At 55.0% G+C, this 137,342-nt stretch overlaps 5 protein-coding genes and 1 pseudogene across 14 annotated transcripts in view; 3 read left to right on the forward strand and 3 right to left on the reverse strand.

Moving 5' to 3' along the window:
- Positions 1-13,875: 13,875 nt before the first annotated feature.
- Positions 13,876-29,499, reverse strand: SLC17A9 (solute carrier family 17 member 9). Of its 3 annotated transcripts, none has more exons than XM_082360695.1 (13): positions 29,289-29,499; positions 23,479-23,676; positions 22,932-23,071; positions 21,083-21,182; positions 19,068-19,198; positions 18,493-18,589; positions 18,221-18,317; positions 17,553-17,640; positions 16,730-16,764; positions 16,253-16,368; positions 15,605-15,660; positions 15,416-15,445; positions 13,876-14,988 (listed from the first exon to the last, which is right to left on the reverse strand). In XM_082360695.1, the coding sequence occupies exons 1-13, from the start codon at positions 29,345-29,347 to the stop codon at positions 14,666-14,668; spliced, it is 1,470 nt and encodes a 489-aa protein (XP_082216821.1). In that variant the 5' UTR covers positions 29,348-29,499; the 3' UTR covers positions 13,876-14,665. The 3 variants fall into 3 exon arrangements, with proteins under 3 accessions (XP_082216821.1, XP_082216822.1, XP_082216823.1); XM_082360696.1 differs by having other exon boundaries at positions 13,876-14,981; positions 29,289-29,498; XM_082360697.1 differs by lacking the exon at positions 29,289-29,499 and having other exon boundaries at positions 23,502-23,642.
- Positions 29,500-35,260: 5,761 nt separating this feature from the next.
- GID8 (GID complex subunit 8 homolog) lies at positions 35,261-41,300 on the reverse strand. 4 transcript variants are annotated; one of them, XM_082360699.1, is made up of 6 exons: positions 41,157-41,299; positions 40,784-40,877; positions 38,357-38,486; positions 37,210-37,406; positions 36,706-36,903; positions 35,261-35,925 (listed from the first exon to the last, which is right to left on the reverse strand). In XM_082360699.1, exons 3-6 carry the CDS (start codon positions 38,472-38,474, stop codon positions 35,752-35,754), a joined length of 687 nt encoding a protein of 228 aa, XP_082216825.1. In that variant the 5' UTR covers positions 38,475-38,486; positions 40,784-40,877; positions 41,157-41,299; the 3' UTR covers positions 35,261-35,751. The 4 variants fall into 4 exon arrangements, with proteins under 4 accessions (XP_082216825.1, XP_082216824.1, XP_082216826.1 ...); XM_082360698.1 differs by lacking the exon at positions 40,784-40,877 and having other exon boundaries at positions 41,157-41,300; XM_082360700.1 differs by lacking the exon at positions 40,784-40,877 and having other exon boundaries at positions 41,071-41,203.
- Positions 41,301-41,460: 160 nt separating this feature from the next.
- DIDO1 (death inducer-obliterator 1) lies at positions 41,461-95,330 on the forward strand. Of its 4 annotated transcripts, none has more exons than XM_082360693.1 (17): positions 41,461-41,619; positions 60,212-60,387; positions 60,901-61,008; positions 61,815-62,652; positions 63,304-63,625; positions 65,555-65,767; positions 66,562-66,775; positions 75,488-75,965; positions 76,213-76,372; positions 76,912-77,028; positions 77,186-77,290; positions 77,554-77,689; positions 77,913-78,441; positions 78,880-79,033; positions 79,747-79,836; positions 80,645-80,840; positions 90,830-95,330. In XM_082360693.1, the coding sequence occupies exons 4-17, from the start codon at positions 61,817-61,819 to the stop codon at positions 93,850-93,852; spliced, it is 6,573 nt and encodes a 2,190-aa protein (XP_082216819.1). In that variant the 5' UTR covers positions 41,461-41,619; positions 60,212-60,387; positions 60,901-61,008; positions 61,815-61,816; the 3' UTR covers positions 93,853-95,330. The 4 variants fall into 4 exon arrangements, with proteins under 4 accessions (XP_082216819.1, XP_082216820.1, XP_082216818.1 ...); XM_082360692.1 differs by lacking the exon at positions 41,461-41,619 and adding an exon at positions 48,940-49,099 and having other exon boundaries at positions 60,215-60,387; XM_082360691.1 differs by lacking the exon at positions 41,461-41,619 and adding an exon at positions 48,973-49,095.
- Positions 86,195-90,823, forward strand: LOC309613640 (zinc finger protein 665 pseudogene; annotated as a pseudogene). The gene has a single exon. The product of its transcript is annotated as a zinc finger protein 665 pseudogene (transcript).
- A 9,467-nt stretch (positions 95,331-104,797) lies between the features above and the next one.
- TCFL5 (transcription factor like 5) lies at positions 104,798-123,560 on the forward strand. Its single transcript, XM_082359357.1, is given in 7 exon segments — positions 104,798-105,520; positions 106,817-107,003; positions 107,624-107,786; positions 109,294-109,540; positions 111,418-111,559; positions 122,777-122,865; positions 122,867-123,560. Coding segments are annotated over 7 exon segments (1,509 nt in total). The 5' UTR covers positions 104,798-104,870; the 3' UTR covers positions 122,898-123,560.
- Positions 123,558-137,342, reverse strand: part of COL9A3 (collagen type IX alpha 3 chain) — a 20,948-nt gene continuing 7,163 nt past the window's right edge. The window contains exons 11-32 of the mRNA XM_082359353.1: positions 137,254-137,310; positions 136,792-136,845; positions 136,179-136,232; positions 135,853-135,906; positions 135,386-135,439; positions 134,984-135,037; positions 134,136-134,189; positions 133,162-133,215; positions 133,013-133,066; positions 132,783-132,827; positions 132,584-132,637; positions 132,450-132,503; positions 131,894-131,947; positions 131,717-131,788; positions 130,644-130,679; positions 130,108-130,152; positions 128,720-128,752; positions 128,395-128,541; positions 128,168-128,222; positions 127,500-127,682; positions 125,215-125,292; positions 123,558-124,395 (exon numbers count right to left, since the gene is read on the reverse strand). Coding sequence (XP_082215479.1) covers positions 124,205-124,395; positions 125,215-125,292; positions 127,500-127,682; positions 128,168-128,222; positions 128,395-128,541; positions 128,720-128,752; positions 130,108-130,152; positions 130,644-130,679; positions 131,717-131,788; positions 131,894-131,947; positions 132,450-132,503; positions 132,584-132,637; positions 132,783-132,827; positions 133,013-133,066; positions 133,162-133,215; positions 134,136-134,189; positions 134,984-135,037; positions 135,386-135,439; positions 135,853-135,906; positions 136,179-136,232; positions 136,792-136,845; positions 137,254-137,310 — 1,536 coding nt within the window. The 3' untranslated portion in view covers positions 123,558-124,204. The remainder of the gene's footprint in view (positions 124,396-125,214; positions 125,293-127,499; positions 127,683-128,167; positions 128,223-128,394; positions 128,542-128,719; positions 128,753-130,107; positions 130,153-130,643; positions 130,680-131,716; positions 131,789-131,893; positions 131,948-132,449; positions 132,504-132,583; positions 132,638-132,782; positions 132,828-133,012; positions 133,067-133,161; positions 133,216-134,135; positions 134,190-134,983; positions 135,038-135,385; positions 135,440-135,852; positions 135,907-136,178; positions 136,233-136,791; positions 136,846-137,253; positions 137,311-137,342) is intronic.

Consider the following 137,342-nt stretch of genomic DNA (forward strand, 5'->3'; position numbering starts at 1 on the left):
CAATCCCCTGGTATCATCCTTTATGGGCAGCAATAAATGCCACACTTATTACCGGAATGGGTTTAACTGCGGTAACGACTTTGTATCACAGGAGCGGCCATTCTGGGTCTGATATAAAAACCACAATACTAAAACTTCCTCTGTGGTATTTTCGTTAAGTCTCCATTGTTCTGAAATGCAGGCTGTGCTAGAACATTCTGGAGGGGGTGCTCTGCTGGGACATGGAAGGGATCCCGGGACTGGAACAGCCCACAGGCCTGTCCCACTGCAGACGCTCTGCTCTGGCTGGAAAGGCGGAGGCTGTGCACAGCGGATGAGCGTCCCCGACCAGGTGGGGCCCAAGGCCTGGACCAGCCGCTGGCCGCCCAGAGCCTCAGCGTCCTGGGTTGTGAAATGGGGGTTAAGACTCTGCCGGGCCGGGAGGTGCACCCCACCCCTGCCGCCCGCGGGACCAGCAAACACCCAGTGGGCTCCGCCCTCTTACTAATGGCCCGCCTGGGTCCCCTGGCATCACGTGAAGGGTCGATCGGGGTCCCAGAAACCAACTTGTGCGTGACTTTCCCAACGATAACGCTGTTCTCCAGGACATGACCCTTTTTCTTCCCCACGTGGATCAGCTCCCGGGATTCATTCAGACCCTCACTGGGTCACCAGACCCCAGGGCTAACTGGGGTCCGTGCAGCCACGGGGAGGCCACGTGGGTGCAGTGCTTCTCAGGCTGGGACCCAGGATGCAGTGGCCTGAACCAGTGCCCCTCCCCCTGGGCTCTGCAGGGGTCCCTCTTGAGCTCAAGGTGATGGGGACACCGAGGACCAACCCCACTGTCACCAGCATGGTCAGAACCAGCAACTCCGGGGTGCAAACGAGACCAGGACCAGCGCACGTGGAAGACCCGGCTCGTGTACCCCCTCCCACCATGGGCGAGGCCAACCGTCCCAATCATCCCAGACCCTGTGGCCAGTTCTTCCTGAGCTATGCGCACAACACTTGGAGAGCAGTGCTGGAACTCAACCCTAGGATTTAAAAAAAACAATCGAGTTCAGGCTTTCTGCTGATTCGGGTAGCTCTCAGCATATACCCCTCCCCCCCAGGGCCTCCCATCCCCCAGGGTCCCCTTTCTCCTTCTCTTCCTCTCAGTCTGGGGAGAGGTCTGCCTTCACGGGAGCCCTGGGCTGACGTCTCCCTCTGCCCAGGCGAGGACAGTGGCCTCCGTGGGTCCCTCTGTCTCTCGGATGCTTCTGCAGACTCTGGAGGACTCTTTGCAGCCAAAGCAAAAGGAGCCGCCACCGCGAGAGGCACCTGCCCCACAGCGGCCCGACCACGAATAGTGACAGCCCTTCCTTTGTGACATGAGTCCCGCCCGCGCCTGCTGCAGAGCAGAGTGGCGGCCGCTCTGAGATCCATGCAGCTTTGTTGAGTGTCAGGACGCACGGCGTGACAGATGGGCGCTCGCCTTCAAACCCCTGTGCCCGAGCCCGGCGCCGAGGGCCGGGATGTTTCTAGTATCACACACTTGCCTCAGGGCTTGTTTTAAATCCCACTTACCAGGGGCTCCGGCTTTTTATCAGTCAGACGCCTTAAGCACTTTGTCAACTTGGACATCTGGCCGCACAGTTTAAAAATTTTTTATTTGCTAAAATATTTAAGAGTGTGGCATGGGTTTCGCTGGGACTTGGGCTGCCAGGCATATGTGGATGCCAGCCACTCCAGCAGAGAACCCCTGAGCCCCTAGGCCGTGGCCCTGGCAGCGGCGATAGCAGGCCCCGTCCTGGTGGGCGCGGCTCCTCTGGCTGAAAAGTTAGTATTCACTCCATTCGGGCTGGGAACGCTTTGTTGCCCTCGAAACCAGGAGCAACTGAAGGCCGAGGGAGGGTCTGTGGACTCCCAGGATAGTCGTAGTTGAAAACAGGATGCAAGTCCTTGGACACACGCGTCCACACAGACCCTCGACACACTCCCCGCGCTGTTCAATACTAAAAAGGAGCCAAAATCGGGAATCGACCAAATGCGCACCAGCTATGATCAACAAAAGGGGTCCATCTAGATGTGGGCTATTACTCAGCTACACACTACAGCGTGGATGAACCTTGAGGACATTATGATCAAGGAGAGAAGCCAGACACAAAAGACCACACAGTGTGTGATTCCACTTGCAAAATGCCCAGAATAGGCAAATCCAGGGAGACAGAAAGTAGATTAGTGGCTGCCAAGAGCTGGGGGTCAGAGGGGGTTGGGGTGACTGCTAAGGGGTACAAGGTACCCTTCTCAGGTGAAGAAAAACTTCTGGAAGTTGATAGAGGTGTTGATTGCATAACATTAAAAGTAGGTAAAGTGGTAAATTTGTAAAAGACAGTCACCAAGATGAGATGATGCTGGTATTGATTGTAACGGCCCTAACCCTGATTGATTACCAAAGGTTGTTAATGATCAAGGGTCCCTGGGGGCTGGGCACAGCTGTCTGCTGAGGACACAACAGTGAGCAAGAACAGCTGGGCTCGGCTCTGGCAGAGCTCACAGTCGAGAGCAGGCACAGACAGTAACCAGATAAGTTAGCCTGAGAGGAAGGAAGGCTTCCCGGAAGAGGTGACCTTGGGCGGAGCTTGGGAGAATGGGGGTGGGGGATCCAGGCAGAGGAAGAGCAGGTGCAGCGGCCCCGAGGCAGCAGCAAAGCTCTAAGGGATGAAGGAAGGATGACCTGGTGGAGAGGGAAGAGGTTGGGAGGGTGATGCCAGGGGTCCAGCTGAGCAGAGGTCAGGGGTGCAGGCCCAGAGCGGGGAGGGTCCCCAGAGCAGTGGTCACCCCTGTAGGAAGAAGGGGGGTTCCAGGGCAGCTCGCATGCCTGGAATCAAACCTTTCCCTGAGCCCTGCCATGGGCCAGGCCGGGGAAGTTCCTCCCATGATGGCCTTGTTTTAGCCGTGGTCCCTCACACTCTCCAGAGAGTGACCCCAGGGTCACTGGCAGAGGTCATGCAGCTTCCAGGCAGGGCCTCAGCCCAGGTCTGGGTCCAGAGCTCCCATCTAGGCTGCAATGAGCCTGCCAGCTCCAGTGAGGACCCCGGGATCGAAGACTCCTGAGAAGTCCCGAGAGGCTGGCCAGGGCCGTGGGGCTACAGCCTGGCCCCGGCAGCCGAGGGCCCCCAGTGTCGGGCAGGGGGCTTGGTGCCAGGTGAGGGCGCATCTCCATCCCACACCCTCTCCTGGAGGGGGCCACCACCGAATTTCACACGCACGCCCCCTTCCAGAAGCAACCAGAACCCCCCGTGTGTCCAGTGAGGCGTCTGCTGCTCGGACCAGAGCAGATCCTCCTGCCCACCTGGCTGCTTCCGGAGAGTCCTGAGGGTCAATTCCAGGACGAGGGGGCCATGAGACGGATCTATCTTCGCGTGTTAAGGAGGCATTACCTGGGAGCCCTGGGAGGACGGGAGTTACAGCCCACAGGTATGGTCCTGGGGGTGGCGACCTCGGGCTACGGGGGCTGGGTGGGGCGGGCAGGGGAGGCCCTCACTTGTTTTCTGGCCTAAACATAAGACTTTCTCCAGGCTCATCCCACTGCCCTCAGACTTGGGACCAGAGGGAAGGACGCTTGGTACCGGGACTGGACCTCAGACCAGAGATGGAGGGGATGCTCCTGACCACGCCCCCCTGGGGAAGCACCAACTCCTTGGCCCTTGCTCGGTCCAGCCTCCAGCAGAGAAGGGGACCCAGCTCTGGGGCTGCACACAGTCTGGGGACCCCACCCCCAAACGCCCACCCCAGGACCGGGCCGTCGGGAGACGTCGAGAGGGACGGAGTGTGGAAGGACAGATCCTGGACGCCAAAGGGAAACTGAGCCCCCTTGGGTCTGGAGCATCCACCTGGCCACGACAAGGACACTCCTGGGAGGAGGCAGAGGGGAGGAGAGGCTGGAGGAGGGGCCACTGTAGGGCACAACCTGGGGAGACGGTCCAAGTGGCTGCGGGTCACACGTCCCGTCCCCAGAGAGGCCGGCGGTCAGCGAGCAGGGCTCCTGCACCCAGACCCCGCCGGCCTTGGATGGGCCCAACCTGCTCTCACTGGCCCCGCTGCCTCTTCCCCCAGCCCATCACTTCTCATGACCCCCGGGGCGCCCCGCTGTCCCCCACCCTGTGTGCAGTCATGGCACTGGCCCAGCCCAGGACCCCTGCCTCCACTCAGCCTGCCTGCTCCCCCCAGCCTCTTGCCTGCGTCACCCATCTGCAGGCTCTGGGCGGGAGAGGACAGAGACAGCCCCCCACAGAGACCCCACGACACGTTGGCCAGCGCACCTCTGCACCCCTGGATCCATCCCCAAGCCTCGTGCCAGGACTTTCCGGGCAGCAGAGGAGATCCCGGAGGCTCCCACGCAGACAACTCACCCCGACAATCTCTCTCCGAACAGCGGTTCCCTGAGCCGGCGCAGCGAGGCCTTTACCTGTCCCCTCCGCGCCCACTGGGCCTTCGCATGCCTGTTCCCGGAGCCCCGGGGGCACTTTACCTGTCTCGCCCACCAGATCCCAGCCGGACGCCACCTCAGGGAAGCCGCCCGGCAACCCCTCAGCCTGTTTGCTGAGCTGGGTTGGTGCTGACTCAGCACCTTGAACAGGGCCTGGGGCGGGGAGCCCAGCAAGGACCCTGAAAGGGGTTGTCAGGGCGATCACCCCGACTCCCAGAGGAGACGACAGCAGGTGTGACGTAGCAGCAGGGGTGAACCACCTGGCCTGGCCTGGGAGAGATGTCAGAGGCCGGGAGGTGGGGTGAGGGAGGAGGGGAGAGCTGGCATCGCTTGGCAGCCCGCGTGCCCACATGGCCCCCACCCGAGACGCTGCGTCCTCGTCACTTCTCTAAGGGGACACTGTCCTTCTCTCCAGGAGACAGGCTCTTCCCTCCTCCTCAGGGTGAGCTTTCACGTCCCACAGAGGCCCGGAGTCGACGTGGAATGGTCTGCCCATCCCGCTCTCCGATGGCCTCGTGTCTCAGCCTGACCCAGGTCACCTGCATCCCCTGATGATCCCCCTGCTTCCGTCCTGTGCCCGGTCCCTGGGGAACCCCGGTGGGTCTGGGGCCTGCAGCCCCCTCCGCCAGCAACACCAGGACACAAGCCAGCCGCTTTGGACTCTTTTGTTTCTCTTACCTTTAGATGTTCAACAGCATGAATATTCTTATTTTTTATTTAAAACTAATTTGGAGCTCTCACTCTCCAAGCGGCTTCTAATCACCAAAAAGCGCCTGCAGCAAGAGCTGATTGACAGGCCAACGTGGCCACTTCTGAAGAACAAATTGGCCACTGGCAGTGCCACATACAAAGGGAAAGCACCAAGCGCTCGTTATTTATGAGCTATTAGGGAAGCGCAATCAGCATCTGCTCCCCACATGGGCAAAAACACCTGTCAGACATCAGGAGGCCGTAAAACGCACACGTTTAACAGTCACTTTGGTTAAAAAGTCATTAAAATTGAATGTCAGCTAAAACTTAGGAAAACATTTATTCTTCAAACCCCTTTGAATCTTGCTGGTGAGCAGGAGACAGGACTGTTTCTGCCCGGACAAAGACACGAGTTTGTAAACAGGCAGGCGAGTCCCCGGAGCGGCCGCAGCGACAGAACAGGACACGGGAGAGGAGAGGCGTCCGTCAGGGCCCCGGACGGAGTGTGGGACCTGGGATGCCCGCTGACCCCGCCCGCCCCACGCTGACCGGGGTCGAGGTCGGCCCTCCGCCCACAGGGAGGCAGCTGCCGGCCCCCCCTTCTTCTTCCCCCAGAGCTGCCCATTAGGGCCAGTTCTGGAGACAAGTCCGCGTGGGGACTCACGGGCGCCGGCCCAGCATGGGGTCCGAGCAGCAGGCGGGGCCGGGGGTGCTAACTCAGGAGCCAGAGCAGGGCCAGGCTGGCGCCGAGGGGTCTCCTGCTGTAGGGTTGAGACCCCCGGCCGCCCCTGCCCATGTCCCGCTGCTTCCCAACAACAGAGGGTCCCAGGGACAGAAACTGGCCCGAGGCCGCCTGCTGCCACAGTCTCGACTCAACGTGGACGGAATGTTGAAGGTGCAGAGGGGCTTGCATCCGGCGGCAGCGGCAGGAAGCCCAGCATCACCCCAGCCCTGCCGGACGCGGGGAAGGAAGGACAGGCTTGCAGGAGCCGTGCCCTTGGCCGGGGTTTCAAACTCGGGTCGGGCACAGGCGGGGATGAGGGATCGACCGGCAGTGGGGACTTCGGCTCAGCTGTTTTGGCCCAAGAATGTTGGTCTTGCCCAGATTTTGCCCGGTCTTTGCCCAGGGCCTGCGAGGTGCTCAAGGTTGCGTTTTGTGTTGAGCAATGCTTATTGGAAGGAAAAGGTCTGCTTGGCAGCAGTTTGGGCTCCAGACGTGCCCAGGACAAGAGGGTGAGGTGGCCACAGGCCCCAAAGAGACCGGACCTTATGATTGGCAGATTTTGACATAGACCAAGTAGCTGAGCCTTGTCTGTTTTTCACATAAAAGAATTAACCCTAGGAATTCCCTGGGGGTCCAGCGGTTAAGACTCCGCACTTCCAGCGCAGGGGGCAAAAGTTCAGTGCCTAGTCAGGGAACTAAGATCCCGCAAGCCGCGCAGCATGGCCAAAAAAAAAAAAAAAAAAGAAAGAATTAACCCTGGTGAAAATCATTTCAGAAAAGGAAACATGGAAACAGAAATGATGGAAGTAGTGAGCGGCCCCATGGACGGAGGACTGAGGAGCCCAGCCAAGCCCCCCGTCGGGAGACAGCAGTGGGGACAGGGCTGCAGCTCTGGGACCCCCCCAACTGGCTCTTTTGGGCCCGTCCGTGTGCAGATCATCCACTTGGGGCAAAAGTGCCGGGGGGGAGGAGGCCAGACTCATCGGCCTGGGGAGAAAACTCCGGGCACCCGTGACGCTGAGGGTCCTCGGGGACACACCAGCCCGGACTGCGAGGTGCTGCAGTGCCGGGAGCGGCTCCCACCCCCAAAGCCCCAACCTGGCCAAGCTCGTCCCGCAGCCAAGGGGGGCGGGGCTGCCCGTGCCCAGCTCAAGGGTCCCTCACATGAGCGCCCGGGCGCCTGGGGGTGGCCCCACCTCCTCTGGGAGCAGGACCCAGCTGCGCTGTCACCAACTCACCTCCGTTCCCTGGGCGTTGGGAGCGGTTCATCCCTGCCGCGTCTCCTAAGGCAGCTCTGGCATTTCTTCCTTGTTTAGCGTATGGAGAGTCCCAGACATGGCAGACGTGGGTCCCTCCCAAGCTCGGAGGGGCTCTGGGAGCCCCCAGCCGGGGATACGGGGCCTGCCTCAGGCCGGGCCCCCTGCAGACGAGGCCGAGCTGGAGACTGGCTGCAGGAGGTCATGGGGGTGGTCTTGACACCAGCCGGGGGGGAGCAGGGGCGGAGTTGGGGTGCAGTGCACCACAACAGAAGCCTCCACACCCCCGTGGGGAACTCTGGAGCCTGATGACCTTTAGGGTTGTCCCAACTGAGGCCAAGAGCGGGGCCTTAGTCCCCTGCAAGCTGACAAGTCACCCTGGGGGTCAACCCCGGGAAAGAGACTCAACTGTGAGCTGTCAGCAGCCCCTCCCCATCCTTACGGGGGTCCGGGCGGCCCACAGCACCCACTAGGTCTCCACGGCAGCCTCTCCTGGCTCCTATGACCCTCGGTTCAGAGTAGGTGGAAACGGGGGAGCCACACTGTTATGAGCTGAATGATGTCCCCCAAATTCATATGTTGAAGTCCCAACCCCCAGGACCTCAGAATGTGACTGTATTTGGAAATAGGGCCTTTACAGGGGTGATTAAGTTAAACTGAGGCCCTTAGGGTGGCCCTGGTCCAGTCTGACCTTGTCCTGCTAAGAAGAGGAGATCAGGACACAGACGCACACAGAAAGACGACCACGTGAGGATGCAGGGAGAAGACGGTCATCTACATGTCCAGGACAGAGGCCTCAGGAGGGGCCCTGCCCGCACCTCGACCTCAGACTTCCAGCCTCCAGGACTGTGAGAGCATCTGTGTCTGTTGTGCAAACCCCCTTTCTGAGCGCTTGGTCCTGGTAGCCCGAGGCCAACACCACCAGACCCATCCTGAAAGCGCTGGCTGCTCTGTGCGGAGGTGCCAGGTTCTGTTAGTAAAGACGCGTCAACGGGCACGCGTGAAAGTAGAAGGCAGGAGGAGAAGGGACCAGACGGTGCAAAATGTCCCATCGGGTGTGGCAGGGCGGGGGCAGCGCGGGCAGCAAGGGGGCCTCCACGCCCCCACCCCCTGCCAGGCCTCCCCTCCCCCAGGTCTTCCTCCAACCCCAGCCTGAGTGCTGGCTGAAGGTTCTCCCAGCCAGAGGAGGGAGGGAGAGCAGGACCCACGCACCGGCTTGCAGGATGGTGATGAAAGCCAATGCATCAGCTGGACAGGCTGCATCTCACATCGCTGTCCCTGCACACTCAGTGGCGTCTCCCAAGGTCTGTCCTTGGCACTGATGCTCTTCTGGCTCTTCCCCAAAGCAGCTCCTACGTCCGCTGCCCACCTGGCCAAAGGCAGGACACGCTTTTGGGAGGGGGTCAAATTCTCTCCCAACTACTGGACAGCCACAGAGCGGCCGGTGACCCTCTGAAGGTGGCACTGACTGGAGCCAGGTCCCCACTGCCTGGCCAAGCGGGACTGTCCCTGGGGCTGTGCTCGCCAAGCGACAGCCCCCACTCCCGCCAGCCTCCCCCAGACCCAGCTCACACAAACCTGCGCCTGCAGCCCCCTGGACGGCCCCTCTCCTGAAGCCCCCCGTCCGTCCTGTGGGATCTTCTCTCCAGCTCCTACCTGGTTGCTATTCTGCTCAGTGAGTCATCCCAAGACCTGGGTGATTTTCTGTCCGTCATCGTGTGCTCTCTGCCTGTGTCTGTGTCGGGCATTTGGCGGGGGTGGGCGCCTCCAGGCAGTTCCGATTGGGCTTCCTCACAGCATGGCGGCCCCAGGAGAGCTGGGCATAGGCTCACCAGCTCCGGTGTCCCATTCTGGTCTCACAGGCCCACCCAGATCCCAGGGGGACACAGGCCCCATCTCTCCAGGGAAAGAGTCTGGGGGCCAGGTTTTGAAACGGCCACAGCATCCTATGCCAGATTGGCTTCTGGGGCTGGGTGGGGGTCCTCCCTGATACTTGCCTCCCCCCACCCCTGATACGGGCACCAGAAGTGCCCGATCAATGCCGAGACCACAGGCCCAGGATTTCTGCCATCCAGTGTGGGACGCAGGAGTCCCGGGTCCTCCTGGCGGGCACTCCTGGCAGGCAGACAGTGTGTGCCATGCGCCCCCAGGCCAGGCCTCCTGTGCTCTGTGCAGGCTGCACCCTCACCGAGGAGCCCCTGGCTAGCAGGGGCCCCCGCATCAGTGCCATGTGTGTGTGTGCATGAGTGTGCTCACTCGTGTGCCTGTGCACACGTGTGCATGTTCATGAGTGTGGCACACGTGTACTAGATGAAGTGGGGAGGGGGTCCAGGCGGAGACAGAGGCCCGGCCAAAGTCTCCAGGTGGGAGAATACGGGCAGGCGCGTCTAGCGACCGCGAGAGCCTGGGCACCAGGGCTGGGGTGGCGCGGAGCCCTGTGGCTCAGAGGCTGAAGCAGGAGCCTCTCAGAGTAAAGCCCAGAGAGGCTGGAGGCACAGCTGGACTTCGTCGTCTCCGGGACCTTAGGAGAGTCGTGTCAACAGATGGCCAGGGTGAGGGGCCCGGGACCCCTCTGGGGAGAGAGAGGCGGAGACAGACACAATGAAGAGAGACAGAGATAGAGAGGCAGAGACAGAGACAGAGACAGAAAGACAGAAACAGAGATAGAGACAGAGACAATGAAGAGAGACAGAGATAGAGAGAGACAGAGACAGAGGGACAGAGAGACAGAGAGCGTGAGCTGGAAAGAGACGTGGAGCCGAGACAGCTGCTGTTTCATCATCCAGCAGGAGGCAGGAGTGGCAGGGAGGGCGTCTGCCTGCTGGGCGCAGCGTGTCCGGGTGGGATGAGGAGGGACCACCGTGCACTGGGGCGCTCGGCGCACCTTCCCCGCCGTGCGGGCGCTCTGGACAAGCACTATCACCGACTTCTTGCGGTCCATCAGGACAGAGCAGAGACGCGAGCCCAGCGGGGCGGGTGGGCGCAGCCGGCCCGGGGGTCTTCCGTCCGGCCTCAGGGCACTGCTCTCAGCCCCTCCTCTCAGGGCGCGGCCAGCAGGGCGGCGCGGGCATCACTCCCTGGGTGCTCCCTCCCGCCCCACCGCTCCCCTGCACCGGCCTGTGACCCCACGAGAACCCACAGGCCCACCTCCTCCAGGTGCGGGGAGAAGCGGCCAGAGCCCACGCACCCGAGGGGCGAGGGGCGGCAAGGCGGAGGGTCCCTGCCACCTGCACCACCCTCCCCGCCAGCTGCCTTGAAAGTTGGGAGCCTCTTTTGTATTCCAAAGGTCAAAGGGCCAAGCTTGCCTGTAATTAAAATGCCCCGTCCTTTAATTAAAGGCCCCATAACACATGAAGGACATCTACTGAAATACGACGTGTTACACAGTCATTTCTCTGCTGTTAATTACTAATTAATGAAGCTATTTCAATTAATAGCTTCCCTACCTCGCTCCCCCTTTGACAGGCGCCGTGCTGGGGCGCGTCCCGCGATCAGATGAGGCTTCCAGCCACCTCGCTGAATATTCATGCCACGGCTTCAACAGTGTTCAATTAAACATGATAAAGCAAATCCCCATCAAAAGTGCGTTCCTACGCGCAGCCCTGCTCCTTCTGCAGGAACCAGCGGAGGGAACCAACGGCAGGCTCCACCGTACACTGGAGAGAACACGGCCCGCGGCCCCAGGGGCGCCCCAAACGCCAGGGTGGCCCCTGCACGTCCCGCCCAGGAAAGGCCAGCAGGGGTCCCCCAGGGGCAAGTGGGGACCCCCAGGGCCTTGTCCTACAGCTGAAGGACAAAGCCCGAAATGGGGGTGGGGGGAGCCCAGAGAGGTGGGGCTAATTAACATGCTAATTACAGTTATTAAGTGGCCATTAAAGATCCTCTTTTAAAGAAATGACAGAAAAATGTCACTTATGGTGACCAGGAGGGGACACCCCGCCTGAGAGCGGGAGATGGGGGAGGGCGCCCGGCGAAGCCTGCGTGGGGCTGTCGGGGTCTGGGGACAGGACATCGGGGGGAACCTGGACTGGCACATCCTGGGCCCCAGAGGGACCCCAGCCCGTCCTGAGGCCAAACTCCTGCAGTCCCAGGTGGGGGGACAGCCCTGCCCCTGAGGACACCTGTGCCCTGGGGAGAGGACTGGGGGACGGCCCCCCCAGGGCCTCCAACCACGGAGTCCTGCTGCTGTCTGTCTTCTTGTTAGAAGAGGACACAGGGCTTCCCTGGTGACGCAGTGGTTGGGAATCCGCCTGCTAATGCAGGGGACACGGGTTCGAGCCCTGGTCCGGGAAGATCCCACATGCCGCGGAGCAACTAAGCCCATGTGCCACAACTACTGAGCCCGCGCTCCAGGGCCTGCGAGCCACAACTACTGAGACTGCATGTCACAACTACTGAAGCCCGTGTGCCTAGAGCCTGTGCTCTGCAACAAGAGAAGCCAACACGATGAGAAGCCCACGCACCGCAACAAAGAGCAGCCCCCGCTCGGCACAACTAGAGAAAAACCCGTGTGCAGCAATGAAGACCCAACGCAGCCAAAAATAAATAAATAAATATATTTAAAAAAAGAAGAAGTGGACGCCGTAACCCCATGTGTGCAGGCCCAGCGGCCAGCGGGAAGGACCCACAGTGGGGACCCAGACTGGGGGAGGGGTGGTGGGAGAGGGTCCCCGCCCCTGAAAGTCGCTCGCACATGCGCACCCCCCAGGTCCTGCCGCTCCTCGGGCCCCCTCCTGCCTCGGGGTGCAGCCTCGAGCCTCCCTGCGCCTGGAATGACCTTCCAACCCATCCCTTCCTACAGAGCTGAGGGGCAAGAGCACCGGCCCATACCGCACAGAGTGGCCGACTGGACCCCTCCGCTCCGCACCTGGCGTCCTAGGGAAGAGTCAGGTCGGCGGCTCTGGGGCCGGGGAAAAAGCCCTGTCGGCCAGCGCCCTCTGTCAGCCAGCTGCAGATGACAGCAGCCTGGCCCTCCCGAGGCGCCTCCTGGCTGTGGGCCGGCAGGCACAGGCGTACACACACGCGTGCACAAATGCACACACACATGCACTAATGCACACACGCCGTGCACAAATGCGCACTCACGGCCCCGGGCGGCCAGAGCCCCTCCTCTCAGGAGTGAAGGCACAGCAGGTTGAGTGTCTGGGGTTTGGTGACCCTACAGACTCCTGACCGGCTCTCCCCCTGCTGCACTCAGGGTTGGTGTCGGCCCTGGGATCCTGCCAGGGCCACCCGGGCTGGGGACGTGTCTGAGCCTGGCTGAACCAGATAACACACAGCGGGGCCCGGCCATCCTCCCACCCATCTTTGCTAACAGTGCCCTCCCCGCCAACAAACATTTTCACCTGGAATCCACGGAGCCTGACCCAGGGCCCAACACTGGCATTGGGAAGGGTTGAGGGGCTGCACCCAGCTCCAAGGTGACACTCAGGACCAGGAACGGCAGTGACGGGAGGGGGCTGGGCCCAGCTACTGCAAAGCAGGCCCAGTGCCGCCAGATCCTGGTTTCTCCCTCCCCTATTCTGTGAGGCGGTGACAGAAGTGTGACTAGACTCGGATTCCAGGAGGCCGGGGATCCCAGTTTACACGTATGCCCTAGGCCCCCCTGCTGAGCAGGACCCACCAGCACCTTCTGGGTCCCGCATCCCTTCAGGGCTCGAGCACTGAGACCCCAGACGGCTATGTTCCCATGGGAAGGGCCGTCTCTCTCACTCTCTCCAAGAGTTTACAGTTTGCTGTGGGTTAGAAAGAAAGGTGTTACTCTCACATCCACGCTCACGGCAGCAAATTCACAGCGGCCGAGAGGTGGAAGCAGCCCGGTGTCCACCGATGCATGAAGAGCTGAACAACACGTGGTCCAGCCATACGATGAAGTATTACATGGACTTAAAAGGAAGGAAATCCCAGCACACGCTACAGCACGGATGAACCTTGAGGACATCATGCTTAGTGAAATGAGTCAGTCACAAAAGGACAAATACTGTATGATACGTTTCCATGAGGTCCCTAGAAGGGTCAAGTTCATAGAGACAGAAAGCAGATGGTGGGCGCCAGGGTCTGGGGGAGGGGGAGAGGAGAGTTCCAGTTTGGGATGAGAAAGTCATGGCGATGATGGTGGTGACAGTTGCCCAACAAGGTGAACACAGAGCAACCCTGTGCTGCACTTAAAAACGGACACAAGGACACACCTGTGTCCTGTGTCCTGAGGAAACCACCCCGCTGTGGGGAGTTTCCCAGGCAGGGCTCCCAGCTCAGGACAGCACAGCCTAGAAATCCACCCGAGGTTTCTCAGGAAAATCCCCAGCGGAGCAAACAGCGTGGCCTTTATGGTAAATTAACATTCTGGCTGCATCTCCGTAAACAATTAGGCCAAACCTACAGAGGCCAGACTCACTTTGTAATTGAGAATCTTTCTTTCAGATTCTTTCTGATCACAAGTGGGGGGACTGCAGGAGAAAATCTTTGCTTACATGGAAAATTACGAGTTGTCTGATTCTAGAATCTACACAGCTGACAGCTACACCAAGCAGCTCCGACACAGACGCACAGGCGGGGTCTGTCCAGAGTGGGAGCGAGGAAACCCCACCTCGGCTGCATTTGCACATCTGTGTCAGCATCCTAGAGGATCAGTACGTTTGTTCTTGGCATTTTCCTTTGACTGTTTGAAACATTTTGCTGGTTTCCTCGAACGAGTGAAATAAATCTTTAACACACGTTTATTCTTTTCATAAGAAGGGCCTTAAATAACATTATGGTCTTCTTTTTAAATAGTTTAATAGTCATCATTTAAATAAGGCTTTGGTGTGCTTTTCCATATTCTCATAGTTTCTTTTCTCTGCATATACATCTTGCAAAATCTATTATTAATCCGTGAGACGACCGGCCCCTCTATTGTAAACAAGGAGGGGGAAAGACAAGGTGGAGCGGTGGGTTCGCCGGTTCCAGGGTGTGTCCTGGCCAGGAGCGGGTGCCCACGCGCCCTCGCCAGGCACCAGGGGAGCAGGACGCATCACCAGTGCCTGGGAATCCATGGGAGGGGACGCCGGGGGCAGGGTCCCCAACGATGCACAAGGGCCTCGAGCCCCCACTTCTGCCCACCCATCGAACTGGGGGGCCTCAGCTTGGCTGCTTGGAGAAGCGGAAACACCACAGCCCTCCCCGGCCTTCTTCTAGAGCTGTGGTCCTCAGCCAGGGGGCGGGTCCCCCGGGGACACTTGGTGATGTCAGGAGACGGGGTGGCTGTCATAACTGGGGGGGCTCATCTAGTGGGTGGGGGCCAGGGATACTGCCAAACACCCCGCAGTGCACGGGACGGCCCACCACAGAGCACGATCCGGCCCCAAGAGCTGAGAAACAGAGCCAAGCAGGTTCTGGGGAGAGACTCCAGTGGGCCGCCCTGCCCTGCAGTGACACGGTCCCGGGGCGGGCTGACCCCGTGGGGCTTGTACGGATCTACGAGGAACAGACCGTGTCTGTGACGAAGCTGCTGCTACTAAAGATACTGAGCCACCCACCGTGAGGTGCCACCAACCCGGAAGGAGGCCGCTACCCGCAAGGGCGGGGGCGCCGGACGGCACCCTCCTGCGGGCTGAGGCTCCCCCTCTGCTCACGCCTGGGCCAGGAGCAGGGGGCCTCTAAGCTGAGCGCTGTCCCCGAGGCTGATGGCGCTGGGTCCTCGGGGACAGTGGGCCAGTCGGCTAGAGGTCCTCGTGGGCGGGGCTCAGGTCCACCCGCTGGGCCTTCCCGAACACCAGGAAGGTGCATAGCCCGAGGCTGCTGATGGCTGCCACCAGGTTGAACACAGACGTCCAGGAGCCCGTGGTCTCGATGAGGTAGCCACCCAGGCACACGCCCACGACTCCTGCGCCCTCGAGAGGGGACAAGCAGGTGGGGTGACAGGCCATCCCGCCCCTTTGAGGACAGCTTGGAGAGGAGCTGAGGGCGGGGGGGCCTGAGGGCATGAGCCCCCGTCACTGTCACCCAGGCACTCGGCCTCTGGGGACCCTGGACCTCGGGGATTCACTCACATCTGTGGGTCAGGTGGTTGGGGACCGTTACATGCCATCGGAAGCATGAGCACCGCGGAAGGCGGCTCTGTGCTCTCCCGCGGCCAGCTCTGGGGTCTGGGCTGACCCCCGCCACTGCTCTGACATTGTGGGGCCCCCCCGAGGGGTGCCACACCCCACCCTGAGGGCCGAGGCAGCGGAGCAGGTGGGAGGACACAGGCGTGGGGCGGCGCCCCGGGGAACTCTGGGTTTGAAACCCGCAGGCAGGGGACCCCAGCCCACTTCTCACCTGCCAAAGCCCCAGCTGTGTTGGCCACACCTGGAACAGGACCGAGAAAACGAGGACCAGTCAGCGGAGGCCCACTGAGACCCTCTCACGGCCCACCCGCCTGGGGGTGGCCCCTGGGGGCCCTGGGAGCGGGGGGGAGAACAGGGTCGGGCAGCCACTTCCTGTCCAACAAGGGGCCGAGGTCCTCACCAAACAGGAAGCCGGCACAGGACGGGGCCAGGTCCTGGATATTAACGGAAATGCCGCTGCGGGAAGAGGAAAGGACGCCGGCGAGTGATCACAGGGTGGCCGCCACCCGCCAAGCCGGCGGTCGGTCCTCTGATCACCTGGATCCCGGAGGCTGGCCATGCCCGGAGCTCAGCCCCAGCTCAGCGGTTACGCGCGGGACCCACTCCCAGGATGAAACAAGACAGGGAGGCAAGTTTGCTTGGACTCACGCTCATTTGCTACCCGATAATTTGGAAAACGACATCAAGGTGCCGATTCCCAAAGCAAGTCAGTGCAGTTTTCCTGACTAAACACTGAGCTGCTGCGCAGGCCGGGAGGCCTGCAGAACAAGGTGTGGAATCCGATGGGCTCGCTCCCTACCTTTGGTTCAAAAGATGCTGCTTGGGGACCCTCATCTCCTCTGCCAGCCCCTCCCCAAGCACCCGTTCTGTTTTCCCAAAAGGCCCAGGTCCTCGCCGGCTTGATACCCTGACTGCCTTCACCTCGTGGCTCACTTGTGGGGGCCTGCCATGCGCCCGCCCTCCATGTGCGCCCCGAGCCAGGGGCCCAGGACCCGGGAGCCCAAAGGCAGCGTGGGCGGCTCTGGTGGACGAGGTACCTGGCCCTTACCTGTGGTTGAAGGTCTGGAGGCCGATGGAGGCCGATGCAAAGACCACAGACTTACAAAAGCTTGAGGTGTGGCCCAAACACAGGGCAAAAACGCTGGACAGCCCAAGGCCCATCACCTGCGGGAGAGACGAGTGGGGACGGGGTGGGGGTCTCGCCCCTTCCTGGGCTGCCTGGGCCACGTTGCACGAGGGTCGGTGGGGACCCCTCCCAGGCTGGGGCCTGCCTGGAGGCCGCTGGGACGAGGCTGCACGAATTATCTGGGCCCTGCTGGTCGTAGCCCATTCGACGTGAGCCGACCCGGGCCCCAAAATGGGCACCAGGACTCAGGCAAGGGCCTCAGGTCAGCCAAACCTGTCCCCAGCACTGACCCACGGTGCCCTCCAGCCACTGTGCCACACCAGCCCCCTTCTAGGTCCGGGGCCCCGGGAACAAAACAGGGATGTCTGGAGGGAGAGAGCCGTCCCACGACCCTGCTACCTGCATGAACTTCCGCACAGTGATGGTCCTGTAACCTAGACGGGGAGACCAGGAGACATCCTGTCAGCCCATCTGTGCTGTCCCATTCCCCGACGGCACCCAGAGTGGGTCCCACCCTCACGGCCGCGGGGAGGGAGCGGGGAGAGGAGGGCCGTGCTGGGCTCAAGGTGGGGCAGCCTGCATCACTGTGAGCCGTGCACACACGTGTGTGAGTGCGTGTGCACTTAGAGGGTTCCCAAGGCCGAGGCCTGGCAGACGCACCTGAGGAAGGACACTCTATGGTTACAGAGTGCTTTCTTTGTGTTTCTACCAATTTTCTAAGTTTTCCACAACGAGTGGGTGGTTCTTCTGTAACTAGGACAAGACTGACGTTTAAGGACACGCAGTGCAGGGTCGCGGGGAGCGCGCGTGTCTGCGGGACGGTCATCCTCGGGGCGTGTGCACTCGGGTCTCAGGCCTGAGACCTTTGACCTCACCAGGTGCCCTTTCCTCCTCTGAAGAGGCTTGGGGGCTGTGTCCAGCCCCCGGGTGGAGGAATTACACCGTCGCAGTGTGACTGTGTCCCAACGTCCCCTCATGGGGAAACAGGCTGGGAGGTGACAAGCTGGAGGCAGTCATCAGCAGAGTCAGGCCGGGAGCCGGGCTCCAAGGGCCCACCTGGCTGGCTCTAAGCGCCAGGGGTCCCACTTTCACGGCCTGGTCCTCGGGGGCGTGGCCTCGTCCCATCGCTACAGGTGCACCCCAGGAGGGGTGCCTCTCCGCCCCCCAAAGTGAGGCAAGGCCCAGGCATGGCTCCCTGACCGGCCCCTCCCCCAGGGCTCACCCTGATTGATGAGACGGTCTGAGAGAAGCCCGCTGAACAGACTGGCAGGAATGGCCACCAGCCAGGGCACCACGTTGAAGACCCAGCCCTGCAGGGAGGAGGGTGCAGGGGCCTCAGAGGCCGCCAGGGCAGGTGAGCGACCACGGGGAGAGGACGAACAGGCCAGGCGGCCGCCCACGCCCACCACTGCCCACCAGGCTCTCTGCCCACAGGCTGGGCCTCCGAGATCCTAACTCATCCCCGACCTTGACTGAGCGCCAGGCCCTCGAGCGCTGTCACCACTGCAGGCAGAACCTCCCTCATGGCTCCCCACACCCGGGGGGCAGAGCTGGGGGGCCGCACCCCACCCAGAGTGTGCAGCCAGGGGGTCCTGGTCACCAGAATTGGGAGGGCGGCCGGGCGGCCGGGGTGCAGTCAGCCAGGCTGACCAGCAGGTGACATCTGTGCCCACACCACGGCCCCTGCGTGCCCCCAGCCCCCCGGAAGGACTGTCCGCAGACGGGCGGGCACCCGGGGCAGCAGCTGGGCCTCTCCTGTGTGCACCCAGGTGCGGGCGCTGAGCCGAGAGGCGTCAGAACCGCCAGAGCTCAGCGGAAGGAACCCAGGGCCCCTCTGCATGTGCTTCGCGGCGCCCCCCAACCCTGCGAGCTGCCGGGCGGCCAACCCACCTTGGAGCCGGGGAAGGTCTCCTTAAAGAAGGTCGGCAGCCAGGAGAGGAGGATGAAGAAGGAGCAGGCCGCCGAGAGCTGGGAGATGATGGCCGCCCTGGGGGGCGGGGGCCAGGCTCAGGGTCCACACCCCCCAGCCCCCTCCCCGCACCCGGGCAGCCAGGGGCCTGAGGGCGCAGAGCCCAGAGTGGAGCCGCCCCCGCGTGGGCCGCTCGCCCTGCGGCCGAGGTCCCCAGGGCCCCAAACCCCATCCCCGCAGCAGCCCGGCTCACCAGACAGAAGGCTTTCGGAAGAGCTGTCTCCAGGGCACCTTGGTGTGTCTGGACACCGGCAGGCCCTGCACCAGGACGCCCAAGGCCAGGATGAGATCTGAAGGGCAAGGCATCTCCACGTGAAAGCCATTCAGAGAGGGTGGACGGCTCTGCCCCCACAGGCCAGAAGCTGGGGGCGGCTCGTGGGTCCCCAGCTGCGCCTGGGGGCCATCCTGTCCTCTCCGCCAGAGCCTGGGGTCGGCAGCATCTGCCTTCGAGGGTGGACAGTAGTGTTGGCCATCTGTCCCCTGAGTCCTCAAACCCTCCAGGCCCCACTCCTGTCACCGGGAGCCACCTCTACCCCTGCAATCTGCCTCTGCCGGCTGGGCAGCCCCTGCACGTCTGCGTTCACCCAGCGACTCTCACACCATACTTGACCGTAGCCGGCTGAGACTCCGGGAGTGGGCGTCTTCTGTGAGGCTCTACCTAGGGGATCCTGGGGCCCCCGAGCTGGCCTGCTCTTGGGGGTTCGGTGGCCGCTCGCTGGAGGGGACAAGGCGCCAGGGCCCCCGCCCTTCCCGGGCAGCAGCGCGTACCTTTCTCACCCAGCAGACACCTGTACACGTAACACACCCACAGCAGGGTGAGCCCACCCGAGAAATAGAAGACGCTCGGCCAGCCGTACCGGTCCAGGAGCAGGGAGCCCACGGCCCCCGTCACCAGCGTCCTGGAACGACAGGGAGGGGCGTGGCTGGGACCCTCGCTTCACTGGGGCTCGGAGACGTCTCCGAGACCCCCACCCCGGATGAGCTGAGTCCCTAGAAAAGAGGGCATTTCTATCCCCTGTGAGGCAACTGCCCGGAAGGCTGGTCCCTCCGCAGCTTGCTAGGGATGTGATAAATGGAATATTTCCTGCCATATCAACAAACAAAGGATGTCACAGTCATCAACGATTGCAGCCCTCCAACGTGAGCCGGTGAGCCCTGAGGAAACTCGGGGCTGAAGAGAATACCTGCCATCTAGCAGCCATCAGACTGCAGCCACTCCCTGCGGTGAGCCCTGCGGAAACTCAGGATGTGAAAATACAGGACACAGGCCCCAGAGAGCTGAGGTGCACATCAAAGGAATGATTTCAGTGAGCCCAGAATCTTGCATCTTCCCAGACATAGAAAAGCGCTAAATCCCTAAACTTGAGAGATCGGGTTTTCTTTAATTAACAATAATTTTTTGACCATTACCTGCCCTTTTGCTGCCAAACTCCTCTATATCCTGGCTCCTCCCCTCACCTCCTGGGAGCATTTTCTCTGAAATGCTGTCTCCCGGGCTGCAGCCTTCATTTTGCCCCAAATCAAACTTAACCCGCAACTCTCATGTTGTGCATTTTTTTAAGACAGATGCAAGCTTTCCGGGGACTCTCGGTGCCACGGGAGCCAGCGTGGACGTGGCAGCCGTGACGTGGCACAGGGGTCCTGTGTTGCCCTAGTATCTCCTTACTAGGCCTCCCAGTTGGCCTACAGTTGTGTGTGGATCCTTTTAAAATGAAAAAGGCAACGAGAAGACAGCGGTGACAAGAACATGCTGAAACATAAGACCTCCTCGCGGTTTTCAGCTGTTCATTTCGGAGAGGATGAAATTTCAAAAAGATCTCAAAATGCAAAAACAACCACCCAACCCAAACGCCTCCCCATGTCCTGCCGATGCTATTGTCCCAAATATGCCCTTGGGGCCACCCCTCCCCTAGGCTGGCCTGTGTGTTCAGAGGCTACCCCCCAGCTGCCCCCCACCTGCTGAGGCTTGGCCAGCAGACAGTTAAAGAAGAAAGAAGGAGAAAGGTTTCCCCCAAGGCCAGTGGCGGGAGGCCTCCGCTCTGAGCCTCCCTTTCCCCACCTGCGGGGAGGGGGTGGGCACAGTCTCTCCCTGTACCTCCCCTGCACCCCACCCGCTGCCCGGAAGGCCCAGGTCACCCAGCGAGACGGGATTTCAGATAAACAATGAAACTCTCCTGTCCGCATATTGCTTCTCTGAAATTCACATGTCACTGGGCCCCCCTGGGTTTCTATCTGGGCCGCTCCCAGCCCCCCAGTAGGCACCCCTCACCCCTCTGCATTCTGCCTGGACCTCGGCAGCAGTAACGTGAGGGCCCTGAGCCCGGGGGTCGTGAAGCCCCGATAGGACAGCAAGACGTCCTTCCAGCCCCAGTGTGGTCGCCCCACGGAGGGTCTGGCGCTCTGGGGGGTGCAGTGGGGAGGGGCACAGGTCTGGACCGTGACGGGTACCCTCTGGGGCGAACGCAGGCCACCCCCCCCATCTGGACGGGCACCCCATCCAGTTCTGTCAGCACAGGTGGAAGGGAACTTAACACCCCAGCCCATGTGCCAGAGCCCCAAAGCTCTGGTCACCTGCCTCTGGCCCGAGAGGGACCGAGCGTGCACAGAGACGGGGGGTGGCAAGTGCCTCCCAGAGCACAGAGTCACCAGACCTGCGTCACCCTGTCCCAGATGTGCACGTGGCCTGTCCCCACCAGACGCACCGAGGCGCTCTGCCAGGTGCACGCCCTTCGCCTCCCCCCACCGCCCCGCCCCGGCTCGGCACCCCCCAGGCTGGGACTTACCCAAACTGGGAGCCGGCCCCCACGGTGCTGTAGGTGAAGGCTCGCTCGCTCTCCCGCACCTTCTGGGACAGCAGGCTGGTCAGCGCAGGGAAGTAAACCCCTGGGGCAGCAGAGAAGGCAGAGGCCCGCGTGGAGCTGTGTCCCAAGCTGGCCCGCGGGCCCCGCCAGGGTGGCCGGCGGAGGGGTGAGACACGGGCTGGAAGCTCTGCGGGGCCCTCGGTGATTATTCAAGCCCGGGTCTCCTTCCTCCCGCTGTCACCCCCAGGGACCAGCAGGGCTGGGCTTTTCCCAACACTCAGCTAAGGAGACACTCAGCTTGGGGAGCGGGGGGTTCGCTCGAGGTCCTGCCACCAGGACGGCTGCAGGGGGACTTCTTGGCCCAAGCTGGCGTTCCTCCACTGTCATGCCAGCTCCCAGAGCCACACGGCTCCAGAGTCCTGGCACCAACATGCAGAAGCACACACACAGGTGACAAGTGACAAGTGCACACGCACACACACTGACACACACGGTGCTTGTACGTCGGTGAGACCTGAACGGCCCCGTGGAACTGCACTGCCAGGTCCTGGATGTGACATTGCCCTGTAGCTACGTGAGATGTCACCACACAGAGGTGGGGGAGGGAGCTCGGGACCGCCCTGTACATTTCACTGCAACTTCCTGTAAAGCTATAATTATTTTAAAATCTAGTTTAAAAAAAAAAAAAACTGCATTGGCGACTGCAGCTCTTGCTCGTTACACTGTGCTTTTCTCCAAAAGCACCTGGGGAAGCTCAGAGGCCAGGGCACATAGGGACAGGACTTGGTCCCTGCCTTCCCTTTGGGGCCCCGGGCCCCTGCTCACACCGTGTGGGGAGCACGTGGGGTGAATTCAAAGGAGCGCAGGCGCTGGGCTGCCTGGACCACCAGGACCACCTGTGGGCCGGCCCGGCGGGGCTGATCAGCAAACAGGCAGAGGCCAATTCCAGGATGTACATCTGGGGTCCTGGGGGTACGGGCTAGAGGCCCACGCCCTACCAGAGCTCTGGGAAGTGGGGAGGTGTGGTGAGGAAGGGGTCACGTCCAGTGGACGGATGCTGTCAGATGCCAGGCCGGTGTAGGGCAGCTCAGAAGGCCGTCCCACTCCCTGGAGGGTGGGCGTGCACCCCTGCCACCAGCTCCCCCAGGCCACTGGAGATCTTTGAGGGGGGCTCTCTTCAGAAGTGTAATATCCCCAAAGAACGAGAGCGGGGGGCTTGGGAAAGCTGGCATCCCCTCAGCCTGCTGGCCCGGCCAGCGCGGGTGTGGCCTCCGACTGGCAGCACACAGAAACTGGGCACGTGCCCACCATGCGGCTGGTGGAGCCGACGGTGCCGTGTGGCAACCTGGCTGACACCAGATCCCTGGAGCGGAAGTTTTGGCAGAGGAGGACACGTGACATTAAAACGTGCCAGCCAGACTGTGAAGTGACTCTAGACACGGAAAGTGCCTTGGGCGCGACGGCATCGAAGCACAAACAAACCCCGGTGCAGGGAAGGGAAGCCGAGAGCCGGCAGCCCGCCAGCAGGGACGGCCTGAGCTGTCCGCCTGCCAGGCGGGAGAGCCCATGACCTCAGCAGCAGCAGCGCTGCAGCACTGATGCACCCGCTCTGATCTGAGGCACACCACACGCAGGGGCACACACGAGGACACACGTGCACGCCCATGAGCACCCACCTGAACACGCGCCCGTGCATACAGGTACACATGCACGTACGTGTGTGTGCACACACCCCCGTGCACACACTCCCCTTGCTCTGCGGCGCGTGGGCCGGAGGTCCAATGCTGGCAGCATGGGGGCAGCCCCCTGCAGCCCCCTGCAGCCCCCCTACCTTGGAGCAAGCCCGTGAGGACGCGAGAGAAGGTCATGAAGGCCAGGTGGGCGCTGCCGAGGTGGGAGAGCAGCGGGGTGGCGGCGGTGATGAAGCCCCAGGCGGAAGCCGACAGCAGGATGACCTTCTCACCCCCGATCCTGCACGGGGCACAAGAGGGCAGTGGTGGGGAGCTGTGCGGCCGGGCTGCAGGCCGGACCAGCATACCCTACCGTGGAGGAACCCGGGGAGGGGGCCGGCGCCATCCGTCGCTTGGAGCTGCCCTCTGGGGTGGGCACTGCAGCCATATCCCCTCTGCAGAGGAGGCCGAGGCTGAGCGCGCAGGGTACAGCCTGGTCCCTCTGTCCCCACGGGCCCCAGAGCTGCCTCGGTGGATGCCGGTTGCTCCCCAGGGAACCAAGCACCCAAGACGAGCTGAGCGCCGGCCCCAGCCCACCCCTGCGCGGACCTCGGGTCTCCCAGCCCCCGTCTTGCTGTGGGGGGGCCTCCCCCCCATTCCCTTCCTAGGAGCCACCTCCCCCAGCCCTGCAGCGGGGGGAGGGGTTACCGGTCCCCCAGGTGGCCACCCACCACCTGAGTCAGGCAGTAGCCCCAGAAGAAGCTGCTGAGCACGACACCGGCCTCTTTCTTGTTCCAGCCGAAGTCCTGGCTCATGGTGGCGGTACAGACGGGCATGCTGGCACGGGCGCAGTACAGCAGGCATGTCCCCAGAAGCAGCGCCCCTGTCCACACCTGGCACTCGGGTCTGGGGAGAGAAGGGCCCGGTCAGGCCCAGGAGAGGCTGTTGGATGGGGCACCTCGGCCACCTCTCAAACGTCCACCTGCTCATGTCTGGTGACTCCTGGGAGAAACGGGCAGACACAAGAAACGATGCACGGGGTCCCTCAAGCAGCAGAGGTGGGAGCGCCCGGGTGGCCGTCGCAGGGCAGGCTGAATAGCCGTAGCTGGGGAGGTGCTGCTCTCCGGGACCCGGGCTCTCGGTTTCCATGGATCCAGGGCCCAGGAAGGCAGCCAGGCTGACAGCGGGTAACCGGCCAAGGGGGCGATGGGCTGGGCAAGAGGACCCCAGCCGCGGCAGAAAGGGAGGGTACCACAGCACCACGGGCCCCCGCAGGGTCTCCAGGAGAGCTGGGTCTGCCCAGCAGACCACCTTGGGGCAGGCAGGCCCTGGGAGGAGCCTGGTCAGCAGTGAGGCAGCCCTGGCCACCTGGGAAGGTAGCCAGACCAAGTCCATACGGTCCCCAAAACTCCTGGCCAGCACCCTCGACTGTCAGTCACCAAACCAGGAAGTCAGAAACTGCCAGAGCCCGGAGGAGCCCAGGAGACTCAAGTGCCTGTGGGACCCTGGGTGGGGTCCTGGGACATCGGGGGAAAGTGCAGAACCTGAGCACAGCATGGGCTTCGGTAGCAGTACTGCCCACGGCGGTCCAGCACTGAGGGGGACAGATGGACACTGACCTAGGACGTGAATGGGGGACACTGGTGTGGAGCGTGTGGCAGTATGTATTGCCTTTGCGGTAGCTCTGTAAATCTAGAACTGTCCTAAAAGACAAAGTTTGGGGAGGGGGGATTGGTGTTTTTTTTTAACGAAGAAGAGAGAGAGGAGACTCAGTGCTCTTTGTGCAGGTGGCGGGGCGGGGGGGCCCACTGGGGGATGGCCTGGGGGAGGGGCACCACTAGTGACTTGCGATGTCTTTGCACAGGGCGGGGACGTCCCCTGAGGGTGGGGGCCACAACTGGGGGGTGGTGGGTCGGGAGAGTGGACAGGCCTTGAAGAGTCTCAGTGGGGTCTTGGGGGTCCTGCCTGCACCTGGACCCACCTGCCCAACTGGGGCAAGGGTTCCCCCCGGGGTGGGGAGGGGGGGTGGTGGCGTGAGACGCACGAAGGGAAGAAGCTCAGGCTGTGGGGAAGGCACCGGGCAGGGGCTCCAAGCCCGAAGCGGCCCGAGGCATTAGTGCTGTACGGCCTTGGGGAGGCCACTGGGCAGGTGTCCAGGAGGGTGAGGCCGGCAGGAGCCGCACGGGCGGTTCTCAGAACAGAGGGAAGGATGTCTCTCACCTGGCGGGTGGAGTCTCACCCTCGCTCCCCAAACCCCTTTGGACCCCTGTCTGGACCTGGCGGGGGCTCCCCCAGCCGGCCGGGCACGTGCAAAGAACAGCCAATGGGGCCCAGGGCAGTGGAAGCTTGGACTCCACCTGCGGACACGGGCAGGTCCCCTGCCTGTGGGCCCCACCCAGGCTCGGGCTGTGAGCCGACTCCGGGGGGACAGTCCAGGGTGAGGCCAGGACCACCCCGGGGAGGGCCGGAGCCCTCGCCTGCACACCTCCCGGGGGTGAGAGACCTCGGAGGCCCTGAGGATCTTGCCCGCTGGCAGGCGGCACCCGTACCAGGAACCTGATAAGTGGGCGCGACGGCCGTGTCCATTATCTCCGGGGCAGGACCGCTGGGCCAGCAGCGAAGCGGGGCTGCCCCCAACCCCCTCTGGCCAGCGCCCTCCTCCTGGCAGGGTGGACCCCGGACCCCTGGCGCTGGGGGAAAATTTCGGGGCGGGAAGGAGCTGCTGTCCTGGACCTGGTCACAGCCGGGGCGGGGGGTGGGTGGTGGCACATGGGGCCCGTGCGCCAGCCTCCCGAGTTTCAGTTTCCTGGGTGAAGACGGGCTCATGTCCCTGATGCCCAGCTCCTTCTCGGGTCAGTGAGCAGCAAGGTGACCCACCAGTTCCTGGAGCCCCAACAAGGAGCTGTCGACTGGCCAGCGGGTTGGGGGAGGCCTGGCACCAGTGTCCCCCTCCTCCGCGGGCACCTCCCCCTGGCACATCAGTGTACTTTTCCACAGTCCGGGGAGCGAGTCAGGGAGCCTTCCCCGTGTCTCAGGCCTGCAGAGGCCCTCCCTGTCCCCGCTGCTGCCCTCACAGCCGGGGAGCTGTTGCCCCCCAGAGGCTGCAGCGTCTGGCAGTCCCACCAGCGGAGACAGCTGATTCCAGGCTCGAGCCCCTCCCTCGGGGGGTTTGGGGTGAATGAGCCCAGCCTGCTGTCCCCAGACAGAGCCGTGTTTGTGGGCGGCGCCCGGTTTGGAGTTTGGGAATTACAGTCCAAAGTGCTCTGCAGCCCTCAGTGATGTGTGTGGTCTGATGTGGTGACCATCTCTCCCGGAGGAGAGACTTGGGTGCCGTTCTGGGCCCTGGCCTGACTCGGGGAAACCCGCCCTTCCCTGTGCCTCAGTTTCCCCATGTGCGCTGGACCACGGATTTCAAACTGGGTCTCTGGGTGCCCGGAGGGGTGCCATGGGTGGGGCTCCCGGACAGCACTCTTGGACGAGTTGCTTTTTATACTAGAACTTCCTATATGAGTCCAGTGGGAAATAGTGTCCCGTGCTGGAAAGCCTGCCGTTCTGCAGTTCCAGGAGCCGGCCGCTGGACCGTGCCTCGGCCGAGGCTGGGGGGCTGCTCCCTTCGGAAACTGCCCAGTGACCCTCAGTGACGAGGGAGGGGCCATCATGCCCCCACCCGCCTTCCTGGTTCGTAAAGTGTGCCTGGAATGACTCAGAAGCCAAGGCGGTGAGGACGACGGTAGCACAGCGCATGCGGCAGGTCTCGGTGACCTCCCCCCTGGAGAGGCTAAGGCGGAGGGAGGGGGCGGAACCCCACGGGGCAGCTCGCGGACTCACCTGGGGCCTGGTGGTCCCAGATGCTAGTTTCCTTTACAGAACCAGAGACTGTGAGGGGCGGGGCGGGGGCTCTGCCAGGCCAGCGAGCCCCCAGGAGGCACCGGCTCAATCAATGTCTGAGTTTATGACATGCGACCCCTGGGGGCTCAGGGCCCGTCTCCTCCGCGGCTCCAACCGTGGGGGTGATACCCTCAGTCCACCCTCTTGCCCCCCGTTTCCCAGCCCAGCACTTCAGGCCTTCGCGGACACAGCTCCCTCTGAGCAAACATCCCACCAGGCCTAGCGGGAGGCACCGTCCAAACTGCCCACCAAGACCAGCCCAGCCGGCCACCCGGGCCCACCGGGATGGAGCCAGCAGAGGACTCATGAGCCCAGCCCTGCCTGGCCTCCGTCCAGGGCCACCTACACGGCCCTGCAGGCGAGCCCTCGGCAAGCGCACACACACGGGTTGGTGCACAAGGGGAGCGACAGGGGCTGGGGAGCAAGGCTTTCAACTCCCCACGAACAGCCACAGCCCGAAGTTGCCTTTAAAAGGAAGTTTTATTCCTTTATGTGGTCAGAGCGGCGGAGGGTCACCTGCGCGCAGTTGGGACCGCGTCCCCGGCACCTGCCCCTCCCTCGGATGCACTGTGCCGGCACCCTGGGAGCCTGGCTCTGTTTGCTTTCTGGGTGGGAAGTCCAGTTAGAAACAGGGGAAAGCCAGATGAGACTGACCTGCTCTGGAAGGTTGGCAGGGCACCGAGAATACGGCGCTGCCCCCCGCCTCCTTGTGGCCCTGGGAGGTCAAGAAGGGCCCATCATCTTTCAGGCAACCAGCCCACTCTGAGTTTAAGGCACTGGCATGGGACCCCCTCTGGAGCTGGGGGGCCAGGTGCTGTGTGCTTCCTCCCTGGGCCCCGGAGGCCCCCGCAGCCCTGACCCTGAGCTGGCGGGCAGTGCCACTGGGCGGGCAAAGGGATGTCCTCCACAGCTGCTGGGGACACAGAACAGGCCAGCTGGAGGCCTGGCTGGAGGGGGTGACCCAGACACGGCCAGCTGCCGGAGGCCCGATTAGGACGCCAGACGCAGAATCCTGGACCTACGGACGGGCTTGCTAGGAACACGGAAGGTCATGGCAGAATTGGCCACAAAAGGCCTGAAGACCTGCCTCCAGCCCACTCTGCCCACTCCCGAGCCTCGGGTCTGAGCCCCCAGCTCTTCAGGGTGCTTCCTGTGAACCTTCTAGAACCTTCTGCATCCTGCAAATGGCCCCTGTGCAAGAGAAGCACCCACGGCTGAGCAAACACAAGGTCACGTGGACCCTCGATTCAGAAAAGGGAAATGCATCAGTGCTGGGGGCAGAGGGCAAGCAGGGGCAGAGGGCAACCGCCGGAGAGAACGTGTGGGCCCAAGGCTGCCGACGCCCGGCTGGGACGTCCCTGGGGAGTGGCCCTGCCTCGGGGGTCATCCACATGGCGGCAGCCGCCCACGGGCGCCCTTGTCACGATTCTCATCACCTCTAGCCACTCGGGGCTGTGAAACACCTTTTCCCGCTGAGCCCCACTCCACCCAGGACCCCCGCTACCCCACCTGCAGGTGCTCCTTTCTAAACTGGGCAGGGAGGGAGGCGGTGAAGGCAAAGCCAGCCAGATCCAGATCCGTTAAAGCATAACCGAGAGGGAAGTTTGCAAAACATTCTTTAGAGGTCCCGGCCCTCTGCCCAGCTGGCTGCAGAGCCGCCTGCCACCTGGTTCAGCGGGGCCTCGCCTCGACAAGGAGCAGGGCGGGGAGACAGCAAGGGAGCAGAGGCAGGCCGCAGGGCGCTCCCCAGTCGGGCACGCCCGCATGCCTGTCACCCTCCTGGGCACCTGGCAAGGAGACCCCATGCTGTGATTTGGGCTTTGGGGCTCCCGCCCTCACCGGGCCCTGTCCCAAGGGAGCCTTCTGGCTTCTGAGGCCTTCCTGTGACCAGCTCTGGGAGGCGGGTCCTGCAGGCAGCAGGGCAGGCCCCCGGGGACTCGGAGCTGGAGGTGGACGGGCCTGGGGTCCACTGGAGGACCGGAGGGAGCTCTGAGCCACGGGTGGCCTGGGGGCTGCTCTGAGGGCTCGCCTCTCGTTCCTGGCCGCTGTGTGAGTCGTGCTGGTGAGCAGATCCCTATCCCAGGGCCTTCTGCACCCGGCAGTGGAAGGGGGTGACCTGCCCGGGCTCTTCCTCCCCCACAACCGACACCCCTGCGGGGACCTTGTTGGCATCACATCTCTGGCACACGACGATGGCAAGGCTCAGCCAACTGCTGCAGGTGCCGGCGTGGCCCCCCCAACCCCCCCCCAGCCCACTGCCTGCCTGCACAGGTGGCACTCAGTGGGTGGTCACAGGTTGGAGCTGGGGCCTGTCAACAGGTGCAGTCCTGGGGGGTGGAGAGGCCATGCCTGGGAGCCACCCCGCCCAGCCAGGCAGGCCCCCCAGGACAAGACACTGCTCGCACCACCCCCGGGACCGGGGCAGCCTGGAGAGAGTGCAGGGGGCTCTGGGTGGGTGGCGGGTGGCACTGGCCCTGGATGGAAGGCGGGAGGCGTGGAGGTATAAGGCCCCCCAGGCAGAGCAAAGGTGCGGGGCAGCAGGGAGCCGTCTCTGCCCAGGACGCCCACTCCCTCCCCTGACCGCCGCCCCGCCCCCAGCCCACCCCCCCACCCCCACCGCGAGGCCCCACCTGGACCACTGGGTGTCCTCGGCCGCGTCCCTGCGGGCCTCGTCCGGGGCTGGCTGCATCAGGCGCAGACGGCGCGGGCACAGGGTGTCTGGGGCCGCTCCCGCCTGGCCGACCCACCGGGCAGCACCGCCCAAGTCCACGTGTCAGTCCCAGCGGCGCTTCCGTCCGGCGTACTCCCAGGACGTGTCGCCCCCGGACGGCCACCGCGGCGGGCGGGGCGGGGCGCGCAACTTGGGTCTCCGCCCCGCTCACTCTGTCGGAAAGGCCAGGCCTGGCGCTCCCGCGGGCGGGCGGGTCAGACCCTCGCACCCCGGGGCCTCCTCGCTGCCGGTCGCGGAAGTTCGGGATGGCGCGGGCGCTTCCCCTGCAGGCGGCAGGAAGGATGGGGCTTCGGAGGGGCTGAGCTGGAGTGATCCCAGCCCGGACACATTGCTGGCAGGGCGGCCTGAGCGCACATCCACAAATGGAGGTGGGGTGGGGTGGTCCTCACCTCGCAGGGCTGCCTGTGCATCAGGTGACAGCTCGGGGTACTCTCACCCGTGCAAGGACAGCAAGACTCAAGGGGAACCAATTTTTAAAATGGATCTTTGAAGGTGGGCTCCAGCCCTGTGACCCTGGGCGGCCCAGCGCTCGCGGGGGCGGGGGGCGGGGCACTGAGTGTGCCGAGTACGGACACGTGCTGGGTCCTGCGCTGAGTCCTGTGGGTCCTCACTCTCAGGGCTCCACCTGACCTCAGAAGGCTTCACGCCCACGTGCAGCGCACAGCCAGCACGGAGAGGCTGTGACCGTTGGGACACATAGGAAGCAGGTGGATTTCTGGGCGATTCTGCTTCCGCCAGCTGCCCCCTCTTCACCCTGCAACGCCCCCTCCACCCGCTACCCCCTCAATCCATCCTCCACACAGCAGCCTGGCGAACGTGGCCACGTCCCACCAGGAGGGAACCCTCCGAACCTACACCTCGGGCCTGGGTCTCCCCCGCCCTGCTCCATGTACGCTTGCCAAACGAACTGCTGTTCTTCCATCCATACGACGCTCAACGGGGCAGAGGGATGGTGTTGGAGAGAGGTGCATTCCCCCAAAGAGCCCACGACTCGGAAAAGTGTGAGAATCGTTGTTCAGCTCAGCTACGATAGTACCCCACCCTCCTCCTGGCAGTTCACTCTCACCCACTGCCCGAGGCTCTTTGCTGATGATTTTACATACAGACCTAGAGCCACACTGTGGGGGGCATTTGTCATTTGCCTACCCAAAGCCCCTCTCCTCCTGGAACTGACGTTCCGGGACGTGTAGACGAAACACAAAAAGGAGACTAAGTGGGGCAGGGAAGGGTGGATTCTGCCGTGGGATGGGCTGAGAGGCGCCCCCAGACAGACATACGAGTCCAGTCTGAGAGCAGGGAAGGAGGAGGCGTGCGGGCAGGGCGGGCGGAGGCCCAGGGCCAGCTCCAGGACCGCAGGGAGCCCAGCCGGGTGAGGAGGGGGAGACAGGAAGTGGGGACAAAGTGCTGGTGAGGTCATTATTTGAACCTTACAAACACTGCTGTTCAACACTTCTGTTTTACGCTCAGGATACAACAGAACACCCAGAGATTAAGGACTCACCAGTCCCACGAGTCTGTGGCCAAGCAGGGGCCAGCGCCCCGTCCCCTCACCCTAGTCAGGGTGGTCAACGGCCTTCCAGGCTTCCGGCTGACCGCCCACCACCTCCCTTCCCGCCCCTCCAGCCCCGGCGTGGCATCCTCCGTGACTGCTGGGCTGGCTTCACTCGCGGAAGCCAGCTGGTAAAATTAGTGTGACTGTAAGACACCACGACCTGTGGGGGAGAAAACCTCATGGGACAGGGCCCGCGGCCGAGTCTGCGGAGAGCGGGAGCCACGACCAGAGGAGGAGACGTCCCTCCGTCCTCTCCGGTGACTAAGCTTACGTGCAGCCCAAACACGCAGAGCGCCTCGGGGTCCCGGCGGCCAGGCGCGTCCCCAGCTCCAAAGGCGCGCCGGGGTCTCAGCCTCGTGCTGCAGTGAGCCTGCTGCTGCACGGGCATCTGACGTGGGGAAAACGCAGCCGCTCAGAAAGGTTCACGCGGGCAAGATCTGCTCACCTCCAGTCGCTGCTCCACTTGGTCAGAGCTGGGGGTAAACGAGCCCGGCAGACTTCCTTCTGTGCCACGGTCGGATGTGACCGTGAACCTGGCCTTCCAGCTGGGAGACTTCCAAACCGCAGACAACCCGAGCCCCATGTTCCTATTTAACTCCCCCCCCCATCTCCACAATGGGAAACACCGCCATGCTGTCAGCACAGGGTTACGGTGATCAGTGACCCCAGACCACCCCTCCCCCCCCCCCCCACCGCTGGGGCTGGGCCAGTCTGCTCACCATGGAGCCGTGGCCGGCGTCCCGCAAAGGCAAAGCCGCTCAGGACGCTCCACCCGCCCCAGCGAGTCATGCCAAAGGCCCACTCGAACCCCGTGCCTGACGTCTACGTAAGTAAACCACCACAAGGAAGGGAGAGCCTCGACGGCATATCTCGGTGCTAAGGCACAGCCTCCAGGACGGGCAGGCCCCGTGCCAGGACCAGCCCCTACCGAGCACCCTGGGCGAGGTGAGCACAGAGCCAAGGGCTCAGGGGCATGGCCAAGGGCCACCTGGCCGCCCCTGCGAGGCGGGAGAGGTCCCTGCCGTGGATCAGGGACGGGGGAGGGCCCTCCTTTCCTGTCCCCAATGCCACCAGCGCCGACACCCCTGCGCGTGCCCGGCACGGGGCCGCGCTCTGCACCCCGCCCATCGCCCTCCGGCTGCGTCCAGGGTCCCACACTGGCCTTCCACAGAGGGTGCGCGGGAACCCGCCCCGCTGGACGCCAGCACGGGCACCACGGCGGCGGCCCCGGGCTTGCTGGAGCAGCCCTTCTTCTTTGAAGGTTTGGAAATTTCATACGTCACAAAAAAATTACTTAGAATGTTCCAATGCAGCTGAAAGTCATGCGGTGGGCAGCCCGACTAGCTCCATCTCCTTCACAAAACTGAAACGAGGTGCCCGTGCAGAAGAGCAGACGGCAGGTTTCAGAGCGGGGATGGAGCCACAGCAAAGCACGGACGCACGGGAGCCAAAGTTCCCCCACCCTTCCAGGTCTACATGCAAACGTGTTAGTGTGGCACGGAGTTCTTTGTTCTTATTAGAACGTTGTCGGCGGGGGGCGGCGGGGGGAGAGCTTTCAGACGACCACTCTGAGAAAAATGTGCAAACTTTTACTATGAAATGAAGAAAAGGCAGCAAAGGCAACCTATTCTGCGTTTTTCAGAAGACGTTGTGGGCGCTGCACGCATGCGCCCCGGGAATCTCCTGGAATGACAGAATCAGAGGGGCACCAAGTGCTAGGGCGGGTGACTGCTTTACACAGGCTCTCACGCGACTGCTGCCAACAGTACAACGGACCGTAAACCCGAAAGAGCAGTACGTATTTCTGAAATGGAAACATACCCGCCGTCAGGAACAACACGCTTGGTGTCCAGGGGCTGGGGGCGGGCAGCCCAGCCTGCAGTCACCACACCTGACGCCTTTAATCTGGTCTTTTGTTCAGACTGAGACTTGGCAATAGTCACCCGGAAAGGAGTCCTGCCCTGTTATCCGGAGGACGGCAGTGTCTTTTAACACAGAATGTGTACGATTCTCTCTGAAACTCCTGGTTCTGCCACGCTCCTCCAAACTAACAGCAGAGATAAGTGGGAAAGTACAGACATCACACTGCTTTAGAAAAGCTGCCCTCCACACGTTTTCTCTGCATGTCTGTCTTCAGAGGGCATCTTGGCTGGACGGCGGAGCCAGCCCTGCGACCCCCAGGCTTGCTCCCGGAATCTCAGTCCACGCCAGGACCAGTCCCAACCAACAGCTGCCTTTTCTAGAAACTGGAAAACTTAATTCAAATGGCAAAATACATTAGCTCTCATTTGCTTTGCGACAATCCCTGTGCTCTGGAAGAATCCAGACTAGGGGTCATTCCTCATGTGACTTCACAACATCAGGAACACAGAGTACCAGAATATGCTCACATTTTATTTATTTCAAGGCACTTTCCACCAGAAAGTGTAAAAAGAAGAAATAAACTACCCTGGTAGAACATTACATTTTAACAAACACAACAGCGAGATCCAAATGAGACGAAGCAGAAAAATCAGCATACTTAATGTCCATTACCTTGAAATGGCTTAAGGTAGTTTGCTCGCTGAAAAAACAGAGACTGCAAAAAAGAGGAAACAGAGAAGTCTGCAAAGCTGCCCCCTTGAAGATTTCCAGCCCATGGGGAAGGAACTAAACCCCTTAAACAAAGGTAAAGAGCTGAAGAGTAACATCTGAATTCTCCGAGTCTGGCCAGCACCCAGCTCCCGTGGGTTTTAGCACTGGCTCATCAAGTCACTCACTGACTTAACTGGTGAGTGAAATAGCAACACTTCTCGTAAGCATGTAACGTTTCATGCGCGCGACAAACCCCATTCAGGTCCCGACAGTTTATAGATGATTCTTGCCCATTACTGTGCATCTCAAACCCTCTCCTTTGAAAAGTATGTCAAATTGATTATATATTAATTATGCACATAAACGATCTTATATACACCAGTAACAAAGGATTAGGAATATGCTGAATTACCTGGTGCTTTTAAAGAAATGTAGTTTTATGTCTACTTCCCTAATATTTTTTTTCCAGCTTCTGCTGTATTAAGTCTTAATTACCTGAAGATTAAAACCCCCTTTCTCCCTAACTTATTTTTATCCTCAAACCTCAGGGAAAACGATCATACGGAAAGGTCACACCTGAGGCTGACGACCGAGAGAGGTGAAACTCATCACTTCTGGGGTTAAGGAAAGGACACCCCCCCCCCAACCCTCACAAGGTCCAAAGGGCAGCATGAAGGGCCAGTCTAGGGCCTGAGTGGTCTATTTGCCTTTGCACCCGTGACTGAATTACACAACCCCCTGGGGAAGGAAAATCCTGCCTGAAGCTGTACCCACTGAAAACCAGTGACCCCGCAGACTCAAGTGCAGGTCGGAAGTGAGTGGTAAGTGGAGGGAAGAGCTGGTGCCACAGATGCTTCAGGACAAACACTCGGGGCGTCGGAGGCAGACCCCCGACCTCCCCGAGGACCTGCCTCGCTGTGCATCCAGGCCCGTGGGCTCCCCAGATTCGGCTGCTGATGGCATTTCTCTCCATCGAGCCCGGGTGCCAGCACAGCCCACCCTGCACAGGGGTCAGACGAGGGAGCACTGAGTCTCAGCCACGTGGGCGCTCCCACCAGAGGACGAACAGGAGCCACCAGCCCCAAGAGCTGCGCGCGCTGGGGCCCCTTCCACCTCCACCTCCACGGCCTCGCCCGGGGGCTGGCAGCTCCGCAACAATCCACGAAAGCCCTTCCAGCACCGGCGCCCCGGGCCGCCTGCCACAAACCCCAACACCCGAGCCTGCATCTGGGTATCACCGACCGCACTGGGTGCGGGGCAGGGGACAGATGTGAGGGCACAGAAGCAGGACAGGCACAGAGCCGGCTGACGGCGTGAGAGATGCTGAAGTGCAGGTGACAGAGTCCACTGTGCCACGGCACACGCCACGGCACACGCCGCGGCGCAGTCACGCGTCTCTCCGGCTGTAGGTACTAGACGGTGTCACTGCCGTCACATGGGGAAGCCAGCCCCAGAAGCAAAAGGTGTGCTGGAGATGATTAAAACTTTTGAGAGACCATTTTGGTCATTCTTGAAATTAAAGAGAAACCTTTATTTTTAACATAACTGCCCAGGAGAGATGGTTCATTGATCCACTAGGAAAGAGTCTCTCACCACGTACAGCACCAAAATATATATTTAAAAAATTAAAAAACACACAGCCCGCCCCTCATATACACACGCACACACGCACTTATCTCCCCCAAAGCCACACGACCCAGACCAAAAGGGAAAAAAATCAAACTCAGGACCCGCACACAAAAGAAGTCTTTGAATTGGGATTTACAAATTTATATAGTCTTTCCTATGAAAAAACGAAAACAAACCAAAAACCAAGGGGGGAAGGAAATCCTTCTACACGAAGGCCAGCCGAGACGTGGGAGGGTGAGGACGCGCTGCCTGCCTCGACGCAAACAGAGAGCAAGACGGCCATCAGTGCTGCCCAGATGCTCCGAGCGGGGGCCTCGGGTGGACCAGTGTCCCTAAGATGCGGCGTCTTGGGAGCCGAGACGCCCAGAGCACTGAGGTCAGGCCATGGTGCGGTCCTCGCCAGCCTTCCTCGCCAGCAGGAAGAGACGGTGTCTTTCGCTGCGCGTTCTCCAGCACTTAAAAGGGCTACTTCTCCCTTTCGAAAAGATTCTGGGTCAAAAAACAAAGTAAAAGGGGGGAGGAAAGAGTTCTCTGCTGCCGTAAAAATCTTCAGTCCCAGACGGTGCTCTGCCGGCCCGGGCGGTGAAATGGGGCCCCTGCCCAGACTCTACTTGGGCTCCTCGATCACGCCTTTGCTGAGGTCTGTCATTTTGGGATATTTGACTTTCTTCTGGTCCAGCTCATTCTGAGCCCAAAGGAGTAGTTTCAGTAACTTTGCCAGCTTGGGTGTTGACTCACGATTTTCATAATCCAGGACAGCTTGGTTCACTTCACTCCACACCTAGAAAATAAAGGCAGCCAATAAAAACCACCACACACGCAGAGCGCCCGCAAAAAGGGTCCATCATAAGATGCATTTCATGCGTCTTGGAAACCAATTTTACGTGAGAAGCTGGTTACTTGTTTAACAAACACGAAGCCTGTGACTGTCAGGCGCTCCAGAGGATGTAAAACACACTACTTGTCCAGAGGAGCTCACGGTGTGGTCAGCAGATGTCGCATCCGGCCTGGACGGCGGCGACATGCCAGGAGCTGGGCACGAGGGGACTGGCAGAGAGGACAGACCAAGGTGGGGGTGGGACCGGTTCCATCCTAACGAGCCCCAGGACGACACCTGAGGGGGACCCCAAGGACACCCTCCCTCCAGGGTAGCGGCGGGCGGCGGCGAAGGAGCACTGCAGTCGGGGAGCCACGGCACCGGCGGGAACACAGAGGCTGCAACGGGGAGCCCCAAAGTGTCCGAAGCAAGTGTGGGCTTCTAATCAAAAGGTACTTGAAACACCTGTTTCTACGAGTCTCCAGCTATACAGGAAGAAGGCTCAGATAAACAAGAAAAATGGGCAAAGAGGCTTGACTGTCGTGTAATAGTCGCGATGCCCTGGGCCCCTAGTGTGACACGATGGAAGTCTAAGCTAGGGAACAGCCGATGCCCTCCCAGCAGTGTCCCGGCCAGAAGCGCTGTCCTGTTCGACACCACCCACCCACCGCCCCGTTTCTTTGGAAATCCCGAGAACATCTGTGGAGGATGCAGACGGAAGCCCCCTTCCCGCCTGGCGCCCACCTTCTGCCTCTGCATCATGTTGAGCAGGTCTCCGAAGGGTGAGTCCTCGGGGTTGTCGAAGGCCAGCAGGGCCAGCGTGCGCTCCATCTCGGTCAGGCACTCCCGGCTCTCCTCGCCCTGCTCGGCCAGCTGGGTCTGCGCGAACTCCAGCGCCGCCTCTGTCTCCCGCTGGCGGATCAGCTCGATCAGGTGCTGTTGCTGGTCGGGGGCCAAGCAGACGGGGTGAGCGCCGGGCGCCTGGCCACCCGGCCAGTGACACCCCCGCGGCCGCGCCTGCTTCTCATGGAAAGGGCCTCTCAGAGGACAGAGTTGTCTAGCAACTCCGAGTTGTTACATTTGCGTTTTTAAAGCAAGAAACAGCTTCTGAGACACACAGGAGAGCAGCTAACTCTAACCCCTTCCCCACGTCAATTAAAGCAACGTTCTATTAAGGCGAATTAGCCTCGTTACTTCTGAATCCCATAAAGAACCTTAATTTGTTGAGCGTCCGCAAACCAGACTCACTTGTAGGTGGAAGTAAAGATAGCGGTTTGTGTCCAGAAGCTCCGGGTGGAGGCTATTGACCAGTGCGATGGCCTCGGGAATCTGGCCTTCCAGTATCATCTCCCGGATTTTGATTCGCTCGTCAAGCGTTTCTAGATCAACACTAGGTTCGATCCCAGATTCCATCCGAAACTTCTCTGCTGCTTCCTTAAAGCCCTCTGGAAATGAAAACCATCCTCACTGCTCGGAAGGTCAGCAAGACATCAATGCAAAGCCCTTTTATCTCTAGAAAGCCCATCCGCCTTGAATAAAAAAATCTCTGATATAACTGCACTTTCTTGGGGATTTGGGTTTAATACCTTTGTGACTTACCAATTATGCCCCGGAAATGCAGAAACGCAGACATAGTACTTCATTTCCTTCCCCCAACACCCCAAACGCTCTAACCTCCCAGCCAGGTGAGGATGGGTGCTGAGGCCCCACGTGCCGGTGTGGCCCCTGGTGGAGGGCTGCGGTCCAGGCCCAGTGCAGAGAAGCTGCCGACCTGCTCCAGGGGAAGCAAGGCCCTCTCCGCCTGCAAGGCCCTGGCCACTCCCACTCTTAGTGAGTTTACAATTCTCTTCCACATCAGAGACTGACGGGAGGGGTGGTGGACACTGGGAACTCACAGGAAGGCGACTCGCTTTCTGGAAACATGTGGGTTTTCTCACCACGTACAGAGTTACCCTTTTGCTTCCCAGTGTCAAGGAGGACTGAGTGTTAGCCGCAGAGCATGTGCGTTTCCTTCCGTATGCCCGTCCCCCTTTCTTCTTTTGAGTTGGACACACCTTCTAGAAAGAGTCCAGTATCGTTTACCAGACTGGCCAGAAGAGATTAATTACTTGGGTTTTAAACGTACTTCAGCACTTTCTTAATTACGTTGATCAATTGCAAAAATGTCAAAGGCCAAGAAACAGATTTTTTCCTTAGGTCTCAGAGACCTGAAATCATGATCTCATCTCCGGAAGAGAATAGCTCTTTAAAACCGTAACTACAAGTTTATCAAAAAGAACACTGCATTTTCATGACGCCTGAACACAAGTGCACCGCGGAACTTCAGCAAGTCCCGACTGTGTGCACAGAAAGGGATACGGAGGCCCAAGCGGCAGCACCCTCGCCACACCCCTACCTGTGACCAAGTAGTTCATGATGAGACGGTTCATGTCTGCCCGCTGGACATGCAAGTTATTGAGCTTCTCCATCCACTCGTCCTTTGTGATTTCATCGGGTTTTTCTGTGTAACTCATTCTGATTTATTTCTACAGGGAAAAAAGGTAATATTTTAAGAATCGGTGAAGAATTCTATGACAATTGCGATCATTTCAGACATAAACACGGCGACAGAGCAGGAAGTAAGACGGGGAGAGTGGGAAGATACTTAAAATGTGGAAAACGGCACATGCAAAGGGCATGAGACTCAAAACACAGATTCAGGGACCAAAGAGAAGGTTGGGGTGTTAGGAAGGAGGATGAACGTGAGGAAGAGCCAAGGGTCTTAGGACCAGGAGGTCAAGAGGTCGGCCGGGGTCCGAGTAAGGCCCTACAGGACAAGGGGATCTAGATGAACTCCCCTCTAAGCACGAAGGGCAGCCACGAGAGTACGGGCTGAAGAATCACGTGCTGCGATGCGTGTGCTCAAGAGAAGCCCACATCACACACCCTCCAGACTGACAAAAATGAAGCGGTCTGACAACACCATGTGTTCACAAAGACGTGGAGTTCTCCTGAACCCCTTTACCCTGCGGTCAGAACGGACCGCACAGCAAAAACACTCGGCTTCGCTGTGCGAGGCTGCGCACGTGTGCTCCTCACAGCCGGCTCTTCTACTCCTGGAGACTGAGACCCAGACCCAGACGAGCCTGTCCACAGAGACACTGCTCAGGATGGCGACAACATGGAAGCCATCCACCCGGATGTTCAGCCAACAGCAGCACCGACAAATGGTCTGTGGTTCACGGGAGCACGGTCCCACGGCACCAAAACCCTGGGGCACATCGGTTTCACGCTTCAGCACTGTCCAGGCTGTACAAAGACTATCTGCACATTTTACCACGTATCATACGCCATCCTCTCTGTGGTGTGGGGCAGCACCCCACAATCAGATACGATTTCTTCAGTGAAACGTATGAGGCCTCATACCAAGTGGAACAGAAGCTACTAAACAGCCTTTGCCAGGTGAGGTTTTGCCATCTAACAGATTAAAAAGAAAACCAAAAACCTTTGGTTTTCAGAGTTACATGGATTTTACAACTACTGAGAAGGGGCTGTGACTGTATCCACGGAACAGGATTTACTAAAGCAGGTAAAATAAATGAATGTGACCACATGGGGGACTTAGAAACCAGATGGACGAAGAGAGCCAGTCACAGCAGAGACCCAGGTGCGGCGGTTTGTGAAGAAGAAAAACAAGACAAGCTGTACAATGTTTGCTTAGCAGTAAATACATTAAATATACATTCATAGCAAAACCGTTTTGCCATTGTTTCAAGTAAGGGCATGAAACATGAAACTCAGGAGGTGGTTACCACTGGAAGGGGGGCCCTGGGAGCACCAGCTGGGCTCTCGGGATGGGTGGTGAGCCCACCACCGTCCACGTCAGTTTTATCCTCTGTAACTGACACAGACGTCGTGGATGTTACTTTATACATAGCAAAGCACATGCTAAACCGATTCAAACAAAAAAAAAAAATTTAAAAGGCAGCTCTGGGTGCCCAGTGGACACGGGGTGACCGTGGGGTGGTGAGAGCTGCGCAGGAATACCAGTGAGGAGCCACCCAGACAAGAGGGGACAGCAGCAGAAGGGCCACAGAGCACAGCCCACCAAGACTCTGTGGACAGAGCCAGTGGGCCTTGCTGCTGGACCCAGCGTGGAAGGATAAAAGAACGGAAGACTCGGGGACCATGGGGGTGTTTCAAGCTTGAGACCTTGGAGGATGGAGCCACAAATGAGAGGAACAGGTCTGAGGAGCCGGGCAAGTTTGGGCTATCAGACCCACGGCAGGAGAAGTCACGCAGGCACCTGGATTACAGGTCCTGAGCTCAGCGCTGGAAACAATTAGGGAAACAGCCGCCACAAAATGACTGAAAGCCAAGAGTTCGCCAAAGATCGCCCAAGGAGAGAGTGTAGGTGGGGAAGCAAAAGGGTACAAGACAAAGTCCTCGGTCCGTGGGGGATGCCATGCCCAACGCTGATCCGCAGAAGAACACTTGTCCTAAGACATAATCAAGAGGTGCTGTCCCTCACCCAAGGGCCCATCTCTCTAAGCTACGGGCCACTGGCGTAACTCACTCAGATCAAATTCTCAGTCCTGGACGACAGAGTGACGTTTGAAAAAGTAACAACTTTGGAGAACTGTCCCATTCTGTTTCGTGCAGAAAGAACTCGGGAGTTAAAAATACCACAGACATAATTCAACATCCCAATGCGGACGGCGAGGAACACTTGCTCGCAAAAGCAACGTCCGGCCTCTGCAGCTCAGCCTCTGCTCGGACGCGGTTCCGGGTAGAAACGGTTCCCGTCGCAGAGACACCTGTGCGACGTGTCGAGAACTATCACCTCCTAGCAGGCGCCGCCTCGGAATGTGCAGACTCCCCTCGAAACGCGCTTCGTCAACAACAAACACCGAGTCTCTGCGCCCGGGCTCCGCCGCCTTAGGAGAAGGGAGCATTTGGACCTGCAAACCCCGAGGGCGCCGCCTCCCCGGACAACGCGACCCGATGACGCCTGCTCGGACCCCCAACCCCGGAAGGCCCCCCGGCGCGGTTGGCCGGTCGGCGCACCCCCGCGGCCCGACCCGCCCCCTTCCCGGGCCGCCTCGACCCCTCCCCGGCCCCGACCCCTACCTGGCCCTCCGCCTCCCCGCCCCGCTTCGCCGCGCTCCCGCGGGGACGCTCCGCCCGGCCGCCTGGGTCCGCCGCGGCCATCTTACCGTGAGGATCCCGCCTGCCGCGCTGCGCGGTCTCCGCGGCCGCTCGGGGTGCGGGGCCGGGCGGGGAGGGGGCGGCGGCGGCGCCGGGGAGGGGGAGGCAGAGGCGGGGGCCGCGGCGGAGGCGGAGGCGGGGGCGGGGAACGGGAGGGCAGACGCACCGGCGGCCGCCCCCTCAGCCACTTCCCGCGAGATCGCGAGATTGCAAGCCGACAGCCAATCAAGGGCTCTCGCGAGGGTGCGGGTCGCGGCGGCCGCCCGGAAGCGCGGGACTCCAGCTTCCGTCCTTGCGCAGAACTCCCCTCACGGCGCCCTCGCTCTACGGATTGGCGCGAGAGTCAAAAGGCGGCGGCCGCCTCTGGTTAAGATGGCTGCCGTGGAGGCGTCGTGGGGGAACTTCGAGCCGGGACGGCGACATCTGGACTGAGTCGGAGGCTAAAGTCCCAGCGTCCCTCCAGTCGTTTGTGTGAGCCCGAGGGCATGGGGCGGGAAGGGGGGACAGGCGCCGGTGCTCCGCGCAGCCCAGAGGCGGGGTCTTTGCTAACCCGGTGCTCGCCTTCGCGCAGGCCCGGGAGGAGCCGCCCGAACTCGGCCGGCGGGAGCTCTCGGTTCCGACGGTTGGGGCGGGTTCCCGGGCACGCGACCGCGGTGGGGAGCGCGCACCCGCTCGCTGCCGGCTGGGTCAACCCGGACGGGCCTGCCTTCGGGGAACCTCCCGGGGGCCCGGGGGCCTTTTCCGCCTGTGGTCCCTGCGGCGCGGGGCCTAGTGATTTTTCCCGCCCGTGATCCCTGCGGTCCCAGGCCCGGCGGTCTTACCAGCCCGGTGCCGGGTGGTCTTTTCTGCCCGTGATCCCTGCGGCCCGGAGCCCGGTGGTCTTTACCGCCCGTGGTCCCAAAGCCGCGCTCCGGTTGGGCGGGGACTGCAGGCCTGTGCGACAGGGGCCCCGAGGTGCTGCGGTCGCTCTCCGAACAACGGAGGGTCTCTCTGCGCCGCGGCCGGGACCTGGTGGTCGCGGAGACGCAGAAAGTCATTTGCGCGTTTATTTGGTTATTATTGTCCGTCTGCTGGAGAAGAGTGCAGACTCCTTCAGAGCAGGGTCTCGTTTTCCCGTTGCTGGAGAGTAAAGTTAAAAGATTTTAACTGGTTTCCTGTGATTGCTGGGGAGTGAACTAAATAACGTGGAAGTGGTGTGGGACTTCTTGCAGTAAGTAAGTGGAATTTGGCAAGTAGGTTTGACAGTGACGACTAATTGTGGATATCTTCCATTCGGGTTAGTCAAATGAGCTAAATCTGCAGGTCCAAAGCTTTGACCAAATCTATTTAAAACGCAGACGCAAATGCAGTATTTGTCTGTAATTACATCCTTTTCAAGCACTTAATCCTATAAACAACTTTAGATGTCAACTTTATAATGGGCGAGGGGTGCAGATTTTTAAAATTCTTTTCAAGGGTGCATGAGCAAAAATCTGGTGCCCTAAGAGGCTAGAGGGTTCTAAAGAAGGTTCATCTGCACCCTCTTTGCGGGTCATAGGTTAATGGCCCGTCACCCCCAGAAGTGGTCCTGCACAGCCTGAATTCTGTCTAGATACTGGCTGCTTTTTGAAACCCACACTTCAGGCAGGATCATCTCTCTTTGTCCCTGGCCCCCTCTTCACACCCATCGGCAACTCCCCAGTTGCCTGTGTAGAGTGAGCACAGCTGAAAGCCTCACCACTCCTACCCTGACTCTGGACTCACCAGGGTCTCTCACCTCTGGGCTCTCAGGAGCTGGGTCTGCGTGCAACACTCCTGAGGCCAACTCCTGGGAGTGGGGACACCATCCCGACAAGCAGGATGTCGTGCCACCCCTTCGTGTTCACGTGGTCCCTAAACGATTCCTTCGTTGCCTTCAGCACACCGTTCTATGTCACTGATGCCTGTTAGTGTGTCACAGTTCACCGCCACCAACACATGACCTTCATAAGAGCTGAAGCGTCTAGTATGTGGCAGGGGTTCTGTAGATACTTGTTGAGAATGTGGAGGAATAGATGAGTGAGGGTGAGGACCTTCGCTAGAAGCAGTCTCAGCAGAAAAGGACAAAGGTCGGGAAGTTAGCAGTCCCAGTGGAGTGAGAGCAGAGGAAGAAGTCGAGAATGGCGCTCGGATGTGTAGCCTGGTTGGTGGGGTCGATGGTGGCGCCAGCTGAGGAAGAGCCGGCAGGGTGAGGAGTGAGATGGGAGGAGGGAAGGGGTGGTTAGGGGCCCAGGGTGGACCATGGAACGCTGGAGGGAGCGATGAGACTGGAAGTGCAGCTTTCTTGGTGACACCTCGTGAGAGTCCGTAAACGTATCACTCGGAGGACGTCCGTGGAGAGGAGCAGCGGCTGGAGTCCAGACCCGCGGAGGAGCAGCGGGGAGGGGCCAGAGCGCTGCTGCCGGGCTCTCCGGGAGCCTCGGGGCGCGGCTTCCAGCAGAGCGACTGGCGGGGCGGGGCGGGCCACTTGACATTCCCCAAAAGCTGCCCTTGTGACAGGGCAAGAAGTTCGGTGAGCCGGTGAACGCGGAAAATGTCAGATCGCGGTGAGCTGAGAGGGGGTGAGGTGTCTAACACTGAGAGGCGCCTGGGGCCCTGCAGCACGTGTGCAGAGGAGCTCGCAGGTGGACTTGGTCACGGGAAACGCTAAAGCCACGGGGTTCGATGGCTGAGGGGGAGGCAGGTGTGTCGGAGAGAACCCTGGGCTTCGGGCTTGTGCCTTTGGGTTCACAGGGCCGGGCCGCCACTGAATGGGGACACCAGAGGAGGGCCGGGATCAGCGGGGAGCTCAGAAGTCAGGAGCTCGTTTGGCATGCGTTAGGCTTGGCGGTGCGTTCGAGGCATCTAGTGGAGAGGTTAGGGGAACAGACGAGTGGGTGGTAAAGGACAGTAGGAGGGCGTGAGGCCCCGGATGGAGAGTACGCAGTGAAGAGAGAGGCGGCCTGGGCCGAGCCCTGAAGACACCCGCATGCAGCAGGGGAGCGGGGAGCAGGAAGCAGCTGGGGGTGCAGGGCCACGTTGGTCATCATCTGGGGCAGCGAGCAGGTTGACCAAGATTTCAGCCCCGTGGGGTGGTTGACTGGCTTCGCGATAGGAAGGCAGGGGCCCAGAGCTTCTGCTCTTCTCCAAGCCCTGGTGGAGAGTTTCATTCTGACAGATTAACAGTTCTCTTTTGCTCTCTTTGTAATTGTTTTTTTTTTCTTTTTTTTAATTGAGGTATAGTTGATGTACAATATTATATGTTCCAGATGTACAACGTAGTGATTCACAGATCAGCAGTTCTTTAAAGAGAGATGTTAAGGTTTATTAGTTTTAAAAGAGCAGGCAAGAGTTTTTAAAAAAGGAAATGCGTTTTGAGAATAAAATACACAGTGCTCCTTTAATCAAATCCTGGACTGTTCAACAACCTGGGTATCAGCCATGTTTTACAGAATTGCAGTATTTTGGAGGGTGTTTCTGTCTTATTCTCATACCCTCAAAGCATAAAATCAAACCCCTACATGCTGGAGCCCTGCTTTCCAGGGGATTTGGCAAGTCAACCCTGATTGTTCAGGATGAGGTATAAGGTGATTGGTTGTTGCTGCTCGGAATCGTTACCACAAGTGGGCAGTAAACTCCAAAAAGTCAGTTCCCGTAGCCTTAGCTTCACACAGTATCCTGTCTTCAGCTTCTCCGTGAAGCTGTTGTAAGGAGTAAGGAAGACTGTTGTTACTGTTTAGTTCTGCTGCATGTATTCAAGACCCTGTGAATCACGTGTAATGGGGTCTGAGATGGTCGCCTTCCCCCTCCTTGCGGGATTGTATTTTCCTTTCTCGATTATATCACTAAATCAGAAAGCACTGGTTTCGTCATAAGTTTCTTTGGATGGGTAAAGTAATATTTTAGAGTAATAGTTTTCTTGACCTTTTAACTCCTGCAGAGGTTGTAACGTAAACTGTGTCCAGCACGGTGCCACCTGCAACGCTTGGGGTGGGGTGGGGGCCGGACGGAGGGGCGCAGGCAGCGCGCTCTCAAGGCTGCTCGCAGACCGTCTCTGCTGGATTTGACCCTTCCCTTCACACCTGGCTGGTTAGGGCTTTGATGCACACATCGGAGGTCCATACAGACACACGCACGTGTATATATAAACACCTATAACGTATACGTGCGTAGCTGTATATCTGTATATACTCTGAGGGGTTTCTTGTTTTTGTTTGGTTTTGGTGGTTTTGTTTTTGCATGAGCCCAGTTCTGATCAGATGTCTGACTTGGGAGATAGAAGCACTGAATGAAGATGAGGCATTTTTTCAATCTATATCCACGCGTTCCTTTTAAAAAACACTCGCCAAATTTTGTTTTTTCTTTTTTGACTTTAAAATCCTCTTATATTTACTCTTTTAAATGTTTTTACTTTCCATTGAACGAGAGGAACTTTGTATGTCTGACAGACTCCCAAGATCTGTCATTTTTCTGTGTAGTTGTAAAAGGCAGCATTCTTGTCCTCCTACCTTCTGTAGACAGATTTGGGAGATCCTGTTTCTCCTTGGATTTCTAAATTTCAGAAGCAGTTGGTTCAATTTGGAACTCAAAACTATTTTGGTATTCAAAGGGTAATTTATGGGTATTGATTTCATTGAAATCAGGGATACCCCAGAATAAAACCTTTTGGGTATCCTTTTGAAATTCCTAATAGCTCAAACTGTGTTACTCTTGTTGGTATTTCCTTCAAATACTCTTTTCTCACTTTCACCATTTTGTTTTTGTGACCCAGGCAAGAGCAGGAATTTATACATTTTTTTCTCTTTTAGACAAATCCAGAAAGCCACTGTTAGACTTGACTTCCAACAATCTTTCACTTTTCAAGTATTTTCTTTCAGAAAAACGAATCTCTTAAATTGTAGGCGGTACAGCTAGTTGTCGCTGTGTGCCTGCCCCTGGGGCCCCCCAGGCCAGGTGCTGGCCGAGCACTGGTGGCAGCGGCCCTGCCCTGGGCCCTCCTTGTCTCAGCGGACTGTTCGCTCCCAGCCTGGGGAGGTGCCCGCTCACCAGCTGCCCCAGGAATTCGCTTCAGATCTGTGGGCTTGTTTCTCCCTTTTCCTGTTACGTACGTTGTGGTACGGCGAGCTGTGAGGGTACGTGGTGTATCTGGGCACAGTGCGGTGGTGGGTGCAGTACACCGAATGGTGTTTCCGCTTTACTCTTCAACTGCTTTTCTGTCAGTCAAAATCTGTGAAAGGCGTTGATTTTTCTGGCTTTTTCATTTGGTGTGTTCCTTTAGAGACTGCTAAGAGATGAAACCAACCAGAAAGGAAATACACTTTTTATGCCTTATACTTTTTAAAATATTTCTTCTGAAGTTAACTTTATTTACTTTTTACTAAACTCGCGGGGAAAAGTAGATGTCTCGGAGTTACAGGAACCACCCTGAAAGGCAGGAGTAACAAGCGTTGTTCTGACGTCTGAGCCCTGCAGCCCATGACCCCTGGGTCAGGGGGCACCTGCGGTAGCTATTCTGAAGAAACCCTGAGGGTTTTCCTCCAAACTGCTGGCCGAGGCTAGGGAGGAGGAGCTAAGGGGGGGGGGTCCCACCTTGACTTTGCCCCCTGGCATCTCTCCTCTGCCCCAGGCCTGGGTCTGAGTTTGGGTCCAGGTTCACTGGGGACCTTGCCCAGGGCCAGGCAGCGGCCCCACCCTAGACCTTGGCTACTCAGCTCCTTCTCTGCCTGCCTGCTGGGAGGGCGCTGGCTTGCTCGCCTTTGAGTTCCAAATGAGAGTAGCAATAAAGCTGCTTGGCTGTCACCTCGCCTGGTTTTAGATTGTTCTTGGAAAGGGCCTAGATGCACCTTGCCTTGTCTCTCAGGGTTGCACTTGACTGCAAGGAGAGGGGTGCTCTGCTCAGGACCCTGCTTGCCAGTGGGCTTTAACTCAGGGGTGAGAAGAGGCTGAACGCCAGGAAGCAGTCTTTTAAAAGGATTGCTGACTTTTCCGGATGTGCTTTTCTGCTTTTATAAATTTCCTCCGAATTGTCCATGGGTATTGGTGGCAGGACCTGGTGTCCACACACGTTGGGGATGCACCAATCATACTTTTTCTCAAAGACTGAAACCCCCTTGAGGCCTGGAAGCCTATTTAGCTTCCTGCTCCCTCCTGCCCTCTGAGCTACTCGTGTTGTCAGTCCCCCGAACTTTGGGATTTTTCTTTGTGTATTTGGGGTATTTAGGAAAGAATCTGAGACAACTGGAGACTCCTTTTTAATCTGTTTGTTCCTCTGGGTATAAGTTTGTTAGGAGAAGGTATTCCTTAGCTAGTAGACTTCAACTCGAAAGTATCCAAACTGCAGTTCCAGAAATGCCTTTTTCACCAGGGAAGAGCAGCTCCCATGAGGAGTGACAGCGGGTGAACTGGAGTTACCTGAAGAGGTGGGAGAAGGGCGAGGGCCTGACTCCTCCCACAGGTGGCAGGTGCCCCTGAGCCTGGAGGCTCGTGGTCAGGGCCAGCTCCTGCTGGGAGATCAGAAAGGGAGGCGCAGTTGCAGGGCTGGTGGGGGCGCGGTTTCCTTTCCTTTGCTGCCCGAGAGCCCTCCTGAGCCCCCCAGTACTGCAGTGATACAGGCGGGGCTTCCCCTCTGGGCCTCCCTTCTGTCCACTGGGCTTTCCACCCGGAGCTTCCTCCTGTTCCACTGGCAGCCCGGTCCTCAGTGTCTTCCGTGCGTCCCAGCGCCCGCCCGAAACTGCAAGCCAGTTAAAATCTCACCTTGTAGAAAGACATTGCTGCTGGGTTTGCTTCATGTAAAGATTTTCAGCTAAAGAGGCTGGGTGGGGTTTCCCCATTCCGACTCCCATTTAGGGAGCCCTTTGCAGGGAGGCCTCCTGTGAGCTTCCCCTGCACCCCAGCATGAGTCCCATTTTACACACAGCTTACCCAAGATCACACTGCTTGTTCAAGCCAGTTTCAACTCTGTCTGGTTTATGAACTTCTCATACACCCATCTGGAGCAAACCTAAAGACAATCAAGATGTTAAGAGTGCAGAATTCATCCTTGCAAGAGTCCATGGAAGCAGCCCTAATGGAATCACATCAACAGAAACAAGCTGTGTTGGATTCCTTTGAAGAAAACGGACAGTCTGAGAACCTGGCAGGCCGTGTGATCTTCAGAGATGTTTATTTAGAAGCACACCTGCTCCCAGGCCCCTGGTTCTCCCCCACGGAAGCACCTGGCAGTCCTCTGTAGAGTCACGGGTGGAGCTTTACTGCACACAGGGCACTTTTCTGCTTTTTGCCCAGCGGTTCCTGCTACTAAGGAATGTGGAAGGGAGCTGTAGCGGCAGCGATGGGGACAAAGGCCCTCGGCCGGGGAGTTACTGTCCTCGGGGGCCATTGTCCAGTGTCCCAAGGTAGCAGGTGTTTCCCCTCTGAAGTCCGTTTGTTGAGTATTTGGAGATGGGCAAGTGCCCTGCAGCCCTCGTGGGCAGGTGTGCCCGGTTGAGTAGGCGGGGGCGGCCCGGGCACTGAGCTCTTTGGCCCCGTGGGGAGCGGGCTCGAGTCCCAGAGAAGCTGGGAACGTAGTCTGGTGGGAGAGGAGCGATGCGCCTTGCTCCTCCATCCTCTTCCCGGCCCCTTCTGCCCCAAAGTGGGCCCGGGGTGGCCAGCCGACTGGAGCCGCGCCGCCTCTGCTCCCAGCTTTGGCCCTCTGGCTCGGGAACCGCGCGGCGCAGGGCAGGGGCGGGGCCTGGGTCGGGCTCCTTCCTCCGCCAGCCGCGCGGGGGCGCTGCTCGGGGCACAGCCGGCTCCTCTACCCGCCGCGTCTCGGTGGCCGGCGTCTTCCCTCCGCTCAGAGCGCGGGCGGCCCATCTACCCCCCGCATCTCGGTGGCGGCGTCGACCCCGCCCGCCCACTCTGAGGCGTTCGGAGGAAATGGCTGCGAAATCCTGGAGGCCTATGGCCCGCGCAGTGAGTGGCGGCCGGGGCGCCGGGCGGAGGGTCGGCCGCTGCGAAGCCGCATAGGGACGGGTGGGGGTGGCGGCGCCCGAGCCCGGCCTGCCCGGCGCCGCAGGGCTCGCGCCCAGCCGCGCTCTGTTGAGCTGAGAAGATGGCGGCGGCCGCGGGGAGGGGGAGGGGGGAGGACCGCGAGGGCCGTGGGCAGGGTCAGGGGGGCGCCGGGGCTGCCGGGCAGGGCCCACCCCGCGGGGCCCGGCCCGGTCCGCCCGCCGCGGGCGTGTCCTCGGGTCTGGGTTAGCCTGAGAGGTGCGCGAGCAGGACGCCGCCCGGTGACCCCCCCCCCCCCCAGCGGCAGCGCAGAAGGAGGGCGATGCTTTTTCCTAGAAGTTCCCGGTCTCGCTGCTGGTGCGTGGAGGAAGTGATTCTGTTTCAAGTAACTGTGTAACGTAGGATTGAATCCCCCCTCTCCGTTTTTTGTTTTTTTTGTTTTTTTAACAAGTGTCTAGTTGCTCTGGACACCTTAAAGGAGATGAAGTTTCATTTTGGGGTTTTTTTTTAAAGTGTGGTTCTTTTCGCTTTTATTTCGCTTGATGGTTTTGGTTTCTAGTCGATTATTCTTGTAAAGAATAACGTTGCGATAGTTGTGTGATATTTGATGCTATAGGAAGCAAAAAAGGTCTCCAGAAAATCGGTTTCGCTCTTTTAAAGAGTATGTGCCTAGCCGTAAAATACGGATTTTTAGCTTTTATTGCGTGACTTGTCGATTTGATGTAGGACACAAATTTGTGTTACGTCTTATCCTCTGGTCAACCTCAGAGTAGAAAGGGGCTGCGTTCACCTTCCACCGGAGGTGTGCCCGGCCATGCCCTTTCTGGCTCACGTCTTTGGGGCTCAGATCCCACGCCCTCATTTGCTCTCTTTTCTTCCCCCCTCGGTTGCTCCCCCGCCAGGTTGGGAAACCCTGGAGGTCAGGGCAGGTTTTCTGCTCTGAATCCAGCACTTCGGTCAGTGACTTAGTGGCTTAGAGTTAGCTCAGGTGCTGTTGTTCTAAGGTCCTAAGTGGAAGATACTCTTTAATTCGTGTTTTGGCCTTAGATAATATCCATACAATTTGCACATTGGTGGAATGAGATTTGAATCTCATGTACTTGAGTATTTTGCAGGAGGGAAGGGCGGATATTAAGATCTTTTCAGTGTGCTCACATAGCCTCATTACCCATAGCTTGGTAAGCGGGAAGCTGAGCCTCTACTTGGCACCAACAACAGGTCACAGTGGGCATTCCACCAAGGTTGACCCTGTTCTGGGCAGTTGATGTGTGCTAATTCGTCTCAGCGAGTAGGATGCTTCTGTACCTGTTCTAACCTCCAAGAAGCCAAAGCACCTGTAAGGAGCTTGCCCAAGATCGCAGAGCTGGGTTCTAACCGGGCTGTTGGGCCAACCCCAGACAAATGTTCCATGATTTCCCCAGAGCTACGTAGTCCCTGGCTTCATGTTTTCAAGAAAGGTGCTTTAGCCGTGGATTTTTTTTTTTTCAACATTTTTATTGGAGTATAGATGCTTTACAATGGTTTGTTAGTTTCTGCTTTATAACAAAGTGAATCAGCTATACATATGCACACATCCCCATATCTTAGCCATGGATTTTAAGGAAATAAGATCTGTGACCTTTAGAACGATTCCTCGTTGTATTCAACAAATATTTATTGCATCCTGTGTGCCAAGCACCCTGGTTGTAGCAGGGACCAGAAAGGTGGCCTTCCGAGGCCTGGAGACGTGTGTAATGGGGACCTGTGAGGGTCGGCAGCCACGTCCCTGGAGCCTGGGGCCCCTTTTTGGCACTTGAGGGTGGCGTGTATTGAACATATACATCTCCACGTCTAGTCCTCTGCTTTCCCATCTTAACACGGCAGAGACGTCTCAGGTGTCGCCTGGGGAGGCCCAGCCCCAACCCTGTTGTGAAGCGGTCTGCCTAATGCATTTCCTGAGCGCCTTCTGTTTCCTAGCTGCCTGTGTTCTTGCAGACGTACGTTAACAGTTTAGGAATAAGGTGTATCTTTAATTTACTTCTGACTTTCCACCGAGAACTGTCTTCCATTAGTATTCGATTAAATTCAGGCTGTTTCAGGCGAAGCGAGTTATGCTCTGATAAGAAAGGGCAGAATTAAAAGTTGGGCAGTTGGCCACTCCCCTGATTGTCTGCTGTTACCGCGGTCACCATTTCTTACTGGCGAACAGTGCCCCTCCCAGCATGTATGCGTGTCACAATGGCTTGTTGAGGAAGTGTGTCACTGGGGCTTGGACACAAGGCGCGCAGTGCTTCAGGTGGGCCTTCGTGTGAGTGGGGTTTGTCTTCTTGCTGAGGAGGGGAGGGATTGGAGTGGGGACTTGGCTCCCATTTTCTTTTTGGAGGTGGAGTTGTGGGTCCTGCTGTTGACACTGGAAGTCTCTCTGGGACTGACCACAGGGTGCCTTATTGGTTCAGAGCCCCTTCCCTGGCAGCCTGCGGACTGGGTCTTTTTAATGTGTGTTTTCCAGATGTTCCAGGTCCTGATTGTTTTTTATTTCTGTTAACATGATGTGTTTTACATTTTTTATACACATGTTGCAAGGTACCAAGTGACTTCCGTTTGGCTCTTACGGAGCCAAGGTTGAATGTTTACAGGTCAGCTCACTGTTGTCCTTGGGTCCCTGCAGTTGGCACTGTGTCCAGTAGAGGCCTGATTTCCCATACACCTGGTGGCTTCGGGAAGTCCTTTAAGAAAAACGTTCCTTAAACAGTCCTTTTTGCATTTCTTCTTACTTAAATGATGGCGTCAGGTACAGTGGAAACCTAATGTTACTCTCTTTAAGGCCAGCATCAAATGATGTGTGTTAATTCCATTGCAAAGGCTCTGTGATTAACAGTTAATGGACACGTACTATTTGGGAAGGAGGAGGCCTAACGGTCTGTCTGCATTGAGCTCCCTTGATCTTAAGTGCCCACACTTCCTGGAGTCTCTCGCTTAGGCCTTTTTTTTTTTTTTTTTTTAAATTCCAAACTCTAATTTATCCCCCTGCCCGAGCTCTCGGGCAGTGGGATAAACTTTGTTTTCTATGCCTGAGTCTATTTCTGTTTTGTAAGTAAGTTCATTTATGTCAGTTTTTTTAGATTCCACATATAAGTGATATATATTTGTCTTTCTCTGATTTCATTTAGTATAATAATCTCTGGGTCCATCCATGTTGCTGCAAATGGCGTTTCATTCTTTTTTATAGCTGAGTAATATTTTGATGTATACATTAACCACATTTTCTTTATCCATTTCATCCGTCAGTGGACATTTAGATTGCTTCCATGTCTTGGCTATTGTGAATAGTGCTGCAGTGAACATTGGGGTGCATGTATCTTTTCAAATTAGAGTTTTCTCCAGATACATGCCTAGGAGTGAGATTGCTGGATCATATGGCAACTCTAGTTTTTTAAGGAACCTCCATACTGTTCTCTTCATTTTATTTTTTGAGTAGTATAGTTGACCCTTGAACAACATGGGTTTGAACTGTCCGGGTACACTTACACAGGGACTTTTTCCAGTAGTAAATACTACGGGACTACACAATCTGCGGTATACGGAGGCCAAGTATAAGTTATACACAGGAATTGGATGGGAGTCCAAAGGTCACCTCTAATTTTGAGGGTAAGTTGTTTTGTGAAGTTGAGTAGGTAATTGTACGCATTTTAATAAGAATTGTTGTAGCCATGACTGTAAAACCTACTTAGTAGGTGTGATTATCTTGTTTGTAATTTGTAAAGCAGATGTTTCTCTCTTGAGTGTCAAAACTTAGGTGCTTTGGTTTTGTTTTCCATATGCTGATAGAGACACTCAAGAGGTATTTAATACACCTTTACAGCAGGAGGGTAAATGAGGTTTCCCCCCCCCCCCAATGTAAAGATAGCTGTACTGTGTTTGGGTTGCAAAGATGAGTTTATAGAGAGAGAAAATTAGGATATAAAGAAATACGAAAGGATATAAAGAAAGCAGAAACCTCAGAAATGGCACCATTTGGAAGCCCACTTACAGCTGTGGATGTGTTTGTGAACTTGGTTGGGGCGGGGCGGGGGTGGGGTGGGCAAGATGTCCTGGGAACTGTTACCTGCTGGCTTCGCTCTAGGGTGTGGGGCTCTTTCCATGGCAGGGGCTGTAGAGTTCATCATCCTTTAATTACAGTCTTAAGGAATTCCATCATATGGCTGTTTCTGGATTTTTTTCAAACTGGTCTCCGGGTGATGGACATTGGTTTGTGTCCCTTAGTTTAAAAAAAAAGGCATGCTGGGAGCACCCTTTTAAACGCGCCTTCATTTCCCTAGTTATCCCTGGCAGGTCACAGTGAAGCAGTCCCGCCTGGCCGGGTGGGACAGAGATGCTGCCTGCTCTTTGCCGAGCACAGAAGGGGCTCTTGGTAAATATTTGCAGATTCCCCTATGAGGGCCTGTTTTCCCAACTGCTCACCAGCAGACATTGTCATTTTACTAAATGACACAGGCTGGCACTTGACACGATGGAGTTTCACAGTTGTCCCCATTTCCCTGGGCAGCACACCTAGCTGTTAGGTTTGCAGTTGGGGTTGAAGGCAGGGACACTCTGGTGTGAAGCCTGCCTTCTTCTGTGGTGCTGCCCCTTGAGCCTCCCAGCCCCCTGTCTGCTTATCAGAGGACTTACCCTACTTGTTAGTGTGCGGGTGTGGTCATGCTGTGGTCAGCGGAGGAGGACACTGGTGGCTGCCTTGGTCAGGACTGGGGATGCTGAGCCGGCACAAGGAGTGGTCCCCGGTCCCCCTGAGATGCCCCCAGTGCCCCATGGAGACAGGGCTAGGTCAGTGCTAGCCATTGACTCTTTAGGTTTGTTAGATTGTAATTTAAACAGTATGTGTTTTTAGTAGTAAGGTGGCTTTCTTCTGCACTTCCCCCACCCAGGCAGCAGTGGCAGGAGTCGGGGAAGTTGCCTCCAGTTGAGCTCTGCATGGATTTGTAAAAATCAGTACAGAAAATCCTGTTTTTATTTAATAACTGCTTTATTTAAGCTTGGACCTTCCCCACTGCCCCCCAAAGCTAGACATTGGCCTCTTCTAATCTCAGAGAAAGAAAGGAAGATTCCAGCTCAAGTATACAGTTTAATTCTTGACTCTTGCATTTCCAAGGTCTCCAAGCATTATTTTTGCCCCTTGGCCTGTGGCATGAGATGCAGCTCCACTCATGAAACAGATGCTTGTGAGACAGCAGCAGGCCTTTGGTTTTTTTCTCCAACCATTTTCTCTTTGGACTTAGGTGGCAGTCCTTCTGAATGCTGCAGTTTCATAATTGGTGCCTTCTCAGTCATCCGAGGAGAGGGGGGGAGGGTCTGGGAGAGCAGCCTCCTGGAGCGTCACTGTCACGGCCCTTCAGTGTCACTGGCCCATCAAGAGCAGCCCTTTGAAGTTGCCAGTAGTGTCAAGTCTGTGCTGTTGGCCATTCTCAGACTGCCCCCTTTGCACCTAAAATTAACAAGGACTTCAAAGGGCTTTTGTTTACGTTGTATCTATTGATATTTCCCGTGTTTGGCATTAAAAATGAGACATTTAAATTTACTTACTTAAAATAATAACATAAATTAACACTTTATGGACTATGTTCCAAAACAAAAACAACTTAATGAGAAAGGTAGCGTTGTCCTAGGGGTTTGCAGCTCTCCTGAACGTCTGGCTTAAGCCACAGTAGCCAGATTCTCTTGTCTCCTTCGTCCTATCTCTGTCATTTGGCTTCTGAGAAACCACCACGTCCGTGCCCTTAGTGTTGTGCAAATAGTTTGACCTTGGGGGGGGGGCCTCCTGAAAGGCCCCGGGGCCACACTTTGAGAATCTCTGTTCTAGGTCATGGTTAGAAATGCTCTTGTTGTTGAGAAATGGGAATTTAAAAAGACAGTTGACTCTGAACTTTAACACCTGGGGAAATGGGTTACTTTTAAGAAGATAGGCAATGCCTTTGAATTGGGGCAGGGGGCCCTCAACCACGTCCTTGCTTTTTGGGAAAAGCGTGGAATATCTGGTTAGTTTGTGGTCCCCAGTGAAGAGGGTTCAGTGCACGCGTCCCCCTGAAAGTGGACCGCCTGGAACCAGAGCCCCAGAGCACAGCCGGGGTGTGCTCTGGGTGAGGAGGCCCCAGGGGTCTTTCGGCCTGAGGGAACGGTGACATTTTGCCTTTATCGTAGGCTGTCCTCACCCACAGCCTCTCACTGGATCCTTACCAGCAGCTCTTGCCGCAGCGAGACACGGTGCGCCGGGCCTGCACTGGGTGCTACGGGTGACACGGGGATCTGGCAGCAGTGCCCCCGTGGGTGCTGGAAGGGAGTAGCCAGCCCCGGAGCACTTGGGGCCCAGACAGACCATTGCGTATATGAAAGCGATAGGGTGGGCGTTTGGGGGGGCGGAGCTGGAGGATCAGGGTCCCTAGGAAGCAGCCCCTGAGGTGCCCAGCAGGGCTGACTGTCTTGGGGAGCGACTTACTGTGCCCAGGTCCCGTATGTGCCCCTCCTGCCGCCCCCCACTCTCACAGTCACACCCTCTGTCTTGGTTGGGGAAGGAGAGGGGAGTCTCCCATTTGGGGGCCCATCCCAGTGTTGTCCTGGGCATTTAGCCAGACCTGCCCCATCTTGCAGACTAGGTGAGGACAAGAGCCTGTGCAGTTCAGAGGGTCCCTAAGACCCTGGCGGCGGTCTTGTCTTACGAGCACCAAACCCCAGGGTGTAGGATTCAGATAGTCCCTTGCCAGTGTTTGAAGCCATGTGTTCTTGTTCCCTGAGAGACAAGAGGGAGCTGCCTCAGTCCACTCGGGCTGCCGTGGCAAGGACCACAGACTGGGGGCTTTCACACAGTGGACTTGATTTCTCGCAGCTCTGAAGGCGGGAGGCCCGAGGTCAGGATGCCGGGGCAGTGGGGTCCTGGTGGCAGGGCCAGGTGAGCTCTGGGGCCTCTTTTCCAGGGCAGGCATCCCATTCAGGAGGGCTCCGGGGGCACGAACGTGCAGACCACAGCAGGAGTCCATCCAAGGTAGCAAGCGGTTCAGTAGAGAACAGGGAAAGCCTCGTTTCTTCCTCCGCCTTAACCTGGAGGCATTCAGGTGGCTCTGCTGGTTGTTCCTGAAGCGCTTTTGGAGAGCTGCCCACCGAGGTCACGAGCCCGTGTTTTCACTCGGAAGTGGATGGAGAGAAACCAGAGTGCCCACTGCCCACCCGCAATGGGGGAGCTGGGGTCCCGGCCTCACCAGAGCTTGGCCGAGGCACCAGTCCTGGCGAGCTTTTTAAGCAACAAGTTTTACTTTTTGTCTGCACAGACCTGTAAAGCAAAAACGCCTAAGAAATTTTCAACAGCAGGTGGTTCCTAGATTTCTCTCTCTGCAGTTACCGCTTGAGAAGCTTATCGTGCTGTGGGTCCTTTTGCTTCAGTGGAATATTAATAATGACAGTGTTATTCGGAAAGCAGCAGACTTTGGGTTGGCCACCTAAAGGACTGCACTGCCACTTGTGCAGTCGAGTCAGGATGAGCGTGGGGTCACTGAGAGGGAGCGCTGCCAGGTCGGCAGGATGTCGCGTGTCCTCTCAAATTCCTGGGCGTGCCCTCGTTAGTGACTGTCCCATTAATAAAAACGGAATTGTGAAAGAGGCTTTAATTGGGAAAGCTTGCTTTTTTTAGTACTTCAGAGAACTTTCAGCATCTTCTCAATCCCTCCTCATCCCCAGCAAAGGATTTGTCATGAGACGGAAGACTCTTAACGTGAAATATCAGTAACTGTGAACTTTGGCCCAGCCTGTTAGAACCATAAATTGAGTTAGCAGTGTCCGAAATAATGAGGTTACGTTGTAGCATTGGATATAATTTGTGACCGAAATAATGAGGTTATGTTGTAGCATTGGATGTAATTTGTGACAGGCAGGTTAGAATTGTTTCAAAATTAAAATTGTTACCTTTGAATATTGTTTCGGGGGTATGAGATGCGGAGGGACCACCCTGTTTTGCCGCTAGGTGGGCAGGGCAGGTGTGCACTTGTGTGTTATCTTTTTGAGAAGCCGCAGCTGTTTTCTCGTGTTTGTTGTGCTGTGAAAATAGGAGCTTCATTGTGGTTATATATTACATTTTAAAGTATCTCAGAGAAATTAGTCTCCAGTCCATAGAACTAAACATCTTCAAATGGGCAAGATGCGGTTACTTACTGTCGCGAGCTTTGCAGAAGTGGAGCCTTCAGATTTACGTGGTTGTAGAGTCGGGCATCACTCACGTTGTTTGTTTGGGGAGCGTATTTTTGGTTTTGCTTTAAAGAAAACCACTTCTGGCAGCTTAATGTTTTTCAAGCGTTGGACAGTCTGAAGGGAAAATGAAATGGTGGTTTTAGAACAGTTTTGTGGAAGCAAATGTTTCCTCTCCTCTGACACTGAAGTGCGGATACGTGTGACTGCTTGGCGTGTATCCAGCGTGTTCTTGAGCTACCGGAAACGGTGTGTTTTGAAACCCTTTTGGAGGCTAAGAGCTCAGAAGCCCTGTCCAGGGTCACAGTTGGCCTCGTGATCTGGCCCTGCCGGGTCGGCGTTTGCACTGCTGGCACAGAGGTTCCTGGTAGCGCCCCTGAGGGGCCAGAGGCGCCCGCAGCCGGGGGCCCCACTCGGGCCGCAGAGCGTCGCCGATGGACTGCGTTTTTCCAGGTGGTGTGTGGCAGGCGTTTTCTCGAAGATGCACAGTGTGAGACTGGAGGAAAGCAGCTGACAGTATTTGTTACTGATGACAAAATTCCAGCTTTAAACGGAAATTAGCATTTTGAAAAGCTTTTATCCGCCACCCTGAGCTTGATGGCTTCCCAGTAATGAAAGACATTTCAGGAGATGGACGCTAACATTAACAGATGCGTCTCATGTCGTCTAATGAGATGTGCCAGCACGTGGACTCTGCATGTGTCCGACTGGCCACCCTGCACATAGGCACAAGATGTTTTCAGAGTGCGTGCGACACAGGAGGGTGTGGAGCATTTATGGATGTGGGTGCAGATTCGTGTCACAGATACTTTTCATGGAACTGCGGCCTGTCGAGGTTTGATGTGGTGTCAGGGAACATCCACAGTTCTGAAAGCCTTCTCAGGTGTAATTTTGGAAATACACATCCCACACGAGCAACCGCTCTTTGGGGTCCTCAGTTTTTAAGGGTATAAAGGGGCCTCAACAGCAGAAAGTTGGCGAGCTGCCTGGGAGGTGGTGGGCTGCTTGCCTGTCCTTGGGTGGCCTGGGGGAGCCTAAGGTTTCGTGTTGGTATTTGTACGTCTGCTTAGGAAATGGAGCCGTTTTCAGCTGAGAGGACATTTGCACTTAGAAATGTAAAGATATAAAACTATCTCAGTGCATCATGTTCGCCTCCAGGTTTTCTCTTTCCCAGTTTCAGGGATGCCCGCCCGCCATTCTTTTCCTCTGGGGAAAAGTTGTTACTAATACGGTGTGACCACCGTCTGGTGACCTGCTGTTGTGTGTGGACCCACATTTTAAGTTGTGTTAGGAACATAGCACAATTTTTTTTTTTTAACTTTTGCCTTGATCATAGGGGTTTGTTTTTGTTTTGTGACCTGAAATTTTACATTAGAATTTCTGGGAAGAAATTATGAAAGCGATTTTGCAAATGTAAAATCAAAAAAATGAACCAGATTATCTAAAATGATATGATCTATTCTGAATAAAGTACTTCATTCCACTTAACAGAAATAACTGGATTTTCCTTTTCTGATTATTCAGAACTCAAATCCAGAGACATGGGGGTTTTTTGGGGGGGGGGTTCAGATTAACATAAATTTTAAAAACTTTTTAATTCCTGAGAATATCGTAATTTCTTTGCTTTTATAAATGTTCACTGTTGTGAACAGTTTCTCCTGAGAAGTTTCTCGTTTTGAGATGGGTTGACCGCATGTGAGAGATGTGGTGGCCATGGGGGGGCGGGGGTGACCAGAGTGAGGTGGTCGCAGTCTCTTTAAAAGGAGGTGGGACGGAATGTTTGCTCTGAGACCACAGTTACATGGGAGACTGTTGGAGTGAGGTGAGGAAGAGGTGAGGTGCGGGCAGGGAGTCTTGGGTCTAGAATGCGAAATGTGTTAAAATGTTAACACTGAGGACTTACCTAGAAACAGAGACACGTTTGTGGAGCAAACTAGGTATCGTGATTGAATGAGGGCACAGGAGGAGAAACGTTCTTTAAATATGTAAATACACATAGATGAGCTGTGCCACGGTGATGTACAATAATCATAACATTAGTCCTTTGAAATCTTTCTTAGATTTTTAACTAAAAGGGTGACATAGCTATAGTGTTGAGAATTTGTAGGGCTTCCCTGGTGGCACAGTGGTTAAGAATCCGCCTGCCAAGTCAGGGGACACGGGTTCGAGCCCTGGTCAGGGAACTTAAGATCCCACATGCCGCGGAGCAACTAAGCCCATGTGCGACAACTACTGAGCCTGCGCTCTAGAGCCCGCGTGCCACAACTATTGAAGCCATGCGCCACAACAAGAGAAGCCACCGAAATGAGAAACCCACGCACTACAACGAAGAGTAGCCCCCCGCTCGCTGCAACTAGAGAAAACCCACGTGCAGCAACAAAGACCAACGCAGCCAAAAATTAAATAGATTAAAAAAAAAAGAATTTGTAAATAATGACTTTCATGTATAATTTTTTTGTTCATGTTTTGTTCCTTTCTCTCTGTCTCTGGGTTTTTATTGACCTGGGTCCATCTCAAAAGTAGGATTGTAATTGGAAAGCAGCTGGTACCAATTACCAGTTTTGAAACCCTCCTTCCCACTGAGGCCTCTGCCCACCAGCTTCCTCCCCACCAGTGCGCCAGCCGTGGCCTGTCCAGCCCCCTGCTTTCAGAGTGTAGTCAAAGTATCTTCCCTTCTCTAAAAGCCCTTAAGGAAGCGGGGGACTTTGTTTTGTGTATTTTGTTTGTTTGTTGACTTGCCGAATGTCTTTGTAGGTCACGTAATGTACATTCAAATAAGAGATTGCTTGGAAAGCTCCATGCCTTTTTTTTTCTTAAACATGATTCTAGTTATAGTTGTTTTAAATCTTTAAACTATTTTGTTGTTTTCTTTTAGGAGTTTACTCCGTGGTCAGAGTCTCGAGATAATCTGCGTTGTAATCTGTGAATAGTGACCAGCAGCAGCAGTGTTTTCGGGGCTCGGCGCTTCCCTTGGACCCCGCAGTTGCATCAGCCAGGTTTTGGTTGTTTTTAGGAAGTCGGAAGAAGCGCCCAAGCTTCCGTGTGGGACAGGTAACATGGCAATAGTGTTAAACACCAGCAACACAATTTTAAGTTTGATGTCATGTTTTCTATTTCAAAAGCGGCATTATATGTAAAGAAACTGATGTAACAGTATTTGTTTGAAATGGTTTAAGCTTTAGCCCAAGATTTCTTGAAGAGTGTCTAATTGTGTGCTAAGAATCTGATTCAGAGCACTACTTTATTTTTACATGGGTGGTTTTTTTAGTGCATTTACGATGATGTTGTATATTCTCTCTGGTGAGAACTGTATTTTGTAGAGGAGAGTCCTTCCTGCAGAAAGCCTTGGGTGACCAGGACAGTGGCGTGGTCCTTGGTGGCACAGGTGCTGATGTCACAGCTACTCCTGCAAGCTTCCAAGTGGCCTGGGAGAGTGTGGGCCTAGGCCCAGGGTGGGGGAGTTGCAGACCTGCACATGGAAATGGGAGGTGACAATACTTATGGGAACCAAAAAGAGAATTCAGTTGTGTGTGATTTTGAATTTTGTGTGTTTTCTGTTTGAAGGTTTTCATTCTGTAGCAGTCCTTCCCCTGGGATGGAACATGGCATAAAACCTGAGTCGTCGTTAGCATTTAAATGTAATTGAAGCCTGCTTGGGAAAAAAATCTCAAGGTATATACTATCTTTTTCAGGCTTTTTCATTTTAAACAGGAGTGAAGTTTTCACAAACATGACCCTTTAAACAGTCTGTTAGAAAGAGGAGAGAAGAAATACACCCCAAAGGTGCTGTCTGGCTCCGTATTTTCTCAGCGTCCCAATCGTCTGCTGCTGCAGACCCTGCGCGCAGAGCTGGGTGGGCCTATCTTGTGTCAACACAGTCGTGGCTCGGGAATCTGGGCAGCGTTCAGCGGGGGCTGGGTGTGGGTGTTCAGCGTCCAAACCCCCCATCTCCACGAGATCCCTCAGCAGCGTGGTTGGACGTCTCACATGCAGCTCGGGGCTTCCAAGCGCTAGGCCCAGAGCCAGCACGGCCCTCTGTCCACCGAGCTCTGCGGGCAGAGCCAGGTGGGCCCCGCGTCTCTGTGCGGGAGAGCCCGAGGCACCCGCCACCTTGTCCTGTCCTGTCCTGGCAGCACTGCTGCTCGCTTCCTATTTCCCCGCTACCTCTTGTACAAACCCTCGTCCTCAGCAGTTGATAAATTCACAGATTTGGTTTGCTAGTTGTGTTTTTCTACTGAGCATTAGATACGTAACTGTTACAGTTTTCTTCAAGAATTCCCTTGAATCCTCTCACCGCACTTTAGGAAACGCCTTCGGTTTTTGTAGGTGGAGAATTGTTGTGATTCACCGTGTCTGGGTTTCCTCCGTGCAGGTGGTGCCCCTTCTCGTGCGCTCTCGTGGCTGGTGGGTGCCGGTCCTGGGCCTGGACCGCAGCCCTGGCTGACACCTGGCGTGGTTTGGTTGCATTTCCCTGTTAGGTATGGACGAGAATGGTGACCCGAGTGGTGAGGACACACCCAAGGCCATCAAGCCCACCAGCAAAGAGTTCAGGAAGACGTGGGGGTTCCGGAGGACCACTATCGCCAAGCGCGAGGGCGCCGGGGATGGGGAAGTGGATGCCCTGGAGCCGCCGCCCCGGCAGCAGCAGAGCCCGTCGCTGCGTCGCAGCGGAAGGCAGCCGAAGCGGACCGAGCGGGTGGAGGAGTTCCTGACCACGGTACGGCGCCGGGGCCGGAGGGGCACCCCCGTGTCCCTGGAGGACTCGGCGGAGCCGGTGTCCTGTCCAGCGACAGATGGGGAGAGCGCCTCCGAGGGGAGCGTGGAGAGCACCTCGGACGGGAAGAGCGGTCCCAGGTCCGGCTCCACGGGTGCTAAGGAACGAACGGCCTCCTTGGCAAAGGCCAGAGGGGGTGGCAACGAGGATGACACCTCCGATAGCGACAGTGATGGGTTGACTTTGAAAGAACTCCAGAATCGCCTGCGGAGAAAGCGCGAGCAGGAGCCCACCGACAGGCCCCCAAAGGGCATCCAGAACCGCCTGAGGAAGAAGCATCGGGAGGAGGACCCAGTGGAGACCATGGACGTTGAGGCAGGCGATGCAATGGAGGGCTCGCTGCCCGTCCCGCAGGAGCCGGAGGCCGACCTGGGGGCTGCATCCCAGGCGGCGAAAATGGACAGAGAGAGCCAGCTGGAAGGGAGGGCGGCCCCAGGGGGCAATGCAGAGGAACCCGGAGACGCAGTCCGACACAAGCCCGAGTGTGAGGTGTACGACCCCAGTGCCCTGTACTGCCTGTGCCGCCAGCCTCACAACAACAGGTGGGTCGTGGGAGGAGGGCGTGGCTGCCCAGGCTTCTGGGGGGAGTCCGAGCTGTGGAAAGTGCCAGAGAGGGTTTTCCATTCATCTTAGTTCAGAGAGTCCCGGGGTGGCCTGAATGAGGGACTTGTTCTCTTGGGAAAGACGAACAAGTCATTGTCAAAAAACAAAACCAAAAACGGGGTGGGTGGGCACTGCCAAGAGCCACACCCTCCACCGAGGTGGGGGCTGGCGTGGGACGTTGGCCGCCTCGGTCCCACCAGCCACGGACGAGGCGGCCTGGACCAGTGGGGATCTGCTGTCCCAGAGAGCTCGCTGGGTGACGCTGCTCCAGACCGGCTGCGACTGGGCTGTGGTGTGGACATCGGGGCAGCTCAGAGGGGCAGGGGGCGGGGGTAGAGGCGTGGCTGCCCTTCTGTGGACAGGAACTGTGGTGTCAGGGGCGGGGTGCTCCTCTCCAAGGGAAGGTGAAGCACGTTTGCTTGAATGTTAGTAAAATTGAGAAGGGCACGGGGATGCTCTTTATTCTGTTCTCTCCACCTTTCTGTGTTAGTTTTGTTTTTTTCATAATAGAATGTTGAAATTTGACTTGTGTTTAAAATTGAGTTGGTCTCTCACTTTCCATTCGTAATACCATTATTGTATCATTCCAGGTTTATGATTTGCTGTGACCGATGTGAAGAATGGTTTCATGGCGACTGTGTGGGCATTTCGGAGGCTCGAGGGAGGCTCTTGGAAAGGAACGGGGAGGATTACATCTGCCCAAACTGCACCATCCTGCAAGTGCAGGACGAGCCCAGCTCCGAGACCACAGGCACGCAGGACTCGAGGTCGAGACCTGCGGACGCTGACGGCACGGACTGTACAAGTATAGGAACCGTGGAGCAGAAATCGAGTGAAGACCAAGGAATTAAGGGTAGAATTGAGAAAGCTGCAAACCCAAGTGGCAAGAAAAAACTCAAGATATTCCAGCCTGTAAGTACCTGTCTCCCAAGGTCAGTGGTAGAGGTGACCGTGGAGCCCTCAGCTGCCGTTAGCAGAAACATCAAGACAGAAGGGTTTGTCTTCTGAGATAAGTTAGCCTTTCCCAGGAGTGGCATTGTGCGCGGGGCTGGGGTCTGCGAGCTCCCAGGTCCATGCACCTGCTCAAGGCTGGCAGGCCGATCTATTCTCTCTCTATGTTTGTTAATCATATCTATTTCCTATGCTGTTATTACTGACTTAACATTTTCCATAAGTGGACTCACTTTTTTTTAAGTCTTCCCTTAAGTTTTCTCATGAATGGATCCTGAGCTTTAAGTACATATATGAACAAACAAAATTGTTTTTGAGTCACGGGGGCACGTGTGCACCTGTATTACCCGTCACAGCCTTGAGAGAACCAGTGGTCTTGTCCCTACCTCGCAGCAAGATGCCAAGGCCAGCGGTGGTGGCCGCACGGCTCCCCAGGGTGACAAGACAGCTGCAGCTGGCACGCCCTCTGTGATGGTGTTCTCCCACCCACCAGTGCTTGTGCAGCTCTTTTTTCTCCTTTCCCAGCTCTGTTCACTCGTGTCTCCTGCCCAAGGGCCATGATTCTTTGTCATGGTTTCCGTGCATCTTGCGAGCTGTCTCAGGCTCTCATGATTGTCCTACTCAGAGCATGTTTCCACCCCAGGCCTTCCTTGAATTGGGGGCCCATGCTGCCCCCACAGCCCGTTCTCTAGCCGGTGTTGGGCGTGCAGACGGCTTTGCGGTGGCCGTGTCATAGGTCCCCGCCGTCTGCCCCTTGCACTGAGTTAGCCTCGAGGGCTGGACCATTTAAATTTTACTGTCGTGGGGGTATGAGGAGGCACCGAGTGGAAGTATGATAACTGGTAAGGAAGAAGAATTAATGGAAATGTAAGTCAGTAGGAAACGTCATGTTATTGCTGATGTGTTTGAGACTACACATAAACTTAAGTATTTCTCTGAGTAAAACTTGGATTCTAAAAAAAAAAAAACTTGGATTCTGTGGAGGAAAAACAATTAAGTGCATAATTTGAGATGCAAGATTTTGCTCAAGTACATTGGAGGGGTATGTTCATGTGTGTTGTTAGTCTCGGCCATCAAAACATGCTCGAGTGATCATGGACAGCTGTGTTCAGGCCTGGTCGTGAACCGGGTTCCTACTGCACGGCAGGCGACCCCAGGCTTGTGTAGCAGCTTAAACAACACACGTTTATTAGCTCAGAAGTCCAGGCCTGGCTTAGCTGGGCCCCCTCTGCTCTGGGTCTTACAAGACTGCCCTCCAGGTGTCGGTGGGGGCTGAGGTCTCATCAGAGGTTCGGCTGGGGAAAGATCCACTTCCAAAAGCTCTGACTTGGTTTAGCATGTAAAATATGTCCCGGGCAATTTTTGTGGCATGGTAATACCGAAAAGTTATCTGTTGTTTCTGAGGCCCACGTTTAACTGGGTGTCCTGGGTGTCGTCTCACAACCTTGCCCGCTGAGCCTAGGCATGGGCGCCTTCTCAGCAGAGCCAGCAGTGGAATCCTCTCTCTTCTGGAGGCTCAGTTCCTCTTCTAAGGGTTTTCAGTTGATGAAGTCGGACCCTTTGGGCTAACTCAGAATCCTCTCACTTGGGATCTTAATTTCGTTGGTAAAATCCCTGCCCATTTGCCCGATAAGGGAACCTACTTGTGGTGTGAAATCCCATTGTATTCAGAAGTGTGCAGCGTGAGTCCCGGGGTCCCCTTAGAGTTCTGCCCATCATGCGTGGCATGAAGGGCAGTTAAGAACTTGAGTTCTTAACTCAAAAATTATTATTCATAATTTTTTCATACGTGATTAAAAGCAGTAATCTCGGTACCATAAATAGTTATGTTACAAAGTGCCATACCCACCAAAGTGGGTGAGTACACTGAAGCCACGTCTGATCCTGCAGGTCGTGGAGGCGCCTGGTGCCGCCAGATGCATCGGCCCCGGGTGCTCGAGCGTGGCGCAGCCCGACTCTGTCTACTGCAGCAGCGACTGTATCCTGAAACACGCCGCGGCCACCATGCGCTTCCTGAGCGCAGGCAAAGAGCAGAAACCAAAACCTAAAGAGAAACCCAAGACAAAGCCGGAAAAAATCATTCTTCAGAAATGTAGCGTTCAGGTAAATTGACTGAGACCAACCATGTGTGTAGTTGAAACCAAAAGCATCTGGAGGTTACAGGCTCGGTGGGTTGATTTGGAGAGTGTAGGGCACACAGGCCCAGACGGGATGCAGGCACCTTCACACTGCCCTCCGCCTTGCCCACCAGTGTTCTCTTCAGAATTACAAATATGGGCAGGTGTTCTCATGTTTTCCTTCTCCGCCTCTAGCCGAGGGATTAACTGATGGAAACGTGGGAACCGGCTGCTGCGTGGAATAGCTCTCCACACACACACGAGCCCCGCTGGGAGGAGAGCGGTCCCTGTTGGAGTCTGTGTGGGGAGTTGACGCGCAGGCAGCGGGGTGGCAAGTGGGTTCTGGGGGTGCCGCACTGAGCGCCTGGTGGGGTACAGGGATGTCGTGTGTACGCCTGTCCTTTCTCCACATGCTGTTGTGTCTGCAGCTCCTGCCTGTCCGTGTTGCTTGGGCACGTTCTCACACAGGGCGCCGGCCCGCTGTGCTTTCTGCCTTGCTTCACTGCCTCACTCCATGGCCCCTCGGTTATCCTGGCGGCCTAGCACCTCATCAGGATGCTAGGATGACGGGTTATTCTGTCAGGGACCTTCTCATCACTCGGATGTTGATGCGGGCCTGCTGGATGTGGGAGAGGAGCCAAGCCCTCTGCTGAGCAGATGCAGGGTATTGGGCTTAGGATGGCCCAGGAGCTGATTGAGTTGTGACCCTCACTGCAGAGTGAAATGAGCAAAGGTTAATTTCTGACCTCGTTAATGATTGGGGCTTTACTGATTATCCAGGCAGGCATTAAAATCTCTTCTGTGCACAAGAGACTGGCTCCAGACAAGAAGGAGAACACAGCGAAGAAGGTGGCGGTGGTCCCTCCAAGGAGTGAGGTCCTCGCTAAGGAGCCGACCTGTGAGAGCAGCACGCCGTCCTGGGCCAGCGACCACAATTACAATGCAGTAAAGCCAGAAAAGACTGCTGCCCCCTGGCCGCCACTGTTGTATAAATGTATGTATCACCCGGGGGGAGCTCTGGACCCTTCCCGGTCTTTCTGGACAGCCGTGCACTCGGGCCTGTCCAGAGCTAGGAGTTCTAGCCGTGTTTTCTGCTGCACCTGCAGAGATCAAAGCCCTTGCCCGAGTCGAGGAGACCTCCTGAGCCCCGCGTGCCCATCCTTAGTCTGTCGGGACTTCCTGTCAGTGTTTCCAAAAAGCTGTACCAGCCCTGTTGCTGAATGTCTCACCTCTGCCGATTGATGTCTTTAATCGCTTTTCTTTATTATCAGGCTCTGGTAAGTATGTGTAGTATCTCCAGCAGAATGTGACAAGGGGGCGCGCTGCCCGGCACTCAAGGTCTGCTGTCGTCCAGATGTTCACCACAGCGCCGTCACCGCCGTGGGCTCTCCACGCGGGGGCCTTTCCACACAGTCTGCTCCCAGCACACGTGACCCTCACTTCTTTGTATGTTGTGGGAACCTATTACTATTAGCACGGTAGTGTTGTAGCTGATTTTCAACTGAAGCATGATTTTCAGGAGTTATATTATTTTTGACCGAACCGGAATTTTTTTTATGTCCAATTCACATACTACACACAACATAAACACACATGCCAGTCTTGAAGGCCGTTCACCCTGCTTCCTGTGCTTGAAGGTAAGCGAGCACAGTGTCTCTCCACCTGGGCAGCACCCAGACCAGGAGTCTTGGCGTGCACTGCTGGGTCGTCCGCCCCAGGCTTCGAGTGCAGACAGACCTCTGCAATCCCAGATGAGACCATGCAGCTTGAATCTTCTCTCTTTCTTCTTTTTTTCAGCTCATTCTCCAAAATTAAATTTTAGAAATTTAAATTGCTCTGGGGCACATCTTATTCTATGATTAAGGTCATTTTGTGTTCAGTTTTTGTTTATGCTATCTTTTATACTCTTGCAACTTTTTCTTAAAAGCACAAGAGGTTAAATGGCCCTAAATTCCAAGATTACAGCCATGTGCTGCTTCCTCCTCTCAGCCGGCTCTTTAGGCCAGTGGCCTGAAGGAAGGCTTCGTGGATGTAGCGTGGCTAGAAAACTGCAGAACTAGATGCATTTTGAGACTGTAAATGACCCAAGACCTAAGAAATGGAGTTGCAAAGCAATACTGTGTGTGTATATATATATATATACATATTTATTTATTTTATTTATTTATTTTATTTATTTTTGGATTTTTGGAGTGAGTGGTTAAATATAGAATTAACCAGTTACTGTATTAAAATGAGTCTCAATACACCTCAGGTTGTTTGAACCAAGAACTTCATGCTAACAATGTGTTGCAAATATCCATCAAATTATAGCACCTCTACACAGTAGCGCCTTTACAGGGGTTACGAATGGACCTAAATGTAAGCATCGCCCAGCTGTGAATGGGAGGGGAGCAGTCACGTTGGAATCCTGTGCTAAATGTTCTCAGTTGGTTATAGGCACGTGACAGAATAAAAGGAAAACCGAGGTGTAGCCACAAAACCCTGGGTGATTGATTTCAATTCAGCTAATTTCCATCTCTGTCGACCAGAATTGGGAGACTGCCCCCAGGCTCCGAGTGTGGAGTCAGATGTAGGGCGCACGGTGAGAAAGGAAAGTTGGCGGGGTTTGGGGGAGGGGTGGGTGCTTACTTATCCCCAGTTCTGACTTACCGGTTTTTGAGGGAGATTGGGGTGGAGGGGCGGGGAGACGGGCCGCAAGGAGGTGGTGGCTCTGCTCACAGGCGGGGTTTCTCTTCCTTCTGCCCCGCCCTCTCTCTGCACACCAGCTCCTCACTGAGCTCCTTCCCAGCACATTTACGTCTCAGAACTACGTGGATGGATAGCCACAGCTTCTAGCCTGCAGAAGGGACATGCTTTTGAGCTAGTTGCTTCTGATCATTTTTTGTTACCCCAGAAATGTCATCTTCCCAAAAGATGATTGGGAGGAGTGTAAAAGGTCGCTGGTAAACACCCGACTTCAGCCTCGGTGAGTAGCAGCTGTGCCTCTGCCTCTTCCCCAAACCATTACTTGACGGTGGCAGTGGCTGTGGACCTTCCCCGGGTCCCTACACACAGGCACAATGGGAGGGGGCCCCTCGCACACACTCAGCAGAACCCTGCGTCCCCACCAGGGCCCCCACCTGCCTCCCTGGCTGCAGAGCGTGATATTTTTCTGGGTGCAGGTGATGCCGGGACAGCTCTTAGGAGGGGGCGTTTTCCACGTTGACCTGGATTCAGGTCAAGTCTCGGGTAGGTCCTTGGGCAGCCAATGTGCTGCCCCTGGAGGTGCTCTGCCCCCCACCCCCCCTTCTCCCAGGCCATTGGCACTGGCCTTGGGTTGTGGGTTCAGGGCAGCCCTTCGTGAGCATCATGGGCAAGACCTTGCTACACAGAGGCTCTGACCTGCTTCTCTCGTGGGACAGTCAGTAGATCCTTCAGGTCCTCAGGGTGATGGGATTAACATGTACTTGTTCTCTGATGAGTTTTTTTTTTTTTTTTTAATTGTTTTTCAGAGTTTCTGAAAACAAAAACAGTGTAACTTATGGAAACAATTGCTATTTTATTTCCCCCCCAGGTCACTGTTTCTTACTTCTCCTCATGGTTCCTCTTCATTTCCTCTTCATCGCCTCTCATTACTGTCCAGGCACAGGCACGAAGAGGGCTGAAAATGTTCTTCTGAAGTGTCCCTGGTTTGTTAGGGTTTGGAAGTGGAATTGTGACAGGCATAGGCACATTTCCCCATGTTTGGGGCTCCCTAAATGGCCCTGAGATGACTTAAAACTCTGGGGACCTGAACAAATTTTGACTGGAAAATCAGATTTCTGCAGTTTCATATAGCTTTGAGAATTGAAATGGGGACCCCTGGCAGAACCTGTGCACTCAGGTCCAGTGATACGTTAGCATCCTGCCCCAATGCAAGCGTTGCCCCCTGGTCCCCGTGTGCCACATGTCCAGTCCCCGTGCTGTGGCGAAGTGGATCTGGGGACGCGGGTTTCCCAGGGATTGGTGGTGTGGGTTCCAGGAGCACGCTTCACAGGTAGTAAGAGAAGACAAGTCCCCATGGTGAGATGGGGGTGGGGGGCAGGCGCCTGGGACCCAGGGGTGTTTGGTAGAAATGGAACGCTCGGAGAGGCAAGTTTTATCAGCTGCACGAGCTGTTTTTATCTGTTTCTTCCAGATCTTCAGTGGCAAAAAAATGTGGGTGGGGACAAAGCAGCCTTGTACATCTCACCAATCTCCTCCCGCCATTTGGAGAGAGAACCATAACTTGTCCTGATAAGGATTTACCTTGACAGCTGTTTTGAAAGTTATCCAAATAGCTGAAATTTTCTTGGTCATTGACATTCTCTCGTATTTAAGTGTTTTACTTTTTACAGGTTTTTTTTAAATAGCCAACTGTTCAGAAAATTAGTACAGGGAAGGTTTCGCATGTACATGTACTTTTTCTGACAGAGACCCTCAGATGTACCCTGGCTGCCCCCCTTAGTTCTTGTGCTTCAGCGGGGCGGGGGTGGGGGGGTAGAAGTTTCTAGCAGGATTGCTCCTGCTCACCTCACCTGCTCTTTGGCCTTCGTGTAGCCTCTGGGACTCTGCATCTCCTGTGGCACTGTTCACAGATGGTCCCGCGGCAGAGTCCCTTAGGTGACATCAAGTCCCAAGGGTTCTTTCTGAAGATGCAGCTGTAAACCCTCCCACACGGTGTAGGAGTCTCAGGTATATTTGAAGCTGTAAAGTAATGTTTTTGATTTTTTGCGTGTTGCACATCACCGTGCACGTAGTCATAGTCTTACCTTCTGAAAGTTAAAGAAGTAAACCTGGAAGATGGATAAGAAGGGTTTCACTTTGATTTCTGTCAACGGAGGTCGGGGCGTTGCTGTGCACCTGGAGGCGTCAGCAAGACGAGCACAAAGGTAACGGCCGCTTAACCTGCCGGGGTCAGCAGGTGCCGCGGGCCATATGCCCCAGAGTCTTAACACGCCCCCGGCCCTATCATGTTGCCTAAAGTAGCAGGTGATGCAGGCACAGATAACAGTTAAAGTTGAACCTTGTCAAAGTGGTGAAAGTGCCTGCTGGCGGGTTTTGGAGGTGAGGGAAAGCAGCAGCTCTACTCGCAGCTGAGTCTCAGGTCTGGTGGCCAGTCCGCAGCAGTCCAGCTGGCATAGACAGGAGAGCGGAGCGCCCGCCTCACACAGCCTCGGCCCCGTTTCCTTCTTGTGGTTCATGCTGAGGGATGATGTGACCATTTTTTTCATATATTACCAGTCCAACGTGAATTGGGTTTTGGTTTTCAAAATCTGTGGAACTCTGAAAACAGGGAGGGGTCCATTTGCCTCCAGAGGTGTACTTGGTTTTTTGCAAGCTTGTTATGGCCAGTTCTGTGCACCTCTCTCTTGAGGTGTAAGTCGCTCAAATACTGCACATCAGTAAGAAAAAAAGTCAATCTGGACAAGCTTTGTATAGCCCCAGATCATGGCAGTTTGGCTGTGGACCCACATACAGACCCCTAGCAATGGAGAGCAGCTGGCGGGAGGGCCCCAGAGATGGAGATCAGGCCTCCCAAGTCTTCGGTGGGGATTCTCTCTGTTTCTGTGTAAGCATAACTTTACTTCTACAGGAATAATTCACTGCAAAATATTTAAGCAAAGGCACAAAAGCAAAATGGTTCTCTCTTGCTCCTTGAATTTTCACACTAGGAAAAGTCTTGACAGCCAAGAAACAAAGTTGAAATGAGAAACGTCCTCGTACACGTGTCAGGCTGAGCTGAAAATAGAGCTGTCGTCACAGTGAGCTGAGTCCACTCCCCCAACCCCTGCTGCGGCTCCGCTGTGTCCTCAGAGCCCTGGCGGGTCCCGTTACCCGGTCCTCACCCGGTCCTCGTGGCGGTAGCTGCCTCGGCCTCACCACTGAGCCTGGGTGGATCTGGGGCCCTGTGGGAATGGGGTGGGGAGGGGACGCTCCGACCTGCACCACGTGGCCTGGCTTGGCGCCTGGTCACATCAGAAGCTCTTTGATTCCTTTGGCATTTACAGCCAATCATTCTGAGTAGTGTCTCCCCCCCCCCGCCCCCCACCGTGTCAGTGTGACTGAAAGCCTCCTATCTGGGAATTTTTAGGGTAACTTGGCACCTCTTTGGGGCAGGACAAAAGGTATAAAGCAGTGACCGTCCCTCAGGGTTTCTCACTGGTCCCTGTGAGGGGCCACCCCGGCAAGGCTGTCACTCAGCTGTCACTGGGCGGGGGCCGCGCGATGCTGCGCGACTCGGCTCCTGCCCGGCGCTGGTTCCCCGCCCTGCTGCGCGGCACTGTGCTGCCTCCTGCCCCCGCCAAGGCCCACCAGTGCCACCCAGTGGCCAGCGATGCCATAGCGCCACGGCCCACCTTGCCGTGCGACAAGGCCCCCAGTTTCGTGCTTACTGGGAAGTTAGCCAATTAGAGTGTTGCTGGTCCCTGAGTGCCCCGGCCTGCCTGGTTCCTACCGGGCTTCACCACAAACAACTCGTTTCCACTATAAGCCAATGGCCAGACCCAGCAGAAACGACGTCATCTGGGGCGGTGGCCTGGCCACCGGCCAGCCTTTCCTCCTGCATCTGCTCCCCAAGATAGCACCTGGCCTGGAACTTGGGCCACTCTTTTCCCCACAGGCAGCCCCCGGGATGGCCCAGACTGGGTGCACACTCCCAGGAGGCCGTCTCCGTCCAGCAGATGGGCAGGTGGTCCCCCTGCCTCGAGCTGGCAGCGCTGGGGGCCTGCCACTGCTGAACCACTCTACCACGGGGGTGTGCTGCTTTCCTGTTCTAGAACTGGTGCTTCGTGGTTGGTTGGTTGGTTACGCCTTGCCCTTCTGTGAACGTATACACATAATACAGTTAAAAGGGAATTTGGATGAAGAATTTGCAAATCTGATTTTAGCTCTTCTCAGAACTAATGCTTCTGTCACTGTCAGACACTTTGGCACTACACGGTGTCACTGTCATTCCAGCAGCAGCTGACCCACATCCAGCTGACGGTGGGACCAGATGCAACTGTTTTCTGTTATGAGCATTTTTCCTCAAAGTAGAAGAGGGATAGAGCTGACTTGCTGTTGGGGTTCACCAGTTTCCACGTTTTACCAATTTTTTATTTACGTAATCATACTTACATACGCTCTGAGACGCAGGTGAGGGATAATGAAAGTTGACTTTTAGAAGCCAGAAGCAGCTGATTTTATAAAAGAGCAGCATAATGGTTAAGGAAAGCCATCCCCTGCTTTTTAAACAGATTATGTTCATTTACTGTTAACACTCTTGGATAGCAGGTCACTTTAATCACCTGTACTGTGAATGTTCTAAAAATAAGCTCCTGGTTTCTGTTTTCCCTGAATGAGAGAAAACACCGGTTAGACCAGTAGAAGCGTTGATCTTAGGGAGTGAATGTTTTCGAAGTCAACAGGACTTGTCACTTGAAACAATGTAAATGTCACATAAGATTTGCAGCCCCATCATGGGCGCCTCATTGAGAATTCTGGAAGCACCTTAGGCCAGCTTTTTAGAGTTGCTTAAAAGTGTGCTACTAAAATAATCTCAGCAAAGTTTGTAAAAAGTCAGTGACTGAGCTGGTTTTAGGACTCGATTTTAATCCTGACGGGTTTGTTCCTTCATCCCCTGCTGGCAGTCACAGCTGGCACCGCGTCCTGCTCCACTCCGCTCTCGTTCCTTCCCCCAAGAAGAGGGGCCTCTGTCCATTTCATTTAACCTAAGCTCTAGTAGTCCCCCCCGCCCCCCAGATCGGTGCTGTGGACCCTGTTAGCCAAGGCTGAGCTGGTAAAGATAAGTTTCCATGTACTGAGGTATGGTCGCGCCTTAGGAATATGGATTTGAGCTGATGAAATAATACACGTAGAAACGTAGTTCTTAGTCTTAGTTCCTGTGACGTCCCCAGTTCCTACTTTGTTAGACAGTTAGCTGTGACTTGCTGACGGGACATGGGTGACAGCCAGCAGGGCGGACGCGGAGCATGAGCCGGCTGCTCAGCGGGCGGCGGGTGGTCTTGGGGAAGCCTGGACGGCATAGCCCGGGGGTGCCCGCACGCGTGGGGCCAGTGATTGGGATGGCGTGGACGAGGGGACGTGAGGTCGGGGGGTCTCTGTGAGATGAAAATAGGAGATTTGCAGTCAGGGTTGTTGCTTGATGACAATGAAATACTTCTGACACGGTTCTAAGTTTTGGATGTGTGTAGCGCTGTTGCAAACTTTGTAAAATTAGATGATTTCACCTGTACTATGAAATGGAAAAAACTTGCGGTCCCTGGGCTTTTAATACCTTTGGCTGAACTGGCCTGACCAGTGCTGGAGGAAGGCAGTCCTGAGGGCAGCGCTCTGGCCCTTCGCCAGGATGGTCACGCAGGGTGTAGGCTCTGAATGCCTTGGGGGCTCTTGTGGGGTCAGGCCTTATTTGTAGACAGGGTCTCACCTCTCCGCCCAGACTTCAGATTTTCTCCCTGCTTCACTAGGACAGTTGCAAGAAGCACCGGCAGCTGACTGGAACTGGTGGCTCTTCAACCCCTGCGTAAAATCGGAAGGCTGCTAGAGCATCTCGAAGTCTCCCATTTAGCATCTGGGGGCTCACTGCGCCGTGGGTAGTTGGAGAAAAGCCTGCGCCTGGGGAGGTGGCTTCTCCGTCGGTCCTGTGTGACGTGGCCCTAGGTGGTGTCCCTGTGCTCTCCTGGCTTGCTCCCTGGACCTGCCTGCCCCCCCCCCCCCCGTTCTGCCCTGGGTCCCAGACGTTCTGGGCGGTGGGCCTGAGCAGGGCCATCTGGGAACACGCCCCTGCTCTCAGTCACGGCCCCCCATGTACCTCTGCTGGGCCGCATGCCCCGAAGACGGAGGGACTGGTCTTAGGATGAACCTCCTTGCTTGCCTCTGACTGTAATTCTGATGGTCTGATGCAGGATTAAGCGTCATCAGTCCGTGCGAAGTACTGGCATAAAGATTCTCATTTTAGCTTTTGGCTGTAATCCTTGTTTGGATTAAAAGTGCTAACCTACTGTCTTACCCAATAGCGAGCTGCAGCTAGAGGGGTGTGAATGGGAACGTGAATGACAGCAGGGGGCGTTCCTGCCACCCAGCTCCTAGTGTAAAAATAACTGGTCTCCCCCCGTGTTGCAGTTTTTTGCAAACATTCTATATTTTATTGAAGTCACCCTGTCCAGTTGACTTTTGTCCAAGAGGACGATGGACACCACCCCAGGGTGGCCTCGTGCTGGTCCTTCCACCTTCCAGCGCCCCGAGGGCCCCCGAGGTGGGGGTCAGATATGCATTCGAAGAGAATGTGTCTCATCCACCCTGGAAAGACGTTCTAAGCTCCTGTGCGCCAAAAACCGCACTGGGACTCTACGTGAGCGTGGTCTTTGAAATCTGTACCTTTTCTTGATACAGCGAAATTTGCCCTTCGAGTTCCAAGCTAAGCTAACGGTTTAAATCCAGCCTTTGATAGCTTACTGGTTTATCGGTTGAAGTAAAAGTTTTAATAATAAAGCATTTCTCTGTGAAACAAAGTATATTCACTATCATAAATGTTGCCGGTAGCCCTCTTTATACTCCTTTTCTGAGTTTAACAGTTACTTTAAAAATTCTTTTTAAATCTGTCTCACAGTGATGCCTGGTTATTAGGTTTGCTGGTTTCAGGTGCACATGCTATGTGGGGTCCCCTGCACCCCTGCCTCACTAAGCGGGCCCCTCTCCTTTGCAGCCATGAAGGAGGACAGACGCACAGAGGCCAAGGCGGCGGTGGCGGCGGTGCCGAAGAAGGTGGCTCCTCCAGGCTCCTCGGGGGGCGGCAAGCAGCCCTCGCCCAGAAATCTCCTTCCAAAGAAGTCCCCTCCTTTCGCAAACACGGCAGCAGCCAAATCGGCCATCAAAAAGTCGCCACCGGGTTTCAAGGGCACCATCCCCAAGAGGCCGTGGCTCTCGGCTGCCCCCTCCCCCTCGGGCAGCGCTCCCTCGGCCAAGCAGGCAAGGCTGGCACCTGTTGCTGCCACGTCTGCTTCCAGAAAGTTCCCCAGCTCCGCTGCTTCGGTGGGCGCCGTCAGGAAGCCTGGGACCACCTCAGTTGCCCTGGCCTCTCCAGCCCCGGGACGCCTGGGCCCCGTGAGCCCCGCCTCGTCACAGCCAAATTCTCAAATTCGGCAAAACATAAGACGCTCCTTGAAGGAGATCTTGTGGAAAAGGTGGGCTGTTCCACTTTGTTTCTTATCTGTTAAAGTGGAAAGTTTTCCACGTAAAGGGTGGTTGTTTCACGATGGCCCTGCTGTTTAAGAAAAATGTCACATGTGGGACTTCCCTGGCGGTCCAGTGGTTAAGACTCCACGCTTCCACTGCAGGGGGCACTGGGGTTCCATCCCTGGTTGGGGAGCTGAGATCCCACATGGCATGTAAGTGCAGCAGTTACCGTGGGTCTTTTTTCATTCCATCTAGAGTCACTGACAGCGATGACTTAATCATGACAGAAAATGAAGTAGGAAAAATCGCACTGCACATCGAGAAGGAGATGTTTAACTTGTTCCGAGTCACAGACAATCGGTACAAGAGCAAGTACCGCAGCCTCATGTTCAACCTCAAGGACCCCAAAAACCAGGTGCGTGTCCGACCGTCAGGAGCAGGGGCAGTCCTGGCCAGGTGCTGCCCAGGCCTGGGTTAGGGCACTGGGTCCCCCTGCGGCTGTGGGTGACTGGCATGCTGTTCCCGTGGGGCCAGGCGCTTGCCCGCCTGCTGCGGTCCTTGCCACCTGTGCGCCTGTGTGCCTGCCGGGGCCCACACTGTCTGGATCGGCCTCTTGACCTCTTACCTGTGTTCAGAAGCAGGGCATATACTCTGACTTTCCATTTTGCCTTGTTAACCCCTTGGCAGAAGGGATTTCTTCTACCTTTGTCCCTAACACTGTACCTTCTTCAGTCGATTGTGTTTTCTGTGAGGTGGTCTTTGTAGCAGGGTCAGTGCGGTGGGATTCTCGAGATCAGCTGCCCGACCTCAGGGCCCCTGTTCTCCGAGCATCGATGGGATGCTCCGGGCCCTCGTCCTGCCGCGGGGCAGGGGCTTGCCTTGCTGCCTATCTCCACATCCTCTCTAGCATCTTAGAGGGTTTTGAACGAGTCAACAAGAGATGTTTGTTTACAGGGGCTCTTCCATCGTGTTCTGCGTGAAGAAATCTCTTTGGCAAAACTTGTGAGAATGAAGCCAGAAGAACTTGTCTCCAAAGAGCTTTCCATGTGGAAAGAGAGATCGTCAAAGCCTGTGAGTGCCGACGGGAGAGGCGGCTGCGGGTGCCAGAAGCCTGACACCAGCGCCCCCTCACCCCGCCCCGGAGTGAATTAATAGCCTGTTGGCATGAGAGAGTCCCCTTGGGAAAGAAGGGCTAAGGCTTCATGTTTGTCTGTCTTTTTCATCCTAGGTGATGGAGTCCAGAACTAAATTGCATAATGAGACTAAGAAGCCTACCGTTAAACAGGAAACTATTCCCGATATGGAAGATTCTCCGCCAGTATCAGATTCTGATGTAAGCGTTTAGGATTTCCAGTGCTCACGAGAATTGACTAAGGTGATCTCGTTCCAGACGTTGTTAGGTGCCTGAATTACCGGGCAAGGCACTGAGCTGACACAAGTGTGTGTAGTTGTATTGCTTCTCAAGTACTTGTATTCAGCAGTCCTTTTTCTCTTTTTTCAGTGGTTCTTAATCACGTGAGATGTTTTTTCCATGGGTGCTGCTAATTTGCAGAGGGGGTGGAAAAGGAATGACCTCCTCTGCTTCTTGTGCTTTAGGAACAGCAAGAATCAGTGCGGGCGGCCCCCGAGAGGAGTGCGGCGCCGCTGCTGGACCTTGTCGGCAGCATGCTGCAGGACACGACCGGGCAGCACCGGGCGCACCTCTTTGACCTGAACTGTAAGATCTGCACAGGTGAGCACATCTGGGGGGAGACTGTGGAGACCCTTCTTGGGACAGCGGCATTCGAACCAAGTTGCACAGTGGAAAGGCTAGAATCGTTTCTTCAAGCTTAGGAAGTGAGCCCCTACCTTTATAGTGTTGTTGTTTTAAAGCAGTGATCGTGTGTCTACCCGTGGGCAGGCTGTGCTCTCGAACGTGTGGGATTTCTCACGAAGGCCTTCCTTCTGTTCTCCAGGTCAGGTTCCATCGTCGGAAGGTGAGCCAGCTCCACAAAAACAGAAGTGGTCAACTTCTGCCAGGAAGGAGGACTCAAAGCCCAAGCATGACAAGCCTGTCTCTGAGCCCGCTCTCAGCTCAGCCGATGATGCGGCACCAGAAACTCTGCCCGAAAACGCCTCGGAGCCAGACCTGGAAAGCGCTGCTCGTGCCCATTTGGAGGGAAAGTCCCTCCCGGTGCCTCCAGAGGACGGCCGCCCCGAGCCCTCCGCCCTGGAAGGCGCCCCCTGCCCGGCCCCCGGTGGCGGCGGAGTGCTCACCACAGTCACGGTGTCCGGCCGAGACCCCAGGACTGCACCAGGCGGGCCGAGCACGGGCACGGCTCCCTCGGCAGCCCGCGCAGACAGCGCCCACCCAGCGGAGCCCCGACAGGACGTCCCGAAGCCTGTGCCGACCTCCGTGACAGTGCCCAAGTCCATCCTGGCCAAGCCGTCCACGTCGCCCGAGCCCAGATACCTCCTGTCGGTCCCGCCGTCGCCAAGCATCAGGTGCGGCCCCCATGTATGGTCAGAGCAGCCGAGCTGCGGCCTTTCTTTCAGAGGAACAGAAGGAGTAGTAATGAGTGATTCAGTCGTTTGGCTCGGAAATCCACCCAGAAATACAACTCTCCTCAATTTTCTATTTTAAAAAGGCGTTTTTTTAAAGCTTCAGTTTTAGGATGACTAATTATCACCTTAGAAATATAGTTCTTGAAAACTGGAATTTGAATTTACAGCCATCCAGTTTGTTGCCTATATAGTTCATATTTGTTTGACCAGAATGTGTTTATATCATCATGATTAAGGTAATTAATTTGAAAAAGTAAGCTACCAAAACTTGCAGGAATTCACTTTGCTTTTATAAACATGTTAAATAAATAAATAAATATTGGGGATTCTTTGGGCAGAGAGAAAGATTCACGTATTTTCTGTGGTTTTGTTTTACAGCATCTCAGAGTCCCGGTCCCCTCCAGAAGGAGATACCACCCTCTTTTTGTCTCGACTCAGCACCATTTGGAAAGGATTTATTAACATGCAGAGTGTAGCGAAGTTTGTCACTAAGGCGTATCCTGTCTCTGGATGTTTTGATTATCTCAGTGAGGTTAGAACCAGGAGGGAGAGAAGTGTGTGTGCGTGTGCGCGCGTGCGTGTTTTCCACAGGCACTCTCCTCCCGCGCGGGAGTCAGGCGTGTGACCACCTTCCTGCTGAGTGGACACACAAGCACCTCTGAAGGCAAAATAGGGGTTGCTGGGCCGAGTCAGCAGGTTACGCGGCTCAGACAGGGGCAAAAATTCACATGAGAAATCAGACCCTCCATCTTTTCTGAAAAAGCTGAAGCTTGTCTTCCTTCTCCCTCTGTTCCGCTAGAGCTTGTGCAAAACCTGGGTGTGCGTGTGCCCACTGCAGGTGTGGCCAGACACGCGTGACCTGCCTTGGTGTGGAGGGGCACACACGACAGCTCTTCTATTTTTCAAAGTTAACAAAACAGCACTAGCATTTCAGACTTAACAAGGAGTGCTCAGTCACTTCTGAGACATACCTGGATCTTTACTGTATGTGTATGTTCATAAAAGACAACAGTCAAACATTTTGCTAAGTGTCATTCTGTTTAGCAGAAGCGTATCCTCCTGCCACCCTTGGGTTTGGTCACGCATAATCCCGGATGTTAGTCAACTAAGCAGCATTTGACACAGTTACTGCCGCCTTGTTTGGGATAGTTGCAGTTTTCTTAGTTGTGAATCTCGGGTAGTTTGGGGTCTCTCTGTGACCGCCATGGTTCCACCGGCCATTTAATCAGAGTCTGTTTCACTTAGGACCTGCCCGACACGATTCACATCGGCGGAAGGATTGCCCCAAAGACAGTCTGGGATTACGTCGGCAAACTCAGATCTTCAGTGTCTAAGGTACCTGCCCACAGTCTGACCTGTGCACCCAAGGAAGAAGGGGTTTGTTTACACACGACTCGCTCTTTGACTTCTCATCTTGAGCGTTAATACTTGAAATGTCTCTAGTTCGTGAGATATTTGCAGGTGAACGTTTAAGTTGATAGCTGGCTAACCTGTGAAGGGGTGTCTGAGTAGCACGACGGTGGAAGCTTTGTGAAAGCGCATGTGCGGTTCAGAGTTAGAAATACAGATGCTCTGTCCCTTCTTGTCTGAGCTGATGGAGTAGAGGTGGGGGGAGGCGGCCGGGCTGGAGTCTGTGAACCCCTGAGATGCGGACGCAGCTGTGTGTCTGCGTGTGCAGTGCTCTTTGGGGGAGGGGCTCTGGTTTTCACTGGGGTCACAGAAGGGTTACGACCCTGGTCTAGTTCAGCCCTCCCGTTTCGGAGCTGCGGGCAGCTCATCACACGCTTGGTGGTCACTTAGCTCTGTGTCAGACGCTGCCCCAGGCTGGCCCTGCACACACACTACCCCATCAGTACGAGAGCCCCAGGAGGTGGGCTCTTTGTTGAGGACAGTGGGGCTAAGTAGTTTTGAAGCAGTTCCTCCAAAACCAAGGTCAAACCCAGCAGTCTTGAGACTCGGGCCTGTGTCCCCTTCACCAGCTCCTTGTCCTGATGTGCTGGGCAGCAGGGTTGTGACAGTCAGAATCGGAGCTGGTCGCTTCTCTCCTCGCTTCCCCCCTGCTTTTGGGGCTTAGGTGCAGGATGAAGCGGCTGCCTTCCGGAGTGGCCACAGGTCAATGCTCCCCGCCCTCTGTTTGCTGCAGGAGCTGTGTCTGATCCGCTTCCACCCCGCGACGGAGGAGGAGGAGGTGGCCTACATCTCTCTGTACTCCTACTTCAGCAGCCGCGGCCGCTTCGGCGTCGTGGCAAACAACAGCAGGCGCGTCAAGGACCTCTACCTGATCCCGCTGAGCGCTGCGGACCCCGTCCCCTCCAAACTCCTGCCCTTCGAGGGGCCAGGTAGGCCCCAGCCTTCCGCCCACATGTCCCCCTCACGCCCTGCGGAGTCCCTCACGGCGAGCTGCGTGCCTCACCCAGACCCGGCCTTTGGCAGCGGAACTTGGGAGCAGGGGTGAAGCAGCGTCGAGCTGTGGGGCCTCCCGGATAGTGGAGGGTGGCACCGGAGGTCCCCTGAGGAAGGTGTGAATTGTCTTAGGAAAGTCCTGTGCAGAGGGACTAAGCCGTCCGGAGCCCGCCCGCCTCGTGGGAGCAGGGTGTTGGCCGCAGGGGCTGGGCAGTGCCGGGAGGGCAGGGCCGGGGCCTGGCCTGCGGGCTTGCCTCCTTGCAGGCGTCCGGCCGAGCCTCGTCGCCTGTCCTCGCTACAGGCATTCGTTTTGAGGAGAAACGAGAGATAGCGTTGAGACGGGAACTAGTTCTAGAAATAGTCACTTTGAAATCTGCTGCTCGAACTCTTATTTTTGGCAGACCACTTTCTGTTCACTCATTCCTTAGAAAGTGCTGCTTCTAAAGAATTACTTACAGGCTGACCGGAAAGAAAGTTCAGGCTTGTCAAGGGAGCTAAGGGTGATTCCAAGGGGGACGTGGTCTCTGGGGACCCAACTTCTCTTAACCCCGAGAAGTTGACGGGACTTAAGTCTCGCAGAAAGATGCCTAAATGGGAGTGTCTCCTTGGCCGTGGCGCCCCCAAAGACGGCTAAGCCTAAAAGATGCTGAGTGTAAGCCGCGGTCAGCGCTCTTGAAGCGCTTGCTTCTACGGGCGGCGCCTCCGTGTCCGTGGCCAGCGCCCCTGCCGCAGCCAGGCACTTACGCGGCTCTGCGGCTGGGCCCAGCGTCCTGGCCGGTCCCCGTGACCGCAGGGCTCGCGTTCCCTGCCGCAACACGTGGAACCGTCTCAGTGCCAAACACGTTAGAAGCCAAGCGCTCCGGGGGGCTGTCCCACTCCTCGCGCTAAAGCGGTGCCGCCTGACGGGCAGCAGGGAGGGCCGTGGCGGAGGTGCTTGGCGGGCAGCTCCTGGGGCGCCGGCCGGCTCCCTGGACGCCGTGTTCCTGATGCAGCAGTGACGGTGGTGAAGTCGACTTCCCGATACCGTGAGGAGCCTCCGGTCAGTCACAGGGGCGGAAGCCTGTGTGGGGCCTAGTGTGAGCGTAGATCCTGTGACACGCACACTCTGCGCGTCTGTAGCAGCGGGACCTGGGAGGTGACGAAGCCCTGTTTCACCCGTGTTGGAGCCCCTCTCGGCTCCACCTGCAGAGCCCACGGTGGGATCTTGCCTGACTCCGTCCGGGTGCACCTTGTCACACGAGCAGGGGGCTGCCGGGTTCGGGGCCATGGACAGACCCTGAGGGGGCAGAGGTGGACGAGGTCAGGTGTGGTGAGGAGGCAGGGGCGCGGGGGCCACCGAGGAGACCCCCAGTTGGAGCCGCGGCGGGAGCTGGTGCAGTGCTGGGTTGGGGCCCGGCTGGCAGAGGGAGGGGGCCGCGCTGGGTGTTCCGGGGTGACACGGGGACAAGGAAGGCGGGGCAGGGCGCTCACCTCATCTGCGAAGTGACCACACTTGATGACCAGCGGAGTGGACGTCACTCCTCCGCCTGCATTCCCAAGGCTGTCACTTCCTGAAGGGGACGCTCCAAAGCCTGCAGGTTTCATCCACGGTAGAGAACGAATGTTTCAGTAAAATAAAGTAGTGAGAAGGGTTTTGGAAACGTAATTGTATGGGTAATTTTACCATAAACTTTGAAAGACTTTTTTTGTTAATCGAAGGGCTTCTAAATCTCAGCTTGTTTAATTCAGTATATATGTTTTTAATTCTTCTGATACCTTTGTTTGATATTAACGTCTGTGTGTGTTCTGTACACTTGCGCATCAGCCAAACTCCCTTGGCCCCAGGCCACGTTACCTACCTGAGCTGCTTCGCACGTTTGTATCATGACTCGGCGCTCCCTGGGTACAGACGTCCGTGTGTCCCAGGCTCGTGGCGTGTGCATCACGTGCGTGTTGTGTGTGTGCGTGAGTGTTTGGAAGGTGGGCCGGGCGCGTTCCTCCTGTCTCTGCACGGCGTCCTGTGACGGCACAGGTCCAGTCTGAGGGCCGCCGTGTCCCTCGATGGAGCAGCCAGCGGGCTTGAGCTGCCCGGCAGCGCTGCCCCGCAACCTGATGGGAGCGCCCTTGACCCCCGCGTCAGCCCCGCAGTGGGGAGCGCCCGCACTGCCCAGGGTTGTCGCTGCCTGAGGTCGCAGGGCCAGTAAGCGTGGAGTCAGGGTCCGCCCCGGCCGCATCTCCACCCCAAGGCCTCGGTGGGGCACAGGCCTCCCACTTCGGGCAGCCCGCCAGCGGGCGGGCCCCTGGGAGGAGGAGGGCAGGTCTGTGGGGGTGGAGAGTGCCTGACGCGGCACGTCAGTCTCTGGACTTGGGAGCCCCGTAGATTTTGACAGCGTGGCTCACACTGGAGAAACAGGTGAGGACACGAGGTGTTGAACCCGTGTGCGGAGCCGTGGAGGCCGCGCGGCCTGCTCGCGGTCAGCGTCCTCTCCGCCCCGCGCTTGGCTGGCGGACACGGGGCGCTCCGCGCAGACCCCTCAGCGCAGTCCCTGCACGGCAGCAGAGCCCATCCGAGCCGAGCCCGGCCTGCCTCCAGGGCGTTTCGTCCTCCCGCGCTCCCTCGACCTGTCCCAGAGGTGCCAGGCCGTCACCACGTCACACAGCCTGGAGGACGGCCGGGAGGCCTGCGTCCCTCTGACCCAGCGGACAGTCCTTCCACTGTGGACGCGGCTCAGCTCAGTCCCACGCACACTGTCGGGGCTCCACCCCTGGGGACTCGGGTCTCAGCTGGTCCGCGCGTCTAGGGGCTTTATTCACGGAAGGAAGACCAGTCAGATGGGACGCTGGGCCTAGGCCAGGGCGCCCGGCCCTCCCGAGGGGCCGGGGGGGCGCCTGTCGAGGGCCCTCGGGCGTCTAAGGTGTGGACCACCCCGAGCAGAGGACAGGGACCGGCCTTCCGCGGCATTGCAGGGAGAGGGCCATTCTCTGAGCAGGCCGGCTCCATCCGTGGCGTCTGCCGTCTGTCCTCACTCGTAGCTGCTCCCTAAGTTAGCAGACCGTTTCTGCGACTTGCCATACTGTCAGGTAAGCGCGTCTTCAGTTTCTGCGTGTCTGCTTGCGTAGCTGTGTACAGATGCTGTGATCACAGGCAAAATCGTGCTGAATGGAAAGTGCTTCTCTCTCCTTTGAAATCAATAAAAATATTTCATGGAAACTGGTCATTGTTTGTCTGAATTTGAACCGTTTGGTAGCTCTTGGTGCCCATCCAGGTGCACTGTGACGAAGGACTGTCTCCACCTTGCTTTGCCTCAGCCGACGCCAGTGTGCTTCTGGCTGTGCAGGCGGCGGTGCTGCGCTGGGGGCGCCTGGACGCGGGCGGGCAGACGGATGGACGACGCTCTCCTCGCTGGGACGCGGAGCCCTGGCTTTGCACAGGTCTTAGGGACCCAAGAGTGGGAGCGGGCGAAGTCTGCATGGGAGCCGAGTGCGGCGGGCGGGCAGCTGCTTGTCCCTGTATTTGCTGGGTCTCTGCCCAAGTCCTCGTTGAGGACGGTTGCTGCGAACTCCAGCACAGTTTCTGTTCCCGCAGGTGTGGATGTTTTGTCTTGTCGGACTCAGACCATGAGAAGGTGTTCACTTTAAATACTGAATAGTGGAGCATGCCAGGTAGATTTAGGGGTAAAAGCCTCATTTGATAGTTGGGCAGCTTTCAGCTGGTTTATTAATTAAAACTAAACCTCGTCCCCCGCTGTGCCACGTCCAAGGTGCGTGGGGGCTGCTTCCGCCCGGCCCTGTTGCTGACACACCTGGACACAGATCCTGGTTTGGGTCTTGGCTCAGGAAATCCACACACACCTTTTCAGCTGTCCCTCGTCCCTGGGTTTGTCCACTTCTCTCTCTGTACGGGTGGTCTGGGGCTGACCCTTTCGCCGTGAAGACTCGGGGACCTACACGCAGCTAAGAAGGCTTGTTTCACCCACACGGGACATCGTGGACACGCTTGCTCCCGCGACGTGGAGGGGGTCGGGCAGGGGTGCCGACACCCCGGTGCTCAGTGTCATGAGTACCTCTTGTCCGGAAATGGTAGTTCAGCGGCCCCCCACCTAGTTCTCATCTGCTTGATGAGTCATAAGCCTCACCACTACCCTCAAAGGGAGGTCGGTAAGTAAGCACCCCGCTTGTAACCATGGGACAGAGGCCCTGTGCGGAGCCGGGGAGGCGCCCCGGGCCCCCAGTGGGAGCCCTGTCTCTGCACGCAGGCAGCGTGCTCACTGCTGCTGCGCCTTCTCGGGACGCCCTCTCCTCTCCAGGGGTCACACTCAACAGTGGGCGCGCCCGCAGGGGCCCCAGGCGGAAAATGGGGCCTTCGGGGGACAGCCACCCCTGCCACCGCCCCAGTGGTAGTAGCCCTTTGACTGTGTCCAGCGTGCCCTTGCCAGGCGCCTGTCGTGAGGGTGCGGAGCGGGGTGGAGCCAGACGTGCCCTCACCTCCCTAACGGTCACTGCCGAGGCCCCGGTAGCACAGTGAATCATATTCTTCCACGAGTAAGTCATCTCCACGGTGCTAGTTAACATGTCAAGTCTCCATGCAGCCATAAGGTGTACAGGGGAAGCAGATGAGATTTGACTGCTTCAGAAAGAGCCCAATTTAAATGTGAAATCCTGGGGAAGATGAGTGGGGAAATTCGAAACTAACACTCCTCCAACTCTGGAGCTTTATTAGATCACTTACGGGTGCGTGTAGATGAAGTAGTTGAGAGCTGAAAGCATTTAAAAATACTAGCTGCTTAGTTAGATGCTGGTCTCCAGGGAGTTTCCTGTTTTGGAAACAAATGTAAATGTTAAGTAATTTAATCATAACCTCACCTGTGATGCCTGTGACCACAAAGGGTAGAGTCTAGAGAATTTTGCCAAGTCTGGGATATATCATTTTTGTTAGGAAGCATATAAAGCTGTTGCAAGTTGTAGGGCTGGCACACCTCCCGAGGACAGGACCCCATCTCCCTGGTTTTAACGCAGTGACTTACCCTCCACACACGGCGTCTTTGACCTGAAATGCGATCCCTGCCGCAAGCCCTGGTGCTGGCGCCTTAGAAGTTTAGCCCTTCAGAGGTAACATAGCCCATCTGCATTGAGGACGATGAGGACAGTCGTGGGCCCTGGGCTGCTGAGAGGGCGCCGCTGACCAGGGCTCCCCAGCCCTCCCCACCCCCGCCCACATGGCTGAGCACATTTCTCCTCTGCTGCGCCTGCTGACAGAGCTGCCCAAGGCTCCAGCTTGTGGCCGGCGTGGGGACCTGCTCTGCCAGTCGGTCCAGAAGGGGCCACGAGAGCCAGTTGAGCTATTGACTGTGCCCCAAACTGGATATTAGTGAGCTGTAAATTGTTCAGTAAGTGGCAGTTGTAGTGAGTGAGAGATTTACCATTTTAAGTTAAAATAATTCGTTTTGATCAGAAAGCGAACTTGATAGAGTATCTTTCACATCTGAGCAGAACCGTCTGGATGCCATGCTCAGTGCAGCGGGCCTGGCCTTCCTGTCTCCACGCCCTCCTTTGCCCAGCTCCTCCTTCCCCTGAGTCACCGCTGTCATCAGAAGGGCAGGCAGAGGACGTTCTGGAAGCCATTCCTCTTATCACGAGTGGGTGTCTTCATGGGCACCTCAGCCCTTGAATGTCAACCTGTGAAACGAGGCGCTGAGTACAGTGGGGAGGGGGGCCAGCAGTACCTCGCCGATCCACGCAGATGCTGGGCCAGCCCGGCTCACGCTGGCGTGCCTGGTCTTCCTCCTCGGGGGTGGGATGGGACGTCCGCCACCCTCGTGCTCGGCATGTCAACCCAGCTCTGTTGGAAATTAGGAAGGGTGACAGTCGCTCAGAACTACACAGTGGGTGTCCAGAGACAACTATTTGATCTGTGATCGACTTAAAATCACAGAAAGAATAGGAAAAACAGTGCTGATTTTCTTTTTTAGTGAGTGAAGACAAAAAATACATAGCATGAATATCTTTTACACAATAGTGATTTATGTGTAAATTGAATTTATCCAATTTGATTAATTTTAAATATGCTGTTGAAACAGAATTTTGGTCCTGTGTTTATCCTTTCTCCCTAACTTACCGATGTGTGACTTGGGCTTTTCTGTTCCGCTCTTGGTATTCCGGGTTTGTTACTAGTGTGAGGGTGGAGGAGCCGCACAGAAACAGTAGACAGGGCACCACAATCCAGAGGGTTTGCACGAAGAATTTTTTAAGCAATAATTATTTTTTAAGAACTGTGCAATGTTCTGAAATTCCCAGCGTGTTTTCCACGTGGTCTGTCCTTTGCTGCCCCTGTCCTGAACACCTCTGGGCTTTAAGCCGCACGTCCTGTGTTGACAGAGACCTGAGCATTCGGTAACTTTTGATAAGTTACTGGCCATTGAATGTCTTTCTAAACCTGCAAGGACATTTGTTTTAGGCGTTTTGGTCAGCATCACTTTTCCCATCAATTGTAATTTTGACACCAGTGACTGATGAACTTATCGAATGGCGTGTGCTATATCAATCAGTATAATTTTGTTAATCATTATAATTGAGTTGTAGAATTGGTCCTTAATTGAACCTTTAATTTTAGTATGAATAGCTTAATTTACATATTGCAGCTCGTAAGTTAAAGTCGAAAGGGGGTGCTGCCTTCCTGATACGTAGCAAGAGGCAAATAAAGGAACACAGCTAAGAGTTTGTTTAGAAAACATCCTGGGTTACCGCGGAGCGAAGGTCGCCCTACGGGATCGTCGACTTCAAAGACTCATATTGCCTGAGGAAGAAACCCTGAAGAGGAAGAAGAAGAAAGAAAGAGGAGTCTGGAATGGCTGTTACTCAGGCACAGTTGACATTCAAGGATGTGGCCATAGAATTCTCTCAGGAGGAGTGGGAATGCCTGGACCCTGGTCAGAGGGCCTTGTACAGGGATGTGATGTTGGAGACCTACAGGAACCTGCTCTCCCTGGATACCTCTCTTAAATGTGTGATCAAGGAATCAGCACCAAAGGAGAACAGTCATACAGGGGAAATGTTGCACACAGTGTTGTTGGAAAGACATGAAAGCCGTGAGACTGAGAACTATGGCTATAGGGAAATCCAGAGACGTACGCGTGACTTTGAGTACCAGTGGAGAAGTGACAAAAGAAATTACAGAGGAGTGCCTGTCACCCATAAAAAACATCTCACTGGTAGAAGAGATGAAGGAAACAAGCCTATTGAAAACAGGCTCGGACTAAGCTTTCAGTCACATCTGGCTGAACTGCAGATATTTCCAACTGAAGGGCAATTTTATGAGTATCATCAAGTTGAGAAGTCTGACAACAGTGGTTCCTCATTTTCAGTACTTCAGAGAATTCTTCCCGAGTGTCCAAACCAACATTTTTAATGAATATGGGAATGATTTCTGGCATTCTTCATTACTCACACAAGACCAGAAAGCATACACTAGGGAAAAACCTTACAAATGTGATGAGTATGACAAAGCAGTTAATCATGGCTCACAACTCACTAACCATCAGGTAATCCACACAGGTGTGAAACCTTACAAATGTAATGTATGCGGCAAAGCCTTTAATCAGAGCTCACATCTCACTAGACATCAAAGAATCCACACGAAAGGGAAACATCACAAGTGTGAGGAATGTGGTAAGGGCTTCAGTTACAGTTCACACCTCGTACGTCATCGCAGAATTCACACCGGAGAGAAACCCTACCAGTGTGGCGGGTGTGACAAAGACTTTAGTGTGTATTCAAGTCTTATTTATCATCAGGTCATCCATACTAGAGAGAAACCGTACAAATGTAATGAGTGCGGCAAAGTCTTTAGTCAGAGTTCAAGCCTTACTAATCATCGCAGGATTCATACTGGAGAGAAACCATACAAATGTAATAAATGTGGCAAGACCTTTAATCAGAGCTCCCACCTCACTCGACATCAGGTCATGCACACTGGAGAGAAACCCTACAAATGTAGTGAGTGTGGGAAGGTCTTCACTCAAAACTCAAGCCTCGTAAGTCATCGGAGAATTCATACTGGGGAGAAGCCGTACAAATGTAACGAGTGCGGCAAAGCATTTGGTGTGTATTCAAGTCTTACTTATCATCAGGTCACCCATACTAGAGAGAAACCTTACAAATGTAATGAGTGTGGCAAGGTCTTCAGTCAGAGTTCAAGCCTTCCTAGTCATCGCCGGATTCATACCGGAGAGAAACCTTACAAATGTAATCAGTGCGGCAAATCCTTTATTCATTGCTCAAACTTCAACAGACATAAAAAAATCCACACTGGAGAGAAACCTTACCAATGCAGTGAGTGTGGCAAGGTCTTCACTCAAAACTCAGGCCTCGTAAGTCATCGGAGAATTCATGCTAGAGAGTAACCTGTCCAATGTAATGAGTGTGGCAAAATAATACAAGTTCAAGCATGGATTGACACTAGAGAGTCCACACTAAAGAGAAATTACATCAGGGTAACATACAGGACAGAGGACTTGTACAGACTTCGCAACTGACTAGACGTCAGAATATACATCTTTGATGAAGCCACAAGAACGTAATGTGTGTATAAAGGCTCTTACCCATAGATCAAAACTACAGAACATCGCAAGATTCCTACTGGAGAGCAGCCTTACACATGTAATGAATGTGGGAAAGCTTTTTATTAAACATTCATGGCTTTGATGTCATGAGAGGATTTATACCTGAGAGAAACCAGGGAAATGCACTGAATGTGGAAAGGCCTTTAAGCAAGTGTCCCCTCAGGATTCACCAAAGAATTCATAATGGAAAGAAACCTTACAAACGTAATGAATATTTAAAATTTCTTCAAGACTTTTCAGAACAGAATCCACATCAGAGCATTCACATGAGGAATAGCTAAGTCTCAAGTTTAGTCTGAAATATTGCATACTGCAGAATAAAATTACAAGTCAAAATATGTTAAAACTTAGATAGATCTATAGATAGATCCTGAGGATGTTATCCTATGGTTTCTTTTCTAAATCTCTTATAGGTTAAAGTAGTATGGTTTTACATTTCACGTTTAAAGCTATGACCAATTTTGAGCTAATATTTGTACAGGTGTGAAGTTTCGGTGGAGATTATTTCATTTTTTTTTCCTAGTATGGAAGATCAGTTGATATGGTGTAATTTTTTCAGATTCTTGCTTCATTCAGTTTTCTTGGTACCTTTGTCAAAACTCAGTTGGAAGTGATTGTGTGGGGCTGTTTCTGGGTTCTCTGTTTTGTTCCATCGTTCTGTATGTCTCCCTCCACAAATATCAGTCTTGATTACTTTTTATCTTATTAGAAGTTTCAAATTGAATGAGTGATTCCAACCAGTTTATTCTTCTTCAGATATTTTAGCTATTCTAGTTCCTTTGCCTTTCCATATAAGTTTTAGAAAAATCTTGTTTGTGCCTACAAAATATCTTGATAGAAAATGCATTAAGCCTGTCTATCAGTTTGCGATCATTTGACGTCATTTCTGTGTTATGCCTTCCAATAAATGGCTGTAGTGTGTCTAAAAAAAAAAAAAAGAAAACATCCTGGTACATACAGGCTTCGTTCCCAGTAGGTGAACGGCCTGGAGTGTGTACGTGCTGGCCTTCCCCGCCGCCTCCAGCACGCCTCTACCCTAGCGTTGTGTATAATTGACAATCTGCGATAATTTTAGCACTGGGCGAATGCGCGTGTGCATTGGGCTCTTGGTTTTGTGGTTTGAGGCCCCGTCAGGCTGGGCAGGTGCGCGGTGCAGCCTGCATCTTTTGCAGCAGGTCTTCAAACGCTTGGTTCTGTTTGGCCACAGAATTTCCTCCTCCTCCCTCTGGAAACCATCCCACCCGCCGCCCTTCACACCCAGAGTTTACCCCTGAAGGACAAAAGCTACAATTCGATTCTAAAATTTGCACAACTGTTTTGTTTTTTAGGTCTCGAGTCACCGCGTCCAAACATAATCCTGGGGTTAGTAATCTGTCAAAAAATAAAGCGTCCTTCAAATGCTGGCGAATTAGACAAGACAGAGGAGAAGCGGCCCCGTCTTCAGGCACAAGAAGAAATGGATCCCGTCCACCCCAGAGTGCCAGCAGCCCTGCTCCCTGAGAAGAAGCCCCCCAAGTACCCGCTGTGCCCAGGGGACGCGACTGTCAGCACCACACCCCCGGGGTCTCCCCCACCCCCACCCCCTCCTCCAGAAGCACCAGGTGCGCCGGCCTCGTCTTCCGTGTTACAGATACTGTCGTCGCTCAAACCAGGAGCCACGAACACTGTCACAGCATCACCCGCGTCAGTGACCGTTGCGGTGGCCGCTTCCTCTGTCACTTCCTCTTCCTCAAAAACAGCTTCGCCCCTAGAACACATCCTGCAGACTCTCTTTGGGAAGAAGAAGGCGTTCGACGCCCCCACCAAAGAGCCTGCCGAGTCGGCCCCAGCCCCCCACCAGGACTCGAGAGCCAAAGCCGGCGGCGGGCTGCCGGCGGCGCCTCTGCTGGACCCAATCGTCCAGCAGTTTGGTCAGTTCTCAAAAGACAAAGCTCTGGAGGAGGAGGAAGACGACCGGCCGTACGACCCCGAGGAAGAGTACGGTCCTGAGAGAGCCTTCGACACTCAGCTCGGAGACCGCGGGAGACGCCAGGACGTGGAGAAGGCCGCGGAGGCAGCCGAGCGCGAGGAGGTGGCCTATGACCCGGAGGACGAGACGATCCTGGAAGAAGCCAAAGTGACCGTCGACGACCTGCCCACCAGAATGTGCGCGGACGCGCACGGCGGGCCTGGCCTGCCGGCCCCCTCCCTGGCTGAGCAGCAGCAGATGATAGAAGAGCTCAACAAGCAGATCGAAGAGCAGAAGCGGCAGGTGGCGGAGCAGGAGGAGGCGCTCAGGCAGCAGAGGGCTGCCGTCGGGGCCTCCATGGCCCACTTCTCCGTGTCGGACGCGCTCATGTCGCCGCCGCCCCAGGCCGTGGGCAAGCCGGCCGCGCCCCCCGCCAACAGCCAGGCCCCGGGCCCGAGCGCCGAGGCGCGGCTGAGCCGGGACCCCCGGCAGGCCCGGCGCTTGGCCGCGGAGAGCAACGAGAGCGAGGCTGCCCCGAGGCCCCCGCCGGCCAGAGAAGCACCCGGAGGGGCCGCTGCCGGCCCAGGGCCACTCCCGGCCCAGGAGGAACCGGAGTCGGCCCCTCCACCGTGGGCTCCGGGTGAAGAGGCCCCACTGCCGGCCAAGCAGGACGGCCCCCTGCGCGAGCCCACGGAAAGCCCGGGGCCTGAGAGCGCGGCCGGCGGGGACGGCGCCGCCAGGCCTGCCCGGAAGGTGCTGCTGCCCACGCCGCCGGGCGCCTCCTTGCAGCCTCTCTTCCCTTCGCAGCACGAGGGCCAGTCCTTCCACCCTCCCGGAGGAAGGGATCCTTTCCCGGGTCCAGTGTACGCCTCTCAGGAAAAGCCTCTGGGCTCTTGCCAGTACGAGGATCCAAGAAATGCTCAGTTTCCCGAAAAAAGTGACTCTCTGGCAGCTGAAACTGAAGGAGACAGAGAGCCACAGCCCAGGCCAGGCGAGGGGGCTGGCACGTTCCCTGCCGCAGCACAGAAAGGGGGGCCTCCGCCCCAGTTCCAAGGCCAGCGGGAGCCTGCACCGCGCGCCTTCGGGATGTCGGGCCTTCACGGCCCCAATTTCACAGGCCCACGGGGGCCAGTCCCTCCGTTCTCGGAAGAGAATTCTAATAACGATGGGCCAAGAGGGGGGCCTCCACCAGCCAGATTCGGGCCCCAAAAGGGGCCCATCCCTTCCTTGTTCTCAGGGCCACACGGGCCACCTCCCTACGGGGACGGGAGGGGCCCGTCCCCCTCCCACCTGGGTGGGCCCAGGGGAGCAGGGCCGCCTCCGTTTGAAGACCGCAAGGACCCCCACGGGGAGAAGAGGGAGTTCCCGGAGGCCCCGTACGGTGAGGCCTCCGGCCCCCCTGGCCAGTGTGAGGGGCCCGAGCAGGCCCCGTTCCTGGGAAACAGGGGTGCCGCGCCTTTCCAGTTCGGGGGCCAGAGGAGGCCTCTGCTGTCTCAGTTTAAAGGACCCCGAGGTGGTCCTCCTCCCTCTCAGTTTGGAGGTCAGAGAGGCCCCCCCACCGGCCACTTTGTGGGCCCGAGGGGGCCGCACCCTGGGCAGTTTGAAGGCCCCAGGGGCCAAGCTCCTGGATTCGTGCCGGGACCCAGGGGGATGCAGCCTCAGCAGTTCGAAGAGCAGAGGGTCCACTCGCCGCCCAGATTCACCGGCCAGAGGGCACCGGCGCCCTTGCCCTTTGGGGGGCCCCGGGGGGCCGCTCCCTTCCCCGAGAAGAACGAGTCGGCGCCTCCACGCTTCCACTTCCAGGGCTCGGCCGCCCCCGGACCCAAGCCGGCGCCCCGGCCGCTGCTGGAGCTGCCCAGCCACCCGCCCGGGCCACCCGCCGCGCCGGCCCCAGGCCCCGAGGCCGAATTCCGCGAGGGCAGGGGCCACGAGTACAGAGGCCCAGGCTTCGAGGGACGACCCCGGGACAAGGCCCCGGAGGAGCCCGAGGCCCCGCTGCCCGACAGCCGCCCGGGCCGGGCCCTCGAGGACCGGCGGCGCGAGCGGGAGCGTGGGAAGCCCTGGGAGCGGGAACGCGGCCGGACCTGGAGCCGCGAGCGTGAGTGGGACCGAGGCCGCGAGTGGGACCGACACCGTGACAAGGATGCTGGCCGCGAGTGGGACCGGGGCCGCGAGCGGAACGCGGGCAGGGACAAGGGGCGCGAGTGGGACCGGGCCCGAGAGCGGAGCCGCAACCGTGACCGCGACCGCAGACGTGATCGGGAGAGGTCCCGCAGCAGGGACCGCGACCGCGACAAGGCCCGCGAGCGGGAGCGCCGCAGGGACCGCAGTCGGAGCCCAGAGCGACCCCGGGACCCCAAGGCCGAGGCCCCGCGGGCCGCCGCCCCCGCCACCCAGACCTAGGGCCGCCGTGAGGCCACGCTCACGTGCTGAGCAGGTGGCCTTGGAAAGAGCTGGGAGCTCACGCACAGGACAGAACCTTCTGGACTTGAGAAATTACTGTAATTTTGTGTATGATGGTTTCTTACAAAATTTCACACCTTTACAATTCTGATGCTTTTTAAATAAAAACAAAAAACTAAGAACTCTTTAACATTTCCATTTAAATGTACTGAAATGGGAAAGTACCTACAAAAGCATATTGCTTTTTCAGATTATAAAGTTATCTTTTCTAATAACTTGACTATTGTAAATTTTAAGGGAGTTTAGTGGACCTCAGAGCCATACCTTTCCTGACATCTCATCTGTGATATCTGTTTCCAGAAGCTAACTTCACAGGGTTCGGGGCAGGCGGCCGCGTGTTTCTGTGCATGGCTGTGTCAGCTGGTCTCTGGAATGTTGAGAAACACCAAACTTACAGGAGCATCTTTCTCTTGTCATGAAGAAATCTGAATTACAAATTTCAACCAGAAACAAACACACATTTCTTGGTTTTGCTCAGTGTGCAGGTATCGTCTTACATGTCCCCCCCCAAACATGATTAAAAGCAACATCTGAATAGAAATTGTGGAATTTTAAATAACAATTTATTTTAAAAGGTTTAAATTTTACCAGCCTAAAGAAAGAGAGAAAATAAAGCAATTAAGTGTACTTTAAAAGGCAGGGCGGGTGGAGGGAGTAGATTTCTTTGATTTGAATAATCAGGAACGTTTTGTTTGTTGAACTTTACCATCTGAGCGGTTCTATGTCCCAGGAAAAGTGCGCTAGCTCCACCTTGTGCTACTTGTCAGGTGACAAATCTCAACGTTTGTCATTGAAATGGAACAATATTTGTGTAAAGCCTGAGATGAAAATAGTGATATCAGCTTAAGAACTACAAACTAGAAAGCTTTTCACTGTGAGACACAGTATACTGCTTCTTGTCATGTATTTTCCAAGTACTTCTGAAGTGCGAAAGAGAGAAAAAACTTGCTAATTTATTTGACTGTACAAATAAACTTTGATAATTTTTTTATATTTTCATAAACTTACTTTTGCAAATACAAAATGAGAGAATTTCATTTGTTCTTTGGAGTCTGTTCCATAGTACATCACTACAGATTTTTCACTTTCTAGCACAACGTTTAAGTTATGAGAACATCGAGAACTTAGCAATTTGGAGTGATTGGTGTTATAGACCCTGTCAGTAGGTTACGTTAAAGTGGCGACGAGTTCCAACATCTAGCGTGATGTGAAGGTTTTTTTACGTGTAAAACAAAAATTTTTCTAATTTAAATACAACAAATGTAAAAAATCAAGTGTGTTTCTTTAGGTTTACTTGATAGAAATTTCTGTAAATTGTATTTTATATTGCAAAGTATTATATCACTGTACATTAAAACATGGAACTTCATAGCTTTGTTACTTGAAGTAGAATAAACACCTACAGAAGGTTTTCTGTCTCGTGTGGCATCGCGTTGGAAAGTCGGGTCTGGACAGGGATGCCTCAGCTCCCGCTTCTTGGCAGTCGGCGTGGTGTGGGCAGCAGTGCCCTTTGGCCTGAAGACCCCTGCCGGATGCACCCCGTTCCCGGGATGGTTCCAGCACAGGTCCCCATGTAGAGCAGGAGGCCCGAGGCCACCAAGGGAAGGACAGAGAAGCGCACGGTCAGGGTATGATAGAGACGTGGGGCTCAGGTGGGGGGGGCAGGCGGTCGACAAAGGTACCGGCAGGGTCGGCAGGCACCCCAAAGTCCCGGCCGCTGACTCGGGCCTTAAAGGAGCACCGGGCTGGTCACGAGTGTGTGGTGAGGCGGAGCTGGTGGCCCAGGCGCCTTGCCGGGTGGAATAAGTGGCAGGGGCTGGACCAGCAGATGCGGTGCCTTCAGGTCAGGGAAGCGGCCACCGCTGGGAGGAGAAGACAAAGGTGTGGGCCTTGCCCTTGAACTTCAGGGCCACCATTGACTGGCCCCAACCTGGTGGCCCTTGTGCCAGCATTTAGCTTCTCAACAAGCTTGTGCACCCATCGCCCACCGTGAGCCGAGACACCCAGAAAACATCCCTCCGGCAGGACAGGCTCTACCCCTGTGGGCTGGAGAGTCAGTAGCTTATCGTCTGGTTTCCTGGCTGAGCGCACGACAAACCAGGGGCGAGTGCCGCAAAGCGGGGGTCCCGTGAGGGGTCGCCGCCATCACTGCCGTCTCGGAAAGGCGTCGGGCTGGGCGAGGCCAGGAGGGTGGCGGCTCGTCTACAGAGAACCCACCGTGCTAGCCTGACCTTGGGGAAGACCGCCCTACGGCGAGGTCCTGCCAAAGAGGAAATCCCGAATCCTGCAGGATAGACGCCGAGCAGGGCGGGGCACGGTGCCCAGCTCCAAAACGCATGAGTCCCTCCGGCCTGCAGGCTGCTGTCCAAGCAGTTTTCCCAAAACGTCGGGGAAAATATGCCCAAGTTTTAAAATCCTCAGTCCCTTGAGTACAGCTGGGACGTCTGCATCCTCCCCAAGCCCTGCTTTATCTGCTCCACAGAATACGCCCGTGGTGTCCGCAGCTCTGTCCTCACCCTGCCAACTAGCCCTGCTCTCCTCCAGGACCAGCCCTGACGGCTCCAACCCGTGATCCCGTTTAGCCAAAGTCACTCACACGCAATCAGGTGCGCCGTGTAGCGCTTGGCTCTCCGGAAACCTGGCATGAGGACTCCCTCCCGCTTGAGGCCTCGAGGGCCGCGGTGCCTGGCAGGGCCCTGTATCCCATCCAGCTCCACAGAGGCAACCGTCGGGGAGGATGAAAGCAGCCTCCAAGGGAGGATCACACCCCAGGGGCCGGACCCTCCCCACCCCCACACCAGCAGGTCCAGGGACAGGGAGACAGCAGGGCAAGGGCACAGCGACGGGGACCAACTGGCTGTGCCCTTGAAGGGGCCTGAGCAAAGGTTGGGGAGGCAGGTGCCCCAGGGTATGAGCCCCAGCCTCCGACCCAGGCCCCTCAGGGCGGGGGTGGGAGCTCCTGGCTTGGGATGGCTCTGACGCCTGCTTCCCATCAGACATTTAGGAAAGGGGAGGCCCTCCAAGACCACCCACACTTTCCACCCAGCTGTCACCACGGGCAGCCATCTGTATCTTTTCCCTTAATCTTTTTTTCCCTCTATTTTTCTTTTACAAAATTGGGATTCTATACATTCTTGTATCTTTTCTTCACTTCTTATAACCTGGGCAATTCCCAAAGGTATCAAGTATTCATCAAAAGCATCGTTTAGGACTTCCCTGGTGGTGCAGTGGTTAAGAATCCGCCTGCCAATGCAGGGAATACGAGTTCGAGCCCTGGTGCGGGAAGATCCCACGTGCTGCGGAGCAACGAAGCCCGTGCGCCACAACTACTGAGCCTGCATGCCACAACTGCTGAAGCCCACGTGCCTAGAGCCTGTGCTCTGCAACAAGAGGAGCCACCGCAATGAGAAGCCCGCGCACCCCAACGAAGAGTAGCCCCCGCTCGCCGCAACCAGAGAAAGCCCGCGCGCAGCAACGAAGACCCAACGCAGCCAAAAATAAAAAAATATAAATACATTTATAAAACAAAAAACAACACCATTTACATTTTTCACATTGTTCAAAAGTTTCTAACTTCTACTTTCCAGAGAATGTGGGCTCCCTGGAGATTTGTGGGGTCCTGTGTGTTCCCAGAATGTGGGAAATGAAAGAGGTGTACCAAGAAAATCAAGATTCTCCCAAATGCCGCCATCTCGAGACAAGTGTTCTTTTTTTTTTTTTTTTTTGAGACAAGTGTTCTTAATGGTGTTCCTGGCCCACTTTTCCTGTACCCATGTTGCTGGTGTTCAGGTGGGGGGGTCACCAAGGAAGCACAGAGACTTTTTCCATCTTTGAGCTTCACACGAGGGTGGGGCAGGCAGCCCTGGCGGCTGGAGCGGCTTGCAACGTCACTGAGGGTCCCCCGTGCTCTGCCATCCTCAGCTCATGACTCTTGTCCTCGTGTTTGCAAGAAGGCTGCTCCTGCAGCCATCACGTCATCACCTCACTGTTATAGGAGGAAGCCAGCAGGAGCGACAGAGCCTCTGTTCCCCTTTTAAATGTCTGCTTTGACCTCATTGGCCAGGTTGGCACGCGGCCACCTCTGGCTGCAAGGCAGCAAATCAGGGTATCAGGGTCTGCCAGAGAAAAAGAAGAGGAATTCAGCCACTGTGGACACCACCCCAGGGTGTCCCTTTATGTAAAGGGTCAGAAAACTGACTGTAGCAAGTGCTGGCGAGGATGCGGGGTGGCGGGGAGGGAAGGTGGCACCGCCCTGGAGAAGAACTGCGGGTTTCCAATCAGTGACTTGTCATCAGTGGGGGCAATGTCACCCCAAGGGGGTGAGAACCCAAATACTTACAGTGATTTATTCACAGTTGCCTAAACCAGGAAACCACCCAGGTGCCCTTCAGTCAACACGGGAGTGGATCGTGGCCCAGCCACGGGGTGGAGGGAAGTGCATCCAGTGAGAGAAGCCCCAGACCAAGGCCACTGGCCGCAGGACCCCCTGAGGGACATGCTGGAGGGGGCAGGTTGCAGACAGGGTGGGGTGGGGGGCCTCTAAGGGGCAGCACGAGGGAGGCATCTGGGGGACAGGGGCGTCCTGTCCGATGGCAGCGCTGCAGGCACGGCTGTTTGCACTTGTGACTTTGACCGTGAGCAACACCCAGACGCACAGGGAGACCGAGTGCTGGGCTGGCAGCTCCCAGGGATAAGCCCCAGCTCCCGCGCGCACACACGCACACGGATACGCACACACGTGCGCACACACTGGCACACACGCACACACATGTCAGGAACGAAAAGAAAGCAGCTCAAGTCTGGAAGGCGAACCAGCCGCGGTCACGCGCCTCTCCCTGGACGATGTGCATCCTTTCATCTGTAGTGGCGCACTCTTGGTCTTCAGAAAAGATCCCCACCCGTGTAATCAAGGAGTAAAGGAGCACTTTCCTTTTGTTTAGAAAACAAGGAGTGGGGAGGGAGGAGGAGGGCAGAGGGAGGGAGACGAGCCGCGTGGAGCAGCCTCGGGTCCCTCTGCCGCTGGTTTTCTCGGCCATGCTATCACCCCCGGTCAGGACGGCCCTGTGCATCCCTGGCTCTGGCGTCCTGCTCCATCGTGCCTTTTTCTAGGCCAGTCCTGGAATCTCTCCACCCTGCTGGGCATTCGGACCCGATTCTCTCCAGCACTGGGTCCACCACTTGCTGCTTTTAATGTGTTGTGATTTTGCAGTTTTAACTGAAGACTCGGCCCTTCCCTGCCTCTGCTGGCCTTTGACTCCTGCTGCCCTGCCCCTCGTCACGAGTGTTCATCTCTTGACCCCGCGAGCTCAAACTCACGTTAATTTCCTTGGAAGTTCAAAAGCAGTTGCCCTAAACTTTCCTTTGGTTTGTCTTTCCTTCTGTTCGTGCGTGTGCGTGTGTGTGTGTGTGTGTGTGTGTGTGTGTGTGTGTGTGATTAATCAATACTTTAATAGCTGAGGAACTTTCGAGCAAGCAGAAGGAAACTCGTATTTTGTTCAATGTCCTATTTCTCAGTCCTATAAATCTATTAAACAATATTTTTAGAGATATTTAAACACAATATCAAACACTTAAACACCAAATTAAATACTTAACAATTTTTCCAAATATTTAGAAATCGGTCACAAAGGTATTGAATCGAATTCTCCTAAGCCGCTGATTGAAATCACATCTCTAACAAAGGTTTCTCCGATTCTTTTACTCCTTAAGGAGCGAACAAAACTCACAAATCACAGCAATAACAAGATGCGCAGCAAATGATTTACAGACGCCGGTGCCTGCCGTGGGTTTCACTGTCTCTTCGTTATCTGGGTCAGAGAGAGACAGAGAGGGCGGGAGGGAGAGAAGAGGGAGACAGGGATGGGGGGACGCGTCAGGGCTTGGTCTGCAGGCTTAGCCCCGGCTGTGGGAGCTGCTGCGGCCAGAGCTGGACGGAAGCACGGGCAGAGGGGAGGGTGTGGAGGGCGAGGTGAGGCCCGGCCGGGCCCCATGAGGATGGACTAGCCTCTCCCACGTGTTTCTCTCTACCTCCAGCCTGGACGGTGCGGACATCCGGCCCGAGAAGCTGGTGCACTTTGTCATAAAGGTTAGAGGCACACCTGGCCCGAGAGAGGCTGAGCGGACCCCGGGAGGCGGTGTGGCCAGTGGGGACACTGCCCCCAACAAGGCGACCCCCACGTGCGTGACCCCAGATCGACCCTCCGAGTTGAAAAATCGGTGCGGCTGTTGCTTCTCTTCTGGTCTCCAGATCTCGTGCAGAACTGTCTCTGCTGACCCCCTCAACCGCGAACACGCAGCAGAGGGGCTTCTAAGAAAAGGGGCCCGGCTAGCCGCCCCCCGCCCATCATCTCGGCCCCCCGCACACCTCCATGCCTTGCTTACAGCCGCTCTTTGAGCCAAATTCCCAAAGGAAGACAGGCACAAACTCACCTCCCACCCAACACGACGCCCCCATCGCCACTGTCCCCGCCCCCAGGAGAGGGCACCGGACCTCCCATCACTTCTGGGCGGGCTTCCCGGTCTTGCAGACTATGGGAATAAGGCCGGCCATTCTCGTTGCATCCTACGTGATCAGGGACGAGCAAGGAGGAGAAAACCATAGCGTGTGGTGGATAAACACGCAGGCACGTTTCCATCAAAAGCAGGACGAGGCGCGGCTGTCACAGCTGTCACTCCTGGTGGCAGCGGCGGCGCTGGTACCGACAATGACCCTCCTCCATGACCCCGTCCACGCTCCCTGGGCCCTCGAGCAGCTGCTGGGGGTTCGTGGCCTGGTGGGTGACCCAAACCTTTGCTCCTGCCGGGTCTGAGCCTCAGCCGTCGGGCCCGAGGGCATCGCTGTGGCTGTCCACCGGCTTGGAGGACGAAGAGGACCTGGGCTCCCAGCTCCTCACCCGCGAGAGGCGGGCCCTGCCGCCCCTGCTTTGGGCCCGAGGAGTCCCAAGTGGCCAGGCCACAGCCTCCACCGACGGCCCCAGGAAGCCTCACTGCGTCCCCGCGAGGAAGCTCTCTTCCCCTGGGGACTGAGCCCTCTGGAACCGAGAGTCACAGAACAGGAAGCACAGATTCTGTGGGGCATCGGGAGAGGGGCCGCCCCATTCGCACCCCTTGATTCCAGATCCAGGAATCCTGGAGCGAGAGCACCCCTGGTTGCGGAGCCAGACCGTGTCCCGGGGGACATCGCCCCCGCCCTGCCCCGCGTGGGGTTGCCACTTAGCTGGCACAGTAACTGAGTCTTCAGAAGGCCGTCAAGCCCACCTCTTAGACTGCCCAAAGCATGCAACGCTGACAACACCAGACGCGGCTGAGGATATGGAATGACGGGAGCTCTCGTTCACGCCAGTGGGAATTCAGAATGGTGCAGCCACTTCGGAAGACGGTTTGATTATTTCTTACAAAACTAAGCATCCGCTTACCATACGCTCCAGGAGCACACTCCTTGGTACTTACCCAAAGGAGCTGAAAACTCATGTCCACACAAAAGCCTGCACACGGATGTTTACAGCAGCTGTATTCATAGTTGCCGAAACTTGGAAGCAACCAAGATGTCCTTCAGCAGGTGATGGATAAATAAACGGTGTCCCACACAGACAGTGGAATATTATTCAGCACTAACTGAAACGAGCTATCAAACCATGAAAAGACACAGAGGAACCTGAAATGCATTTAACTAAGTGAAAGAAGCCCATCAGAAAAGGCTGTATGATGCCACCTCTATGACGCTCTGGAAAAGGCAGAACTATGGAGACAGTAAGAGGATCGGTAGCTGCCAGGGGGCAAAGGGGCAGAGGGATGGGCAGGCAGAGCACAGGGGATTTTTAGGGCAGTGAAACCACCCTGTATGCTAGTCAACACGCATGTCCTATACGTATTCTGTTAAACTCACAGCTCGGTGTGTGCTTGAGTGATTGTAGGCGCTATTGTACTTTAATTGCAGGGTCTGCATATGTCCACCACTAGGGTATAGGAACATGACTGGTATTAGTATGTCGTCGTGTTCTCCGAGCTCGCTGAACTCACTGGCTTTTTTGTAGGTTCTGTAGGATTTTCTCCCTAGGTCATCGTGCTGCCTAGGGAGGAAGTAGACAGTTCCACTTCTCGTCTTCCCACCTGCATGCTCTTCTTTCTCTTGCCCTGTCACGCTGAGTAGACCCTCCAGCACAAGGCTGAACAGAAGTGGCGACAGTGGGTATCTTTCCTTTTTCCTCATCGAGAGGGAAAGCATTCTGTCTTTTGCCATTTAAGTGTGATGTGAAGTGTGGTAATTTCATATACGCCCTTTATCAGGTTGAGGAACTTGCCCTCTGTGCTTGATTTGCCGAAATTTTACTGGGAATGGATGTTAGATTTGCCAGCCACTTTTATTTTATTTTTTTTTGCATTTTTGAGGTAATCATATGGTTTTTCACTTTGCTCTATGAATATAGTAATTCACATTGGTTGATTTTCAAATGTAAACAAAACTTGCATCCCTGGAATAAACACCACTTGGTTACGATGAGTTACTCTTTTTAAAAAATCTCGTTGGATTCAATTTGCCAAGCTTTTGTTAAGAAGGTCTGCCTCTCTGTTCATGTCCAATATTGCTTTGCAGTTTTATTTTCCTGTAATGTCTCTAATCTCTGTCTGGTTTTGCTATCCAGCCCTGCTGGTCTCACTGAATCCACATATTCGTACAACGGTGTCATGGCCAACGCTGGCCCGCGTTACTTGAGGTTCACATGGATGCTGTGTCTGCGTCTCCAGCCGTTAGTCCAGAGTCACTAAACTGACCTTGCCACCCACTGGGGGTCTCCCCCTACACGATGGCCTGTCCACAGAGAGCTCCTCCTGTTCTCGAAAACCAGCCCTTCGCATCGGTCCATGATGCTGTTTACTTATTTATTTATTTATTTGCATGTTTAGTTCTTAGCTCAGGGGAGCCAAGGTGGGGCCTTTCTCCCGCCCTGACCTGCTCCGCCGGGCTCTGCCTGACTCTTCAGCTAGGGTCCTCAGCTAAGGAAGGCTACCCCTGGAGGGCTAGACCAGAACCGCTTGGAGCCACGTTTAGACTTTGAAAAAAAACATGTTTTATATTTTCTTCACGTTTTATTTATAAAATAAGTCCCACTAAAGCCAGATCATTCTCACGTTTCATGTCTAAATAAAAGAGGGCTCAAAAACTGTTATCTGCAAGGAATCCGCCCAAATCAAGAAACACAAAGGACAATGTAGGTGCCAATGGTCTTTATTTCCAATAAGCGAAAAGCCAAGTCGCATATAATCTTGATTTTATTTTCTTTTTTAAACATTGTAAATTTCACCATACTCCCTGATTTTGCTGCTCAAAGTGGGGTCAACTGATCAGCGGCACATACGTCAGCTGGGGGCTCCTTGGAAAGGTGGCATTCCGGGTCCCACCTAGGCCTGCTGAATTAGAATCTGCTTTTAAACAAGATCCCCAGGGCGAGCCTGTGCACATTACGGTCTGTGTTGATGTCACGCTTAGAATCTTCTCAACGATTTTATTGATATCATCCTATATATTTAGTAGTTGTATAATTTTCTTTTTAAATTTAGGTATTTCGATGATCTGAAACTAATTTTTATGTTAGGTGTGAGAAAAAGTGCTCTTTTTTTTTTTCCCCCACACCTGATACCTTTTATTGAGTAAGTGGTCCATCATTTTCCTACTGGGGACATATTAAGTGGACAAAAAGAAAAGCAAATATATGTATATTTTTTTACTTTTTTTTTTTTTTTAAGTTTTTTGGCTGTGCCACGTGGCATGTGGGATCTTTGTTCCCCTACCAGGGATTGAACCTGCACCCCCTGCAGTGGAAGCACGGAGTCTTAACCACTGGACCGCCAGGGAAGTGCAGGATGATCTTATATTGTTCAAAGAAAAGATACTGCAAAAGAGATGAACAGCACTCCATAGATGTCTGAGCTCTGACAGAATGAGCGATTCAGAGCCTGATGGAAGAAAACTGTGCCTAAATCACAGGCCTTTCCTTAAACCACGTGGTTCCTATACAGAAAACAACCACTGGTTGAGATGGGGGTAAGGGTGAGAGGTGGGTACAGTAATTATTTTGAGCCTGCAAAAATAATTCTTCCAAAGACCACCTATTCTATGATACCATTTATAGGAAATGCCCAGGGCTGGCAAACCCATAGGGACAGAAAGAAGGTTAGTGGGTAGGGAGGGCTAATGGGTATGGGATTCTTTGGGGTGATGAAAATGTTCGAAAACTGACTGTGGTGATGGGATGTGAATACACTACCACTGAAGAGCACACTTTAAAAGGCTGAACCCACGTGGCATGTGCATTCTAGCTCATCATTGGCCAGTGTTGTCGAGTGCATTGATTACAGGAGCCCTGCCGGTTCTAGGAGGAACCGTGCACCACGTGTATTTATTTACCTGACTGAGTTCTCACCTACGTACACACTGCCTTGTCACACCTGTATTTGGGGGCCGCTGTCTCACCTGTCTACTGTGCGGGCGCACTGCAGGCCTCGTGTCCCGAGAAGGGGGGGACCGCACGGCACCCCGTGGATACGTGGACTCGTGGTGAAGCGTTCCCCGGAGAGGCGCCTCTTGCATGCGCCCTGATACCCGACCAGGCCCCGGGCGGCCCCGCGGACACTCGACCCGGGTGGTCTGGCCCCTCAGGCACTGGACTCGGACGGCCTGGCCCCGCGCCCCGCGCCCCGCAGCCTCGCCGCCCGACCCCCGCGCCCCCGACCTACGCGCGCAGCTCGGGAGGGGGCGCCGCGGCGGGGGCGGGGCGGGCGGTTGGCGCGGCCGGGCCGCGGGGCGGGGCCGCGGGCAGGGGCGGGGCCACGCCGGGGAGGGGCTGCCGTTGTGGGCGGGCGGCGCAGGCGCGCTGCGGCCGGCGGTTTCCGCGCTCCCGCCCGCCCGGCCGGCCTGGCCCCGCCGGCCCGCCCACGCGCCCCACGCCGTTGGCGCCGGCATGTCGGGCCCCGGGCAGCGGGAGCCGCCGCAGGCGGGCGGGCCGGCGGGCCCCGAGGGCGCGGACGCGGCGCCGGGCGAGGCGGGGCTGAGCGTCGCGACCACCGACCTGAGCCTCGTGGAGATGACCGAGGTCGAGTACACGCAGCTGCAGCAAATCCTCTACTCGCACATGGAGGCGGTGGCGACCGACGGCGAGCTCGAGACGCGCCTCAACTCGGCCTTCCTGGCGGCGGCGGCGCCGGGCGCGGCGGCGGGCGGCTTCGCGGCGGCGGGGGGCGCGGCGGCGGCGGGCGCGCAGCCCGTGTACCCGGTGCTGTGCCCGCCTGCGCTGGCCGATGGCGGCTTCGCGGGCGCCAACCAGTGCCTGGGCCACATCGACTTCCAGGAGCTGCGCATGATGCTGCTGAGCGAGGCGGGCGCGCCCCCCGCCGCCGAGAAGACGCCGGGCGCAGACGGCCCGGGCGTCGGCGCACCCCGGCCCAAGGCGCCCGACGGCGCCGGCAAGGAGAACGTGGAGGGCGCGCCTGAGGCGCGGGCCAAATCGGCAGTGCGCGTCCGCCTGGAGGACCGCTTCAACAGCATCCCCGCCGAGCCCCCGCCAGCCCCGCGCGGCGCGGATCCCCCCGAGACCGGCATGGCGCTCAACAAGTGGGTGCATCCCCCAGGGAGCGGGCCCGGCTGGGTCAGGGTGTAGCCCAGGGTCCTCTGCAGAGACCACCAGCCTGGGTTCGGGTGTAACTAGGGTCCTCTGCAGAGAGGCACCAGCCTGGGTCCGGGTGTAAACCAGGGTCCTGTGCAGAGGCCACCAGCCTGGGTCCGGGTGTAACCAGGGTCCTCTGCAGAGAGGCACCAGCCTGGGTCCGGGTGTAAACCAGGGTTCTGTGCAGAGAAGCACCAGCCGGGGTCCGGGTGTAAACCGGGGTCCGGGTGTAAACCAGGGTCCTGTGCAGAGGCCACCAGCCTGGGTCCGGGTGTAAACCAGGGTTCTGTGCAGAGAAGCACCAGCCGGGGTCCGGGTGTAAACCAAGGGTCCTGTGCAGAGGCCACCAGCCTGGGTCCGGGTGTAACCAGGGTCCTCTGCAGGGAGGCACTAGCCTGGGTCCGGGTGTAGACCAGGGTCCTGTGCAGAGGCCAGCGGCCTCACTGCAGCTTGCATCTTAACAGGGAGCAGACCTCAGTGGGTCTGGAGACTGAGCTGGAAGTTTGTGTGCTCTGCGCAAGCATAGCAAGCAGATGTTAAGTACACACCCTGCAGCATTACCTTTGTGGTGTGCACTCTGCGTCTGCATGTGGAAGAGAGATGAGATAAGTGCACACGTGTTCTTGAGGAACAAAGGTTTTGCCCCCAAATCACCCACCTAAATGTCAGGCGAGACCTCTGCTTCTCCCTCTGCTGACTCAGGTTGAGGCTGACCTCTCCTGCACAGATGCGTCCCCTGGGAGGAAAGACGTCGTGCTGTGAGGCTTTGAGTGTAAAATGCAGCTTCATCCTTCCTCCAGACTGCCAGCCCATAAGTGATCTCGCAGCAACAACTCTCTCGGAGAGGAGTAGCCTGTCTGCTAGGGTGTCTCCTCAGCTTTCTGTCTGTCCCCACCCTGTAGTTTTCCCCATTTTGCCCATAGTCGTCAGATTTTGGAGGATGGCCAAAACCACAGAGATTGGTGTCAGAAGTGTGATGGGAAGGGAGGTGTAACTAAAAGATGACACACAGCCACACCTTCCAGTGTGAGGAAGAAAGTTTGAACTTGTCCCCTACAACACTAGCTGATAATTGTTTTGTAGAGATTTCCATGATGGGGGGCATTCATGGTAACAGATTCGAGTTCCTATCTAGAAAATCAAATGTTAACCATTAGAGTGTGATAGTTAGTGATTGTGGTGTTTCAGGAAACTTACCTGCCACATACTCTTCATGTGTTTCTGGGTTTCTTTTGTCTTGGCAGTTTGGTAACTCTTATTCGCCATCCATCTGAATTAATGAATGTTCCTCTTCATCAGCAACAAAACAAATGTACAACATTAGTGAAAAATAAAACTGCTGCAGCAACTACTGCTCTGCAATTTACATACCCTCTGTTTACTGCAAATAGTTGCTCTACTAGTGGAAATTCTAATCTTTCACAAACACAGGTAGGGAAAATGATTTGCGAAGCTTTGCTCTTTTGTATTAAATGGATAAATTGTATTTTAGTTAGGTCCCAAGGATTTTTTTTTTCTTTCATTGAGCTCAATAACTTTTTATTTTATTATTATTATTTTTTTAATGCTATTCTTCTCTGCTTACATTCTTTTTTTTTTTTATGTATGTATGTATGTATGTATGTATGGCTTTGTTGGGTCTTCGTTTCTGTGCGAGGGCTTTCTCTAGTTGTGGCAAGCGGGGGCCTCTCACTATCGCGGCCTCTCGTTGCCGAGCACAGGCTCCAGACGCGCAGGCTCAGTAATTGTGGCTCACGGGCCGAGTTGCTCCGCGGCATGTGGGATCTTCCCAGACCAAGGCTCGAACCCGTGTGCCCTGCATTGGCAGGCAGATTCTCAACCACTGAGCCACCAGGGAAGCCCTCAATAACTTTTTAAAATCGAGAGTATTTATGTGGTTCGGGGATATTTAAAAATCCTTAGTGCACCTAAACTTCTTCAAGTTCATGTGAATAGCTTTGACGTTACTTCTATTAAAGTGCATTTTATTTGTGCGTAGAAAGGAGATTGTCACCTGTTGATAAAGTTCCTGTTGCTTCATATTTTTCCAGAGTTCTAGTAACTCTTGTTCTGTACTTGAAGCTACCAAGCATCAGGATATTGGATTGCCGAGAGCATTTTCTTTCTGTTATCAGCAAGAAATTGAATCCACTAAACAGACTTTGGGTAGTAGAAACAAAGCTTTGCCTGAGCAAGTTTGGATTAAAGTAGGAGGTAAGCGATAAAACAGAAGCTGGCAGGTGCTTTCTCCTCCTGCCTGATGTCTTTGCCCCTTTTTTTTTTTTTTGGCCATGGGTTGGGGAGGGGAGAGAGGTGGTTTATAAACAAATGAAACGATCTGGGAAGTCTGCTTGCATCTTAGGAATCCTTCCGTCCCTCTGCCCAGTCACCTCACTTTGAACATCCTTGCGAATTTTGAACATCACGTTTATACTTGGCCTGGAGACGTTGAGTTTAGGGGCTGCTTTTTCTTAACAGTAACCTCCTTAAACAGAGAAATGATAGACTTAGGTACATTTTCGTTACCTTCAAGTTACTGACAGCACTTTTAGGGTTTTTTTTTTTTTCTCTTATTTCATACTTCATGAGTGAGGCAGGAGTCTGAAATCCGCTCAGAGCTTTAGGGGACGATCTGCAGATGGGCAAAGGATTGAATTGGGAGCAAGAGGCCATAAGGTGATACAGAAAGTTTTAGAAATAAAGAAACTTCTGAAGGCAAACTTTGCTTACCCCTGACGTTAACCTTCAATCCGTTTTTCCTGGAAAACATTCTTTTTCGAGTTATCCAATAATAACACAGCTTACACTCAGCTTTTCAAGAGCTGATAAAGACAGGGTAGGGATGGAGCTCTCCTCCTTTCTCCCACGCCAGTGATTAATTTTCCCTTGTTCTTATGACATTGCTCGCGAAAGTATACGTTAACATTTGTAAGGTATAAAGGTTAATATTAAAATAGTCCCTGTACTGACTACTCAGCTGAAGAACCAAAATATTACCAATACTTGTGAATTCCTCTCTATGTCTTTTGAAAAGTTATCACCATTCTGAAATTTGTATTAAGTGATTCTTTCGCTGCAGAGGGTTTGGCTTTGTACGGTACCTCGGGAATGCACATCACCACAGGTACTAATTAGACGCCTGCGGTACTCTGATAGAAATTGGACGTATTTCTGTAGCACAGGTCACAGCTGTGGTGCGATCACTCCTTTTGTGGGGGGATCTCACTTGTACGGTGAGGGCATGTCTAACCCTGAACCACTTAGGTTTTGTCCTCTTCTGAGCCTTGCAGTTAGAATATCAATTGTCGTATTAGAATAATTGCATATCAAGAAAATCTTTTGGAGAAAATATTTCTAGGTTTTTTTTTTCCCCCATTCTGAATATCAGAAAAGTCAAACAACTTCTTGGTTTTTTTATTCATAGATGACAGTTAAAAGGTCTGTTGATTTAAAAGGGGGACTTTTGACAAGCTGTACTGATTACATAATACCTGGGGTGTTTTAATTTAGTTTACGTTCAGCTTTACAGCTTGAAACCTAGGGCCTTGTGCCAACCGTTCCTATGGAATTTTGGAGTGCTTCCTGTTCGGTTCTGTGTGCTCCTTACCCATTCATGTTTATATCTTGGATCGAAAATACCAAAAAATATATTCAGCATTCACGAGGGTAAGTTTAGAAGAACAAAAAAATTAAAATACCACTTTTTCCTTCTTTTGCAAAGAAGAAGCGCTATGTAAACAAGCAATAAATAAGAGGAGTCGGAGTAGGATGCGTCAGTTGGACACAGGCATAGAACGAAGAGCCCTTGGAGAGCTCCAGAATGTGGGTGAAGCCGCCACAGCAGCGCAGGGCGCTTGGCAGTCGGTGGAGTCGTCCCAGGCCACCCTCGGGGAGCAGACCCAGAGTGGGCCCCAGGGGGGCAGGTCCCAGCGCAGGGAGAGGCACAACCGCATGGAAAGAGATAGAAGGTAATGCGTGGAGTCGGTGGTATACAGTTGTCTTAGACGCCAAGCTGATGACCGTCAGTGGTGGTAACGGGCACCTTTTTGTAGAAAACAATGGTGTAGCCATTTCTGTGTTCAAGGGAGGGAAAGCTGGCAAGAGTCAATGGTCACCTTGCTTTGCTAGGTGGATGGGGGTACCCAAGACCACCCCCAGGTTTGATGATTCATTAGGAGGACTCATGGCTTTGATTTATTTTGGACAAAGAACCCAACAAAGTCAGCAGAGGCGCATGGGGAGAGGTCTAGGGGCCCCAGGCGCCAGCTCCCCAGAACACTTCCCAGTGGAGCCACTCAGGATGCCTGTCACCCCCCAGCACTGATGACATGTTCCCGGACAGCAAAGCTCCTTAGAGACTCGGGGCCCTGAATCCTACTGGGGGCAGGTCGTGGGGGTGGGGGGGGGGGGCATTCCTTACCTGGCATGCGGCCAAATCCCAGACGCCCAGAAGGAAAGCTGGTGTTTAGCATAAGCCTGTGACCAATGGTGGGGGGAACCCCCCCGAAATCTAAGTTCCCAGGTGCTGGCCGGGGCAGCCTTCCTGGGAGGGAGTCCGCCTGCACGCTGGGTTACTCAGTTTTGCTTGGTTCTTTTAAGGATATTGAAGAAGGAGGAAGTTACAGCTTATGTAAGCTGTTTTATCTGTGGATTTTATTTGTGCTGTTCTGTGTAGAAGCAAAAGATGGTTAATTTTTCTGTTATAGCTGGGTACGGGATGATTCCCTAACATATAATTAATTAACTTAGTCATTTATTGAGTACTTTGTACCAGTTTCTGTTTTAGGCTCAGGAAATAGAGCATTGAGCAAGACAAATATTCATCTCTGAACCTACAGTGTTGAGCAGTGGAAACTTATTTATTTAAAGGGATATGTTAAAGCTAGGCAGCTAGATACCTTTCCTAAGGATGTGTCCGCACACACACGCCAAGTGAAGGGCATCACTGAACTCACCGTGAATTATAACGGGCATTGTTTATATTTATTTAATAAACATTTACTGAATACCTACCATCTGAAAAAAAGCCTTATACGTACTATGTGTTGACAGTAAAAGTTTTAATTCTTACTCTACCATTTCCTAGTTTAACAACCTCCTACACATTCTTTACCTCTCCATCTGAGTCTCTTGTCTATAAAATAGGGATATTACCTACTGCGTAGATGGGACACAAGAATTAAACAAGCTGAAATGCAGCGTCTGGCCCGGTGCCTGCACTTACAGAGCATCTAGTGAATTCCTGCTCTTGTTACCTTACAAAGTTTGCTCTAAAGTTCCGAGTGTACAGGTGGGGAAATAGAAACAAGGACTGTATTATCTGAATGTAATGCGTAAAAGTTAAAAATGGTCTAAGGCTCCAGTTGTGATGTAAGTCATCCCTAAAAAGACCGGGTTTGGGGATATTAACAGGCTGGTAGTCTGTGGTCCTTTATGAACTGGGGCCCCTTGGAGAATCAAAGCTGTGAATCCTAGCTTCTGTGACTTCCTTGGCACCTGGAGGGCAGGTGAGTGAAAGAATGTCCTGCCCAGAAGAAACACACACACAATTTTGCTTCCAATTTCAGGGGGTTTGGGTCCATCCTTGGTCTAGAGACTTGGACCTGGTCCTTGCTCCTGGCCCAGGAGAAGTAAACGGGAAAGTTTCCAGGGAGCGCAACTGGGCTTAGTGGGCCGCTGAGGGGGGGCTGGCCGCTGTAGAGGGGAGCCCCGAGGTGGGGGGCTGCCCTTCGTACGCTCTCAGTGGCCAGGCCGCGAGCTGATTCTTCAAGACACACAGACACCTGCTTTATTCCTTTGTTCTGCTTCAGCTTCTCTATGTGATTACTTTGGGTTTTGACTGTAGGCGCAGAATCCGCATTTGTTGTGATGAGTTGAATCTTTTAGTCCCGTTCTGCAACGCCGAGACCGATAAGGCAACGACTCTGCAGTGGACCACAGCGTTCCTGAAATATATTCAGGAAAGACATGGAGATTCTCTTAAAAAGGTTAGTATCTGGGCCAGGAGATTTTCAGAATCCTGTAAAGGTGTCAGTGTTGTTTTTTATCCTTTTTCCTCTAAGATGTCCCAAACTGTCCTTTGTTTCGTGGAACCAAATGTCAGATGCTGAGTCCGGTGTGAATAATGCCCCGCTCCTCACTTAATCAAGGTACTAACCGCAGCCTGGATGTGTGGTCAGCCAGCAGTTAGGCACCCGCCTGTGCAGTGGATTGTTTGGGGGCTTAAAGGGGTTTCAGAGACCTGCCTGCAGGATATGATTTTTTTTTTTTCCCCCTCAGAAGATGTGAAAGGGATAAAGCACAAACAGAAAAAAAAAGAGGCAATTAAATGTCAAATAAACAGTCTGGATTTCAAACACGGTTCAGAAGGCAGAGAAGAGAAACGCTGCGGCCTGGGGGATTGGGGGCGACTCGGGGGCTCGGGCATCTCAGTTCCTTAGTACAGGCAGCTCGACCTTGACCCTGTCTGTTTGGGCTGAGGAGCCATTGATTCCCTGCAGGCCAGCTGGGCTCCCAGTGGGAGCGGATGCTGGTTGAGTGAGGGTCCCACCTGCCTCCTCCTTGGGGGTTCAGATGAGAGAACATCCCCTGCATTGGCTTCTGTGCTCTGCCTTGGGGGGACCTTGGGTCCAGGTACCGGCCTCAGAACTCGGGGGATCAGGGCGCGTGGGATGAGGCCTTAGCGAAGAGCACCCTGGCTTTGCTGCTGGCCCCGGCTGTCGTGTGGTCGCTGCCGTTGACGGCAGCACGAGCCTGATTAGAGAACCGAGCTGAGGTTGGCACTATAAACGTGGAACCTTTTTAAAAAGAACCTTCCGTATCTAGATCCTGGGGGAGCGGCTGGCCGAGCGCCCCAGGCTGCCTGGAATGAGGCCCCTTGGGCTGAGTGTAAGAGTTTGTCCTCTCCGTTTCCCTTTTCTGTGCCCATGTGCATTTCCACCTTGTGTGTTTCGTAATTTCATCAAGTTCCTTATTTTCATTGTATATTTAATTGCCTTTTAAAGCAATACCTGTGTCAAGTTTGTGCTGCTTGGATCATTTATGGTTATTTATAATGTGGTTACTCTTTAACATTAGTTTTTAGTGATAGACTTGGTCTATTGTAATAAAATAAAGCTTTTATATTTTAAAAAATGATTTAGTGGTTGGCTCTGTGTACCTAATAGTGGTAAATTATTATTTATATGATTCATTCAAATATGATGAAGGTGTTTACAATAAAAAAACTTAACTGTCACTATCTATACTCAAAGATTAAATAGGTTTAAAAGCTTATGGACATTAATTTTTATGTGTATTAGGCTTTCTGAATATTTCTGAAATTTAGTTACATTGCATTTGTAGATTGTTTCTGGGTCGGATTACAAGACCCATCAAGAAACAGGCTGAAGTGATGTCAGTAGCAATTTGGGGGGGAATTAGAATGTAGGTAGCTTAAACCCTTGTGTCCTTCCTGTTTCCGTAGTGACTTTCCCCCTCTTACTTGCATGAACATTTTTGTTCTTAAAGATGTGATACACAAAAGTCTTCAGTGATTTTCCTAAATTATTTCAGTACACATCTCATCCCACAGGTCTGTTCCGACTGTAACCAGGCTTCTGTCCCAGACACTGGGGGCACCTTGAGTAAGACAGAGACCCCATGGGCTGGAGGGAAGCGGCTAACAGGTCGAGGGTGAATGGACCACCTCCATCCCGGTGTGGGGTCTGGTTGACATACTGCAAAGAGACTCCAGGAGGAGAGGTTGGGGGTGGGCAGGAGTGGAGACACAGACCCTGGTCAGAGGCCGCAGCCGCCCTGCTGAGACTGGCCAGGGCCCACGGTGCTGGATGTAGGGCTGCTGGGCAGAGGAATTGGGGACCACGGTGGGGCGTCTGGCTGGAGCAGCTGGGCGGGCGGCGCTGTTTGCTGAGACGGGAAGACGTGTGGAGAAGCAGGATGGGGTGGGGCGGAGTCCACGTTCTGTGTCCGACGGGCTAGGTTTTCAGTGCCCAGGAGGCGTCAGGTGGAGAAGTTGAGAAGGTAAACGAGTCTGCAAGCAGGTGGTTCCCTTTGTTTTACTTTTCTAATGAGCACGGAGTTCACTGAACACCTGTCCTCCCCTCACCTAGTCTGAGCCGTCAACATTTACCGTGTTTAACATGCACATGCACAGCACAATTTCAGACAATGACAGATGTCATGACCCTTCACCTCTAAATATTTACGCCTGCGTCTCCCACGTAACGCCAGTGCCGTTTTCACACCTCACAAGGTCGATAGTCGTTCTCTTATACCATCTACTACCCAGTCCGTATTCCCATGTCCCCCAGATGTTCTAAAGGTGACTTTTATGGCTGCGTTCTTTTCCAAACCAGCACCCAGCCATGCTTCTGCATTGCGTTCAGTGACGTTTTTCTGTCTCTAAGCTATAGCAGTCCTCCCTACCCCGCGGTTTCTATTACGACACTGAGATTTTGAAGAGATTGGGCCAGACAGGTGCCTGTAGAACCCTGGATTTAGATGATTCGTTGTATTTATTTATGGTAATTAAAAATTTTTATATAATTTTAAACTTGCAGAAAAATTCCAAGACGAGTGCTAAGAGCTCCTTGTGTGCCCACCCAGAACCCTCAGTTGTTCACATTTTGCCCCATTTGTTCTGTCTCACACAGTCTAAACCATTTGATGGTAAACTGTGGGCACCATGCCCCTTGATACCCAAACACTTCACCCAAACACTTCAGTCTGTGATTTTAAAGAATATTACATTATCTTACATAACCAGAATACAATGGCCAAAATCAGGACACTTAACCTTGGTGTAATACTCTTATCTAATTCAAATTTTGCCTCTTGTCCCAATAACATCCTCTACACCATTTTCCCCGGTCCAGCACCAATCCAGGATCACTGGCGACACAGTTGTTGTGAGGTGACATTTTGGGGTCGTGACCTTGAACCCTAGCCAGGCTCGGGGGCTGCGGGGCAGTCTCTCACTCTGTGCTTCCCTCTCCTCTGTCCTGTCACCATCACAGTCATTGGGCAGGACGGTGGCGCTGCCCCCCTGCTTTGTCTTCCCTCCTCCACCTGAAGTTGGGCTGGGGGCCGCCCCGCACCCACTTTTCCTTGCACACCAGCCCCAGTTATTAGGTGCAGCTGTACTGTTACTTCTCCCTTTCCTGTGCAGTAGGAACTCTGTCCTTTTTATTTTAAATTTATTTTATTGACGTATAGTTGATTTACAATGTTGTGTTAATTTCTGCTGTAGAGCCAAGTGACTCAGTTGTACATAAATATATATACATATATATACACACACACACACGTATATATCTACATACATTCTTTTTCATATTCTTTTCCATTATGGTTTATCACAGGATATTGAATATAGTTCCCCGTGCTATACAGGGAACTGTAACCTTGTATAGGGTTAGGACCTTGTTGTCTATCCATCCTATATATGGTAGTTTGCATCTGCTAATCCCAAGCTACCACTCCATCAATCCCCCACCCCCTTGGCAACCACCAGTCTGTTCTCTATGTCTGTGAGTCTGTTTCTGTTTTGTAGATAAGACTGTTCTTTTTAAGAACAGCATTTTATCTATTTCTCACATTTATTTATCACATTCTGATCAGGGAAGATGGCAGTTTTTAAAAACTTGTTGAGACTTCCATTGTGACTTCTTATGTGGTCAATTTTTTAAAATTCTGTGTTTATTTGGAAAGGACGTGTGTTCTCTGGCGAATTCTGTATGTTTATTAGGTTGAGGTTATGAACTGTGGTTCAGGCCTTTCCTGTCCTCTCTTGTCTGTCAGACCTGTTGTTCTGAGAGCCCCCGTGGCATCTCCCACCGCGACTGGCCTTGTCCCGTCTCTGTGGGGCTCAGCGTGGCTGAGTGTCGGGGGCACACCCTCCCACCTGGGCCCCGAGGTTTGTCACCCCTTTTGGTTTCATTAACCCTTTGCCTTTAATTCTCTCGTCTCTCTGTACAGATGACACCAGTTTTCTTCCTCTTCCTTACTTCCTGGTATAATTTCTTGACATGTAATTGGAACGATCTTTCTTTTTCCTACTAAAAATAGTTTTTATTATTGGCCTTCTTCTATTTACAAATCTAATGTGAATATCCAACTTTGACCAGACGTCATCTCAAGGTGTCTGATGAGTTGTAAAAATCCCTTAAAACTCAGCTATTTCACTTAAGTTTCATTGAAATAGACGCTAATTGAGAGAGCAGAGTAACAATTACTAGCTTACCTTTGACGCAGTCAAGGGCGGGAGATGTCCACTTGTCTCCCTCTTTCACGGTCACCCCAAGTGCCCATGAACTGAGTCCCAGGGACCTCGTGAGAGTCTAGATTGAGCTACACCTTAACGCCACTGCTGGCAGAACTATTCAAAATAAAGATGGGTGCCCAGGGCTATCCTCCTCATTTTATGATGATTGTTTAGAAAATCTCTTGAAGTACTTTCTTACATCTGAGAGATGATTATTTTCTTCCTTCTGACTTCTATTTAGTTATTCTCAAAGGTAAATTCTACCTTCTCAAATATAGGCAAATATTTTATAGTTGGGCTTTGGGTGTCAGAATATAGAAACCAATATATCAAACCATGGTTCATCTTACATTGCATTAAGACCCGTTGAAAATCTTTTAAATTTTGGGAAGGAAATTAGAATGTATTTATGTGCAGATATAGCTTCTGAGCATAGGCAGTTGTTGCAAATGGCAGATGGCCTCGGTTGGGATGCCACTTAGCGTGTGTACAGGTGGAGTGCTCCAGCCATTCCAGATGACTCAGAAGTCAGAGCAGTGGCAGCAGAGAGAGCGCTTATACTTCCCTTCCTGGACACAAATTAAATATAAACCTATTATAGTCCAGCAACAAAGAGACAGCACAATTCAAAAATGGGCAAAGGACTTGAATAGACATTTCTCCACAGAAGATAAGCAAATGGCCAATAAGCACATGAAAAGATGCTCAACATCACTAATGATCGGGGAAATGCAAATCAAGAGCACTTTAATGGATGTGAGATACCATTTCACACCCATTAGCTGTGGCTATTACAAAACAAAATAACAAGTGTTGGTGAGGATGTGGAGAAATTGCAACCCTTGGGATTGCTGGTGGGAATGTAAAATGGTGCAGCTGGTGGTTCCTCAAAAAGTTAAACGTAGAATTACCATATGATCCAAAAGAATAGAAATTACCCAAAAGAATAGAAAGCAGGGACTTAAACAGATATTTGTATACCAGTGTTCATAGCCGCATTATTCACAGTCACCGAAAGGTAGAAACAATCCAAGTGGTGGAAACAGTCCAATCAACAGACGAATGGATAAGCAGAATGTCTGTAGAGCCAATGGATTACTATTCAGCCATGAAAAGGAATGAAGTTCTGACACATGCCTCACAATATGGATGGACCTCCACAACAGGATGCTGACCGGGTAAAGGCAGACACAAAAAGACAAATACTGTATGATTCCACTTACATGAAGTACCTAGAGTCATCAGATTCATAAAGTCAAAAAGTAGAATGGCGGGTGCCAGAGACTAGGGGAGGCAGATGGATGGAGGGTACATGTTTAACAGGGACAGAGTTTCAGTTTGGGGAGATGAGAAAGTGCTGGAAATAGATAGTGGTGATGTTTACACAACATTGTGACTGTACTTAAGCCACTGAATTGTACACTTACAAATGGTAAAAAATGGCAAATTTTATGTTATATATATTTTACCACAATAAAAATATATAAACTTAGACTTAATTGTGTAAGAATGCTATGCTTTAAAAAAAAAAAAAAACTTACAGAAATGTATACATGCACAAAAACGGAGAGACTAAAATAATGAACTTCCGTGTCCAATAACTCAGCTTCAGGCGTAACTTTGTTTCACCTATACATCCCCATCCTCCCACCGTCACTGAATTATTTTAAAGCATTTCCAGATGTCATATCATTTTCATTCACAAATGTATCTCTAAAAAGAAAAGGGCTGTTTAAAAGCACAACCACATCATCATCATCTTCCTTAATCTCCATCCCTGTCCAGATTTCTCTGCTTGGCTCACAACTGTCTTTTTACTGTTGACTTACTTAAATCAGTATCCAAACACTGCATTGGGTTCATAGCTCTTAAATATCTTTTAATCTGTTATGGCTCCCCTTTCCTATTTTCCTTGCTGTTTGTTTATTGATGAGGCTGAATGTTACTGAACCAAATTTGGGTCCACTTGCCTGCGCACAGTAAAGCCAATTTGCTGACACCGGTTGCGGTGAAAAGAAGTGCAGCGTTTGTTGCAGGTGCCAAACAAGGAGTCTGGGCAGCTAATGCTCAAAAGACCTGAACTTCTTGTTTGGCACCTGCAATAAATGCTGCACTTTCTTTCACCACAACCCAGTGTCAGTAGATTGACCTTACTGTGCGCGGGTGAGTGGACCCAAATTCAGTTCGGTAACAATTTTTGGTGACCCAGATGGGATTTCCAGCCCATCTGGGGTGCCAAAAATTGTTACCGAACTGAACTTGGGTCCGCTTGCCCATGCACAGTATTACATGTCATGATTAGTTATACTCTGTGACAACTTCAGCAGAGAATTTTTTTCCATATAATGTTTTTTGTGTAATTTAATATACTAAATAATCTTCATTAGTTTAATATTTCTCTCTGAGATGCCTCAGGAGCCCTTTGGAAAACTCGAAGTCAGCTAGAGAAGGAAACTTACAACTTGTTGTCAAAAGCAGCTCAATATTCCAGGAAAACTTTGCTCTCTTAACAGAGAGAGAAAACCACTTCCAGTCTGCACCAGCTTACTTTTAATAGCAAAGTTCATTTACTTAATTAAATGCAATCTAATATGAGCCAATCTTGACCCCATGCAAAACTCTTTTCTTAAGATTCCTTTTCTACAAACCTTTCATCACTTTCTGTATCTATATTAGTTTGTCCCTTATTTTTTCCCCATCCAGAAACAACCAGCTCTGGAACAAAATTATTCTCCCTTTTTTCCCTTAACAAAGATATTTCCATTCTTTATACCTTCTCTCACTGACAATGTATATCCTACTTTCTTTACACACTGAAATGCTTCCCTTATTACTTTTAGTAGTTTAATTACATATGTATTACAATTTTTAACCCTTAAAAACTTTAATCTCTACTGAAAACCAAGAAGCAAGTAATTGAACTTTTACTTTATATCAACATGTTTTGATTGGCAAACTTATGAACACACCTCTAAAAACATACGTTTTCCTATAGCACAGTTTTTCTCTTTAATGTGGTACAAGACGTGTGTCTAATAAACCCAAACATCTTTAGTTGTTTTTTCTCTCTCATAAGAAGACAGGAGGTGAACTTAGACTTGTCTAGTGATCAGTGTTAATGCTCAAAAATCTGAACTCCTTGTTTGGTGCCTGCAATAAACGTTGCACTATCCTTCACCACAACCTGGTGTCAGTAGATTGTCTTTACTGTGTGTGGGTGAATGGACCCGATTTGGTTTGGTGACAGTTTTTGTGACTGAGATGGATCTTGTTCAGCAGCTGCCTGAGCACCTTCGTCTCAGGGGCAGCCCCAAGACCTTGCTACCAACCAGCCATCCTTGGCCCACAGCGCTTTTGATTTTTGTGGTAAAAGAAACAAGGCACTCGCATTGGCAGGTTGAGATGTCTTTGGTAAGTAATGGAGCTCACGTGTGGTGACACCAGAGTATTCTTCCCTATCACATTGACTTCTATAGCAGAATATTGGTTGGGATTTTCCCTTTTGGACCAAGGCTTGGTAATTTGGCTTTTTTGTTTTTTAATAAATTTATTTATTTATTTTTGGCTGCATTGGGTCTTCGTTGCTGCATGTGGCTTTCTCTAGTTGTGGCGAGTGAGGGCTACTCTTCTTTGCAGTGCGCGAGCTTCTCATTGCAGCGGCTTCTCTTGTTGCGGAGTTCGGGCTCTAGGCGCGTGGGCTTCAGTAGTTGTGGCACGTGGGCTCAGTAGTTGTGGCTCGAGGGCTCTAGAGCACAGGCTCAGTAGTTGTGGCACATGGGCTTAGCGGCTCCGCGGCCTGTGGGATCTTCCCAGACCAGGGCTTGAACCCGTGTCCCTTGTATTGGCAGGCAGATTCTTAACCATTGCACCACCAGGAAAGCCTGGTCATTTGGCTTTGTCTCTGATGGGGCATTGGTTGGGAATTTCCCTTTTTGGGACTAGGGAACTTCGACCCTGAGAGACTGTTTTCCATTGCATTGGTTTGTTTGTTGGCTTGATATTTGACAACACCGGCCATGAATAATTAAGAAATGAGTGATCAGAGCTCTGTTCCGTCTTGTAGTCTAGGGTGTATTTTACCAAACTGGTATATGTTCAGCTATGCTCCTATAAAAAGAAAAATGTTTTTTCTAACACCACATGGCCACAACTTTCTTCAGTCTCTGGAGAAAATTGGTTAAGATGAAACTCTTTTGAAATTCCAAACCTGGTTCTTTTTTGCCTATGCAGTTAGAGAAAGCTGGCTTAAATATTTTCTCAGAATTCTGACCCTCAGAGAACAAAAATATTACTAGGAGAAAGCTTGAAGCCATAACTCTTATCATGTCTTTGAAATGCAAACACAACCCACATTGCCTGAGACTTCAGCCTGGGTTAATTAGTAGAACTTCAAATCAAAAGGAAAAAAGGGGAAAGAGCCTTTTTAAACTCAAGTAGGTAAATTTAACTTGTTCCAACTGTTATAAAGTTTTACATTTGCTGGGTGAGTTGCCATGACACGTGAGGTCATGATTTCCTATCTTTTCATTTGCATTTTGTTTGTTATTAAAACAGGAACCCTCATTTGGGAACTTGAGGGAATTGTTGGACTTCACTCTTTGTTTTTGTCCTGCGGGAATTAGATTTTGTTCTTTGTGTGTGTGTGTGTGTGTGTGTGTGTGTGTTTGTGTGCATTTGTCTTGTGTGTAAGTGTGCTGGTATTGGAACTCAAGCTTATTTCCTGAATGCAGCCCCTTGGGGTGCATTCTCTAGAACTGGACCACTTTCAGTCACAAACAAATAAAGTGTAAAAAAATGATTTTCCTTTGTAACATGGCCTGGCCATAATAGACTCCATAGATTCAGGAAAGAAGTTGCCTGTTAATGGATCCTTAAATTATGCTACTATTATGCAGTTAGGGCTGTTTTACAATAGAGGGGGAAAATGGGATAAAATTTATAAACTAATAAGTTTTGTATTGAAATATAAGCTATGAGATCTCTGGATGGATGGATGGATGGACGTCTGTATATAATATTGTCATAAGTAATAGAGATAAATGGGATAAAAGCTTTCAGGTGAGCTCTTCAGGAATAATCGTGTATTAGTTTTTCCAGATTTTTGGTAACTTGAAACTTTAGTTTTGCTAAATTAAGTTATATGATGGAAATTCATTAAAGGTCTAAGTCATTTTTCATTAAGATAAAATACTGGAACATTGATTGCTAGAGAAGTCCGAATTTACCTTCTCTTGTCTTCTTATGAGAGAGAAAAAAAACTAAAGATGTTTGGGCTTATTAGATATATGTCTTGTACCACATTAAAGAGAAAAATTGTATTATAGGAAAATGTATGCTTTTACAGGTTATAGAATGTGTTCATAAGTTTGCCAATCAAAACATGCTGATATAAAGAACAGTTCAATTACTTGCTTCTTGGTTTTCAGTAGAGATTAAAGTTTTTAAGGATTAAAAATTGTAATACATATGTAATTAAGTTACTAAAAGTAATAAGGGAAGAATTTCAGCGTGTAAAGAAAGTGGGATAGGTGCTTCCCCAGCCGTCCAGTGGTTAAGACTCCGCACTTCCACTGCAGGGGGCAAGAGTTTGATCCCTGGTCAGGGAACTAAGATCCCGCATGTCATGTGGTGTAGCCAAAAAAGAATAGAAATATCTTTGTTAAGGGAAAAAAGGGAGAATATTTTGTCCCAGAGCTGGTTGTTTCTGGATAGAGAAAAAATAAGGGACAAACTAATATGGATACAGAAAGTGATGGGAGGTTTGTGGAAAAGGAACCTTAAGGAAAGAGTTTTGCATGGGGTCAAGATTGGCTCATATTAGATTGAATTTAATTAACTAAATGAACTTCGCTATTAAAAGTAAGCTGGTGCAAGACTGGATGTGGTTTTCTGTCTCTGTTAAGAAAGCAAAGTTTTCCTGGAATATTGAGCTGCTTTTGACAACAGGTTGTAAGTTTCCCTCTCTAGCTGACTTTGAGTTTTCTGAAGGGCTCCTGAGGCATCTCAGAGAGAAATATTAAACTAATGAAGATTATTTAGTATATTAAATTACACGAAATTTCCATTATATGGAAAAAAATTCTCTGCTGAAGTTGTCACAGAGTATAACTAATCATGATATGTAATGCTGCACGTGGGTGAGCGGACCCAAGCTGGGTTCAGTAACGTGAATACTGCGTCCTGCAGGACGTCCCACCTTCTGCATCTTGCAGACCCATGTCATTTGTTTCCTGGAGGCCGATGAGCTTTGGGTTGTCTGCTCGCACCTGCCTTCTCTTTTTGTGAGCTTGAGACTGACTCAACCATTAAAATTGAGGCCTTTTACAAAGTGTTTAGAGGCATAGTGGCATGAACTTGACCCGCGGCCAGCAGGGTGCCGGGGAGTTAGCTCTTGGTCTGGCCCCGTTGCCACGCCTAACACTGAGCATTCAGTGGGGCGGGGCCGGGGGACAGCAAATGCCCGTGGTGGGAGGGGTGTGTCACGGTACAGAGTGTCTGTGTGGGGTGGTAGAAAGTTCTGGAAATGGATGGTGGTGATGGGTGCACAAGAGTGTGAACATACTTAATGCCACTGAAGTGCAAACTTACAAATGGTTAAAATGGTAAAGTTTATGTCTGTGTTACCACAATGAAAATAACAAAAAAATATGTCTGCTTTTAAAAAAAATATCAGAAGGGTTTACAATATGGTCAGGCATTTTGAGACTCTATTGGAAAACTAAATAAAAATACATGTAAAGATAACTATTTGAAACAAATGTTTGAATCCTCATTTTTATCATCTGTATCCCCTTACAGGATGTGACATACGTTTGTGAGTGACACCTTAACTATATATTTTGAAGTAGTTTAGCTCTTAATTTCAACCTTTTGTGTTTTTGAAGATAGCAGTCTTCATGTCTGTGCATATGGTACATTAATGGTCATTTCTCAACTTTAGGAATTTGAGAGTGTATTTTGCGGTAAAACTGGCAGAAGGCTAAAGTTGACCAGACCAGACTCCTTGGTGACGGGTCCCACACAGGAGAGTACAGAGTAGCCCAGCTGTGGAGATCAAGTGACTGGATGTGAACACTCATGCCTGGGAAGTAAACGCCTGTTCCTTCGTGACCCATAAACATTTCCTAGGACCCTGGAACTCAGCTCTGATAGTCTAACTCTAAAGGGAACTGATTCAGCTGATGGGACTCCAGTGGGGACTTTGAAAGCACATTTTGTAAAAATATTTATCTAAAACAAAATGCTTACCCATTAATGTCCTCTTAGACCATTTGTGGATGAAGACATCTTGACAATTAGTAAGTAATTTTTCAATTATCTGTCTGATTCCATCATGTTTTCTTAACATGATAACTTAAAAAATTAACATCCTTTGTAATTTCTTTAGTCTTAGAAGGTACATTGCTTTTTACTTATTTTATTTACATTTTAAATATGCCACCTTAGCAACCAGAACAAGTTAAATTGTTCTTAACTGTAAGTAGTTTGGACATTTTATTTCATTTGTTTATCGCTTCCCCTTGTAATGATTTCTAGCTGCATAGAACTGTATTGCAAAATGCAGTCCTATTTTAAACCTTTTTCCTAGAAATTTTCCAGAGATCTCCTTTAAAGGTACTTTTGTCCATAAATGAAATATTGTCACGGTAGATTGCTTCAATGCCCTCATTTTCATATTGAGAGTCATTACTTTCTGTGTAATAAACTGTAGTGTTTGGAACTGAGTTTTTCAAATGAGTGGCTTTATTTATTACAATAGATAATACCAATAGACTTTAGTGCAATACAGTCACTTTCAATAAATACTGTCAATGGGAGATAGTTAAACGTTTGTACACAAAGGAGGCAGGCAAATCAGACGAGACCTTTGTATGGAAGGGATACTGTACATTAAATTCTTTATTCTTTTTGTAATACTGTGGCCAGTCATTAATCTGAAGATTTCATATATCATTTTATTGAAACGATATCTTAGCCTTTACACAAATGCCATGTAAACAAGTTGCTGAATATTTTTTTCTCTCGTGAAATTGTACAAAACTTTCTATATGTACACCCTAGATCCCTCTGAAATGTTGGGTTGACGATTTTATTACATAGGCCTGTGTCTGAGGTATGATGTTACAGCCGAATGGACCACTGTAAATACACGTGGAGACAGAACACTCTGACAGCAGCTCGGTGGAGGATGCTCTCGGGGGCCAAGTGTCCAGTTGCTGCCGCTGAGGACAAGGAGGGGCAGGCCTCGCTGGGCGGCACGGCGGCGCCCAACCGTTGGTGCCAGGACGCTGCTGGTCCCCGCGGGGTCCTGGCACAGCTGGCTGCCTCAGTCGGCGTCACTTTCTCACCCGCTTCCTGAAGTTGTGTTTTAGGAGCTCCTGGGACCTGATTTGTCCCCGCCCACTCCCATCACGGCTCCTTGGCAGGCGGAGGTGTCGCAAATGCCGGGGGTCCCCTGAGCGCCAACAGCACCGGGAAGGCCAGGATCGCCAGGGAGCCCAGGCTCTCCGTGGGCCCCGTCGCGGCCGTCTTTGCTAACACCGGGCACGCCTTGTGGTCCTTGAGACAGACCAGGAAGGTGAGTGGAGACACAGAGAGAGGACATCAGTGGTGTGTCCGTTCAGCCAACCCAAGTCTTGTGTTTCTGTAGCTCGTTTCTTAACTCCGGGAGGGGCCCAGGGGAGGCGCGCTCAGGCCGGAGAACAGCGAGGGCAGAGGCCAGGGCGCGGGAGTCTGGGTTCTGTCCTAAGCAGGGCAGCTCGGACTTGAGAAGAGTCCGCTGGCGCCATGTGAGGAATGGGTCTGGGGTGAGCGAGGGGGATGCTGACGGTGATGGTGATAACCATGCGGATGGACTAGGTGTGAGACAGAAAGCGCCCCCCCCCCAACCAGGTGGTGGGCACCTGGGCAGGTGGACGGCAGAGGAGGTCAGCAGAGGAGAACCCAGGAGCTGGGGGTGCGGGGAGGGGTGGAGTGAGCAAGGAGCTGGGCCGACAGGTGTGTGTTTGCTCCCGGGACGTGTGTGCAGATGCGGTGGCCCCGGGACAGCCCCCGAGAAGGCTCGGGATGGAACGCGGCTGGGGCTGCCCTCCTCCCTCTCGGCAAAGTATTTATATTCAACATGAAAAGTGTCAACATCCAGGGTACATGTGGGTCACTTAAGAGGAAATTCTGTTAGAATTTAACTGAAATAGATACTCGATGGCTTTAGTTGAATAGAATTTAACTGAAACTCCTGAACTAAAACAGACACAGGGCGATCTGATTAAAGGGTCGTTAAAACAGTCCCTAACCTGGCCTCTACGGGTGCTTTGTCAGGAGAAAAGTTATCCCCTCAGAAGTGGTGCCCGTGTAACGTTAGTGACAGCGGCCTCATACCTTGGAGCCCTTGGTCTCCGTCAGGCCCGTCCAGGCCCTCGCCAGCTGAGCCTTTGTCTCCTCTGTCCCCCTGGTTTCCTGTCAAGGGCAAGTGACATATGCATTTGCTTAGAAGCCCTGATTCAGGTTCAAAGACAGACTTCTGCTGCGGCGAGTGTGTGATCCTGCCTTTTTACGAGTAGGGTGCCTGCTTCCTTAGCTTTTTACTGAATCAAAACACGTTTAGAAAAGGACACACAGCAAAGTGTCGGGCTGGATGGATTTGAGAGAATGCACCCCCCACGTGACTCGCCAGCCTCAGAGCAGCGCTTCTGGACTTCTGATTTGTTCACAGTATTTATGCCTGTTCAGCAGCTGAGTGCTTACCCTGTATTCCTATGTTCAACATGATTTTTGACAAATTATCTAAGGTGTTTTAAAATGTCCCCTGAATTGTGTTCTCCACTCCTCCGCCTCCAACTGGTTGTGGTCTCCGGGAGGTGAGCTGAGGCCCCGCTACGAGGGCCCGCTTGTCGGCCTGTGCTTTGTGTGATGCTGGCTGCAGACAGCTTATCCTGAGTGATATTCTCGGAAAACTGAGCCTCTTGTCAACATAGTGACGCTCAGTGAGCCAAGCAGCATTGTTGGGCGCGCTCTGTCCTGCCTGATGGTAAAAGCAGTGGCACCAGTTTTCTTTCCGTTGGTGTTTGTCCCTCTTCCCATCGCGGACGGTAGCACACCTTCTACAAAGGATCAGGAGGCCCAGGGCCGGGCAGTCGGGGCCTCCCGTGGGGCCGGGGCTTTCCCGGCCTCCAGAGCAGGTCCCTGATCTGTTGTGTCCCGGGGGGAGGTGAAAGCCCAGCAGTGACAGTGGCTTCTGCCTGAAGAACTACAGGATATATTCTCGTTTAATTCAAACAATAACCTTCGGTCGTCCCCACCCCGAGGCAGGCGCCCCAGGGAACACGCTGACCCCGCGCCGTGTGGCAGCCTCCCCTGAATTCTGCTGTGCTGTTTTTCTGAGAACCCATAAAGCGATCAATGCTATTTTTGAATTTTATTTTCAAAAGTCTTAAAGGCACTCAGATCCCTACTTGGAGAAAACCTTGTTTGGTCTTTCTTTGAGGACAACCATCCCTCCCGCAGACTGTACTGGCACAGACGGCCCAGGGACGGTCAGAACTCAGACACGTCTCCAAGACAACAGGGAGATGTCTGATGGTAAACTTGGGACGGGGTGAGAAGGTGCATTTGACACGTTTGCCCTCTAGTGTTGAAACTATTCAATCTCCCAGCGTCTTAACAGTAATGAAATGATACCTCTAATTCTGGAAGCATTTTCACCTGCTGAGGTATTTTAACTTAACCTCACAGAGGATAAAAGGAACTCACATAAGTTAAGTTTCCCTTGGAAACTTTTTTCTTAAGCTGTTTTTCAGAAACAGAAAATTATTTGGTCAATAAGTTTGGAACAAATTGCAATCACGAACTTTAAATCCTGAATTGGGGCCGTGAGGCTAGCTGCCTGGGGGCAGGCCGGCTGCAGTGGCAAACGGTTGGTTAGAATTTAAAATGAACTAAGTGTTAAAGGTCTTGTTGGAAAAGGTTAGTGGCCAGCAGCTCCCTGTCTGGGCACCAAGCATCCCTACGATGGCACCCCTGCGTGGGATCAAGATTTTCACCTCGTTTCAACTCATTCCTAGTTCTTTACAGTCCTTAAAATGGATTTTTGATTTCTAATTTTTGCCTTTTGCCACAGAAATGGTCGCACATGCCAGTTTTCATTAAGGGAAGTGCTGTTACGTACAAATGGGGCTCCTTTTCGTTCATTCCTCACATTCTTCTCAACCCTCCTCCCCCAAATGTTATTCTAACGGTATTTGAGAAAACCATCACATTTTGAAAAACGTTATCACACCCGTGGGCTTAATAAGGAATTAACCAAGCTGGGCCTGAAAGCATGAAGGGCTGTACCCGAGGCGGCTTCTAGCAATGGCTCAACCTCCCAGGGCTTTTCTAGATGAGCCCGTGGACCCAGAGGGAGGGGAGGGGAGGGGAGGGGAGGGGAGGGGAGGGGAGGGGAGGGGAGGGGAGGGGGCGCCCCCAGGCAGCTCAGACGTGTGTGTCAGACACGGATCGGCAAGGCCGGAAGGACCCTGGCTGAAGGGCAGATGACTTTGGGCCCATTTCCCCTCTGGGTCTCTTCCCCACCCTGTCTCCCCAGGGGAGCCTCTCTGCGTGGCGGGGGCAGATTTCATGGCTGGGGGCTCCGGCGTGTGGCCGCCTGGTGGGTGCGCTGCACTCACCTCTGGGTCCGGGGTCTCCCAGCTCTCCGGTGGGACCGCGGTATCCAGGGGGCCCTCGAGCCCCGGGGTGACCGATGGAGCCTGGGGGCCCCGGGGGGCCGGGGGGGCCGGCGGGACCCGGCCGACCGATGGACCCCGGTGCTAAGGGCTTCCTCAAGTGCGCGGCTAGCTGTGCGATTTGCTCTTTTGGAAAACAAAGATCAGACATCTGTTCATCAGAAGTGTGTTACGTAAAGCGCGAATATACTGCCTTTCAAAGGAAGTTTGTTCATTGATTGAAAAGGGCTTTAACTGCTTTGGGTACGTGATGAATGCGGTCATGGTCCTCGGTGGCCCCAAGAGTGAATCACAGCCCTAGAAGGGAGCTCATGAACCGGAGAGGCCGAAAGATGCCCACTTGGTCTGTCAGAGCTGGAAGGGCGCGATTGTCTGACCCTCGTGGCCACTTCATTCAGCAGACATTTAGCCCATCCCCCTTGCACCAGGCACCGCGGTGAGCCCTGCGGGGAGGGGGCCCCCTCCGATGCAGACCCCAAGGACCGCGGGCGGTGGGCCGGCCGGCAGGTGGCGGAGGGTGAGGCTGGGCGGGGCTGGGGCTGGGGGTGGGAGAGGCTGCAGCCCCAGGGGCGGAGCCGCGGGCGCGACGGGACAGGGCAGAGGGCACTCACCGCTGACCATCCCCCCACACAGCTCCCTGACGCGCTGCTCACTGGCCTCTTTCCCCTGAAATTCACCCCGAAATCCATCATCGTATTGGGGGGCGCGCTGGCATCTCCATGAGGCACCCCCACTGTCACACTCTGCAAAGTAACCTTGTTCATCTAGAAGAGACTTGGTCTAAACCCAGGAAAAGCCCGACACCAACAAGCACTGGCTCCAGAGAGGAGACACGTACCGGGACTCCGGGTTTCCCAGTGATACCAGGCACACCGCGCACGCCCTGGAGGCCCAGGGGGCCAGGGGGGCCTGGGACGCCGTCCACGCCGCTGGTGCCGTTGGGGCCCTGCACGCCCTTGGGACCCGGCTCCCCTCGACTGCCGGACTAGAGGGAAACAGCAGGAAGGGGTGGGTCAGGGCATGGGCTTCCCCCTCTGGGAGAAGCAGAAGGGCCGGCGGTTTCCTGACTTCTGACCAGAGCAGGCCTCTGTGATCCGCACGGCCGCCAGTGCCCCGGGGCTGGCCTGGGGGCCCCGAGGAGCCCACCGCTGCCCGGCACTCACCTCTCCTTTGGGTCCGACAGGCCCACTGGGACCCTGCAAAAGAGCAGAAGGGAAGTTGTGCGTTTTAATTACTTGCGTGTTGTTAGTTGGTGGGAATTATTTCCCCAGGAACCAGTCTAGCGGTTATTAGTTGGGGACGGAAGAGCAAAGCAAGTCATCCATGAAGCTGCTATTTGATGGCATCACAGTAGCCACAGTGGTTACTCCTTTTTATTCTAGGCTGCTTTTTATATTGCTGAGATTGTATTATAGCTACTGATGTTTTTAAACTTGTTTTCCCTAAAGAGTGTTATTAGCTGCATAGTACTTTTTCTCATCCATGTTTACTTTGTTCCCATTCTTTATTTTTTATTTTTTTTAACATCTTTATTGGAGTATAATTGCTTTACAATGGTGTGTTAGTTTCTGCTTTATAACAAAGTGAATCAGTTATATATATACATATATCCCATATCCCCTCCCTCTTGCGTCTTTATTGTTACACATTTGGCGGAGCTGAGGGTCTCTGGGCCTAAGGCTCCCCCTTCTCCAGCTGTGACCTCAGGAAGCTGCCTGGCAGGGCGTGGACGGGGATTGGGCCCCAGCCAGACGGCAGACGGCCCGGGACCACTCATCGATCCGTGCCGCCGCCCTCCGCTCAGGCCGCAGCTGGTGGCCCCCCTCGAAGCCGGAGGGAGGTGGAGGGACCAGGCTTTGCGGCTCAGACAGCCTGAGTGGTAAGTCGCTGAGAGCACAGTGTGAGGGGCACTGCCCGCCTCGCAGGTAGGGGTGGAGCAGGTCGGGGGGCTGTTCCCAGGGTCCCGTGTGTCAAGGTCATCTAGGAACTCGCCAAGATGAACAACACTCGCGCACACAACTGAGATCACCTCGGCTCAAGCTGGGAAAAGTTGGCTCTGGGCTACAAGGTTGTGCTGGAGACGAGGGTCCCTGGGGCTGAGCCGTTTCCATCTTCTCCAGACTCAGAGAAGGGCTCGGTCACACAACTGGAGACCCTCACCACGTGGGAGCCACGGAGATCTTTATCCCCAAACCCCCTGACTGTTCCGTTTCAGTCACCGCCCGAGGTGTGACTCTGTCGATGAACTCCATCAGGGTTTTATTCTAAACTCAACCCGAGTTTTAGCTCTGTGGAAGCAGAGTTTTCTGTAGCTCAATCTCAACTCTGGCTAATTCATGCTGGAGCACGGGAGGGGGTAGAAAACCCCACAGCTGGGCCTGGGGCCGCCTTCTGCCTTAGGGGCCGGTCAGCAGCCAGGACCTCAGCTGCGCCTCGGTCCTCAGCTCGGCCCACCCCAGCCTGGACCTGCAGATGCTGCCCTTCCCCAACCCCCGACCCCGAACGTGGCGAGTTCTGTTGTCAAAAGTGAGGCCGACTTAGTCATACTCACCAGTTCTCCTTTATCCCCAGGAAGGCCATCGGCGCCCGCGGTGCCCTGAAACGACACGGCTCAAGGTTGCAGAACTGTCTACGCCGCCATCCTCCAACCTTGGCGGGAGCCGGCGCCCGAGACCCAGGGCCAGGCCGAGGCGCCAAGCAGACAGTAAGCAGAGCCTCAGGTGGGTTTAGACTCTTCTAGATCCTCCAGAGCTGCGGCCCCCCCTTGCCCCTGGGCCCTCCAGAGAGAAGGTGCTGCCTGGAGAACAAACACTTTTCTAATCTGCTCCTGGATCCCAGATGGCCAGCAGGGAACACGCCCCACTCTGAGGGTCCCGGAGGAGCCGCCCAGGCCACAGGCGGCCCCCGTTGCACCCAGGAGCCAACTGGCCCCGGGTCCGGCTGGGTGCCCAGAGTTGTCAGCCTTGGTTGCGGGGGGCGGGGGGGGGGGCGGCGGGAGAGGGAGGGAGATGAGAGAGATGAGGAGGATGCCGCCCAGCGCTGAAGACAGCGGGCAGCCCACAGCCGACCTGACCACCGGTCGCTCACCTGGTCGCCCTTTGGGCCTGCAGCGCCTCCCGGGCCCTGGGCAGAGAAAGGCTGAGCGTTAAAGAAACCGCGGGGATCCCTGGGCGACCCGCACCCGCTGTGGAGCCAGGACGAGCGGGGGGCGCCCGGGCTGCTGTGGAAACAGCCTCCTTCCCGGACGTGCGGCATCCTGGCCCCTAAGTGTGCTGGGATCCTCCTGTAGAGCCCTCATCTTTTTAGGGGCTCGTAGCCTCGCCCCACATGGGGTGCGCGATTGTTCCACGGGCCCTGCTGCCGGACGGCAAGGCCTCTGGGCTCGGCATCACCGGAAAAAGTTTGGATCGTGCGGCATTTTCACTCACACGATCCCAGGGTAACTTCCCGACGCGAGCTGCCGAGTCAGGGCCCAAAGCTCGTATTGATCATCTTCCCAGGGGACTGCGGGATTAGGGGCATGTCTGGGAACTGCCAGAATTACCCCGAAAATGTTAAAATAAAAACTGTCCATTTGCTCAGATAGCAGCATGAGGAAGAACCCGCCCAAAGGGTCCAGAGAGTGAAACTTCCCTGTGACCTCAAAGTGCAGGCGAGGGTGACCGGGGGGCGATACAGTAACCGGCCCCTGGCCCCCACGGGGACGGGCGCAGTGCCAGGGCCTCTCTCTCTACCTCTTGGAGGCCCTGGTGCCCTTGGCATGTCCCTGACCCCTGGCATTTCTGGCCTGAAGGCTGAGGAAGGGCCCACTGTCCCAGCCCCAGGCCGTGGTTTCTGTGGCCCACCAGGCCCGGGATGAAGGGGCGCCAGCAATGGCAGCTCCCGGGTTCTGTCACTGCCAGCCGGCGGGCGGGCGGATGGCCAAGGAAGGCACCTGAGGTTCCCCTGGGACCTGGTGTAGCACGGCCAGGCCGGAGCCCGGACACAGCCCACAACCTCCGGTCACCCAGACTGCGGCCCTCTGTGTCCCAAATATCATGGGACAATAGGGACACCCACGGTGCCCGACTACTGCGCACCTACGGTGTGAGGTGCCTCTGGGGGCCTCTGACGTGGCACCTCTGTGTGTCCCGTGGGACTGTGGGTGGGGTGCCACTTACCCGGTCGCCCACGCCGCCTCGGAGGCCTTGGGGGCCGGGCAGGCCGGGGTCTCCCATGCTGCCCTTCCGGCCCTACAGACAAGGACCCAGCGCGTCAGCACCCACAGGGAGCCCAGTGGAGACCCCTCCCCAGCCCGGCTGGCCCACCTGGGCTCCCTGGGCGCAAACCTCACCCACCTGGTAACCGCGGACACCAGGGGCTCCGGGGGGGCCTTGCGGGCCCAGAGCCCCCTGAAAGACAGACAGACAGTGTGAGTGCAGCTCCGCCTCCCCCGCGGGAGCTGGGCAGACACGGGAGCTGGTCCCCAGCCACCTGGCCCAGTTGCTGGGGAAAGAGGTGGGAGGGATCCTGGGGGGCAGCTGGGGGTCGCAGAGGTCAGGCATGCCCTCGGGCCCTGTGCGTCAGCCGGACTTGGCGCGGGGCACCGATGCCGATGTCGATGTCTTCATTATCTTGGTCTGTGGTGGGGCTGGGGGGGGGGGCTGCTTCCACCACACCTCCCAGGCCCAAGGCGGGGTGCTCCCTCGGCCGGCTGGGTGCTGGGACTTTGCTTCCTCAGCACAGAGGTCTCAAGGACAGGACAGCTCAAGCCTGGCCACCACCATGTCCCAGCTTTCACAGGCTCAGCCCATTCATGCATCCAAAACGCCACCGCAGCCCACACAGAAAAGGGGACCACTCGGCTGTGGCCCCATTCCCACCCCCACCCCAGACTCCATCCCCCCGACTCACCGCTGAGCCCCTGTGGCCAGCCTCGCCACGCTCCCCGGACACACCAGCGTCTCCCTACACTCGGGGAGGGGGACAGAGGGTGTTAGCGGGGTCCGCACACACTTGGGTTGGGGGTGAGGGCTGCAGATACTCACGGGGACACCGGGCTCTCCTGAGGGGCCAGCCTCACCCAGCTCTCCAGCTCTGCCCTGCAGGGGAAGGGTGAGCCCTGCGTGAGCTCTGCCCACATCCCTCTGCCCAGGATCCAGGCTGCGGCCTACCCCCTTCCCCGTTTCCCCCCTTCCCCACTTCCTTCCCCCTCCCTCCCCTCCCCAGAAGAAAGAAGCCACATACCAGTTCTCCTTTCTCACCCTTGGACCCTGCTCGTCCAGGGAGACCCTGCAGGTCAGAGGTTAGAGGTCAGCATACAAGGCCAGAGGCAGAGCACCCCCCGAGGGTGAGGGGCTCCTGCAGCCTCCCCGGCCTTGATGCACAGCCCCCTGCAGGCGCCCCCACTCAGGAACCCACGGGAGATGACCACTGGCATTGTCCCTGCGGCCACGGCAGGAGCCCCGTGCACTCACCGGCAGCCCATTGGGACCCTTCTCTCCTGGGGCACCGTTGCGACCAGCTTCTCCCTGTGGGAGTTTGGGGGGACATGGGGTGCTGAGGCCCTGGAGGCTGAACTCCCTGCAGACCCCTCCTCCCCTGCAGACCGCTAGCCAGTACCCACCTTCTCGCCATCGAGTCCCAGCACACCGTCCCGGCCATCCTTGCCCGGCATGCCCTGGGGACAGCGGATGGTGTGAGACCCAGTGGGCAATCAGCCTGGTCACCCTCCAGACCACGCCCACCAGGCCCCTCCCTTCCCCAGCCGCCTGCACTAGGTCTGCCCTCCTGGGCTCAGGGGGCAGGTAGTAACCTGTGCTGCCCTCCGATCGTGCAGATGAGGGCAGTGAGGATGCACCCAGACCACACGCTGCCCCCCCGCGTCCCTCATCCACCCAGACTCTCCACGCACCCCAGGGAAGTTCTGCTGTGCCCACTTTACGGACGGGGAAACTGAGGCTTGGGAGCCAGGATTTGGGCTCAGGCCTGCTGAATCCCACAGGCTTGACTAATTTTGGAATCTCAGACACAACCATGTGCTGGGAAGGGGCAGGAGAGCAGCTGGAGTCCCTCCCTCCCCTCCTTCAGCCTCCCACTGCCGGGCTGTGCTACCCCAGGGGGCCTCCCAGGGGCCCATCCTCTAGGGCCAGGATGGGGAGGGAGCCAGGAGGAAGTGGGGGTCTGGGCTGAGCACGGGCACATAGCAGGGATGAGGGGGCACAGGTGTGGAGGGCCAGTGCTCAGGACCCTCAGAATGCCCCCCACCTGTGCCACCCTTTCCCCCACCCGCCCTCACGTGCCCCTGGAATGCACATGAGCTCAGCCCGAGACCCTCTACCTCTGTGTGGTCTAGACGGCAAAAGATTCTGTGGCCTCCGGCCAAACGCAAGTGTGCGGGCCCTTCACCCACAATTAGGCATTTCCAGAAGGCGACAGCAGAGTGAAACAAGGGGGGGCCAGTGGCCCGGGCAGCTGGCCCAAGTATAGCCCAGGGCCGTGGGAGGAGAATGACTCTCCGGGGAAGCAGGTGCAAAGGGCAGGGAGCAAGGGGCCGGCAGAGCCCCCTCCGCCCCTAGGCTGGCATCCACGGGCACTCACCGGCTCTCCAACCAGCCCGGACATGCCAGGGACGCCTTTAGGACCAGGCCTGCCCTGAAAGACACGCAAGGGACCGCAGTCAGGCCCGCGGGGACTGCTCCTCCCACATACCTCACTAGGTCCAGGGGAGGGGGGCGGGGGAGGTAGGCCCGGGAGCCTTAGACGTGCTGTGCACACCACTTTCTAGACTCCGGGTATTGAGCTTGGGCCAGGGGACAGCTGTGTAGGCCAGGCCCGACCCCCAGGGGAAAAGGCCCGTCACCCCGGGCGCTGTCTTAGGATCCTGTGGACGCTGCGGCATCACACGGCCGCCTTCTGGGCCTCTGGCCGCTGGGCTCAGGCCGGGGGAAGACGGGATTGGTTCGGAGACGGTCACTTCATTTCGCGAGATGCTTAATTATCTCTCGGCTTCACTTATGTTCTGCTTAACCCGAGAGTCGTTTTCTGTGTTACTGCATCTCACAGCTGGGCATCCTTGGCCCAAGGTCGGGCCCCACTGCCCAGGGCCTCTTGACGGATGTTAGTGGCCAGGATTCGCACTCAGAAGTGTGGTCCTCCGGACCCTGCCCTGCTGCTCTGGAGAGGAGTTGGTGAGGTGACAGTAGCTTCAAGGAGCCACGGGGGCAACAAGGCCGGGGGACTCCTGGGGGAGCCGCCTGGGCAGGGGGAGGGCTGGGACCCCCAGGCCCAGCTTGGCACTGTCCAGGGGCTCCCCACTACCCGCAGGAGAGGGCAGCTGCCCCTCGCCTCCCTGGACTTACCGTCCATCCCCCCCACCCCCCGCCCCCTGCCCCGTGGATCAGGTTCTCCCAAGGAAGGACCCAGAGAACACAGGTTCTCTCACTTACGAGATCGCCCTTGGGGCCGCGCAACCCCTCTGGGCCCCTCTCGCCTCTGTCACCCTGCAATGACGAGGGGGCACAGGGAGAGAGTTAACTCAAGAAGGTCGGAGAGCAGGAAGACAATGCTGAGGGTCACAGAGGCCCGAGGGACACTCACCACACCTCACTTCATGTCTGGAAAGAGAGAGAACGCAAATCTCCCACGAAGGACAGGCTGACTCTGGACTCGCCCCCTCCCCCCAGGTGTGTCCACTGGTACCTGCCCAGGTGTGCCACATGTGATTCCCCCCAGGTGTGCCCACGGGATGGGCAGCCCAGTGGGGCTGGGGGAGGCGTCTGAGTGAGCAAGAGAGAAGAGAAGAGAGCCTGGGCCTGCACGGGACCACCCCCACCCCCAGACACACGTACCACTTTCCCAGGGGCTCCTGGGATCCCGGGGGGCCCTCGGAACCCGATGGGACCCTGTGGAGGAGAAGGGGCACCTGAGCCTCCCCTCTGAGGCCTGGGCAGCATCCCCCAGAGCACCCGGCTCCATCTGGAGGGGCCCGCCGGGAGCCCCCCGCCCAAGCCCCCCAGCAGGCCCCTCCCCCGTCAGCCCCCCAGTGGTCCCCAAGCCCCTCCCCCTCCCACACTTGCCAAGGCCTCCCCTGCTGTCCCCTGCTTGCCTCTCCCATTCCCTTTGGCCCTAAGCCACAAAAGCCTTCACAGGCCCCGGTTTTGGGAACCATCCAGTGAGTGGAGGCCCAGAGGGCCGCAGTCACACAGGCCACCTGTGGCCACTGGTGAGGACCCGTGCTCAAGGGGCCCATCTAACGTCTGGAGGTGGCCCCCCAGCCCCCCTCAAGGGCCAGGCGGCGGGGGGCTAGTGGACTTACCCGGTCCCCGGGGGGTCCGAGTGGCCCTGGAAATCCTCGTAGGCCCCGTGCACCCTGCAGGGAGAGAGCTGGAGCTGCAGGGCCTGGGCCGGCAGCCCCCCCGACCGCGCGCCTCCCAGGAGCCGCTGAAGGGCTCTGGTATATTCCACACCTCCCAGGAGCCGCTGAAGGGCTCTGGTATATTCCACACCTCCCAGGAGCCGCTGAAGGGCTCTGGTATATTCCCCAAAACCCTGCCTCAGGACCCGCACCTGGTTTCCGTCCTGGGAGTTGGTGGACTGTCCCCACCCCACATCCTCACCTGTCCAACACCTCCCCTTACTCACCTGCAGCCCCACGGTGCCTGGGATGCCAGGGGGCCCAGGGGGGCCGGGGTCACCCTGCAGGAGAGGTGGGTGGCGTCAGCCCCGAGCTCTCCCCGCACCTCTCCGAGGCCACTGCCCCACCCCGCCGCCAGAGCCCTTGCCGTGCGGGGCGTCGCCCCACTTCACAGCTGAGCTCCCAAGGCCCAGAGAGGTCGCACCGTGTCCTCCCCCGACACCTCCTCCTGGCGGCGGCCAGCACCTCTGCGGCTCATGCGGCAGGCTGGCTGCTCGCACTGCGCTGGAGGGCACCCAGCCTCGCCTGCAGCCTGTGCAGGAGGATGCAGATGCCCTCCAGGGCAGTGGCCAGGGGGGAGGGTGGCAGGGACTACGGGGGGCCACTTTGGGCTGAGGCCCACCTTCTCCAGCCCGCAGCAGGCCTGCCCAAGCTCAGGGAGCTTCTGTGTGAGGCCAGGTGTTGGGGGCTCTGTCCAGAGACCCTGCCCCAAATCACCCAGCTCTAAGAGCCAGGCACCCCCAGCCCTGCCAGAGTCCCAGCCCCCGTGCCCCCAAGCGCCTGTGCCTCCCCGCCACCCCCCGGGGCGCCACCCAGCCGCCAGCCGCCAGCCGCCTTCACCTTCTCGCCATCCTTGCCGACTTCTCCTTGCTCCCCTTTGTGGCCAGTGGGTCCCTGAAAGACAGCGGCGGGTGGACGGTAGCAGACCCCACAAGCAGCCCTGAGCCAATTAAGGCCTGCCTGGCCCACCAGCCCAGCTGGGGAAACAGAGGCCCGGTTGGGAGAAGCAGGGCTGGGCCAGGGAAGTGGGTTGGGGGCCTGAGGCCAGCTTTCCCCCACGCCCTCTCTCAGTGCCCCCCCAGTCCCCAGCGGGTCACTGGGGTGAAGGGGGACAGGGACAGAGCAAGGTCCCCCAGCAGGGCAGGGGCCAGCCCCCCTTGCTTCCCGCAACAATCCTGCAACCAGGGCAGGCTTTCTGGACGCCCACCTCCCCCCGGACCTCCGCCCACATGGGGGCCCCGCCACCTCCTACGGGGTGTGAAGGTGAGCTGGGGTCTGAGTCAACCCTCAGTGGCCGCTCACCTTGAACCCTGGCATTCCTGGGGGCCCCGGGGGGCCTGGCGGGCAGATGGCTGGGCACTGTTGGGAAACAGAATGGTCAGACCCCTCCG

This window comes from Balaenoptera borealis (assembly GCF_965194805.1).
Source record: "Balaenoptera borealis genome assembly, chromosome: 16".
In the NCBI taxonomy this organism is placed as follows: domain Eukaryota; kingdom Metazoa; phylum Chordata; class Mammalia; order Artiodactyla; family Balaenopteridae; genus Balaenoptera; species Balaenoptera borealis.

Excerpts from the sequence above, each read along its gene's own strand:
- GID8 (XM_082360698.1), bottom strand. The coding sequence starts at position 38,474 with ATGAGTTACACAGAAAAACCCGATGAAATCACAAAGGACGAGTGGATG. Across the intron at positions 37,407-38,356 it reads CATGAACTACTTGGTCACAG|AGGGCTTTAAGGAAGCAGCA; the intron begins GTAGGGGTGTGG and ends TTTCATTTCCAG. Across the intron at positions 36,904-37,209 it reads ATCTTTACTTCCACCTACAA|CAACAGCACCTGATCGAGCT; the intron begins GTGAGTCTGGTT and ends GCCCCCGACCAG.
- SLC17A9 (XM_082360695.1), bottom strand. The coding sequence starts at position 29,347 with ATGCAGCCAGCCCCGGACGAGGCCCGCAGGGACGCGGCCGAGGACACC. Across the intron at positions 23,072-23,478 it reads GGTGGCCACCTGGGGGACCG|GATCGGGGGTGAGAAGGTCA; the intron begins GTAACCCCTCCC and ends TGCCCCGTGCAG. Across the intron at positions 16,369-16,729 it reads CTGTGCGGAAGTTCATGCAG|GTGATGGGCCTTGGGCTGTC; the intron begins GTAGCAGGGTCG and ends TCTCTCCCGCAG.
- DIDO1 (XM_082360693.1), top strand. The coding sequence starts at position 61,817 with ATGGACGAGAATGGTGACCCGAGTGGTGAGGACACACCCAAGGCCATC. Across the intron at positions 65,768-66,561 it reads TTCAGAAATGTAGCGTTCAG|GCAGGCATTAAAATCTCTTC; the intron begins GTAAATTGACTG and ends CTGATTATCCAG. Across the intron at positions 77,690-77,912 it reads GAACTGTAAGATCTGCACAG|GTCAGGTTCCATCGTCGGAA; the intron begins GTGAGCACATCT and ends TCTGTTCTCCAG.